General features: G+C 47.7%; 2 protein-coding genes across 7 annotated transcripts; both read right to left on the minus strand.

The window, feature by feature from the left end:
* Positions 1-2,215: 2,215 nt before the first annotated feature.
* LOC144151519 (multidrug resistance-associated protein 1-like) lies at positions 2,216-108,674 on the minus strand. Of its 6 annotated transcripts, XM_077682594.1 has the most exons (26): positions 108,613-108,657; positions 106,910-107,023; positions 105,189-105,341; positions 103,794-103,968; positions 101,831-102,085; positions 101,626-101,741; positions 98,429-98,494; positions 96,444-96,581; positions 92,826-92,969; positions 91,002-91,086; positions 89,794-89,987; positions 88,840-89,063; positions 85,686-85,806; positions 83,702-83,937; positions 81,206-81,341; positions 77,704-77,799; positions 70,710-70,833; positions 39,239-39,383; positions 35,566-35,731; positions 34,887-35,213; positions 31,483-31,584; positions 28,353-28,496; positions 18,817-18,975; positions 11,209-11,375; positions 5,813-6,007; positions 2,217-3,483 (listed from the first exon to the last, which is right to left on the minus strand). In XM_077682594.1, the coding sequence occupies exons 2-26, from the start codon at positions 106,919-106,921 to the stop codon at positions 3,315-3,317; spliced, it is 3,849 nt and encodes a 1,282-aa protein (XP_077538720.1). In that variant the 5' UTR covers positions 106,922-107,023; positions 108,613-108,657; the 3' UTR covers positions 2,217-3,314. The 6 variants fall into 6 exon arrangements, with proteins under 6 accessions (XP_077538722.1, XP_077538720.1, XP_077538721.1 ...); XM_077682596.1 differs by lacking the exon at positions 77,704-77,799 and having other exon boundaries at positions 2,216-3,483; XM_077682595.1 differs by lacking the exon at positions 101,626-101,741 and having other exon boundaries at positions 2,218-3,483; positions 108,613-108,672.
* Positions 108,675-117,719: 9,045 nt separating this feature from the next.
* On the minus strand, positions 117,720-128,259 carry LOC144153430 (multidrug resistance-associated protein 1-like). The gene is made up of 5 exons (XM_077685076.1): positions 128,044-128,259; positions 124,540-124,644; positions 119,657-119,788; positions 118,434-118,547; positions 117,720-117,776 (listed from the first exon to the last, which is right to left on the minus strand). Exons 1-5 carry the CDS (start codon positions 128,257-128,259, stop codon positions 117,720-117,722), a joined length of 624 nt encoding a protein of 207 aa, XP_077541202.1.
* Between the last annotated feature and the right edge of the window lie 15,920 nt (positions 128,260-144,179).

The raw sequence follows: 144,179 nt of genomic DNA on the forward strand, positions 1-144,179 counted from the left end.
GAGAACACCCCTATCCTCAGATGCCAAGCTGCAAAGGGAATGGTCGTGTTCCACGGGCTTACGAGTAAGAGCCCGCTCTCTGCGAAGTTCATCGAACTCTTGGCAAGCGTTTATGACTTCAGCAACCGTCCGAGGGTTTTTCGCGAGCAACATCTGAAAGGCATCGTCGGCTATGCCTTTAAGAATGTGCTTGATTTTGCCCTCTTCGGTCATAGCGTTGTTTGCCCGCTTACACAAGTCAAGGATGTCCTCGATGTAAGAGGTAAAGGTCTCATTCATGCGCTGAGCGCGTTCGCGCAAACTCTGTTCAGCGCGCAGTTTCCGAACAGCGGGGCGCCCGAAGACCTTGGTAAATTCGGTCTTGAAGTCCGACCATGTGCGTAGATCAGCCCCGTGGTTCTTATACCAGGTCTCTGCGACACCGGTGAAGGAGAGACTGACGTTGTTCTGTCTGAGTTTATCGTCCCAATTGTTATGGGTGCTCACTCGTTCGAAGGTGGTGAGCCAATCCTCAGCATCCTGGTCATCACTGCCGTTGAAGAAGGGGGGGTCCCGCGAACGGACCGTGCCAGGGCAGATGATAGGTGCCACAGGAGGTGTGGACTCGTGGTGGCCACCCTGAGACATCCTCGAGGGAAGTGTCCGGTTGCGCAGCTCCAGGATAGATAAATGGGGACCCGAGCAGCACCGCAACCTCCACCAAAAATTGTAAAGGAGATAGTCGGCGTTCCGGTAGACGGCTGGGCTCGTTTATTCACGAACGAGGCGTCGACGCAGACTGGGTGAGCTGAAACGACCAGCTTTTCGCGAGACAGACGGTGAACGAGCGCGTCCTCTTCCTCGAGCAGCATCCGGCGCAGCATGTCCACGTAGGGGTATTTGCCCGTTGTGGCTGATGCTCATCACAGTTGTCATGGGCGCAACATGCTTACTACAATATATATACTGATAAATAATTGGCGATTGTTGTATGATACCGCAGGTAAACTCATATTTACTGCAAAACAGTCTGAAACAACTTGCGCAGGAAGGAAAGTAAAACCTTTTCTTTAAATCACAACAAGATTTGCTCGCGGCAGACTTAATTCAGTCTGCAAACAATGTGCCTCTGAAATACGAAGTTCGTGACGTTCGCAGGCCACGTAGACGATATTTCGAGGCATTGCGAGCTTCGCAAGTGCGAATGTTCGTTCCACCGGCTTCGAAGACGAAAAACACATCATTTAGAACGGGCTTCAGCGCTGCAGGTATGGCTAAAGTGCCATCCGACGACATTCGAATGTTTAGGACTAGGCTAGCGCTAGTAAAAGCGTCTGTCGGTGTGGTGTAGGGGTTCCATCATAGCTTCCTGATGCCAAGGACAGAGGTTCGACACGGGCTGATGCCGTTTTTTTACCATAGCTTAGGTTCGTTTTTGGTGTTTTAAATGATTGCTGAATCCCTGACGAGGGCAGAAGCCACCGACTGCAGAAAGCTGCAGACAGACACGTTCCCAAACCTAAACGTGCTGAGCAGTTTTTCCAACTCGATATGCAGACCCATGCCCATTGTGCAATCAAGAAAACCCACGCTCTGCCACACCACATGGGAATGCCAAAGCACAAAGGCTGTCCCCAAAATCAGAAACCCTAATGCGGAGCAATGACAGGCGTTGCTGGCCAGAGACTGCTTTGAAGACCAGATCGGTCTGATTCAGCGGGCACGCAAAGCTTCAGAGGCCGTTGGAGCCGTGGACCAAGGGTACCACCCCTGGTACTACCCTGGCCGTTTGTCGTTAGAGCCCTGGACAACGGTATCACCCTGGTACCACCCTTGCTGACCCCGTTGGGAACTGTAGCCAGTGGCGCCCAACCACTAAAAGAAAAATATGAGTTTTCCCAGTCCCAGTCCATCAACACCGATGTATGTCGCTTGCGGTATAAAAGATAAGGAGAAGGAATGTTTGTCTCGATTTGTCACTGTCGCACGCTATAACGAACGATATTGCTTCTCGCCCTCCTATACCGAACGCATTAGCGAATACAGTAGTCGAAACTCTGGCATCCCTGGCATACAGACGGCGCGAAAACGGAACGCAAAATGGCCCCTGGCAGAACGAAAAAAAAAAACGGGAAACTGAAATTGAGTCGAAAACGAAGTATGGTGAATTGGGTCCAAGGTGAGATTCCACGTCCAGGCACCTCCGGATTATCAGGCTGGCACGCGTCACGAAGACAAGCACGTGTACAGCGAATCTAGCTGAACAAATACGGACGCAATGAATGCGGTGTGCCCTCCGGCATAGAAAGGTATCTTGGAGACATCTATTGACATGACGAATCTGAGAACTCGAACTACAGTCATGTAACTATGCATGTACTCGTTAAAAGTCGTTGCTTGGCGTTGTCCATGCGGGTATGTGCCGCTTCACAGAAAGGGAGAAGAAACGAAAAAAAAAAAACAAGACGCAAAGAAAAAAATGAACAGGTGGATGCGTTGCGGCATTGATTTAATAACATGTGTTAGAAATATGCCCTGTGGCCCACGTGAGTATTTGGAGAATGCTAATTACAGATGTAGCAGTCAGGTGAGTGGCAACGTAGGTCCGCGCTGACTCTCCTATATGCTTGGCGATGCAAACGCAGGAAAGTTCTCAGAAATAGTAACCTAGAGAAGAAGAAAATGGTGCAAAAAGCAACGATTGAGAATACGTGTTCGGAAAATGGACATTCTCCTTTCAGCGTCACAGCATCATCAGGAGTGGTTCGATGTCCTCGCAATTTCCGCATTTAACGTGCACATTATATTTCGCCGTACAAACGGGACAATTCCAGCAAAAATGCGATACACACTTGTCTATTTTTTAGGCGTGGTCTGTGGAATTATTTAGTATTTAGTTGTACATACTGCAGCCCGAGAGGGCTATTTATTGCAGGAGTGGGTCAGATACAATGCGTACAGAAGAGAAAAGGCGACTGCACAAACAATGTTACACAAGGAAGATTCAACAGCCCTCAATATCACACATAAATTTATCAGAAAATACATCATACATCACGGCCTAGAGCTGCGCAGGGCAAGAATATTTATAGAAAAGTAAAACATTATATACGCAAACGCAGGCTCATATATACACGCACATACTTACACGCACCCACACTGAGTTACGTATTAATTGTTTACTTAAATGTTAATTATTTACGTTAATAACCAGCGCCTAAATAGTGAACATTAACTTAAGTACTACGAAATGCATTGTGTGGGGACCACTAAATTATATTAGATTTGTCGCAATAGGCACTTGACTGAACAACATTTGATTCTATCAGGTGGGCTTAGTTCGCCGTTCCAAGCGGCGCTGAAATCCTATCGGCGCTGGAAGAGCGCTTTTCCTTGACCAGGCCGGCTTCCTTGGCCATGGCGTAAAAGCCGGACTGCGGGTCGCGCAGCAGCTGCCCCGGAACGCCAATCTCCTTGATTTCGCCAGCTCGCATGACTACAATCCTGAAAAAAAGAAAAGAAAAGCGAAATAAAAACCCCGGGAACAAACTTTCCGATTAAAGCCATTTTGTCAGCTTTGCACGTTATCGAAAGAAGGAGCACAGCATCTTGCCCGCCCTTTACGAAACTTCGGGTGGTGCTGTGGTTGCTAACCACCCGTTCTCGGCGTTCAAGTCCAGTGCATTTACGCAGGGTCGCGTCTATACTTCCAGCACCAATTGTGCTACGACTGCGCCACAATCAGGACTTGTGAAACGTGCCATGTTTCGTATTTGACGGAAGAAACCTGCTCTTAGCGAGGAACAGACAATCCAGGGCACAGGCTATCCTACAAAACGCTGTAATGCCCAAAACTTGATTTTTGTTTGCTTAAGATCACCGAAACATGTTTATGATGTAAAAGGACTCCTGACATCACAAATATGAAGTACGAAAAAATCATGTTCCTTACGACGGACACAATGAGGTGTCAAACCTTGGCAACACTGGGCACTTGCTGCTTGATTTTTGAGTTGAATAACCCTTTAAGTCACGAATTATTATATTCACTGCAGAAAAATTCCATACTTGGAGGTTTGGCAGTGTCAAGTGTCTAGAGGGAATAAAAAAAAGTTCTGTCTCTCTAGAATACTTATCATGCAAATGGCGTCGCGTCCTCATACGGAGACACCATTACACAATCCTGCTTTTCCCTATAAAAATAATAAATATCCTGAGGCAGTTTACAAACAAGGAGGTGACATAATAATTTCTGCATATGAAAGATGCGTTTTAGCCTTTAGTAAAAGAGAACTTAGGACGGAAACACACCGGAACTCCCACAAAACTTGGTGGCGTCTAATTTGAAACGATGTTTCTGAGTGCGGTTCCGCCATTCCACATCACATGGTGCTACCTTTCACTTCTGTAGGTTTCAAACATTAGCCGCACCGCTCTGCAGCATGAACTATTTTCGTTTTCGTGAGGAAAACGACGAAGAAAGTCGTGTCTCCATACGGAGACACGGTGACTGAAAGGGATAAGAATGCTACCTTGATCAGCATGATTTATGATTCAACTGGACACCATAAACTAAAGTTTGTATTTCTATAATTTGTAATAACAACGAAACTGCACAATTTCGTTTACCTGTCCCGAGGCCATCGAGCCGCCGGGCTCGATGCGAGTCGACACGTATGAACAAGTCTGTTTTTTTAGCTGGCAAAAGTATGTGCTGCCCTGTCTGTTTCACTTTTTGAAGTTCCGGGTACCTTCGTCTGTCAACATATGGCGTTAACTTTCTAAAACCCCATGAAGACCAGGAGGAAAAATTTTTGGATTGTTGCTCCTAAGCAACGCTTGGTATCAAAGGGTTAAACCAGTTGGTTACCAATACGCGAAAATTTTCATCTTCCTTCCCTGCCCTGCTTGCCTGTCTGACACGTGTCTGTCGGACACGCGATCATGGTCACGTAGTCTGAATCGGCAGCGTCAGAGCTCGCGATGTATAGAATGAAAACTCATGCTACAGGCACATTTTTACTGCAGTGCGCCCACTCGAATCTACAGAACGAACCCAGCCAGTAAAAACAGTGAGACAAGAGACGAAAAAAACCAGCGACCTGGCAGCAGTCGGTGAAGGCAGCACGAGTTTCGCTCTTGCTAAAAATGCATTATAAAGGAAATTTAAAATTATCCGTAAAGTAAAACGAATACTAACGCAATTTAAGATCGAATCATGACGCAATATCAACAAATCAGCCAACCTCTCATGCTACCTATTCGCTTCATGTCGTAATGATTGCCCGTCATTTTTCTTGTATTTCATGCCCGCAAAAATAAAACCATTCTTTCATCGATTCCGTGGGTGACCTTCGGCGAATTACACGGAAGTGCACACTGAAGCACGCTTGGAGGTTTTCGGCCACGTCACCACGAAGCTCGAGGAGCCATGTAGTACAGCTGGTGTCGCAAAAAAGCGCACCAGTAATATTATAGGTAGAAAAAAGGCTGAAGAAGTGCTTCTCCTATTATATTTCAATATACTTGAGTTGTATAACGGTTGGGTTCCTGTTACTAGTTCAGGTTTTGTGTTGGAGTGTCGTATCTAATGGTAAGAGTGGGCGCAGCTGGAGAAAGGAGTCCGTCAGGGCAAACTATGTTGTCTGCTCTAAGTACACTCAAGCAGACGACACGCGATTTGGCACTTTTTTCAACGTACTACCGCCTGCGCATCATCAAACAGCGCATCTTAAAGCGCTTTGCTAGTTCACTGCAACATCGCCGTTGGTCAAACATAGCTGACATAGTTGGCTATAAGCTTCCCTTATAGTTGGCTATGAGGGAAGCCCACCTGTTGGCGTCCAGGATGGTCTGGAGCCGGTGTGCCACAGTGAGCACGGTGCAGTGGGCGAAATCCCGGCGGATGGTCTTCTGGAGCAGCCCGTCCGTCTCCGGGTCCACGGAAGCGGTCGCCTCGTCGAGGACGAGGAGCTTGGTGTTGCGGAGGAGGGCGCGGGCTAGGCAGATCAGCTGGTGTTGGCCCACGCTGCATACACCGTACAAAAGTTCGAAAGGCCCTGGTAACCTTGCAGTGAGTGGACACAGTATCTTCAAAAGGACTGCGAGCTGGGCGAGTTGGTGAATATTCATAAATGATGATCAGCGCAAAACAAAGATACACGGAAGGGCGAGGAACATGGCAGCGCTGTCCTGTCCTTTCTCGCCCTTTTGTGTATCGTCTTTATTGCGCTGATCATTAATGATGAACACACTATCTTTCGGGCATCACTTGTTTAGCCGGCTGCGTTGGGCACCGTGTATTCACAGAAATGCACAACGTTGATGTGTAAAGAAACGTTGCATTGCTGTAGTGAATACTTCAGAAGTGGTGCTTGACCAAACCTCGTGCATTTGCTCCTAAATTGCTATCAGATGTGAAGGTCACATGGTCTTTCTCGTGGCAACAGCACCGACTTCGTTATTCCGATCTTGAACCAGATTTCGCTTATGGGGATGGCACCGGTTTGATCTCTTTTGGTGTTTTGCGGGAAATGCAAAAGAAGCCGATGATTCTATAGCACAAAATTTATTTTATGCAATATTAAAATATTCATGCAAGTTCTGCCACCGGTTTTAATGTTCAACAAAATTGCCCCCAAAATATGCTTGTGGTACAATATTTAGTACCAACAAGCGAGCGGTTCAAACAGAAAGAATCTCTAGAGAATTCGCAATAACGTTGCAGCACTAATTAGGCGGTCACAGAATTAGGCGGTCACTAACAGTTACAAAAACAAGTCTCTGTGAAGGAAAGTTTGACATCCACCTAAATGCAGCCATACGGCTACAAAGGTGGATGTCAAAGGTAGATGTTAGGTGGATGTCAAACTTTCCTTCACAGAAACTTACTCCACCTTGGGGATTTCCCCTAAATCTGGTCGATTAACGAAAAACAAGTCTCACCAGTGTCTTACAAATTTGATAACGCACAACACATAGAAAGCCCGATGACACTATAAATAATGCCAAACGGGGAAATAAATGTAAGAAAATGAACCCTTAATGACACAAACAGGCGTTTCGAAGAATGGAATTGGAGACTCACGGGTAGTGTTACGACGATTTCAGAGCTATACAATGAACGTGACAGGTCTACGCAACGGTTCGGCGGAACACGGGAAGTACTGTATCGATCACTGGGAAATATGAATCCTAACAGTGAAAAATTAAACAGGGGCGCCACTGACGATGGTGTGATGATCCACCAGCTGATCATTAAATGACCCGAATATTGTAGGCTGTTGAAAAGCAGAAATGCGACGACTGGTACACATCTTCCAGGAAGTATAAACCACCACAAACAGCTTGCGTAAAAGCGTCGATGCATCAGCGAGCAAAATAAAATGAAATCAGACCGAATAAGGCTATATATTTTTAATATTTTGAAACAGCAATGAATGCTTTTAAATTATCATCATCATCAACAGCACTGCACTGCAGGACGAAAGCCTCTCCCGCTGACCCCCAACAGCTTCAGTCCTTTGCTGCTCGAGTGCATTCGTAACAACGATTTTCCTTATTTTGTCTTTTTAACGAGTTATCTGCCTTCCCCTTTTCCTACTCCCGTCTCCTGCTATACACTCTGTAACACTGTTCGTCCACCAATTGTCAGTTCGCCTAACTTCCTAACTCTGAACTATCCGATCATCTACTCGAGTTTGTTTCTTAATAGAGGAAGCTCGCTATCTGTCTCCAAGTTGCTCCTATAACTCTTCGTTCCGTGGCACGTTGGGCCGACCTAAGCTTGCTTTCCTGTTGTGCGGTAAGGCGTCAAGTTTTCGCTCATATGCAATCACCGGCAGGCCTGTGCATTGGTTGAATATTATTCTTTTGAGGGACAGAGGTAGCTTACTTTTTATTATTTGGGAGTGCTTGCCGCGTGCTCCCCCACCCCATACTCAACCTGCGCCGGATTTCTTTCTCGTGGTTTGGGTACGCCCAGACAACTTTTCCGAGGTACTTATATTCTTGTAGTTGTTCTAGCGTTGCGTTATCTAAGGCGAAGAGATCGTTTAGGTGTGTTTATTTCTCATTACTTTGGATTTATTCATATTTGCGTCCCACTGCCAAGCTTTCTGATTTTAGTTCCTCAAACATTTTTTGCGGGTGCTCTGCTAACTTACTGAGCAAGACTATGTCGTCTGCAAACCTCAAATGTCTGAAATATTTCTCATTTATCCGTAATCCGGCGCTGCCCCAGTAAATTGCTTCCTAAATATACCCTCTAGACCCGCTTTGAACAGTTTTAGCGAGATGGTGTTTCGAATTTGTGCACCCCTTGTGATCGGGAACTTTTCGCTTTTCTTGTGAAGGAATATCCTACTCGTACATCCCTTATATGTGTCGTCTGGGAGTATTATGTAGGTCCCCTTTATTCCCTGATCTTTCAAATGCCTCAAGCACAGCTGCGGTGCTTACCGAACCAAATGCTTTTTAATAGTCTATAAATTCCATGTAACAGGGCTTACTAAACTCCCCTGATATTTCTATTACTTGATTGACGACATGGATGTGATCTATTGTTGAGTATCCTTTCCTAATCCCAGCCTGCTCTCCGGGTTTGGGGAATCTAGGCTGTCACTTATGCGGGTAAATATTACTTCGGTAAATCGTTTGTATACAACTCAGAGTGGGCTGATGGGTCTGTAATTCTTAATGTCCTCTCCTTGATTGTGAATAAGAGTTATGTTGGAGTTTTTTTTTAGGCAGTAGGTGCTTTTAGATTCCTTAATAAGCACTCTGAAATAGTGCAGCAAGCTTATCTAGTACAATACCACCTCCCGCCTTTAGAAGCTCGTTCAGATACTCGAGCGGCCGATGCGCCTTCTTACTCAGTAGTTGTCGCTGCCCGCGCTCCCCATGGCTCAAACATAACAAGGGCAGAGCGACGCATGTGGTTCACGGATTACCAATGGCGGCTGAAGGCGAGCGGGCGGACCGGTCGCAGTAAGTTCATTTCACGGGTGATTATGTTTGCACCGGGCGCGCTTTACCCATAGCAACATTTTAAATGAAGTGTTACTCCTCCCCCTGCTCCACCTCACCCGCGCGGAGAACGGGAGATTAGAAGGTCGGGCGGGTAGCTTAACCACCTGCAGTGAATCTTGTTTCTTTTGCCGCTTCTACTGAAGGGAATATACTGAGTGCTTCCTACCCGGTATATTGATTGCACAAGCTCAGGCGCTCACCGTCGCAGGTTATTGATTTCGCTAATTGCGCACCAATGGTTTTCGAAAACGAAACTGAAAGCATGCTGGGTGACTGAATACAGTGAGGGAAGCAGCCTGCCTCGCTGTGTATAAAAGCTGTAGTTTGTGTTTTTTTAGATACGATAAGCTCACGGAAAGCTTTGGTGTGTGTTTATTTCCCCTGCTCAACCACGTAGGAGCTGTTTACTTCAGGAAAACATTTATCGATGCTTCTCCAATAAGCTCTGGCCGTCCACCACTTTTGTGACGTCACAAACCGTATTACCCAAAAGGGTACGGGACGTCGTCCCCTGTTTTCACGTTTCTGGCGTTTTCTGCCTTATTAATGAATTGCTAGTCGCGAGACAGGCGCATTCAGGTTCTCTGCACCATAATCCATCGTTACAGGCCAACTTGTTTCGTCCCTTTAGTTTCCCTTTAAGGGACGCGGGTACACACGCATGTCAGTAAGGAGCGCATGTTATAGATGCACGAATTGGGCATGTCAAGAAGGGGCTCACAGTATGTCGGTTACGGACGGACTACCCCGAGTCGCAAATCGAGCTCTCCAGACTTGTCATGAATGATGTCGTTGAGGTTCGCCTTATCGAACGTCACCGGTATCTGCTCATTGATATAGTCGGTATTCGTTGAAAAGTTTAGCGGTCAATTTCTTCGCTTGGCAACGCTGGAAACGGCCACAGACATGGCCGATGCGACACAGACACGGCGCGGCTTGGGCCACTGCGGCCGCACGCCGAAGAAAAAACAACAACACCGGCGTGCATCATCTACTCCGTTCCAATCCGATTCTAAACGGTGGCGTCAACAGAGATGTTATCAATCGCACTCACATTAAACTCGAGGCAATACTTTGCGTTCGGCGAGGTAGACTTTGTAACGTGAAACATGAAAACAGAAGAGGGGTGCCTGATCTGCGGGCCGTGCGCAGAACGTCGCCTAGCAACAGACGCTTGGCCAACGGTATGGCGGCGCACACTTGGTTGCCTGCATGCATTCCACGCCATTGAATACCGGCTATACGCAAAGAGAAGCGGGCAAACAACGGGAAGCGCTGGAAACTACGTTACCACACCATCGCGGATGCCGGGAACGCCGCAATTACAGTTACCACCGCGAATGCGTGGTGCCCAGTGTGCGGCGCCACGCATGAGACGAGATTCCATTCCTACAGATGACTGGTTTGTTTTCTCTCCTAACAAAACATTTAAATTCCTTTTGGATGGTATAAGGGACCAAATGGCAGACATAACATGCCGCGAATGTTCCCCTGAGTGTGACAACCGATCATGGTTGCTGGGCGTTTGAAAATGTTCTTTTTTGTATACATTCTGGTATGTCATTTGTCGCGGTTTTGAGTACAGACGGCTGTTTAGAGTGTTACTTACCCGAGAGACCTTGGTCTCTTCCAAGAAAATCTAAAAAAAGGTTGTTTGCACACGTACAGACTTGTCCCAAGTCCCCTGGCCACGCCAAAAGTTCACAGGCTACAAATAATTCAGTGCAATTAAAATTGTTTTATATAATTACAAAAAAAAGTTTTATCCAACTTCACAGTGCTAGATATATTGTTTAATTTCTACACTTCAGCTTCTGCTTTGAATTATTCGTGCCCTGGAAACCATTGACATGGCCTGGGGACTCTTGAACAAGACTATACGCACACCCAATTGAGGACGAGGACCAATTGGGTTTCATTCTTTGTTTTGTTTGATGCAACAACTTGTGGTATCTGCTCGCTCTATCGCACACAGTTGATGAAGCACGGCCGTACCGTAAAGGCGCACGGGTGTTCCTTCGGGAGCGCCTATTCAGTCCAGCCGTGCACGGATGCACACGCGCATGGCACCATCGCTTTAGAACTTTCACGATCAGAAGCTGTTTCCGTGCTTGACAGAGAAATAAACGATCCTTTTACGAGAACACGCATTCTGTAGGTAGTGGCGCTATTAAGGCGCCCAAGATTTTGTGCCCGCACCTGAGATTCTTGCCTTCTTCCTCGACCAGGAAGTTCAGCTTTTCAGACTTGTTCTCAAAGAAGTCCTTCAGGTGCGCCTTGTCCAGTGCCGCCCAGATCTGCTCATCGCTGTGCTCGCACTTCGGGTCCACGTTCATCCGCAGAGACCCGCAGAACAGCACCGGGTCCTTACGAAGAGATAAAGGGGAAAAAAGGCAGCGACTCTCGCGACTTTTTCTTAAAGTAAGCATTCAAGCAAGCTGATGTGGAAAACAAACTGGAGATTTTTCTTTTTTGAAAAAAAAAAAATCAGGAACTGTATCAATGGAACTGCCGCTGGTTCAACGGCAAGCGTCACGCAAAACGAACCCCCCCCCCCCCCCACTCCCCCGATGTCATTGCCCTGCAGGAAGCCAACACATCCACCCTCCGCCTGTAACAATAAAACACCTTCACGCAAGATCCGCATTACCGCACGGCCATCCTAGTTCATGACTCCCACCCGGCACAACCGCACCACCTGAGCCAAACCATCCCACACACCTTCGTCGAAATCATCTCGACTTGCCCCACTCGTCCGAGCGTATACATATTCAACATCTACAGCCCCCGAAACGACCACCTGAAGACCATAGAACCACTCTTTCAAGAAGCGGTACAGATAGTTGGATCCTACCCCCTCCACGTCCTTGGGAATTCAACGCCCCCCATTTGACTTGGGGCTACCGCTACTTCTTGAAGAAGGGTACCGCCCTGCTCCGGGGCATCCGAAATCATCAACTCGTCCTTCAAAACGATCACCTAACCGTCCTGACCAGAACCGGCATTAGAATGGTGGTTTGGGCTAGTTGGTGCATACTGAAATTCAAAACAGCGCAAAAAGACGGGACAAGGAAACGACGACACAAACCGGCAATAGCGTTAGCTGTGACACCATACCCGATCTGACCTTTACCAGACACTGCCCTACAGCTGCGTGGCACCGCTTTGACGGCAACCTCGGCAGCGATCACTACCTCATCACTTTCCGCGCACCCTTCGTTCACAAACCCCTCCGCAGAGGCACCTCACGCCTCACGAACTGGCCCAACTTTCGCAAGGATCCTACCCCCTTACCGCCCATTGGCCACAACCTGGACGACTGGGCACAGGCCCTAGAACAGAAAGTTTGCGCCCACACCCAATCCATAGCCCTTACAGACGCCACGCCAGCGGCCGATCCATGCCCATCGGAGCCCTTCTAAAGGATGGAAGCGCCAGCGCCACAATCACCCCCTCAGGAAACGTATAGCCCGCATGAACCAACAGATACAAACGTACTCCAGCCAGCTTCACAACCAAAACTGGCAGGACTTCTGCGCCCGCCTGCAAGGTACCCGCCACAACTGCAAGACCTGGCACCTGCTTCGCTCCGTCCTGGACAACCACTCCGCTCAACGTCAGTCAACGCACCGCATCCACCAACTCATCCGCAACCATTCGCAACCCCCTTGCGAGCTTCTCCGCACCATCAGACAGCATATCTCTTTGGTGATTCGGTCGCACATCCCCCCGCCCCTGACCTTCAATACCCCAACGCCAACATGGACCTCCCCTTCACTATGACCAAACTCCACGCCATTCTTGCCCGCCTCACCCGCAGTACCACTCCGGGCAGAGACCAAATTACCTTTGGAACTGTCCGCAACCTCCCGTGCGACACCCTTGAAGGCCTCATTTACTACAACAACGTACCCCTCGCAGTGGCACCACTCAGGCATCACCTTTATCTCCAAGCCCAATAAACCCATCTCCGCCACCACCCTCCGACCCATCCTCCTCAGTTCCTGCCTCGGCAAGATGCAGCTCCCCTACCACCTCAACCGTGACACCACAAAAACACTCCGCACCTTCAATGCCAGAGGGGACTTTCACAACGTTACGCACCAAGCCACCCTCAATAACCTCAACCACACCGGTTGCGGCCACCACACCTACCCATTCGTCTCCGCGTTACTGCGGAACCGCACTACCACCCTCCGGCTCGGCCCTCTCCAATCCCCCCTACCTTCCACACCCCTGCCAAAGGCACACCGCAAGGCTCCGTAATTTCCCCCTTACTCTTTAATATTGCCCTCCTTCAGCTCCCAAGCCTCCTGAATGCCACACCCGGTATCCACCGTACGCATTATGCCGATGACCTCACTATATGGACTACAAACGGCTCCAGCGGCACGCAACAAGATGCCCTCCAGCAAGCCATCGACACCACTGTCGCCTATATCCACCCCAGAGGCCTAATGGTCGAAACAAACGACTCAGCCCTCCTCGTCCTCTGGGCCTGCACCCCCCCCCCCCACAACTCAACCCGGACTTACAAGTGACCATCCACGGCACTCCCATACCCCAAGTCACAACCCTTCGGGTACTCTGCGTCTCTTTTCACTAAGACCGCTCCGGCGCCATTCTTCACCCACATCTCCACCCAACTCAAGCACCTCATTCGGCGCATCTGCCGCTCCACCTACGGCCTCAAAGAATCCGACACCTGCAAACTCGTTCAAGCCCTCCTCATCAGTCGCCTCGCACACAGCTGCCCTTTCGTCAACCTCAAGATACAGCAACCTAAAAATCCGGACGCTCTGATCCGCAAGACCTACAAAGCAGCTTCGGGCCTCCCTACCTACAGCTCGACCACACGCCTCCTCTAGCTTTGCCCTAAACAACCTCACTGAAATCTTCTTAGCCCAACACACTTCGCAGCTGCACCGACTCCCTCTCACGAAGTCCGGTTGACGGGCACTTCAGCTCATCCAACGCATAGCCCCTACCACCCCACACGCACCCCAACGTATTCCCTTCTCCATTCGTCAAAGCATCCACGTCCCTCCCATCCCCAAGCATATGCACCTCTTCTTAACCGAGGCCACCGCAACGCCCGCGTCCGATTCCTTGACAAACGCTACAGCACGGATCCCAACACCCGCTATACCGACATCGCCCATTCCTCCACCCACCACGGCACCACCATCGCAGTCCTCACTAACGACGGCCGCCTTCCCACCGCGGCCTTCTACCGCCACATCCCCACGCTCACCGCCGAGTCCCTCGCCATCGCCCACGCTGCCCTGACCCACTGCCACCAACCCTACCTCACCACCATCACCGACTCGCAGCAAGCCTGCCGTCTCTGCCAAGCCAGCCTCGCCCCGCCAGCACCCATTGACCACCTTCAACGCCTCCCTGAAGACATTGACCTCTCCATTGTCTGGACCCCAGGGCCTGGCAGGGAATGAGGCGGCCCATGCCGCAGCCCGCGCACTCATTACCCGGTCACTTCCCTCGCCTCACGCCGACCAAGCAGCTCCTCCACCCTCGACCTAGCAGCCCTGACGCCTCTCGACCCCACGTACAACTCCATCCTATCCCATAACACCAACTCCCGACGGTGATACCCCGCCCCCCATTCTTCCTTCACCGCCCAACAAGCCAACATCCTCCACCGACTTCAGACGGAAACTTACTTTAACCACACCATCCAATTCCACATCTCCCATTTTCTCTTTCCACACGACTGCCCATATTGTCACATCCCTCTAAACACCTACATTTCATCTTCTCCTGCCCCTAACACCCACATCCCCACACCTCCCCTTCCCCTAAACAGTGGGAGTCCGAGCTGACCAGCTCCGCACCGGAGCGCCAGGTCGCCCTGGTGCGGCGCGCCCTGGAGGCAGCCCGGACAAGAGGCCTCCTGGACTTGGGAGGCTAACCACACCCTCTACAATTTTCCTTTAAGCTCAATGAACGTTTTACCATCCATCCATTGGCGATCTTAAGTGTCTGGGCCGAACGTTTCAGAAACCGCCTTGTAAATTTCTTAATATTTATAGTGATACTTTCGTCGGCATATCTCTGGCATGGCCGTCTGTTCTCCGCTGTGCAATTCATCAGTTCGGCAGTTACAACAGCGTCACCCGAATGCAGTCGTGTTATTCCTGATGACGGCCCTTGCAGTCACATCGCCCAGAAATACAGTAGAAACTGGTTAATTCAAACATCGATATCTCGAATTTACGGATAATGCGAACTGTACGATTTCGTCCGGCCAAGCTCCCATAGGAGCCTATGTATAAAAAATCCCGCTAATTCGAATGCAAGGGAAAGCTGACACAAATAATACCAACTACGAGACCCGCACCGGCAGCTTGCTACCTGGGGTACAAGCAGAGAAACTCACCCGCTGCCTCCACACGATGGTGCGTTCCCTGTGGAAGGTAGAGAAAAATGGAGAGAGAAGGTAAAATTGGGCTAAACAAGCCAAAACACCAGTGGTGGACGTTTTAGAAGACGTCTTCTTTGCTTAGTACGCCGGTGTGAACGCGAGCGCAGTGCTGTGTGGGGCGCCTACAGGGGAGGGCATCATTTCTTAGGTGCAAAACGCAAAACTTGTAGCTTCCATTGGCGACGGAGGGGAGGAGGACGCAGCACCAGTGCGTCCGTACGCTTGAATGCCGTGGTCAGATGAAATACCGCCCTCCTCCTCTTCAGTTTTGACGAAGGCGAAGAGGGGGCCTGCTGCTACATTCACTCGTTAGAGCAGAAGGTGCTGGCTCTAGCGTTGAGGTACAAAATGCAGAATACAACTACCGACGTTTTCAAGCATCAAAGTGCTGACATGCCGTACTGCTTTCCATTTGCAGTGTTGTTGTGTCGTTATCCTTAACTTTCATTAATTAGATGGAACTTTCATTAAATCGAAATGGGATGGCGTCGTCTTGCGGCTTGAATTAGCGAGCTTTACCTGCAATGAAAAAAAAAAGGCCGCGTATCTGCGTGCTTCGCTGAAAATGTCGTTGAAAGACGGCAGTCTTCGGGCGCTATTGCCGCTTACGCCCTCTCGTCCCTTCCCTTCCCGATCTTCGCGCTGCTCCCGTATCCCCGCTCGCTCCTCCCACGTTGAATGCAATAAAGGTTCACTCAATTCAATTTTCCCACGTTCGCATTTCTCGCATTCTATCTATGCGGACGTTTCGTTTCTGTTGCACTTTGAGCAGCTTGAGCCTACATCTTTTGCTCCAGCGTTTGCTTTATCTTTCCTCTCTTGGACACTGTCTTTGCAGTCCTAAAAACCAATCCAAGGTGTATTTTTATTCAAAAGAACAGTAATAATATTTACTGCGCACTGAGTGCCTCTAATTTGGCTGAGCTTTCTTCGCGCTGAATGACGTGGACATTCATACGAGCCATGCATCAGTTCTAGAAGTTTAGAAGTATTGCCTATATAAAATTGGTGTTCAAGCATTCTTTTACAGAGAGAGAGAGATAAATGTTTATTTATCTTAAAGGAAAAGGAGTAGGAGCGGCTTTTTTTTTCTGGGCCGGTGAATCGAGTCTCAGAAAGGCAGAGACAGAAAGGCAGAGACAGAAGGTTTCACGTTAGGTAGCCAAAGAAAGGTTATCGTCTTTAAGGGCAGGGGGGAAGGATCGTTAAAGTTATAATACGTAGGACGGAATACTGAAGGGAGGCTGGGTTGCTGCCCTTTGTGAAGCCGCTTCTCAATCTTAGAATATCCATGCAGCCCTCTACCCGTTTCCTTGCTTCCGTGCTGCCCTTCGCTTTCACCGCTGGTATTCCTCGCCGTGTAGTAGCTGATCGGGAACGCACGCGCGGGAAGAACAGATTTTGTGAACGCCGCGAAATCTGCCAGAAATGTGCCGTAAAAACAAAAGTAACACCCCGGTCAGGATAGAGTGTAGGCGCGCGGCCCGTAGCGGGCGAGCGCCGAGTTTAGCCCGGCCGCAGTAACACTGACACTTCGTGGACTTCTTTGGGCGTGGGGCATGGCAAATGAGATGACGTCAATACCGCCACATTTTTGCAAGTCGTGGGAGATAACGAAGAACCTCTCCTAGATAGCACTGATTCGCAAATAATGGGTAATTCGACTCAGAAGTGATATTGGGGCCCTGTTAGTTTGAACTATCAGTACCATAAACGGTGTAGGCGTATACGATAGGCATCAAAATAAGTGCGTGTTTAGCGGTGTCAAATGTTTATCGGTGCCAAAACTGCGTTCTTACAGTGCGAGAAAACAGCTCTAAGGTAGAAAAATAAAAATTAAAGCCGTTCCACTCAATGTGAAAGCTGTCGGAAGGGCAGAGCAGTGATTCGCCATAATGGGCTGTAGCGTCGTTATGCGCTCACTGCTACTACCAAGTGCAATTCAAATTTCCCGCCTTCCCAGTGCTCACGCGCCCCCTGGCTGAAACAGCGCCTGTGAGAGTTCTGTTCCCTTTGTGCTTGCTTTTACTCCCGCACGTGCCGGTGTGGCACTGACACTTTATTTCGTTTACTATCGCAAAAACCAACCCAACGAGCGTTTCAAACTAAAGGGACTTGGGCACCGGTTAATTACGAATACTTTGCCTCAAGTGTGCCTGCAGTTTTCTTTGCGCTAAACAACGGGGAGATGTATGACAAGCGCCAGCGGTTCACAAGTTTCAAACACTTATGACTATATGAACCGCTTGGCTTTCGAAGCCTCTGTGGAACGCCGCGACGTGATCCGCTACGACGGAACGCCGTGGGGCTCTACTTGGGTCCAGCGAGCAAGCTACGGCGACAAGGCGAGCCCATAAAGTGCTCTGCACTTAAAATTGCAGCGTCTATCTGCAATGTTCAAGCACTGCACTCCAGGAAGCGTGACACCAATATTCATGCCGAGCTGGTGACTGTGTACTGATAAATGCTTCAGCGGGTTACCTGTTGCGAAATCGCGCGGGCCATTTCAATAAGTCGGACAAGACTGAGATGCCAAAGAACGCAGTGGCCGCCCGTCGCTAGGTGGTAAAACACAAATTTGAAGCTCTAGTGCTGGACAACCAGGAACTGTTGAACAAATAGTGCAGCAGGTGAGGGGCTTCGTTCACATTATCCATCCCTACAGCCCGCGCATGACGCGCGCTGGGGTCACGGCAGCCGACGTCAATTAAACAAGCGCATGCATGGCGCGATCGGTTGTAGTTTTGCAAGAGTGACACTGCTGACATCGTCGGGCCCCTCATCGCCATGAATGAGTTTTGGGTGCACCGCTATGACCCGGAAACTGACTCTCAAAGCTAACAGTGGCAGCATGGATTCACCAGCGGGGAACGAAAGCTCAAGACTGTGCCGTAATCTTGCATAAGATGTCACGCTGAGGGTGCTCTGGGACGGGCGTAGTCTCCCCGCTGTTTCTCACCAAGTTGTGTGTTACGTTAACAAAGCACAGCGCAGAGGAAAGCTCACGGAGGGCGCCCGGCCAGCTCCGTAACAACGCAGCTGCTCTCCCAGCAAATTTGAAGACACGCGCGGCGTCCTCAGTGTATAAAAAATATTTCCCCACCTCCCGTATTCAAGCGAACATCTCTCGCAGTGATTTCCTCCTCCCCCTTCGCACGAAGAGCCCACGCGCGTGTAGACATGGGAGGTGCATTGCTCGAGTAAAACTCATCCTGAACGCGCAATGTGACTGACCAGTGTGTTCCTTGTGTGAGGGAGAATTGGGATGTAGAGAAAGATCAAACGCGCGCCCCAATCCTTCACAGGAATTATACGACCTTTATGGTCGCGTTTGTAGTATACTGTACGTGGGCAGCACGGTTTACCTGCGGTATGATGGTTATCTTCGAACGCAGGTCGTGCAAGCCAATGTGAGCGATGTCTACGCCGTCGATGACGATCTTCCCTTCGGCAGCCTCCACGATGCGGAACAGGGACAGCGTCAGTGACGACTTGCCCGAACCCGTGCGCCCGACGAGCCCGACCTGGAAGCACAAGGGAAGAAGCACACCGATCTCCAAACAGCGGGCCGAAAACGCTCAAGCAGCGCATGGAGGGTCTTTCGAATTATAATATCTGGGGGGTGTCTACAAATGTAATTGATACGTAGATTGAGAGAACGGTACACTTTTGCACATAAGTAAGGGGGAATTACTGCAAATGTACTAACCGGGTCACTGCGCGGCTGGAGATGCCGGTAAGCTTTGGAGCTGGTCAGTTTCCCCTACATATAGCAACGCCGTGTGTCCACAGAACAGGGAGGATTTTAGAGAAGCAAAGGTCTAGCTTTGCCTGTAGTGCCAGAAAAAGCGTAGTGGCGGCGTCGTGAACTACCCAGTACGCCCGCTTGATGGCGCTGTAAACACGGCTTTGTAAACATGGCGGATGCTTTTTGCACAGGCCGCTTGAGCTCCTTAATAACATGGCTGCCCTCGCACGGCAGCCGCCGGCTCGCTGCTCCACGGCCGGACTCGACTCTCCTCCTCCCGCGCGCGAAAGGGGCGTCGAGACCGGCCGTGGCTGCTCCTGCTGGCTCCTGGCTGGCACGCTGGTCGCGTGTTTACTTGCGCCGCGTTAGTGAAGTGATGTTACGCCAGGTGACCAGATGGCCTCGACTGGCACAGACCACAGTGAGCAGCAAGTGAGAACAAATCGTTTATTGACATCCGCAAGTTTACAGAGGCCAGGACATCATTTCATTTCGATCGCTGCAATTGTACGTCGCTTTCGTGACATTTTTTTTTTGCCATAACAACTCGTTCACTTGCGCTAAGATTTCGAACGAAGGGCACAAATGAAGTATTGACGGCGACAACGGTTTCCTTTGCACCGTCTTTCTAGCGGAGTGCATAACACTCACCTTCTGTTGGAAGAATCGAATATTCTGGCCTCGACAGCTGCCTTCCGATGCGGAATTTCCCACATTTGTCATTCCACAAGCACTCAATTCCCGTGTTTTGCCAGTCCTCTCAACAACTGATGGACGCAAAAGCACATAACAGCAATAACAGTCACGAAACCGGTGCTCCGCGCACATTGAAACCGATTGAAACGGTCGGCCGTTGCAGCGGTTTCAATTTGAATTGGCGGCTTTGTGGTTGCGAATTCAGAAACGAGGTGGTGCACCAGTCGGCTGTTCGTAAAAAGTTGCGTACATTTTTGCTCAACGGATGTTTGATGCGGAACTTGTTAATAGTATTTTTAAATAACACATTGTAAGCGAACTGTGTGGGCTCTTTGAGTCACGGAATGAATGTTTTGTATTCTATACCAAAAGTAACATTTTGCCTGCGCCGTCTGGTGGGCTTGATGGTCGAAAACAGCGCTTTAGGTTGGTCACGTGGGGCGTCGATTTTTACGCCGCCTATAGGGAAGACAGGGAACGTCCAAGCTTGAGAGGCCTGGTGTGTCTTACATCGACGCTTTATATGGGTACGGTTCCTGGTATTTTTCTGGTCCGTCAACAAGCGAACACAGTGCGCCCTGTCCTTGTAGTGCTGCAATAGCGTGCGTGGCTGGTTTCTTCCGGCTCACCGAGGTGGCGGCAGCCGTCCACGCTGAAGGTCAATCCCGAAAGTCCACGCGGCTTGAAAAGCGAGTCGTCATAGTGTGGGTTTTTTGTAGGTTTGCGCGCTTGCTGGATTTTACTTTTGTTCGCACTCCACTTAAAAACTTAAAACGAATGTTTTCTCACTACTTTTAAGATCTGCGGCAAGCAATTTGGGTTGGAGTGCTTTTATTTCCTGTGCACCACCCACCATCGGTCGCACACAGATTTGACTTGGCTACGATAGTGACCAAAAGTTGTTCCAGAGCACCTATCAGAGTGCATCACAGCGTTCTAAGGTCATCATTTCCACCATCATGACCAACAAATAATGACCACGGATCAACGCAGTAAACGAGTTCGTCTTTTAGTTCAGTAATTCTGTGTCACCCCTGTGTCGTGTAAGAAACAGCTTCGGTGGCCATCTATCTTCATAGCGAGGAATGACTCATGGTTTGTTTCTTTGATTGTGACAATACGTCTTAGTACATGTTCCCTTACCGTTTCTCTGAGAGTAAGTACACGGCAAGCCAGCGTGGTATCAGTAGTTGGGTTTTTAGAAAAACTGAAGTCCGAATGTCTTGCATGGTTTCTGGTTGTTAAAAGCCAAAGCATTGTATATGCGCGTGGGACGGCGCTATTTACGGTACGCACGCATGTACAAAGGGGCAATAAATTGGGTAAGCATTCTTTTTTCTGTAAGAAAGCTTCAGTACAACATGGGAAGCAACCGATCGCACGCGAACGCTGAAGAGCTGCAACTGGACGCATTCCTTGAGAATTCTGATAAACCGGATGTCAGTACCATTGCTGGCTATATTGAATAATTAACGGGCGTTGGTTTTATTGCTATGGTAACGTTCGGAATGCGAATGAAACATCGCATTATCGTTTTCAAACAAAAACAAAGCAATGAGTTATCGAGGCTACCAAGATCACTATTTTGCGCCTACCACAGACGGTACTGTTGCATTGAAGCTGCCCACTGTCCAGGCAGCCCTCAGTGGGACGCTGTGTAACATTTGTTATCACTACTATCAACTGTGCAGTGACGGGGAACGGCAGAGCAACCTATTATAAAGCGTGACGAAGGGTGAAGGCGGAAATTGTGAACCACATTTGCCGGTCATGGAAGTGCCTCAAGAAGTTGCCCAAATATATGGCCTTGATTGACGATTGAGGACTATCGCGTGGCGTTAGGATGATCTAGTTTGATTATAAGATTTAACGCACCGACGCTACACAAGCGATGAGTCGCGCCGTAGTGGAGGGCTCCGGATTAATTTGAACTGCCTTGACATCTTTAACGTGCGCCGGAATCTTGAACACAGGCGTTTTCGCTTTTAACCTCCATTAGAGGGGTCAGGATGACAAGAAGAAGAAGAAGAAGGCTTTATTTTTCAGCAGACGTTGTTACAATTTCTGCTGAAGGGGCAGGAGCTAAAGGCATTGAGTGCCGCCTGACGAGGGCTCCTGACCCTCTGCAGTTCACAACAGAGGACATGTTCAAATCAAATATGCGTGCTTAGCAATAAGGTCCAGCAATACAGAGAGAAAACAATAAGTAAATTAAGAAAAATACAAAAAATCGTACATTTCCAATAATGAGAATCCAAAGTTATACAATATACATAAAACTTTTTTCTTCAATACCTGATACCAGCAGATACAATACAACACGACATATTTCCTTACTGATTGCTCCTCATGTCTATGAAAAAATCACGTCTTCACACAATACAGTTTAAATTCCTTAGAGTGAGACACGCCTAGTGATTGTCATATCTCACTTTCTTTTCTATAAACATCACCTTGGTTTCAGACTTAAATACGGTTGCACTGGTGCTAAATTTTAAATTATCCGATAGGATGTTCAAGACACGTGGTACTTGATAAGTGGCCGATTGTTTGCCGTAATTAGTCCTATTTTTAGGTGTACGTCTTATTGGACGCCGTACACAGTCATGACGGTTTTCGGCGTCACCATCTACATATAACTTGTTTTTGTGTACCATCTGCAGAAGTCTAAAGTAATACAGCTGGTCAGCTCTAAGTATTGAGTGTTTTGAAAACAAAGGTGAAGTTGGCAGGTCTTGGAATTTCCCTTGAAAATTTTCGAAACACCGTAATATCTTTTTTTGCAGGACAACAAGCTTATTGTAATTATTTCGTGAGGTTGTTCCCCACACCAAGATTCCGTACGTTAGTTTTGAATAGAATAGGGAATAATACATGTTTCTTTTTAGCCATAGCGGTACTACGTGTGTTATTTTATAAAGACATCCAACTGTTCGTGCCAGAGCCTTAACTAAATGATTTACGTGTACTGACCAGTTTAACTGTTCTTGGAACCAAACACCAAGGAACTTTTGCTCATGTACCCGTGCAAAAACATGACCTTCGTATTTGAGATTGATATCTTCGTTTAAGGGCTTATTGATTGGGCGGAAAATTATATAGGTTGTCTTTGTGGCATTTAATCGCGGCTTGTTTTGTCGTAACCAGTTTGAAAGATGCACCAGATATTCGTTTACAATAGATTTCAGAAATGTTAAACTGTTTGATGAGAAAAAAATATTCGTGTCATCTGCATACATAATAATATCAGAAGAACCTGGTATTTTAAAAACATCATTTATGAACACAAGAAATAATAACGGGCCAAGTAGGGATCCTTGTGGGACTCCTTGTTTCAATTTCATTTCGGCAGATAATATGTCATTGATTCCAACTATTTGATATCGATCATGCAAGTAGTTTTTCAGAATTTGTAATGCGATCCCACGAATTCCACAGCTAGATAATTTTTTAACAGCAAATCAAAATGTATTGAATCAAATACCTTTTGAATGTCTAAGAAAAGACCGAGTGTGTATTTTCTGTTTTCCGTATTTACGATTATCTTTTCCTTGATATATGCCAGAGCTTGCTCAGTTGACCTATGCTTTTGGAAGCCGTATTGGTTGGTTGCTATTATTTGATGGTTGTCGAAAAAAGAAGTGAGTCGGTCATGGATTACGCCTTCGAATATTTTAGGTAGAGTTGGAAGCACCGATATAGGACGATATTTGGACAGGTTGTTAAGTTCACCACCTTTGAATATAGCAGTGACTTTGGCCAGTTTTAAATGTCTGGGAAAAATGCCTGTGGTCAAGGTGAGGTTAATAATGAAGGGTAAAACTTCGCATAGCAATGTCGATATCAGTTTTAACGAGGTATACTTATCCTGAAAAGTCGCACGCCGTCGCAAACAAAAAGGACGTAAATTATTAGCGTAAATTATTACTCTCGGATTGGCCGGGAAGAGCAGGGTGAATTACCTTTTTTTTAATTTTCAGAAAGATACAGTCCATAATAACATGAACGAATAGATGCTGTCTGGTCGCCTTCGTGCGTTCATCAATGTAGCGGAAATTTTCGCGGCTGACGACGTAGGCGGCTGTTCGATGGTCGAGCCGACTTAAGAAGCCGAGCCATTACTGTGTGAAAATGAGTTTTCGTTTCACTGATTACAAATCAAGGCAGGATGGTCTCCGAGTGCGACGTATTCAACAAGAGCCTTACGTTTAGACAACGCTACCAACTGTGACACACCTTCATACGCCATCTTCGGGCAATGCAGAGTCGCATGCGAATCGAGATGCTTTTCGATCATGACTTTGTAAGCTCATGCAAGTGAACAACCGAACGACCTAGACGTCTGACAAGTTTCTCAAAGCGGACAGCCGACAGAAAGTGTTACTGTCCGCAACAACTATGAAGTGCTGGCCGTATAGATAAAGTAGGAATGTTCGTACAGATTACATAACAGCCGGACACACTCGCTCTGTGATGGTACAATTATCCTCGGCACGGAACAGTATATGGCTGATATAGGCAACAACCTTCTCACGCATTCGAGCGTTGCGCTGTAGTAGAACGTTTCCCAAGGCATGCTCCCTTACGTCCATGTGAAGGATGGCAGGCTACAGAAATGGTATAGATTGTATTCCCTGAGAAGTTTAGCGGGCGATTTCTTCGCTTGGCAACTCTGAAAACCGCCATATCTGTGCCCGCTGTGCCTGCGCATGCGCACTGCGCCCACATCTAGCAGGTTGAAAATACCGGCGTGCGTCGTCTGCCCCGTTTCAACACGATTCTCGGCTATGGTGTCAACAGATATATTATTACCCGCACTGACATTATGTGGTGGCGCTTTCTTTGCCCTGGAGAACTTCGCATCCCCGGTAAATGAAACCGCGGCTACGAACGAAAGCAGCACCGCGCGCAAGAGGCCGACGCTGCAGTCGCCTGCGACCACGGATTTCGACACATGTGCCCCTTAATAAAAACCAAATGAGGGTTTTTAAAGAAATGTTTCACGCGTACGTCGATTTAGATACGATGGTAACGGAGAAGCTAAGGCATGCGAGGACGTCTCCAGAGCTGTGCCGTGCTTGCCCTCATCAGTCGGCACAAGCGCTGGGGAATCGCAAGTGCCCTTTGGGCAAATCACTTGAGTTTGGCTTACGCACAGCAAAATTTTCGGCCACAATGTTTCTGTTGTTGTCTTTGAACAAATGATACACCTTGAAGGGCGATCGGAGTTCACTAGCATATGCGCGCGACTTGGTCCATCACGACGCAGTTGCACGCGGGCGTAGGCTCCAAAGTTTTTAGCGCTCTATAGTCATGCGACAATTTAATCGCGCCTGACGATAGGTAGATGGTGGGGTGCTGTGTGAACAGTATTTGGCGTCAAGGTGCGTTCGGTAAGGCATCGTTCGGAACACGAATCAGCTCATGCTGTTATGTGCTGTGTTTTATCGGGCGCCAGCACGAATAAGTACGGCCATCTCGTGGAGCCCGGCGTAAACAGTGATACGTGATTTGGCGGCGACGCCTTAGCAACACGGACGATTAGCTGCCACGCACGTAGTTACCCGCATGCGTTCCACGCCAGTGAATACGACCTATAGTGCGGCTCCAGAAATAACGGTTTGTTTGAGGTATTCGACAGACGCTTCGCCGCTCTTCTTTCCAGTGATCATAATCTAAGAGCTGGTTCAGGGGCGAAGCGAGGGTGGCGAAGGTGTGCGGGCGCAGCGGCGAAAAGAGGATACCAGAAAGAAACAAGCTGCGGATGGCTTACTATTTTGGACAAAGAAATCTAACGGGTAAGAACGTACACCCTTCCTGTTGACGACGTGACCATGTATCTTTCTACTTTGTGCTCAGTTGTTGGCAAACGTAGGAAAATATGTCTGCACAAGAAATGTATCAATGACGATTTCTTTTGAATGAAAGACCCGATACCGAATGAACAGAAAGTATCTTTTCGCAACCAGGGAATAAGAAGGAGTCCGAATTGGCTGAAGTCTAAAGCTGTGGTACATCCGGTCCGCTTGAAGTGTCTGTAGCAGTGATTGGGATTGGCACGAAATGTCAGTAAAAGGGGAACACGAAACGTCCTACTCTGCAATCAGGGGATAATCACAAGCTGACCACACCACACAGAACGCGATGACGATCGATGGCAATTTTCACCGTGGAACGGTAGTGAGTGCTGATGCTAGCGTTAACGCCGTGAAGGAAAGGTCGATAGCAAGGAGTTCGCACCTCACGTAAACATGAACACAATTCAGCACTTATAACCGAGGCACCTGCCTTCACGCCTGCTGACGCGAGCGACACCTTCAACATCAGATAGCAAATCCAGTGGAGCTTTCAAGGAATAGGAAGCCTTCCGGATTATACAATTTTTCTTGCTAAAACACACCGAGTAGTTTTTTTTTCAGGCGCTGGTCGGTGGCGTAAGACGAAGGATGTAAAAGCAAAAACGTGAAGTGACAACATGCGCTCGCTGGAGCTCCTAGGAAAGTCGGCAGACACATCCAGCGACGTCAAAAAAGGGGATACGCATGCTGCCGGCAGCTGTAATAGCGCCGCTTCTCTTGTTCACAGGCACACCAGCTCTGTCGTTCGTGCCGTCGGCTCCATCGGCAAATAGGGAAAGTGGAACCTTCGTCCACTATTGGCATATCGATCGGCCGACCGTAAAGTCCCGGTTTGGAACAAAGTAGTTCGGAGTGCTCGGTATGTTCGTCACATAGCCGGAGGCAAGCTAAGTCGTGGCAGCAGTGACAGCGGCAGTGTTTGTTTCCCAGGAACCTTAAAGTAAGGCGATTTGGCCAAGCAGCAAGATGGCCGAAACTTCACTGTAAATGTCGCGAAGGCCAGAAGCAGAAGGGGCTAGACGGGTACCGCGTGTCTGCACCGCGACACGTCCGCGGGTGTTGCTTAGCGGATTATGGCACGGACCTGAGCGTGTCAGACTCCCAGGTGGAAAGATGACGCTGTGTCCTGTCAGATGCGAATGAATTCGAGTCAGTCGAGACGCTGGAAATTGGCTGTTACGTCTGGAATGGTGGTAGGCTCTGAGAGACAAGGGCTCGCACAGCGAACCCGCGATTCCCTTCAGGACGTAAGGACCGCGGTCGGAAACTGGCATGTATATGTCGAGTCTGTGCAAGGAAGCGAAATATCCGCGGTGTGCAAAAAATATGGTTCCTTAGAACGCCGCAATCCGCCCTCGCATTTCCCCTTTCGCATTGTCTTTTCGCGCTTTGGAGCTCCCTAAAACTTGGCGCAGCTGCATCGCAAAGCGAGCGGGGTCAATGATGGCGTCACCTTGGCTGACATATGACGTAATGGGGACTTCTGAGAAATTGAAAAGAACGCTAATTATTATTCTTGGTTATTGTCCAGCCTTCCAACGTACTAGCACGTTCGTAACAATCCAGCTACTGGTGACAGTCGTATCTGGAAAGACCGTCCAAGGTAGAGAAATGACGTTGGCGACTGATCACAATGCATCGCGAAGGAGTAGATACCATGCCACCAGGGAATCTTACGCCATGGGCATCGAGGCGTAAAAGTTCCCGCAGGAAAAAATATCAATAGGAGGTGCGGAGAGTTAAACAACGGGATGAAATAGCACCAACACCATTTCAGAAGTAGAGGCTTTGGGAAGCCAGGTCGCTGCATAAGCGCTAGTTTGTTTGGAATCCGATTAGAGTGAGAGAAAGGCGGAGGCCATGGGATGACCATCACAAAGGATGAAGCTCTGATGAGTGTATGTACAAAGATGAAGCAGCGGGAGCAAAGTATGGTGGTAATGTGCGAATTACTAGCTGTAATCGTAAGAAATGCTCACACTAAATAATTGCACGTTTACCATCATCCTCAACATAATTATAATCCGCACCCTATTTATGTCCACTACAGGACGGAGGCCTCAATACTGAGAACGAACTGCCTCTATACTGCACTGCCCTAGCCCAATCTCTGTTACCAAATTTCATTGCCTCATTCCATACTTCTGGTCCCTACATCGAATCCTGCTTCTGCAGAATGAATGAATGAATGAATGAATGCATACTGTAGCCGCAGATGTTTGGGCATGTGTGTGTGATGCGGGAACGATTTTCATGTCTTGCCGGGTGACCTAGCTGAAGCATGACAGACGGACAGCTAAACTATCCAGGTAAATTTTGGAACAAAAATGCAGCTTCACATTCCTTTTCAGAACACCATGCTGTCTTGAGCTCTGCGCATAAACGTCAGACTAGCGAGCATGCACCGCCACTTCCCTCCAATTTATAGGCTCGCTTGTTTTACGTCATGGAGGAACCTCGTGCATCTCTTGACGGAAGTTTCCATAACGGACGTGACCACGAGAACAAGCTCACCGCATCGTAGTTTCTAGTCGTTATATACGAACGGACAGAGAGCGCACGACTAGAGGATGCGCGCGTAATGAGGTGGTATATGTACCTTTTCCGAAGGGTGAACTTCGAGGTTGATGTTCTTGAGAACAAGCTCGAGGTCCGGGCGGTAGCGGACGCTGAAGTTGACGAACTGCACGGCTCCGTCCTGGGGCCACTCAGGGCTGGGGGCTGGACTCACCCGCCATTCAGCCTGCAGCGCAGTGTGAGTTGTACAAGCCATATGGTTCCTGAGTAACCAAAAATGGGTTCTGGCCTTTGAAGCAGCTTTATTCCAGTATATAAGGCGCACACACGATCTCCCACATGGTTTGTTATCTTCACCAGACCATGGCGGCAAGTCGAGCCGAGCGATTTGGTGTATGTGCAGACAAGCGGGGGAGCAGGTGAACGGCGAAAAAGAATCACGATTACTACACGAAACCCTTCAGGCAAATACCTTCGCTGCTGATACAGTGAGACACCGTTACTACATTCCACTCCAATGGCACGTGAATGCAACGTGTATTTCATGCAAACATTCAGATTTCGAATGCAAAAGCGCGTCGTGGCGTCATTTTCTCGCCAAAAAGCTCATCTCGCAACACCACAATTCCTAGTCATTCCAGGATATCAGTTGTATCCTAAAGCCCGCATGCAAAAATCAGACGAGTGCTCGCTGTACTGAACTACATTATGGTCCCTAGATACGGCGGCCGCCACCGGCAAGTCGCTGCATTGAAAGTTGAAACACACGAAAAGCAAAGAACGAGCTACGATTCTTGGCTTTTGTTTTCAAAACGCTATGGAAAGCTTAAAATATTTGTCGAAAATTGATACGGGCCGTATTCTGGGTCTGTCTTTCACTCCATGTGTTCTCTCGACTCGGCTGTGTGTAGAATACCGGAATACATTTACATGCGAAAATCGCTTTGAATGATCTCGTGGGCTGGAGGAGCGAGTGCAGGGTGGATTCAAAATATGGCGGTTAGTCTCTTTCATGTGTTTCGGATATTCGTTTGCCGATGCAGTTAAAAATGCTGTAGTTTATCTTTGGTTAAGCCTAGTGGATAGCGAAAGCTTCACAGCCCTGGCTAGGCGCATTGTCGAGGTGTGGTTTCACAATGATATACACAATGATATACAATGATATACAATGATATCCAATGATATACAATGATATCCAATGATATACAATTATGAACAGTGGTATACAATGATATCCAAGAATAAGCCTATCTCTCCGCTGCCGCCTATCCGTCCCCGCCATCAGGCCGCTGCTCCGTGCCGGGCGCTGGTGGAAGGGGGTGTGGTTTGACCTCTAGCTCTCAATGTCAAAGCTGGTCACCCCGCGAAGAGCGCCCGAGGTAGCGTTGTGTAGCTATCGCCACAAAAACGGTATGTGGGCTGGCTACTTTGTACGAACACAAATAACCAATGGCGGCGCTGGCGTTGGCGGTACTCCCTTGTGCGAAACTTGAGTACAGCTTTTCAGGTGTTTTGAATGTGCGATCTATATAGGCAAAGCATTTAAAGCCTTACGTGTATGTAGAGTTGCAGATCACTCTTTGTGTAATGAGTTGGAGAACCCTGCAAGTAGCCTGGCAAGAGCTGACAATGGGTTCCGCGGCACACTGCAAACTGAGGTGAGTGCGGCGCGAATGTCTCCTAAACGGGAGAGCGCATGAAACAGATGCATGGGCATGATTCACAGCAGTCGCCGAAGACAGACCTGACTGTCTGAATAAACTTTGTTGCAGTAAAGATGGAGGAAAGGTGGAAGGGGACAAAAAGATTGGGGAATCACAGGTGGAACCCTTTGTCCAGGGCTCCAGTGGCTTCTGCTCCCGCCTTCGCCCGGCTGATTAGGTCTTTTGGACCCCCGAAGACAGACCCCTGTGCTACTCTGGTGCCATCTATCTGCGGCAGACTGAACTCCGCTCATTGGCGACGTGTTTACTCGCTCGCTAATCTCGTCCGCTTTGCTCCTCATGCTTCAGATGTGCTCTCCTCCATTTTCCTTCTTGCGCTCTCTTCGCCATTCCTTCTTTGCTGCGCTCCGCACGCTGTCGGGCAGTGCCATCTCCTTCAAATGAAGGAATCCCCACAAAATGCCACACTTTTGCACGGCCGAGATGAATAGGCCGTTGAATTCAAGGCGCACCAACTTGGGTGCCTCCCTCCGGAATACCCGCAGAGCACGCCATTCGGCGTGAATGGCACGTTATCTGAATGGACGCTGGCGAGCATGCTATAGGCAGAAGTCGGGTCGGGGGTCAGCCTTGCTTGGTTCGTTTTCTAAGGCCATTTGTTGGTCGCTTCCGGAATAGTCGGACGCCGAGTAAATTTTTCTGTTTAGCTTGTTGAACGACGTTTTTGTAGCGTAAGCTACACTGGCCGAGGTTGGGCAGTTTCGCTTGGACCCCGAAGGGTCGTGCTGCGCAAGCGCGAGGAGCATTGGATTGGATTGGATTGGATTAAATTGGATTGTATTGGAATTGATTGGAAATTTAATCCAATTGGAGTACGGGTGTGTAGAGAATTGGGTCTGCACATTCGCCGGCCTGCGCCTTTCAGAGGAGTCACGTCATAGCCGCAGCAGACGCACTGGCGCAGGCGCGTGCTCCGTTGCGCAGTAGCCAAGTCTGACGCTGCGCCGGAGCCGCTTGATAGCCGTTTCGCGTGGCTCCTGGAGATCCGTGCTGCGCATGCGCGAGGAGCAGTGACTGAACTCGACCGGACTGGATTGGATTGGATTGGAAATCGTTTTAGCAGCAGTAAGCATGATAATCAGCTAATCCTAGACAACCAGGGAGCCTAAGAATAACCAGCTGAACCTTAGCTCACGCTACGTATATCCTGGCATAGCCGAGCTAAGCCACTGCTAATTTTTTCGGCGCCGTGCGTCGTGTGGACGCCGCAAGGCGTTGTTCGCCGCCTTGCGGTCGCACGTTCGCTCCATCTAGTTTGGCCCAAATTCCAGAAAAATGGGGTACAAATAATAAGGAGTCCCCGCACCCGTTAAAGGAAAGAAAGAAGAAATGCGCTGCTTAACGAATGATGAAGGTCGATTTACGTCGCGGGGATGACAGCAGGCTTTCAGCCGTCCATACTCTTTAATTAAACAACACTACTTTCATATATTTCCCAGGGATAAGTAGTACTTAATTAATTTCTTCCCTTTTCGCGATTTCACAAACCTCGGTCGGCGTCCTGGTGTACTCGTGCAGACGCTCGACGGCGATGAGCGAGTTTTCAAGCTCGGCCGTGAACCGCACCAGGTAGTTCAGGGCGTCTGTCACCTGTGTGTGGAAGAAGCAGAAGTACAGGTCAGTCACTTTATACAGAATGACGCCGTTTGGAAGATTGCGAGGCGGTTAACACTGGTACTTTTGACATGCAGGAACGCGTACAAACTGTCATTTGAACCTTCGGAGTGGGCTTATGTTTCCAACGCGGGAAACCAAGAATAGCCGGAACGGCCAATTCCAGAAAATACAAAAAATAGCAGAAATGGAGAAAAATGTATGCTTGAAATCTTTATATAAGCCTTCCCGTTTACTTCTTGAGTGAAATTGACTAGATCCCTACTTGAAGGCAAGTTAGACTATACATAGGACTTTATAAGCCGGTCACTTGCCCGGATCTGTAAAGCCCCTATTTCAAGGCCGCAAACATAATAAAGCATTCTTGCTTTTGAGAAATGTTTCCTGACTCCACGAATTTAGGTCACCCAACCCTCACTTTTGGTTTCATGCTGTAAATTAACTGATGACATCTTTTATTTCACTTTAATGGACAATGATAGAGCATTAGTTTATTTCTGAAATCCACGCCTTAAAACAGAGAATCCTAGCATGCGACTGGTACTGATGCAATGACATCCCGAGTTTTCGCACTGGAATTGGAAGAAATATAGGTCATATCCATTTCAAACTACGTCATTTATTAGTGACCTATATATAAAATGCCCGAGATCACAGTTGCGTCACCATGACGATTTGTGTATGTCGTCATAGCCGATGTCATTCAGTTGCGCAAGTAATTTGAAGAAAAAAAGGACACTCTTGAACGACACCCTTCCATTGAGAACACTGCTGAGAACGGGGGGTTGCTACTGTTACCTTTAACCGATGGGAACACGGCTTGCATACACTGCATGTTAAGATACCTGGCAGATTTTTAAAAACATTTTTGTGTTTTCCCGGTAAAAAAAAAACGCCTTTGGTGGCTGCGGTGGAGATGAATGCATCACCGAAGGGTGTTCAGACTGAACAAGAGAGAGACATTACTTTATTGAGCTTTAAGATGGTTCAGTGTAGCGGTGGTGTTCTCGGTTTGAGGCCGGCGACGACGCTCGCTGTGCGGGTGACCTGAAGGGTCTGCTGGACCTCTGAGTCCAAGCTCTCCAGCGAGCTGCCCACTGCTCTTCATTAACTAAGGAGGGAAAGGGATATTGAGGACAGGCCCACATAAGGTGGACCAGCGTGGCTAGGTCTTCCCAAAGAGGTGAATGCGGTACAGAAATGATCGGCAGGCCAACCAGTTCGTCTACAGGAGTCGGCGTAGTCAGGATCGACAGGGGCCTGGAACAATACGAGTCTCCTAATTGCTCGTTAGCTCAGGGTGGGAAGGGGGCGTGGTATTGACAGTGAGCGGGGCGGTAATGCTTGGTGATGTCACGCGTACGAAACGCCATTTGAAGCTTCGGGACTGATCCCTCGTCGACCTGGCGCCGTGCTAGGAGACGAGGCTGACACGGGCATGGATAAGTACTCGCTGTATATTGTCTTTACAGAACCGTAAAATCCTAAATTACACAGGGCATCTTCTGCAATAACTCGCCCGCTTGCAATTCATGTTCCGAGTCCTTTGGGTCGATCTACGTTCATTTTAGCGAGAACACCACGCCGGAAAGCACCCTTTCCCTCGGACATGTATCCTCCCCTGAGCTTTGCCGATGCTGGCTGTGGCAGCACCACTCTGGAAAGTCCGCAGGGCTAAACGTATAGCGGATTGGTAACTCACAACTGTACAACGTCTACGCGAAAAAACAAAAAATCAATCATAACGGTAAAATACGGAAGATCAAAACTTTAAAGGTTTAGATTTACAGGGTGGTGAAGCGATAAATGACCGCCTTTAAACATTTTTTTCTCAGCAAACCCCCGCTCTGTTCGAGCTCAAACTTTACACGAAGTTCGCATTTCGTGGTCTATTTTGTTTGACACCAAGAACATGAACGAAGCTTATCTGCTTATATAGAAAACAAAAAATCTGCAGACATTTAGCGAATTGTCTAGTAATGCATAGAATTCTTATATTGCTTGTCTAAAGTGTGAGTTCTTTCGAGCTACATTATGACTATCAGTAGCGAAAGACTTTGGATCATTTTATTCTTTTGAAGTTTCCTTCGTACATATTCGCCAATGATGTGAATTTGTACCACTATACCAAATACGCGCCTTTACTTCACTAATTATAACTTTTTTCCGAAGATGCAAGGCGTAGTGCAGGGTAGTTCAGTTTTTGCTAGTATTTTTTAGTCCTATTTGCAACGTTCTTTTGCGGACTTTTTTTGTTTAGTCTTCTGTTTCGGGGGCGGATGTATAACATGTATGTTTTGCATTTTCGCAAATAATACGTGAAAGTATTTTTTCTCCTTCTTCTTATATTTTGGTTTTGGAAAATTCTGTTCGACTAATTATGGCCAACTACGCTATTAAAACGAATAAATGTGTTTCCTCTGCCAAACCTGCCTTTTTGGGGCAACGCGGGGGTTCGCTCCTTTTCGCTATTTTTTTGTTCGTGTATATTTTGAACGTTCCCTTGCGAACTTTTTTGTTTATTCTTAGGTCTTGGGGGCATATGTATACGATGGGTATTCTTACTTCTGTCAGATTATTTTTTGAAAGTTGTATTTTTTCATTTTTTTTCTCTTTTCTGGTTTTTCAAAATTCTGTTTCACCAGTGATCATATACGCTGTTGTAGCGATTACAGGTTTTACTTCCGTCGAATCTCAGTTTTTGTGGAATTGCGGGGAGTTATATGGTCTTGGCTGTAGGGGTACTCGGCAAAGAATGCTACACATTAAAGCGATTTTCGCCTATGGGAAACGTTAGCCCCATAATGGCTGTTTTGACCGCACTTGTAGTGTGGCGCCACCTCGCGTGTTTAGCTTAAAACACCCGTCGGCAGTTTGTGGCACGCATAGCGTTTTATACTACTACAGTAACCGACCGTTTTTTCGGGCTCCAAAAATTCGCACTTCCTGGATATTCCGGACCTTTCCGAGGAATCACCAGTTGTCCCGTAGAAGGAATGTATATGATCAACGGATATTTCGGACAAAATTAAGCCGAAATTTCGATTATCCGGAAAACAGTTTCCGCGACGGAGCCACGGTGCGACTCCAGGACGACGCCATTTTGAATCCGGACGGTCAATGGAACTAGTAAAACACAAACGGTGCTATGGCAAAGAATGTCTCTCAGGCGTATACTTGATACTATGCAGGATTGAAACATTAACCTGCACCGAAACTGAGCTCTAAGAATTGCTTAGTTCCAGTGCGTGCGAGAAGAGTGCACGGGAGAAGCGCACCTTGAGCGCGTAGAGCAGCGTGAGCCCGACGGTGGCCGGCCCGACGAGCTCCCGTCCCTGCACCAGCAGGCAGGCGGTGACGAGCGTGACGGCGTTGCCGACAAAGTTGAGGCGCACGGTGAGCCAGCGCTCGGCGGCCATCAGGTGGAAGGAGCAGCTGACCCAGCGGCCCAGCAGCGAGTCCGAGAGCTCGACAAAGCCCCGCTGCACGGCGTAGGCGCGGATGGTCTGCACGCCGGGCACCGTCTCGGCCACGCAGTTGAACACGGGCGACCGCGACACGGACTCTAGCCGCTGCAGCTGCCGGAAGGTGCGCACGAACAGCTTCTGCAGGAGCAGCAGCAGGAAGATATGTGAGGAAGGTCGCTGGTGGCCACGGGCGGATGGGTAGATGGATGAATGCAACAATGGATGGACAGACGGACAGACAGACGGATGGATGAAAAGATGTATCGATGGATGGACATGTATGTATGTATGTATGTATGTATGTATGTATGTATGTATGTATGTATGTATGTATGTATGTATGTATGTATGTATGTATGTATGTATGTATGTATGTATGTATGTATGTATGCGTGTGTGTATGTAGGTAGGTATGTATGTAGTGTATGCATGAGTTAATGGATGGATGGATGGATGGATGGATGGACGGACGGATGATGGTCGGCGTTACCTGCACGACAATGTAGACTAGCGCGCAGGGCAAGACGGCGATCATGAAGGCCGGTATGTAGATGGAGATGAGCAGAAGGATCCCGAGGACGTCGCTCAGCTGCTCGAGCACAGAGTCCATGACGATGGTGATCTGGTAATCCACTTGGTCCAGGTCCTTGCTGAACCTGCCACCGAGAACCCCACCAGCTCAGCCGCTCACCCGTCTCCGAAAAGAAAAATATTGGCCCTAACGATTCGCTCACGCAAAGCGAGTGACGTACATGCTCCAACGTGCCCAAACCACATCTGGCCCTCGCTGCCACCATTGTTCTTACTCAGATATAACATAAATGGGCGATGGTACTATACAGGCACAGTTATGCTTGTAATGTTTCCAGCAATGGTGCGGGAGAATTATCTTTGATCTCGCCGTTGAGGCCACTGAAGACAAGCGCTAAGGCCGGGAAGTGAAGCCTATTTTATTCACTTAGCACACATGCGCAAACACGAGCCTTATTTGTCACTTCAGCGCGTAAGTAGGACAAAGGGAGAGGGAACTGCAGGTCTCGGACGTACACATGTCATGCCAGTTGTCACTTATGATTAAGTTCAGTGGCAGTGAGTGCGCGTTTACTTCCTTGTTTTATCTTTCTAATGCACAAGCACTTCTTTGTCTACTAAGCGAGGGAACCCGTCCGTCTGCTAGGAGCGTCAGATGAAATAGCGCTTCGTATAGGGATACGTCGGTTCTCATGGAGATATTTACCAAAAGGTCATAGGGCCCTGTCGTTACTGGCGGGATGTCCACCTCCTCTGAACTACTTCCTCGTTCGGTATTATCCTGGATGTCGCGGCTTCTGTACAGGTCTCTATAAAACTCCTCGGCTACTATAACTATTTTATCCCCATTTTTGATAACATCAGTTTGCTTGTCTTTAAGCGCATACATCTGATTTTTCCCTATGCCTAGACGCCTCTTCACTGCTTGCAGGCTGCCTCCGTTGTTTACAGTATGCTCAATTCTCTCCATATTTTATGGTAATAAAAATGAAAACTAAAAAAAAGTATTATAATTCCGTATGTAAGCGGTCTTACGCTTATTAACTTCGAAAGCTGCGCTAGTTCTATTCTGTCAGCTGGGATGGAGACTGTCATGCTTTGCCGTTTCCTTATTAAATATTTCGTCTCCTAGGAAAGTTTGCTAGAAGAAGTAAAGAAGGCTTTGGGAGAAATGCAAGGGGGCAAAGCACCATGTGATGACCAGATAATAGCAGACCTTGAAGAGTGGCGGGCAAATTGTACTAGAAAAACCGACAAACCTGTACACGCCATGCCTAATTCCGACGAGTGTTCCGCAGTCTTGGAAGAGCACGAACATCATCCTAATCCATAAGTAGGTGACATGAAAAACTTGAAAAATTACAAGCCGATCAGCTTACTGTCAGTCGTCTACAAGGTACTTGTCAAAGTAATCGTTAACAGAATTTCTGCCACCTTAGATTTCTTTCAACCTAATGAACAAGCAGGGTTTCGTAAAGGCTATTCAACAATGGACCATGTTCACACGATCAATCCGGTGATAGTGAAATGGGCGGAGTATACGCAACTTCTACACATAGCCTTCATAGATTATGAGAAAGCTCTTGACTGCGTCGAAATATCAGCAGTCATTCAGACATTGCGGAATCAGGGTGTAGACGAGAATTCGTAAGAATACTAGAGGATGCCTACAATGATCTACAGCTACCATCGTCCTCTATACGGAGAGCTGTAAAATAAGGAAGGGCGTCAAACAAGGAGGCACAATCTCTCCAATGTTATTCACAGCATGTTTACAAGAAGTATTCAGAACATTGGATTGGGAACAGGTGGGCGTAGGGTTAACGGAGAATACCTCAGTAACATCAGATTTGCTGATGACGTCGCCATGCTAAGTAACTCGGGGGCGAATTGCAAAGCATGATTACCGCACTGGAAAAGCAGAGTGGAATCGTGTGCCTGAAAATTATATGCAGAAAACTAGAGTAATGCTCAATAAACTCGGGAGAGCACAGCGGTTCGAGATAGGTCACGAGGCAATGTAAGTGGTAAATGAACATATCTACTAAGCCAAGTAGTGACCCAGGATTCCATTCATGAGGCAGAGATAATTCGAAGGATAAGAATGCGGTGGAGTGCATACGGCAGACATTCTCAGATAATGAATGGCACCCTATCATTCTCCCTGAAGAAGAAATTGTATAACAGCTGCATCTTACCGGTACTCACCTACGCGGCAGAAACTTGGAGGATCACTAAAAGGGTTCAACATATATTGAGGACAACTCAGCGAGCTATAGAATGGATGATGGTTGTAACGTTAAGGGAGAAGAAGAGATCGGAGTGGGTCAGGGAACAAACGTGGGTTAAGGACATATTACTAGAAATTAAGAAGAAGAAATGGGTGTGGGCAGGGCATGTAATGCGAAGGAAAAGTAACCGTTGGTGAGTAAGGGTAACAGACTGGATCCTTAGAGAAGGCAAGCGTGGCAGGGGGCGGCAGAAAGTTAGATGGGGAGATGGAATCAACAAGTTCGCGGGGATAAATTGGTGAAAGTTAGCATTGGACCGGAATAAATGGAGATGTATGGGGGAGGCCTTTGTCTTGTAGTGGGCACAGATAGGCTGATGATGATGATAGGGCTCTCGTGCTTCGATAGCAGACTGCGTGAATTTACCGCTCACGTCGAGCTCGCTACACCGTCGCCATGGGTTTCCGACCTCGTGTTTCTGTTAAGCTCCCTCAATTTCGGCCGCAGGTGATATTTCTTCCCATCCCCTCCCTATTCCATCTTTACGCAGCCTCCCACTTTACCCATCTTTTTATTCCCACTTCTACTCCATAGCCTTATATGTCTGATTGCCGAGTGCTGTGGCTTGACTGGCAGTGGCGCTTATTTCGAAGAGCTCAAGCTCCAACAGCCTGGTTTTCGTCATACAGATAAATTCGAAGTTCAGCAGGCATTAAACGCGAACGAAATTTCGGTTTTAAAAGAAAATGTGAACTTTCGGAGCTCTTTTAGATTGTTGGTTGGGTGAAAAAACTATACTAAGATTTTAAAATAAAGAAAACTTGCTCTTTTTTTCGCTCATTTATATCTTATTTTTTAAAGCAGATCATAAATGTCTCAAATCGTACGAAAACTCATCGCCACCTGCCATTACCACGTGTAGGGAAACAGTTGGTTGATGCATTGCTCGTGAGGCAGCTCAGCAGCACGTATGCATGCTTTTTTTAATGCAATGCCTTTACAAGCTCCGTCATTTCTCTGTTTAATAATAAGCTTAATAATAATTTCTCCGTTTAATAATAAGTTTAATAGTAATAAGCTCCGTTTATTTCTCCGTCATGGTTTATCACCGGTATTGGTAAATCCTGAAGCAGAAATAAGTGCGTTGAGGAAAACACTGTGCCCTGGTTTTTATCGTTCTTACGTTCTTTAAATCTTACAGCACCATGTTTATTTAAGTTTAAACTAATCGCGTTAATCAATGAACGCAGACCAAGTTGAATCAGTTACAACCCACTGGTTTCATTCGGCCCGGCCCTCAGCGTACGCGGAGCTATCGCGCTCTTAGTGGCGGAGTCCCAAGAATCACGCAGATCAACAACTGCATGTCGGGTTTCGGAGCGTATGTACGCGCATGCGCACCTGTTGAGGATGCGTCCGAGAGGCGTGGTGTCGAAGAAGGACATGGGCGCGTGCACCAGCCGGCTCAAGGCCTCGTCGTGGAGGCTGCCGGAAGCGTTGAGGCCGCACAGGGCGAGGATCAGGGTGGCCAGGAGAATCGAAGCACCTGCACGCGTGTAGCAGGCGGGTAGAGAATCAAGGGGCACCATTAGGGAATGCGTCCAACTCTTCTTTCCAGTTGCTTTGTGTAGGCAAATTCAAGAACGTGTATTTCCGAAGCTGTTTACATGTTTTTGCTATAGTTGCTGACAGCATTGTCGACGTTTTACCGACGTTTAATAATAAAGCTCTATTTGATATGATTTGAAACAAGATATTCTTCAAAGACTATTACGATGACGTAACAGTTGTCGTCACACTCGGTGTATGAAGGCGTACAGAACGTTGGATGTTGCCAGGATGGCTTTTCTGTGAAGCGCTGCTGTAGCGCTGTTGTCGACGCTACAACTCGTGCGGGGTGAATGGCACAAAATGGAACAGAAACGTTTAATGCATTTTAAACAAAAGTGGTGAAAACCATTTGACAAACAACTTTTGGTGTAACTGGAAAAATTGCTGAAAATCGTTGTAATAGAGGCTCTATAGGCGACTGTCATTTCACGGGGTTCCCGTGTCCTTCGATCACGGTTGCGTTACTTTGGGTCTAGCATTAAAGCGACCACGAGGCCAACGTGAAAGGCCACTTCAGTGAAAATACAGCGATGGGAAAAAACAAATTTGAAGCTTAAAGTGTAAACTACGGGATAGTTATGAACTCAGTGTCTATAGGGCCAACCGGCGACATACGGATATTTAAGACTTTTAAGCGGAAGCTGAGCGTCTGCCGTTGGTGTGTGGAGGTTCTGTCTCAGCTTCCTGCAGCCGAGGGTGGTGGTTCTAATCAGTATCCTACCTTCTTAATTTTAATGCGTAGCATCCTTTGCCGAGTACACCCACAGCCAGACCGTGTAACGCCTTGCACTTCCACAATACTGCAGATTTCGCGAAAGTTTCACCTGCAATCACTCATGATTCACTGTATTAGCGTAAAGGGAGATGATTGGTCAAACAAAATTTTGAAAATCTAAAAGAATAAGGAAAGTATAGAATAATTATGGAAACTGGCGAACCGTGTGTTAAAAATATTAGAAGAGGAAGAGGTGGCTATTCGCAGCTGCCCTCAACTATCACCATCATTGTAAAGTCCCATCCGCCATTAAAACGAATCACCCACGTCCCGCGGTCCCCGCCTCGGTTCTTCAACAAAATGGTGCCGTGACCAGGATGGGAAGATCTACACAGTTGGAGAACGGAGTGTGTGGGCCGCAATCAACGATGACGTGAGTGACACGGCTGCGATGGGACTGAACGGTGACCGATGACCAGGGGCCGCAGGCGGACGTGACTACCCACGGATCAATTGAGGGCTCACCAAGCAACTAACGACCAGGCGCCCTCACCAACGCTACCGAGCGGACGCCTGCGGGGACCAACGGAATCAACGGCTTCGGTTTCTCGCCTATCATGACTCTTCTCGGCGACCTAAAGATTTTAACGACGCCGAGCAGGGACATGGAGGCCCTGTGCGAACGAAGAAACCTAATCCGAAACGACGCCACTACACTGATCAACGACATAAAATCAGGGATGAATACCGAGACACCATCAATCGGTGAGCTTATTTCGCTCAAGAAAAGCCTAATGACAAAACATGTGCTCCTAAAAAAGCTGGACAGCCAGATTGAAGTACTTCTCGACTTGGATGATTTAGAGAAAGAATATGAAGCCGCCTATGAATTCGAAGATCTTATCCTGTTGACCAAATTTAGAATGGAGCGATTGTTCCCGGAATTGTAAAAGTATTGTACCGATGACTTTGTTACAACAGCCCTGAAAAAGCAGGATTGTACCGTAGACATCAACGAATCGACTTTGGAGAACAGTCACATTCTGAACGATAACAGCAATTTGACGGCGTCTCTGAAAGAACCTCATCGAAATCAGTGAAAAAGCTGTTTCCTTCAAGCAAGAGATTATTAGTTCATGGAATAGCCAAGTGGAGGCACCTGTTGGCGTTACTCGCTCAGACGACGGCGACCCCAAAGATAAAATGGCTAGCTTACCGACCACAAAAATGACTAATCATCGGATCAATAAGAACGCTGAGCAGGAGCCGGCCGAGCCGTCTGGTGTGCAATGTTTTAGCGACAAGACAACAAGGTCAATGCTCAAGAAACGGCCTAATGAAGGACCACACAAACCACAGGTTGCAGAAGCACTGCAGAGCTATCGAAACCACTGAAGGAACTTTGACTCACCCATGGAGACGCCTGATAGATGCCGTCACGGCAGCACGGCTTCAGAAAGAATTTCGTTTACCATGGTAGAGCATAAGAAATACCTGAATACCCCTATGTCCAAACGAATGCCGCGAAAACGGCCAAACTGGAAGGGCCTACGATGTGAACGCGCAACTTCCCCAAACATGGTTTCATCAAAGCACGTTACCAAATGCCGACTGATCGGTACAACGAGAAAGAAAAGAGCAGCCTCACGAAGAAGGAGCGTTCTACGCATGGAGAGAGCCAGGCAGCGCTTGAATTCCTCGACACGACAATCGATCCGACGCTCATGCCACACGAAGCGTGCACGAACACTGCCAGGTCATCCAGAACAGACCACGCTAAAGACAATCCGCGTGCGCTGGGCCAACTCCACAAAGCGCATGTGCCACAGAAGGTGGAAACATAGGTGGAAGCAGAAGAAGGAACTATCAATGTGCAGCTTACACGGAGATGACGTCGGTTCTGATTACAACGGACTGTTTAGTGAACTAGGGCAATAGTTTTTTGGAGTTGGCTCCAAAAGGTAACTCCTAATTTTTAGTGAACCTTCCTCCACTTATCGGCCGGCCGGGAGGCTGTTAAAAATATTAGAAGAGGAAGAGGTGGCTATTCGCAGCTGCCCTCAACTATCACCATCATTGTAAAGTCCCATCCGCCATTAAAACGAATCACCCACGTCCCGCGGTCCCCGCCCTGGTTCTTCAACACCGTGTAACGCCCTGCACAACAAAAAATTGCCCCCACCTCCCCGAAGGGAATCGTGAGGAAGTGCGAATGCATTTCTTGCGCCGAGAGTACACGGCGTAGTAATTGTGCCATCGCCTTGAGAGGCGCAGTACCGGCGAGGGGGAGCTGTCAGGCGAGGGGAGAGGCGCGCGCCGAGGGTGAGTGCAAACCTAACGGGGGGAGAGGCGCGCCAGCTGCAGAGCATGTGACGTCACGGCGCAAGCAGAGGGGGAGCAGACGCAAAGGCGCCAGCGCGCGGTCACGTGGGAGTGTGACGTCACGGCGCGAGGAGCGGTGCGGGAGCCGGCGCGGGCGCGCGCAGCCACGGCGCGGGAGGCGGAGCGCGCGCGGGTCACGTGGGGTGTGACGTCGCTGCGCCGTTGCTACAGACGCTCCTCTCCGCTCCTCGCGCCGTTGCTAGGGGAGAGGAGGAGGAGCAATGCGGACGGCGGATTCAGGGTCGCTTATAAAGTGCATCGCACTTAAATTGTTTATTAATTCACAGTATGGTGCCTTACAGTCTAATGGTTCCTGGGAATCGCAATGTGATCACACGGGGGAGTTTACGTTAACTCACTGGCGCGCGCCGTTGCTAGGGGAGAGGAGGAGGAGCAATGCGGACGGCGGAAGGTTCGGGGTCGCTTATAAAGTGCATTCGCACTTGCCCCCACCTCCCCGGCGGACGATTCAGGCTCGCTTAAGAAGTGCATTCGCACTTATTCCTGGCCAATCTCCCACGTGGGTATGTGCCATGTCAGCGGCCAGGCAGCGCGCGCCCATCTCCCCCCGTTGCTAAGGAAGACGAAAAGCGCGCGCACCCGCAGCTGTTGCTATGCGGACGGCGGAAGGTTCGGGGTCGCTTATAAAGTGCATTCGCACTTAAAGGGACCCAGAAAAGCCTTCTGTAAAAGTTACAAAAGGCCTGTATTGTCACGTAGCACCAATATAGCGATGCAATGCCGTTGGAATTATTGATCTACATTCAGTATTAGCTGCGCCAGAAGCAATTAAATGCACCCCTCCCCACTTGCCGATCGACTCCTCCTCCCTCTCTGCCTCCTTCAAAGCAGCTAGCTACATTCCTGCGCCTAGGCTCGCGTCAATCACTGCGGACCCGCCTTTGCGCCTTTGCCTCGGGATCGCGCAGGAAGGAGGAAGAGCAGCCGGAAGCCAATGGCAGTGACGCCGCCGGCGGCCGACCTTGCCGGCGATTGGGCGAATCAGGGGGCGCCTTCGCCGTTGCGTCAGCAGCGATCGCCGTTGCGTCACCCGCGGTCGGCTCGCTGCGGCGTCGCGCTCATCGGTTGAGAAAGGCGATCTTCAAAAATTGTTTACAAATTATCTGTACAACGTATGGGGCTCACACTTGGCTCAAAAATCCCCCGTTATGTGTTCTACCACCTGAATGCATTTGATTGCCACCTTCACAAAGCTTTTCGGGGTCCCTTTAATAATGCAGATTTTACGTCGTCAGCGGCGTGCGTTGGTGACTCAGCGGCGTTATAGCGGCTTGATAACTGCGTGGTGTACACGTGATACTACAAACCCGCTAGTTCTGCATTCTCTCACGTGACTGCGCCTCCTCTCCCTTCACTCCAGTCGGCGCTTCGCAGCTGCGGTGCGCTGCGGTGCGGTAAAGTTCCAAATGTAATTGTTATAATAACGTAAACGGAGATGATTGGTAGGACAAAATTTCCAAAAACTTAAAAATAAGAAAAATACAAAAAATTATAGAAAATGGCAAAACGCATAACACCTGGGATTTCCAGAATAATGCAGATTTCGGGAAAGTTTCACCTATTATCGTTATAATAGCGTCAATTGAGAGAATTGATCGAAAGGAATTTTGAAAAACAAAAAAAAAATATATGTATATAGTAACTACGGAAACTGGAGAATCGTGTAACGCCCTGCACTTCCACAATAATGCACATTTCTGCAAAGTTCCAAATGTAATCGTTTTAATAACGCAGATGAGGATAATTCGTCGGGCGAAATTTCGAAAAACTAAAAAATAAAAAAAAGCAAAAAAATAAATAAAATCGCAAAACGTATAACGCATAGCGTTTCCACAATAATGCAGATTTCGGGAAAGTTTTACCTATACTCGTTAGATTCGCGTAAATTGAGACAATTGGTCAAACTAAATTTTGAAAAACTAGAAAAGTAAAAAAAAAAAAGGAAAACTGCCGAACCGTGTAATGCCCTGCATTTCCATAATAATGCAGATTTAGGGAAAGTTCAAAATGTAATAGTTATAATAACAAATGGAGATAATAGGTCGGACAAAATTTTGCAAAAGTAAGAAGATTAAAAACTTATTAAAAAATACGGAAAATGGCAAACCGTATCACGCATGCAATTTCCACAATAATGTGGATTCCTATAGAGTGTCGTATGTAATCGTTATAATAGCGTAAACGGAGATAATAGACCCTATGCGAAATTGCTTGGTGATCTAGCAACACTGATGTAAACGAGACCGTCGGCCATATTGGTACGGGCGCTGATCGGGAAGTCTCGTATTGTTTACTGTGGAAGAGTAGGTGACGGTAACGCGGTATGGCTCAAACTGGACGGTGTTTTCCGGCTCTCGACCGCGGATTGTGGACGAAGGACTTGCCTGCGCTGCCGACTGTGTCTGAAGACTCATACCACTCGGGGTGCCGCGCCAAAGACCCATCCGAGCGGCAGCGGAGCAGGGCATGCCGCCTAGCCACCGAGGCGCATTGCTCGCCTTCATCGGTGCGGACAAACACGGCGACTCGCAGTAAGTAAATCCTTTGTTTTTACTTGACGCGAGTTAACCGGTATGAGCATTTGTAGAGCACTTTGTTCACCGTTGTTTACCACGCAAATGCGTAGCGGCGACCCTGTTGCAGTAACCCTGAAAGAGGAGAGCGACAATCGCCAGACCGTACCGCTAGTGGGTGGATTAGGTATTTTCAAATGCTGTACATGGAATTTACGGGGTGATTTTTGGCGAAGATTTTTACTTTCGGAAAGGTTGCGGCCGTTTTCCGTGACGGTCGTCCGCCCGCGCGTTTGCCGCAAAGCAATCGTGCTTTGCGGCGAAGTCAACTACAAAAGCGCGAATACGCCTTGAATTTTCTTTTTTTGTGTGTGTTTTCATTATTTATTGCGCATGTTCTGCGCAAAAATCTGTTTGTGTGTCTTCTCCTTTTTTGGCGGTGGGGTGGTTGTGTTTTTTTCTAAAGCGCATGTTTTTGGTGTGCACGAATAGATAATACAGTAAAACCTCGTTAGCTCGAACTCACTGAACTAGAAGATTTTTTTTTAATTCGATGGGTCATCGGTATAGCCCGAATGTTTACCTCTTTATCTCGAAAGATTCTGGAAGTGAGTTCCAGATAATCATATTATTGCTTGCTTAAGTTATGACGAACACGATTATGCGGGTACTGGTATCATTACGCACGCTCAGGTTTTTAAATGTTAAACTTCCTTCTTTTGAAAAATGCATTAACAAAGCATGCAGAGATACTTGCACACTCAAACTTGACGAACAATTTTGACATTATTGCTGTTTGAGGTGTAGATTATTGCCCTTGCAACAGTGTTAAGCAAGACACAAAATCTGGTCATTTTGAGTCTGTTACTTGCGGCGACTTTTCTGCTTTGTCCCTTTACCATAAACAGTAGCGGACTAGCCCTGTTCTTCCCTGAGTGTTATTTACTGATACTCTCTCTGTTCTTGCAGGTTGGGCCTCATCCATGTGCTCAGAAGCTGCTTTCGCTCCCAGAAGAAAAGTGGCCGGCCCTATGTTGTGTGCCTCACCTTTGAGACGGACAGTGGGGCGATTGGGGAGGCATCGTGCGAGTGCCCGGCGGGTTGCAGTGGAGCATGGAGTCACATCCTGGCTGCTGTGCACCTACTCGCCATCTTGGAAGCCGAAGGTTTTAAGAGGCGCCACCGGAGCTTGCGTACACTGAGCTGCCACAACAGTGGGGATGTCCGAGACAGCAGGGCATCAAGCCAGCGAGTGTCCAAAACATTGACTGGAGAAGCCCGCGATAAAATGGCCCCTCCCTTCCCTTGCCACTGCGTCTCTTCGATGCACGTCGAGTACAGGAGCAATGCGAGCAGCAACAAAGTGCCGTGCAGGCGCTTGGGAGAAAACTTGGTAGCCTTGGGAATGAGTTTTTTGCCCCAGTTGTGCTGGCCTCCCGCTCCTCCCCCCCCCCCCCCCCCCTCCAGTGACAGAAACAACGACTGGCATGGCACCTGAAGGGTCGGTCACCTATGAGCTACCAGCAAGCATTCATGCACATTTCGCCGTGGTCATCTCGCGAGCACGCAGAGGCTGGGCAACGTCGTGTTTACTAGACCGCGACATGCAGGGGTGCGCCAATGCTTCTTTTTGTTCCATTTATATCCACAGTTTGCTATACTGCACGCGCTATAAATCAGTGAAGTAGTTTAATTTACTGGGATTTTCACTGTGGATACAAAAAACGCAAAAGCACTCAAGCTGATGCGCGGCAGCCTGATGCAACTGTGGCCGTTTTCTTTTTTTCTTTTTGAATAAAACTTGAAAATTGTCTCAGCTACCTACATCAATGGCCGCTATCATTACGTCGGAGGCATGCATGCAGCATGTGACAAAACTAGAGGAGTGAGTGTGTATTTTAGTCGCAAAGTATTCGACAGTAAATACATCGTTGCTGGAATGACAATGGGCACCAAGTTAACTTGGCGTAACAACAAACCTTTCAGCCCGGAAAATCGGGAACCAAGTGCAAAAGCTCGAATTTTCCACCGTTAGATCATCATAAAACAGTGTTCCCCACTTCTGCAACGACACGCGGCTAAATGCAACGTAAAGAAACGAACAACACACTCCCATACCGTGCGCGCCCGCCGCAGAGGAAATTTTCAACCGCGCCGTGACGGCGTAGTGGGGCAAGAAAAGTTTGTTTACAGCCCTAGGTAAGATAAAGGCTCGCGTAGGGGCTAAGCGGTACCATTTAACAATGAAATGAAGCGGGCGCAGAGCCACAGGGATGAGTAAAGAAACAGCCTAATTTTGGCAACGTGTGGTACTGTTTTCCCGGTCGAGCGCCGCTGTCAGTCACGTGAATAGGCGGCGCACGCTCAGGCTTCATTTAGAACACAAATGCTGGACAACAGAACTCCAACGCAGCTGTATTTTTCATACGGACAGCGACTACGGAACCCCGCGCTTAGCGAACCAACGACAAATATTCGCTCCAAGCGCACCGCACCCAGCGTGTCACAAAGGTTGTTCGCGCCGGCACAGTTCGCGTCACAAAGTTCGTTCAAAAGCGTGGAACTTAACGTACCTTTTCTCCATTTGAACCGGTATTTCCGCATTGCGTGCTCTGCGGCACGAAGCAATGCTCCAGCATTGTAGTCCATCACCAAGAGCGGTCAATGCCCGCCTTCTATGTTTTGCTAATTGGTTTCGGTTTCAAACGACCGTACCAAAATGGCGGACCTATTTACCGGAGTCGACGTGAGATGGCGGGGCGCATTTTGCATAGGGTCTATTGGTCGAACGAAATTTAAAAAAACTGAAGAAATAATAAAAATACAAAATAATTACGGAAACTGGCGAATCGGGTAATGCCCTGCATTTCCGCGATAATGCAGATTTCGGGAAAGTTACCAATGTAATCGTTCATCACCATCATCACCACCAGCCTATCTACGCCCACTGCAGGGCAAAGGCCTCTCCCATTAATCTCCAATTACCCCGGTACTGGGCTAACTGCGACCAATTTATTCCCGCAAACCTCTTGATCTCATCTTCCCATCTAACTTTCTGCCGCCCTCTGCCACGCTTGCCTTTTCTGAGGATCCACTCTCTTACCCTTAATGACCAAAATGTGATCGTTATAATAACGTAAACGAAGATAATTGGTTGGACGAAATTTTGAAAAACTTAAAAATAGAAAATATATAAAAAATAAAGAAAATCGCAAAACGTATAAGCATGGCACAATGCAGATTTCGCGAATGTTCCATTTCTAATCATTATAACAGAGTAAATCAAGTAAATCGGGCAGGATTTAGAACCAAAAAACTTTGGCTGTAAAAAACTCACACTCCCGACAAGGGGAATAAGAATACTGCGCATTAGTAGATAATTCTTGAATTTCTGCAGAATTTTTAAATCTCTAGTTTCAATTATAATTCTCACAGATAAAAATAGTTTCTGGTGTTTCAAATGATTGCTTTCGTTACGTTATGTTATATATGTTATGTTGGATTACTTTATGTTAGATAATGGAGGGCGGAGCAGTGTCATACGCGAGATTTTACATAATGCAGGTGGACGTGGCTTTGGCGATGTGCTTAAAGTATACCGCATTCTAGGCACAGCCAATTACGAGCACGCGGTCGCGGGTTCAATTCCCGACCGCGGCGGCCGCTTTTCTAATGGAGGCGAAAAGCAAAAAACGCCAGTGTGTACGAGGTTTCAGTGCACGTTAAAGATCCCCAGGTGGTCAAAATTAATCCGGAGCCCTCCACTACGGCTCGCCTCATCGCCTGCGTTGCGTCGCCGCATTAAACCCTACAATCAATCAATCAAACAATCACAGCCAATTACGAAACAATAATTAACCATGACCTTTTTCGGCGCTCGCCGAATGGTGACACCTACGATGCCAGCGGGGGGCCCTAACAGATTGGGTGACGCCACTAAACACAGGCGCAAAATCTAAGGCGATTGGGAAATTCTAGCTCACAAATAATGGGCTGGAAATCTGACTTAACATTATTCTACGGCTATGAGACAATGACAAGTCGCCACGCGCGAAATCATACCACAGCTAGGACCCGTAGCTGACAGTAGGGGTTCTTCGATGCGCTGCACGCGTGTATACGCTCTCTCAGAAGGGCATCGTAAGGATGAAACGGACGCCGCACTATCTCGCTGTGGCCCTTGTAGCAGCGCCACTGTATGAAAACCGGAAGAAATATCGGTAACTCGGGTCACAAGCATTTTAATTGCATCACGCGCTGAGACTTCAGGAGAGGTCAAGTTGTCGAATTCCAGCAAAGTAGGACCTTGAACTTGAGGATCACGTCCCGCCTACGATTGCACCACCACAGATTCCAGGGACGAAATGCTAGGGTAGTTTATACTCGGCTAAATGGCCGCAGCTTGATTTGCATTTTCTGCTCGCACGTTTGTACATAGTCAGCACACTGTCCATTCGTTAGCGCCTGCTCCCCCAAGCACTTATTAGAATTCTCGGCACATCATAACATTAATTGAGAAAGTGGGAATTTTGCAATTTAGGCCCTTAAATGCAAACTATCCTCTAATTAAAGCATTGTTTTGTACCGAGCGCAATTACATGAGGTACGAATTGCACAACTTTGCGAGTAAAGAAAAATGGAACGCATTCTACCGTCTAAGTAATGCACTGTGATCAGTGCGCGAGCAACGAAAATTGGTCGGGCATTTGTGTCTGCTTACGTGCTTTGAAGGCGAAATGATTAAAGTTTCACCTCGCGATACTCGTCAAGGACGTCTGCACTGCTCCATTTCTTCGCTTTCGTGTGGTCGTCCTTTGGGGGCGAATCACATGTGCAGGCCGACTGGAGACACTTCACGCCATAGCTTCTCCGGAACGAAGTCTTCCTTAGCGTGAACCTGTTCTGCCCACGTGCCCACCCGTTCACCTGTCACGCGACATGACGTCAGGGCCGCACGCATTACGCTCTTTCCTCCGCTGGAAACGTGTGTGTGAATACTCTCGAAATCGGGTTCCAATTTTTGTACGAATTCAAATGTATTTTTATTCAGTATTTACAGTGGTGGCCATTTCGTGTGCCGTGGGCCGCACAACAACAGCGCTGTTTTTTCGCTCAATTGCGCACTTTAGGCCCTTGCTTTAAAAATTCTGGATTTTTTACGCTGTAGCGTATAAAGTAATGCAGCGCACACGCCTGCTAACGATTGTTGAACGGGAAGTACGTGGTAGTGGAACCGCGCCCATTGTACATGACGCTACAAGTGTGATGGCGTCGCAACAGCACGCCAAACTGTCGTTTTTGTAGCTGGAAGCCCACCAGTTTCAGCTCTGTCCGTGCGAATCGTTAACAGAAATATTTAACACAAATCGTTAACAGAAACCGTCAGCTGCGCCATGGTTCAGCGGGTAACACCGTTCGTGTTTATCACGCAGGTTGTCGCTGCAATCAGCCTCGTCGACGCCTGCGGCGATGCGACAAGCGCTTTGTGCACTGGAAGCCTCGGCAATCCAGGAGCTAATGCGCATGCGTCGCCCGCCGGATGCCCTTCTCCACCTGGGACCATCAGGCCAAACATCTGGACCGAGAGATGGCGCCATCATCATTTCTACAGAAGGATTCCCAGAACGTCCCTCATCACCGCGCCCGGCAACCAGTGCTTCGTGGGCTCGTCAGCTGCGCCATGATTCAGCGGGTAACACCGCTCGTGTTTATCACGCAGGTACGGAATTACGAATCTCGTTTTTTTGCTGGGAAGACTAGTAATCGTTCCCTGGTGCAGCTGCCGATCCCCCGCCGCCTTGTTCTACTATTGTGTAGCTGTGTTAACATTACTCGTGAATTGTTGTTGCTATCAGGAGAAATAGAGGAAAACCCTGGCCCAACCACACGTAGCTCAAATACCCAAACCGACCAGACTGTTTACGCTTTACTAACAACTGTAGAAGCTGACCAGGCTGCAATCCTGGCTGAAAAAAATCTATTAACACACGACTGACTAGCACTGAACAGACCCTTCCTGAACTGGTTTCGCGTATCGTGAAAACCGAAGAGCAGTGCAAGTTGCTGCCCGTTATGTCAACCGATGTTGATTTACTGACATCATCCACCCAGACATCCGATAGACTCCCCAGCATTGATGAAAGATTAAATGACGCTGAGGATAGATCGCGTCGTTGCAGCCTCGTCTTCTATGGCGCAAGTGAAGGCGAGTCCGAATCCTGGGGAGACAGCGAAAACCTTGTTACTAATATCTGCAAAGACAACTTGAAAATAGCACTCTTCGGTTTTCACCCGGCTTCATTTGGCAGCAGCAGTGGCGGCGACGAGACACGCTTCCTAAGTCGCATCTGCCCTATTTTGCAGGTTGGTTGCCGAAAAATTCCAACTGTTGGTTATTGTTTTGCCGCGACTGTTGCTGCCCAGCGTTTGTGGCGTTTTGGTGCTCATTTTTTGTGGTGCAATGCCTACTAATGCTGAGCTAGCTCAGAAGATTGCGTCCCTTGAGGCGTTGCTTGATGATAAGCTAGATGGTATGCTAGATGCGCTTGCCGAAAAGTTTAAGACGAAGTTAGAAAACCTGGGACTCGGCGAACACGTTAAGCTATCTGAGACTGTTGACTTCCTAAGTACGGAATATGACTTGATGAAGGCGAAACAGGCGGAGCTGATTGCGTCAAATAACGAGCTTTCGGCACGCAACGCTGCTCTCGAAAAAAGGGTGGGCGAACTAGAACAATACTCGAGACTGAACAACATTGAGATCAAGGGCGTTCCTGTGACGGAAGGTGAAAACTGCCATGAGATCTTACAGACCATGGCAAACGCCATTGAGTGCCCTGTTGAGGTAACGGACATTGACGTCGTGCATCGCGTCCCAACAATGTCGAAAAATAAGAATGAAAAAAAACATAATCGTTCGTTTTTGCTCGCGTGAAAAAAAGAATGACTTCCTCCGGAAGGCGCGCAAGGCAAGGCTGTGCACTAGCAACATTGGTTTTTCTGGAAACACCGATGTGCCTGTCTTCGTTAACGAGCATCTGACTTTTGAAAACAAGAAGCTTTTTTCCAAGGCCCTATCTCTTAAGAAAGAGCACCACTGGCAATTCCTATGGACGGACAACTGTCGCATAAAGGCCCGAAAAACCGAGGACAGCAAGGTCTTTCGCATTGACACAGAGAGGGACTTGAGGGTTTTCTCATAATCCTCAGGCTTGTAGCTTTCTGAGCTACTGCTGGCAAACTGCAACCAATGGCTTTGCTGTCACCCGATGATGCAAAAATCCGTCTTTCTAACAACAAGCGGTCTTTAATCCATTTTAATGCACGAAGCCTAAAGAAGAACCTCGACACAATCAATAGTTTCATAGCTTCACTGAACCATTCTTTCTCGTTCATATGCATATCAGAAACTTGGCTTTCTGATTCTGACAGCAATATGCACAGTTTTCCATCATATCAATCAGAGTATTGTCATCGAGCTTCAGATAGCCATGGAGGAACAGCAGTTTTCATATCGCCTAATATCTCGTACACACGTAGACATGATCTGTCCTTCACTACTAATCATTGCGAATCGGTGTGGATAGAAACGGATAGGTCACTACTTCCCCATAACAATAAAAAGTTCGTCATTGGTTGCATCTATCGTTCCCCTTCGTCCTATCTCACTGAATTCTTAACCAGCTAGCATTCGAAAATAAGGACGTTCTGTTAGTTGGTGACATAAACATTAACCTACTTGACACCGAATCTAACTCGTCTACAGCTTACACAGATTGCTTTACTGGGTTTGGATTCGAATCACTGATACATTCACCCACCAGATGCGTGCGCAATGCTCCCTGCACTTTATTAGACCATGCACTATCTAACCTATCACCCCAACCTTTCCCAGCCGTTCTTGACTCAGATATCACCGATCATTTTCCTATTTTGCTTATTTTTGACGCGGACGTACCTGAAAAATGCAGTTCTCATTTCACATCCGTATTTGATTCGGTAAAATTTATAGAAGCTATCAGGGCGACTGACTGGCGTACCATTAACTCTATGGATGATGCAGAACGAGCACTGCAGCACTTTTCTTCGGCGTTTTTAAGAGCTGTGTCATCTAGCACTACTACTGTTAAATGTAAAAAACGATTCAGCTACCCGAATAATCCTTGGATTACTAATGGACTTTTAGAAGGCATGCGAAAGAAAGATAATCTCTACAAGAAAACCAAAAGGCAGCCCTTTAATTCCAATTTATCTAAGCGTTACAAAAAATACTGCTCGCTCCTAAACATTCTTTTAAAACAGGCAAAAAAACGTTATTATGTGAATGAATTTGCTAAACACGAAAATAACCCAAAAAAACAATGGAATCTATTTAGTACCTTTCTTAACACGACTACAGTTAATGCCTCAATACAAAAAATTACCTACAATGGAGCAAACCTAAATAAACCTACTGACATTGCCGATGCTTTTTGCGATTATTTTTCCTCTGTCTACAATAACACCCTTCAGCCTGTGAATGCGCAACATGGTATGCGCCGTGCTAGCCAATCTTTCTTTTAAGTGCGAATGCACTTTATAAGCGACCCCAAACCATCCACCGCCGGCGGCGGCGGCGGCGGCGGCGGCGTCGGCGGCGTCCGCAGTGCTCCTCTATATTTAAAAAAGAAACAGCATCCGGCGCCAGGTTTCGATCCGAGGACTTTGCGGCCGCAGCGCGACGCGCTACCGACTAAGCCACGGAAGCCACGCTGATATCAGTGTGAGTAACGCGCCTTATATCTTTAACGCATTCAAACTACGTCGTCAGCGGCGTGCGTTGGCGACTCAGCGGCGTTATAGCGGCTTGATAACTGCGTGGTGTACACGTGATACTACAAACCCGATGGAAGAGATGGAAGAGAAGGCGGCGAGGCAGTGGGCTGCGGGGGCCGAGCGCAAGCGCCGCAAGCGGGCCGACAACCGTGCATTCGCACTTTCACATTCTCCCCCTAGGGGAAATGCGGGGGAATTTTTTATTCCCGGTTACACCAGAAGAAGTCCGGTCTACGCTTGGTACACTAAAAAACAGGAGCCCAGGCCTAGATAACATTTCTATTCGTCATTTGAAGTTAGTTGTCGATTTAATCGTAAATACACTTACCCATATAATAAATCTTGTATTTAGGTCTGGAACGTTCCCATCTTCTTTAAAAAAAGCAAAAGTGATACCCATTTTCAAAAAAGGTGATCGATTATTACTATCTAACTACCGCCCCATTTCCATTCTCTCCTGTCTGAGTAAACTAATTGAACAGCTGTTTTCCAAACGTCTTAATAGCTACCTAACTAAGTTTAATATACTAAACCCTTGTCAATTCGGTTTTCGGTCTGGACGTTCCACTAACCTAGCTTTGCTTTCGTTAACTGACTTTATTAAGAAATCTATTGACTCTGGAAATTTCGTGGGGTCGGTTTTTTTAGACTTTACTAAAGCATTTGATACCATTAATCACGAAATTTTGTTTAATAAACTAGAAACGTATGGCATAACCGGACCGGCATTATCCTTTTTGAAAAGTTACTTACTAAACAGAAAATACACTGTATATGTTGCTGATACTTTCTCTGAAACGAGAACATTTAATCAAGGTGTTCCCCAGGGATCAATCTTAGGTCCTTTACTTTTTATTTTATATATTAACGACCTTCCCGATTGCATTAATCCCTCTCATTGCGTTTTGTATGCGGATGATACTACAATATCATTATCTAATAAATCAATAATTTGCCTTACCTCTAACTTGAATGCAGTGCTTAACAACGTTATAAACTGGTGCCGGGACAATTACCTAATTATTAACCCGGAAAAAACTAAATTTATGGTATTCAGGTCCCACCAGAAAACTATCACTATTTTTCCTGGACTAAAACTTGGGCCTCATTTATTTGCACCATGTGACCGCGTTACATTCCTTGGCATTCATCTCGACCCTAACCTTACATATAAATCGCACTTTTCCAATCTTAAGCAAAAAACCGCTTTTGGCATACGAGCTTTGATCAAAGCTCGGCGCTTTTTTCCTCATCATGCTTTGTTGTCTTTATATTTTGCTTTTGTTCACAGTCATTTCCATTATGGCATTGTTTCATGGGGCAACGCGTACTCTTCACACGTTTCATCGGTTCAACATATTCAAAATCAGTGTATTCGGATTATAACGTTTAGTTCATGTCGTTCTTCTGCTTCAGGCCTTCTACGTCAGAATAACATACTATCAATTAATGCAGTATTTCACTATAACCTGGGAGTATTTTTTTACAAATTATTGCACTCTTACCATTCTTATGATTTCATTGATCTTGTTAGTTTACGAAGCAAAACCTTCACCAGATTTTCAAGTAATAATAATTTCTTGTTACCACCTGTTCGAACTAATTACGGTAAGAAAACCTCTTGTTTCGCAGCTATCACATTGTGGAATAATTTGCCTGTTACGGTTAAATCGTCGTCTTCTATTACATGCTTTAAAAACAATCTTAGAGAGTTTCTTCTGGTTTAATTACAATCCTGCTTTTGTTCGTATTTATGAGTTACATTCCTGTTTGCTTGTGCCGTTATTTCTTTTACGTTACTTCACATTGTATAACTTTTTGTTTATATATATTAGGCTTACTGTTGTTGAGTGCATGTATATTATAGATTAACTTCACTTGTCTTTTTACTATTATGATGAGATGATACGCCCATTTGCTGCTTTCAAACATTTGTTTGTGTATTCATCATCAAGGGTCCCCTTACAGTCTGTCGACTATGGGACCCTTGTCTGTATAATATTATGTATGTATTCTTTTTACAAAATAGACTTTCACTTTCAAAAAAAAAAAGAACCAAAGGATATTCAGAGAGCACATAGAATCGGTAGATTTGCTCCTAACAAAAATCGCCAATAATTGTTAGCTTCACTTCCTACAAGACTAAGGATAATGTTCTATCCAAAGCCTTCAAACTCAAGGGCACATTATTTAGCATATCGGAGGATTTCTCTGCCGCCACTCACTCAGTTCACCGCGACCTATAGTTCGTTTCACTCGGGAACAGGATGCTCCCTTTGAGCTACGTTACAAAAACTTCTAATTGGCAAGAAAACCTACTACTATGATGCTTCTGACAAGTTGGTTAAAGAGAATGTACCGCGGGTGATCTAGCAAAAGCTAAAAATCATCGAAAGTTGCCTTACAAAGCCACCCCCTTTTCATGCACCAACACGTGTCTCGACAACTACTAATGACGTCACATATTCTATCCTTTACACGAACATTCATAGCCTAATGCCGAAGCGCGACGAAATATCCGCCGTCATCCAATCATCTGATTGTGATATGGTCATTCTTACAGAGACATGGCTTTCGCCACATATCACTGACGCTGAAGTTACTCCGTTCATGCCAGAATTGACCGTTTACCGCCACCGTGATCACTTGTTCAACCGAGGGGGTGTTGTCTCAATGGAATAAAAAATTCGATTAGTCATTTTAAACTTGAATTCCAGAGCCCATTAGAGATACTTTGCGTAGCATGTAGAACCGCATCAGGCCTTACCGTAATTGTAGCGTGCTACCGCCCACCAAAACCAGACGCCGATTTTCGCAGTCACTTCAACGACTCACTGGACTATAATCGGAAAAAAATATCCTCTAGCTAGTTTACTAATATGCGGCGATTTTAACTACCCTGCTATAGACTGGACGGATCAATATCGCACAACCGCCGGGGAATCCGGTCAGTTTCTGAGTATCTTACAGGATTTTCAGCTAACCCAAATTATAACCGAAGCTACGAGACAGAGCGCCCATACCTCAAACATTCCTGATTTAATTCTGATGTCCGACCCGAGCAGTATACAAGCAGTACATTACCTAAAAGAAATCAGTGATCATAAAGCCATATCTTAGCCGCGTTGAACTCTTCCTTTGAGACACAAAAGCCTATAGCAAAAGGAATTAAACTTTACGAAAAGGGATATTATGAAATAATTGTCGCTGAGTTGGAAGAATTCAACATTTTTTCTAACAAGGTTTCCATGACCGCTCAGTAGAACAAAACTGGACCTTGTTTTCGCAGAAAATTCCAAGACCTAAGTGACAAATATGTTCTTATAGTTACAGTTCAACGCAAACAATCTGCGCCGTGGTTTTCTAACTCAATTAAAAAAGAAATACGTAGAAAGAAGGAATTGTTTAGGAAAGCAAAAGCCTGTGTGGAAAACGTCCAGGGAGGCAAGGGAGGAGGCCGTCGTCGATAGAAAGCAGATATATTTACACTATGTACAGAGAACCGGTCTATAAAGCGTCCATCTTGTAGCCGCGCCTGGTCGTCTTCGTCTTTTTCCTAGATGTCTGTAGAGCTATGTGCCTGCATCGTCTTCGTCGCCTTCGAAAGTTCCAACATTCTCCCGCCCGACAGCAGTGCGTGCGAGCGAGAAAAAGAAAACCGGTGCTGGTACCATCAATAAACGTTAATGTAGCTTAACCAAGTCCTGGGCGAAGATACTGGTCAGTCTGTCGTTCGTATCTAGCCGGTGTCTGCAGTGATCTTTTTTCTGATCTTCGGCCTTCGTTTTCTTCTAGATTTTGCTTTTCTCCGGACTTTCGATCTGTTTTTCTGCACCACGACTATGTTAGGGGACGAGCCAACAGCATGTATTCCCGCATAGTTTTGTGTGCAGACCGATTTCGGAGATAGTCGCTTCATGGAGGTCCTGTGTTTGCGCTTGACCTCTCGGTTTAAATGTTGACTATTCACGTTCTGGGCTCTGTGGCATTCGGTGGCTGCACTTACTCCTCCCCTCTTCTTTGATTTCCGAACACCTCTGGAGGTTTGGTTGATACTCGATGTCCTTATGCTGATGGGGGTATCACTCGTTGCTCTCTTTCTAGGAGGCGATGTGCAGCCTTTTTCAGTTGTCACAAGCTTGATGTGACGCTGCCGTGTCGCGGTTGTGTGGTCCGATGTTTTGTGGGCAGTACATTTAGGTACTCTGCTTTGTGTGGCCCTGTTCTTGTAGTGGGGCAGCGGCTTCACTTTCGTTGTCTCTGTCATGGCTGACAGCACATCTTGGGGCGTGAGAACAGCTTCCTTCAATAGCATAGACGAGTTGTTGCTTGCATCGGTGAGTATTCTGTGTTGACTTGATATGTCGTGCGCGGTCTCGTCATGGTCACACATGTCGGAAACACAATCAGACTTGTCTTTTAAGGACGGCTGTGTATTGACTGGCACAGTTGTCCTTACTTTCCTCCGTGTTTCACCGTCATCCAGACTTACACTTCGGCTCTTGTAGAAGTCGTTTTGCGTATGGTCATCCGGACATGTCATTACTGCATACGCATAGGAGGGTTCGAGCACTTCAGTTTTACATACGTTGACGATGTCACCTTCTGAAGCTATCCCCTGTTGCAGGGTGTTTTCTTCTGTTGCTGATGGAGCTGGCATATATTGCGGTGGTTCTTGCTCAGTTACCTCTCGCTGCTGGTGTGAAGTTCCCATTGTAACGGCGCCTTCAGTTCTGATCAAGGAATGCGCATTTGTCTGTCGTATTTCAAGCGCCGTTTCAGCCGACTGGTCATTCACAGAGGCGCATGTCGTCGTTGGACCTGGGGATGTAGCCAAGCTTGAAGGTTCTTGGGTTTGATAACCTATTACCCGAACCTCCATCAATGTCGTTGAAGTCGTGGGCTTCACGCGAGTTTCGGTCTCCTCCCCAGGCTCATTACACCCGCTTGTATGAATCGACTCATACTGTCGAAGCTGTCGCCTTCTGCCCTCTTTTGCGAGATGTGGCTCCTGAGGGGGGAGGGCTTCTTGTCCGTAAAGTCTCTGTTCGAGGTAACAAATAATTCTGTATGATTCTTTGGCCGACTCTAGAGCGTCGTCGTGTTGGCCATCAACACTGGTTCCGCGTGCAAGGGCATCCAGCTTCTCGCTGATTGCAGCAAGTCGGTCGGCACTGTGCTGGAGCCTTGCTATCGAAACTGCGGCCTCCACGTCTTTGTTGTGCTCTAGAGTAGGCGTTATCTCGGCAATAAGCTTCCGATTGAATTCGAGAAGGCTGTTCTGGGCGATCCGGAGCCGGTTCCGCTGTCTCGACGCCTCCTCCTCGCTTCGGGGTGAGCATGGCGGTCGAAGAACTGAATTCCGCTGCATGGCTCACCTCGTCGTGTCGCTTGACGTCCCGGGTTTCGGCACCATGTGGAAAACGTCCAGGGAGGCAAGGGAGGAGGCCGTCGTCGATATAAAGCAGATATATTTACACTATGTACAGAGAACCGGTCTATAAAGCGTCCATCTTGTAGCCGCGCCTGGTCGTCTTCGTCGCCTTCGAAAGTTCCAACAGCCTGCAATAACCCCTCCACGTGGCAAGCTTATCAAAGCGCGGTAAAAAAGCTTGAAAAAAAAAAGATTCGTATTGTCAAGCGAAACTTTAGATAAAGCTGCCCAATATGCTACAAAATAATCCAAAGAAATTCTGCAAAGCCATAAATCCGTCTTCTCCAGAGCCAATAAGGCTGCACAACAATGGAAACGTGGAACTTAGTGATGGTGAATCGGCTGTCGCACTCAACATGACCTTCTGTTCAATTTTTGCGAAAGGAACCAACATTAATACTCGGAACTAGCTATTACTGAAAAAATGCTCCTGATAGAAATTACACCCTGTGGAATAATGAATATAATAAACAAAATGAAACTATCATCGGCTACTGGACCGGGCAAAGTTATTTCTAAAATCCTAAAAAACGCCAAAGGACCTGTTAGTGCTATGCTTGCTTTGCTATTCTCTCAGTCATTAACGTACGGCTGCATCCCATTATATGGAAGCTACGTAAGATCGTCCCCACCTTTAAAAGCGGTAAAAAAACATCCCCGTTAAACTACCGCCCCATTCCTATCCCATCTGTACCATCTAAAATTCTGGAACATGTAATTTTTCTCATATCATTAATCACCTTGAGCCCAATAATTATATCTCCAACTCACAACACGGTTTTCGCAAAGGGCTGTCTTGCGAAACACAGCTAGCATCATTCACACACGATCTACATGTAAACCTCTACAATAACATACAAACAGACGTAATTTTCCTTGATTTAGAGAAGGCCTTCGACAAAGTACCGCACCGCCGCCGAATGTATAAACTATCCCTTCCCAATCTCGAACCGTTGTCATTTAAATGGATCGAAAATTTCCTTCTTAGGCGACAAGTTTGTCGTAGTAAATGGTGCGCAATCTAACACAGCACCAGTTTTCTCTGGTGTGCCTCAAGTCACAGTACTCGGGCCGTTGCTGTTCCTAAATTATGTTAATGACCTGCCGTCTGACACTACTAATAATATACGCCTTTTTGCGGATGATTGTGTGCTGTATGCCAAAATTACATGTAAGCAAGACCATCTCAACCTACAATCTGACCTTATACGTAAACGTACCGAAATGCAAAATAATGTCCTTTTCCCGACGTGCATGCCATTTAGTTTATAATTACACTCTCTCAGGCTCATCTTTGCAAACCACAAAACTGTACAAATACTTAAGTGTTTATATTACCCACGATCTATCTTGACCACACACGTCAATAAAGTAATCGCAAGCACTATATGATCTCTCGGTTACCTGCAGCGTACGATGAAACTCGCCCCTTCAACCTTGAAACTGCTACCTTACAAAACACTAATCCGCCGAAAGCTTGAATATGCCGCCGCAATATGGGATCCGAATAAATGTTATCTTATCGACAATACAGAGGCTATCCAAAACCGTGCAGTTAGATTCAGTTTCTCCGATTATTCATCATTTACCAGCGTAGCTAACCTTAAATCGCGCGCAGCCCTTCCTCCCCTCAACCACCGTAGGAAGCTTGCAAGGCTGGCATTATTTCACAGGTTTCACTACTCATTATCACCCAATTCTTACGTCACGCCAAAGTTATACATGCGTCAAGTCGTAGCAAAAACGAAACACGAGTATCATACCTTTGCCCGCGTACCAGCACATTTGCACAATCATTTTTTTGTTCGCACTGACAAAGAATGGAACGATCTTCCCAATAACGTGGTACTCACTCAAGATCCGGCCTTGTTTAAATCATTGCTCACGGTACCCGGAATTGTATGATGTATCTGTTCATCGTTCCTCTTCTTTTTCCTTTCTTTTCTCTGCTTTCTTTTTTCTGTTTTTTCTCGGCTTTTTTTTTTTTCATTTTACCGTCATCATTCCAAGTGCTAAGAAGTTTGAAGATGTCTACTGGACCACGCTAGTGAACCACATTAAAAACACGCCAGGGCTATAGACAGCCACGACTATAGCCAGGACTATAGTCCCTGTAACCCAACCAAGAAGTCGAGCAGTCCTTTGGACACAGGTTTCAAAATAAAGTTAATCGCTCTCTCTCTCTCTCTCTCTCTCTCTTTCTCTCTCTCTAGAGTGTTGCATGCCCATATTATGTTCGCATCTGTTATTTTTGTGTCACATATAGTACACCTTTGAATATTGTCGTCGTATGAATACCAATTGTACGTATTTGTGTACCACTTTACTGCCGTAATTTGCGCTAAAGTTGCTTCAACACTTATTACTTCTCGATGTAAAACACGTCGTGCGATGTATTCTTATTCTCCATTTCTTCCTATCAATTATTTCTAAATCTGCTTGAAATATTGGTATGATGCTCGAGCCTCCCTCCCCCCCCCCCCCCCTCCTCGTTTCTTGTGCTAGTCAACAAATTATTGTACCACCTTCATGTAATGCGTCCACCACAGAGGCCCTTGAGGTATGAAAACAAACAAACAAACAAACAAACAAACAAACAAACAAATAAATAAATAAATAAATAAATAAATAAATAAATAAATAAATAAATAAATAAATAAATAAATAAATAAATAAATAAATAAATAAATAAATAAATAAATAAATAAATAAATAAATAAATAAATAAATAAATAAATAAATAAATTATCGGTGAATTGGAGAGGGCGAAAATTCGAAACCAAGATGTGTGTGTCAAAGTGGCGAGGAGGCAAGTAGAGCGGGAGCATGTATTGTGAGTGCACGCCTCAAAAAAAAAATGGGGTTAGCGAGGACCCGGGAATCGTGCTCGACATTTTTACGCCGTGAAACCGGCAACATGAATTACTGGCCCATCTCAGAGGAGGCCCGAGAAGTACGGGGGTAGGAGCAGCGGTCAACAATAGCATGTGCAGCCATTTGGAAAGGAGCAAAAAAATGCTTCCCTTGGTCGGAATCGAACCTTGGTCCCTCGCGTTATGAAATTGGCGTTCATCATTTTCTTTGGGTGTATAGCGCGGGTGCTCACTTTGGACTTTGGCCGAGTTAAAGTTGACTTTAAAGTGTGGCAATTTGGATTTTGGTTTTCAAAATGATGAATTGTAAACCTTCATTTAACTCATTTTGTACGAAGAAAGCTTCGATTTTTTTAACCATCTTTCTCTTTAGAGAGGGAAGACCTAAGAAAAACCAAGTTGAAGCTAGTAAAGACCACCATCTCCGATGTTTCCTCAGTCTTCGCATCTCAATTGCGAAGGTGGCCGAATTTGTTTGAACATCCCTTTAGTCTCGCTTCCTGCACTCTTAGACGCCATCCCCCTTCTCTCCTGCTCTATATACGCAGATGACATCATGCTCTGGTCAACCAAGGGCAGCCCGGGCCAACTAGAGGACAATCTCCAGTGAGAGTGTGATGTCATCGAGGGCTACCTCACGTCTGTCGGCCTCTCTATTTCGGCTTCATCATCCGCTCTCCTCGTAGTCAGTAGCAAACGTGGGGTGGCACCGCAGAGCTTTCTTCGTCAAGTACAACTTTTTGGCCCCCGCATTCCGCACGTTCATACCCTCCGGATCCTCGGCCTCACCTTACATAATGCGAGGAACTCGGTACCATTTTTCTGCGGACGCTCTGGAATCAGATAATCCAGCTTTCACATCTCAGATACCTCGCTTAAGGAAGAGCTGGACTGCACAAAAATTACCGGCTGTGCATCATCAACGCTCTTGTTATGTGTCGTATACTATACACAATTCCGTACTTGCAACCCCCGCATTCTCAACTCTCGTCCCCGCAGGCCTCGCTCCGTACACTTTGCTGCATGGCTGTGCGAGTACCCTTCTACGCCACAGTGCCACCCTTCTGTAACTCTGTCTGCCGACGGTCACGCTATTCTTGACACAATTAAAGGGACACTAAAGGCTGAATGAAATTTCGCTTTAACTTAAAGATCAAACATTTCTAAGCTCTCTCGCCTTTTGTTCGACGAGGGACGATGCGTTATTTGCTGAGAAATGAGCAAACAACGCTGGTATTTCTCTCACACGCATTCCTTTCATTTTTTCGTGACGTTGCCATTGCGTCACAAACTAGGAGCGAAGTACGGCGGCACCGGTGCGGTCTAGAGCGTAAGCGCTGGCAACGGTAGCTTCTATGTTTCCGAGCCATGGCGGACTACGGCTCGTTTCTCTGGCCGAGGATTCTACGTTTGTGGTTTTTCACCAACGGAATGAGAAACGCTTTTAAACAGGGTGTCGAACCGGAATTTTTTCGGGTTCGGTTCGGGTTCGGGTTCAAGCCTTTCGGGTTCGGTTCGGGTTCAGTTCCGGCGCACCATTCTGTTCCGGTTCGAACCGGTTCGAACGGGTTCGAACGGGTTCGGAGAAAAAACAAGAAGCAAGCGTGTTTTTTTCTGTTAATTTTTTTGTGCTCGGTTTTCATTTCCTGGTCAGGTTTTCTTGCCAAAAACGAATCCATAATGTAGGTTTTTCATTGCGCAAATGTTTTGTTTTGGCCAAAAATAAGCAACCCTGCAACACTTTTTTCAACTTTGTTCTAAATCTTGAATGCTTGCAGAAAGTAGTCAACCAAGACAACCAGCACTTATATCAGGGAGTCGGAAAGTCCCTCAGACAAAAAGTACTGCTCTGTCCCCATCAGATAACTTACAAACTTGTATAAATAATTTTCTCTCTTCCCCAGTCTTGGCGTTCTTCTACCGCTGGAATGACGTCATTACAGTGATGTAGCGGCTATTTGCCGGCTTTCCTTATGTTGGCGACATTAAAATGAAACCACAACAGCGAAGCAGAAACGGAAGGCGTATTTGCTGGGACGAGCAAAACCCGCACTGCTCCTCTGTGCTGGCAATAGCTATAACTTTTGCAATGCTTCCAGATGCGAAGATAAGAGTGAGAGCGTTGATCTAAAGTGTTGAAGAGTTGCTTTAACTATAAAATGTTCTGCAAAATGTTTTCTATGGTAGGTCCACGATTACAACATTAACTGAAGCGAAATGAAAAATTCGCTCGGACACATAAGACTGCGTATTTGTATGAATTTGAAAGCCCGGCTTTTTATGGCCGCAAGTTTATTTTTATTGATTTAGTTTCTTTCATTTTTGTAATTTAACTTAATTTATTCTTGGATCATAACACTGCAGTTTCATACCCCGCAGTTGTTTTCTTGAGGAAGAAAATGACGGACAATTACGACACTCGCTAATGCGAAATTTGAGTGCAGCGCGAACTGTAGTCTTCTCGGCGACGGCCATAGATGCTGTGCCTCAGGAAGTGATCGCGTCATCAGCTAATGCACGACGGCTCGCGGCATACTCTGTCGTTATCTCGTAAGGGGTCGCCACTGTGAAGCACGTCTCGCACGGTCGCGGAATTGCGCCCCCCCCCCCTTACACTTTCGTCATACTTGCAACCTCCGTTTTCCTGCCAGCTCTATCTTCGGTGGCGTCTTCGTTCTCTCGGTTACAACGAGTCCATCGCTGAGGGACTACGCGAAACCACAGGAGCGGGTGCTTAAGGGCTGCGCTCTAACGCATGGCTCTACGTAGCCGCTGTGCAGCCATGTGATCCCCTCCCTCCGCCGACAAGTGACATGCCGCACATCGTCTCCAAATAATGCGTTCTCGCCACAGTCTTCTGGAAGGCAAACAGGTAGCCTCCTGACCAGTGTGCAGCACACGGGTGCCTCGGACGCCTCCCCCTCGGTGCATCTTCGCCAGAATCTTCTGGTAATGGGCAGCCTCCCTGCAGACTGCCTATTGCCCTGTCCTATTAAGGAGACGACCCGTCCGTCCACAATCGTTTTAATGCGTGCCATTCTTTGCCCACAGCAAGGACCGTGCAACCTCCTTCATTTCCACAAAAATACCGATTTCGTGGGAGGTCCACCTGTAATCGCTATAATAGCGAAGAGATAAATGGTCGCACAAACTTTTTGAAAAACTAAAAAATAAAAAAAGTAATCACCGAAACTGGCAAACCGTGTGACACCCTGCATTTCCACAATAATGAGAATCTCGGGAAATTTCCACCTGTAATCATTATATAGGGTAAATGGAGATAATTAGTCGAACAAGATTTATAAATAAAAAATTTAAAAAACTGTAAAATAATTGCGGAAACTGGTGAACCGTGTAACACCCGGCATTTCCACAATAAGGCAGATTTCGCGAGTTACAAATGTAATCGTTATAATAGCGCAAATTGAAATAATTGCTTGAACAATATTTTGAAAAACTCTAAAATAAGAAAAATATTAAGCAATTAAAGGAGCCATGAAGAGAAAATGCAAGTTGGTTTTATTCGAAAGATTTCGTGTTTTATAGTGCCCCCAGCGCTTGTCCAGATACAAACGGTGCTTTATTCACTGAGAAATTAAACAATTTAGGTTAAAATTTTGATTTTCCCGCTCTATCGTGAGTTTTCGTGGTCCCAAATGACATCACAGGAACCGACCGCTCTGCAGCCAAGAGTACCTTCATTCACGCATCCACCGTACAGGGTAGAGACACGTATACGCTGGCGCCGCCATTTTCGGTTGCTCGCTCGCCACCGAAGCAAGTCATTGTGTCAAAACCGCGCTAAAATTATCGCCGCAACGCGGTTTACTGAAGAAGTTTGAATCATATTGTCTGTTTCGCGTTGCTAGGTCTCGTGGGAAACGAAAAGAATAACCCGTTGGCCCAATTGCGGCGGCACGGGACCGTTCAAAGGTTGTCTCCACCCTGTACAGCGGTGTTGTGGTTTGTTCCCGCGTTTCTTTACGTTCCGTAACCTAGATGGCGCCACCATACCATGGCAAGCGTTTGGTTTGTTTTTGCCCGCATTTAAACCTGGCTTGTTTTTGTTCTGGGAGAAAATATTCGCTCCCTGAAACAGTGCTCGCTCGACAAATGGGGTCACGTAAGACACCGTTGCTTGCGTCAATCGGCCAGTGTTGTCTGAGACAACCCCAAGCCCCGTAGTGCTGTGCAGCTAAACCAAGCATGCTGTGCGCAGTACGAACAGCAGAACGCATCAGTACTTCTATGTTTACATGTGCTTTCGTAACTTCCACTGTTTGTCCCATCATTCTTATTGCTTTGTAAAGAATGTGCCCTAAATTTAAGCGCAAATCGCTCGTTCGTCTAGTTTGTAAGCTCTACCTAATTTTCGTCTGCTTCTGCCAGCCTCCGCCAATCGCAGAGCTTAGCTCATGTGACATCATAGGTTCTGTTGCGGGAAATGAGCTGGTGGGTCGCATGACCATTCCCGTTTTTCCTAATTATGTAGCTTATTTGAGCGAAGTTTACGTTAAAAGTGGTGTCAGTATGATTCTAACGAGACAATCTTTTGAATGAACCAAACTTGTGTTTTCTCTTCATGGCTCCTTTAATTCTTCAAGGAAACGCATGTAATATTTCTGACTTGTGAATGATGCGTACAACGACATCAAGTTTCCCCTTCATTCCCTTGCGAGCAGCCTCATACTGAAAGGGTTCCGCACAACCCTCGTCGAAGATGTTAATCCGCAGTGCACGCAATAATCTTTCCTGGTTATTCGCTAGCGAATTGTGCGGGAAAGAATGCGTTCTACGGGAGAGCCTATAGTGCTAATTAATTTCCTCGTATGTATACAGGATGCATGCGCTCAGGCTCGGCTTCATCAGCGCTGGCTAAGCGGGTCAAATGTCCAGCCATGAGGTTGGTGATGGCGATGACAGTATGAGCTGGTGCTCATACAATCCTGGCTGGTCTCGTTGGTGGTCTCTGCTTGTTCATTCGAAGTGTTGTAACATGCATCCCTGCTTTTAAATGCTGGGGTGCCCGCCTACTCCGGATTCCCAGAGCCAATCCAGCCGGCTGCCAGCAAAGCCTCTTTTGAAGCAACAGGCTCTGTTTTGAATTTCAAAAGCGGCGTTCCGGGCTCCCGGCTGGCGCCGTCATGAGGGCGCCTTCATTTCACCTCGTCTGGCGAGTACAGCCATCTCATTATCTTCTCTGGCGCGGCACGAACCCAGCGTCAACGTTACTCCCAGCGTGAACTAAACACTGTTCACGGCAGCCGTTTCGGCAGTCGTATGCCCCGCGCTCCCCCTGGCTTAAACATAACAAAGGCAGAGCGACGCATGCTTTACGGATTATCAACGGCGGCTGGAGGTGAACGGGCGGATCGGTCCGCTAACCACTCGGGCTAAGTTCATTCCACGGTCGATTATGTTCGTACCGGGAGCGCTTTACGGATACCAACATTTTTCTCGTCCTCCTACTCTTCCGCACGTGGAGAACGGGAGATTGGAAGCTCGGGAGGCTCGCTTAAATGGCCCATGCAGACAAAATACGTTTGTTTTATTCGAAAGATTTGGTTTTTATAGCGCCCCCAGCGCTTTTCCGGCAGCAAGTGAAGCTTTATTTACTAAGAAATGATCAATTTAAGGTAGTTTTGATTCTCCCGCCAAATCGTGTTTCGTGACGCATGTTATGACGTCAAAAGAACGGGTCTTCAAGCGAACTTCCAGTGCGCCGTTCAGTGTAAACTCCGGAGCTTTGTTTGCCCTCAGTCCTCCTAGATGGCGCCACCATACTGCTCTGGACCACTGCCTGTCTTTGCTTTGTTTTTGGCCGTATTTGTACCTGGCTTGTTTTTGCTACGGTAGTAGTAATCGTTTCGTGAAACATGCAGCTTCTTCGACAAATAGGATTACGTAAGACAATGTCGCCTGCGCCAATCGGCCCGTGTCGTGTGGACAGCCCCAAAGCGCCGCGCTTCTGTGCAGCTGTAGCAAACATAGTGCGCGCCGTAACAACAACAGTACGCACTTGTACTTCTGTGTTTACGTGTACTTTCGTAACTTCCATTGTTTACTCCACCATTCTTGCGTCTATAAAATGAATATGCCTTACACCCAAGCAGAAACAGCTCGTTCTGCAAGCTTATAAGCCCTGCCTAATAAATTGCGTTTGCTTTTGCCGGACTCAGCCAATCGCACGGCTGTGCATATGATATATTCTAGTCCACGAGATAAACTAGTGAGTCGCATGGCCATTCACTTTTATCCTAATTATGTAGCTTATTTGAGCCACGTTTACGTTAAAAGTGGTGTGAGTATGATTGTAACGAGGCAATCTTTCGAATGAACCAAACGTGTTTTGTATGCATGGCCCCTTTAACCACCTGCAAAAATCTTGCTCCTTTTACCGATTCTAATGAAGGCACTTTAGCTGCTTCCTGAAAGTTAAATCGCTTGCAGAAGCTTTGGCGCTCACCGTCTTAGGTTCTTTACTTCGCTAATTGCGTACCAATGCTTTATAAAACGAATTTGTGACACAAGCAAGATTGTGAATGCATTGTTGCAAAAGCATGCTGCCGTACTCTGTTGGGCTCGGAAGCACTGTCAAGCTCGCTAGAGCTCATATTTCCGAACCCACTGCTCCTAAGAGTAAAAAATAAGCAAATTGAAATGGGGGCGAGAAACAGGGAAAGAAATGGTGGCATGCATCCCGAACTGGAAGATGGCTGCCTCAATAGTAAGGGAAGCAACCTGCTTAGCAATGTATAAAGGCTGTGTACTTTGCGATTTTTAGATACGATGACCTCTCACACAAAGCTTTTATTTACGTTTGTTTCACGCGCTTAACCACTTCGGAACTGTCTTTTTTTTTAGGAAAAGATTTGTAGATGCTTCTCCAATGAGCTTTCGCCGTTTAACGCTTTTGTGACGTCACAAACCGTTGTATATAAATGCGTACGGGGCGTCGTCCCCTGTTTTCACGTTTCTGGCATATTCTGCCCTGTTAAACAATTGCTAGTTGCGAGAACGGTGTATTTAAATTCTCGGAACCGTAATCCCTCGATACAGGCCAACTTTTTTGTTTCCACCCTTTAGTGTCCCTTTAACTGTACCCCCTTTTTGCACTTCCATCTCTTACTACCATTACACTCTTCGTGGGGCATTGTCGCTAATTTAGTGATTGAGTCCTTGCCTGGCAACATGAACCCTGATCAGAACCCGGGCTTGTCTTTCAACTTTCTCACGGTTCCGTCGTTTTGTTATCCTTCATGCGGCCATCAATCCTGTCACACCTGATATTCCTACCCATCCATCCCTTATTCTTATTCGGGATGCATGCCACCATCTCTTTCCCTGTTTTTCGCCTCCATCCGTTCCTGGGAGCTCTCGCCGCCGACAGTGAACATACAGACTGCCCGGGAAGTTCTCTTTGAACATGTGCGCAGGATTGGCACGAACATTCTTCAGCACTACGTATGCCCGGTGAATTCAAGATTGCGTTAGGACGTAGACCTAGTTCCTACGGACAATAAAGTTTGTTCTTCTCTCACTGTCTGTCTGTATGTCTGTATTTCTCTTGTGTGTGTGTGTCTCTCTCTATGTCGTGTGCTAGAATGCTTCTCGGCTCATCCACCGTAATAGAGTGAAATGGCTCATGATTTTGTAAGCTCTATTAAACGCCGGAGAAGTGCTTTAGAGCCAGCATGAACTCGTGAAACAAGAGGCCCTAGAAGGAACGTCGTACGTAAGTGGTGTCGTTTGAATGCGGGGAAGCCATATGGTGCGCGGCACTCGCATCGGTGAACAACCGTAAATAAGCACTCCCAACGAACGGTACGCGTTTTGCAAGTTCTCGTGGTGCCATCGAAAACGACGCCTTTGACCGGTGTCGCACATGAAACAGGCTATGCGCTCCGGAGGTCGGGTCCTTCTAGTGCACCCGGAGTAGTGACTGTCAGGCGAAATCCCCTTAGATGTATATAAAATTTCATATAGAAATTTCAAGCAACGTAGCAATACAACAATCTGGACGAAACGCTTAACAATTTGAAGAATCCTGCGCATTGGTAGGAACTGACGAGAAAAGAAGCTTCAGTGACATGCCCTTCCGATTTCGTCCCTCACAGAGTGTTTTTCGAAGTATTTCTCTGCGCCGGCAGGCCAGACACGCTGCTCACGTAAGCCCGCGAGACGCTTCGCTCGGCGCCCAGAATTGGTTCGGGCGGTGGCCTTCTGTCGGAGCCGCTAAACTGCACGAAGCGCTTGCTTGACCTTGGCTGAGCTTAACGTCAGAAGAACGCTACGAGGCGTTTTGTCGGTTTTCGCCTGGCGTAATAAGCTTCCATTAAAAAGTGCTGGCGCTACCCGTTGGGTCCCATACTCACCGTGCACATATGTCCCGTATAAATATTACACTCTCAAACGCTAAAAACTCTCCAGCGATTGCTTAGGGTTTCTACCATCTCGTTGTGTGATTTACCGCTCTTAACGTTTCTTCCTTGCATAGCTCATGGCGTACCCTGCAAGACGCCGAGAAGTCCATAGACGGCGAGCCTCCAGGGAGTGCTAACCGGAAGGGTGCCATTCAAGCCGGCCTTGAGCACGTCCTCGCTCCAGTTGCTCATCCACACCGACGAGAGGACCTGCGGTCGAGAGTATGCGGTTGTCATCGTTGGTAGGACTTTTCGTTGTTGCCGTCTGCTGTCGCCTGCTGTCGCCTGCTGTCGTCTGCACAGCTAGCGCCATTTAATCGCATGTGTGGGTGTCCAGTTTTAAAAGATGTGTGAACTGTCTTGTAACACCTTACGCGACACGCAAAACACTAATCAGTTCTGAGTGCGAAATATCCGGAGGGGAAGGCGGGGAACATAATTCGCAGTGCTTTTAATCCTCTTGAATGATTTGATTACGGTATGTAAAGACCCCTTCTATATCTCTTATATCCGGTAAAGTCATTTAGGAAAGCGCCCGATGATTGTATAAACGCGTGTCTATTGGACGAAGGTAGACTGAGCCCGGCCTTATTCTCCAACTTCTTTGCGTTTAAGGATTTTAAACCTATCTCATGCTACAACAACAATAAGGCGTACAACCTAGTACGTGAATAATAAGATTACAGACAAAATTTACAGCTTCTTCCGGGCAGCACGTGTTCGACATAAATATGCGCGTCCCTGGGGTGCAGCGATAAGATTCCACGTTGCTGAAACTGCAGGAGGTTAGGTTTGGCTGGAGGTTGGCCGAAGGTTGGCTTTGCCGCAAACCGCCATCTGGTGGTCTCGTATGCAAAAAATAGAGGCCGGATTCTTAGGCAGTGAAAAAGAGTGTTTCGCCGCAAAAAATAGGCCTCCAACGTCCCGAATATAGGCACTATAAATTTTTACACACATGCAACAAATTTCAAATGAAGGCGTTCGCGACCTGTAGCTACGACAGGAACACCAAAAATTTTGCGGTTTATGACGCCGCAAATGCACTAACAGTGGAACATTGCCGTTTAACTGTCCCATAAAACTGCTGGACTAATGGGGATGCATTAGCTTAATTCAACAAGCGCATTCCTCACAATCACGTCCACTGGCCACTGTCGCTTGCTCGAGCGTCGTATATAGTGAAACAGGCATGAATAAGAAAACTTGACAGATGGAAATACTGATCAAAGAAAGCGCTGCTTCATCTCTGCTTGTCGCAGTTCAATTACGACACAACAAGAACAGACACAAATAATAAACTCCATAGGCGACCATGTATCAAGAAATTAACACGTTCTAACATAAAGACTGCAAGCTACAAGTCTAGCAATTTTCTAGTCTAGCAATTTTCTCGGATACATATTATCCGAGTTAATGCAAGACACTCAAACACGGCCACACATTTTAAGAGCATTTTTCAAGCGTTCTTTAGCGGCCGAAAAAAAAAATTCCCCCGCATTTCCCCGAGGGGGAGAATGTGAAAGTGCGAATGCACGGTTGTCGGCCCGCTTGCGGCGCTTGCGCTCGGCCCCCGCAGCCCACCGCCTCGCCGCCTTCTCTTCCATCGGGTTTGTAGTATCACGTGTACACCACGCAGTTATCAAGCCGCTATAACGCCGCTGAGTCGCCAACGCACGCCGCTGACGACGTAGTTTGAATGCGTTAAAGATATAAGGCGCGTCACTAACGCTGATATCAGCGTCGCGTCCGTGGCTTGGTCGGTAGAGCGTCGCGCTGCGGCCGCAAAGTCCTCGGATCGAAACCTGGCGCCGGATGCCAGGCTTTTTTTTTAAATATAGAGGAGCACTGCGGACGCCGACGCCGCCGCCGCCGCCGCCGCCGGCGGTGGATGGTTTGGGGTCGCTTATAAAGTGCATTCGCGCTTAAAATTTGGTGGAAGAGCGTACTTTTAGAGCCCGACGGCAGTGTGAATGGTAAGGCGGAAGGAAATGCAGCTGCGCAGTTGCGCTTCGCTGTCGGATTACAGTACAGGAATGATCTGCTAACAGGCGTGTTCGATGCTCAACCGTTGCGTTGAGAAAAAACTCCCACCTCCCCTCGCGGGAACCCCTGTGTAGATGCGACACATAGGGAGCTCACGTTGCAGCGTTGGAGAGCGGAGGAACGGCGCTGGAACGATAAAGCGGAGCGGCGCAGGCACCGCGTTTTATAGCGCGGTGCCTGCTTGAGGACGCGCCGGCGCCAGTGCGTCTGCCGCGGCTATGACGCAACACAATCCAACACAATCCACTTTAATGCAATCCAATCCAAGCCAATCCAATCGAATCCAATCCAATGCCCCTCCCGAGAGAGTGTTCGCTATCGGAGAGGAGAGGGGGTGAGCGACGGAGAGCGCAGCTGGCGCGGCGAGGAGAATGGGGGAGGGGCGGACGCCGACGACGACAACGCCGGAGAGAGAGAGAGAGAGAAACATTTTATTGAGCCGGTGAAGTGGGAGTGGATCCTTATTCCAGGAAGCCATGCGATGAGCCGGCAGCCTTCGCTCTGGAGGCCAAACGTGTCTGGACGTCCAGATCGCTGCTGGTCACAAGGTTCTCCCACAGCTCAGGGGTGGGAAGGGGGGATGGAAGAGGGGGGAGGTTGGGGTTGTGCTTGCACTCTAATATGATGTGAGGAAGAGTACCGGGTTGTAAGCAGTACTTGCATGTGGCCGGGAATTGCGTGGGAAACATGCGATGGAGGCGGACTGGGTGAGGGAAGGTATTGCTCTGCAGTCGGCGAAGTAGGGATTCTTCTTCTTTTGAGAGTTTAGGATGCGGAGGAGGGAAGTGCTGTCGCTCGAACCGGTAATATTGAGTGATGTCCTGAAAAGTCAGTAGAGGGACGGACGGTTCGGTATCCTCAGTAGCCTGGAGGGACAGGGCGCAGGCTTGCTGGTGAGCAAAGTTATTGCCCGTCAGTGAGGAATGGCCAGGAGTCCAAACGAGGGTGACTTTCCGGCAGGGTTGATGCAAAGACAGTACTTTTAAGGTTGAGTGGGCCACCCTTCCGGCTAGAAAGCTTCTGCAGGCTGCTTGAGAATCTGTGATGATTACGGGGTTCTTCGTATGAATGAGGGCTAATGCGATGGCGAACTCTTCGGCAACCGATATATGCAGGGACAAGGCGGGTGAATGAGATGCGTTGCATTTAATAGTGTTGGATTTGAGTGTGCTTCTGAAAACGAAGATGCGACGGCACTTGCTTGAAGAAATCTGTCTGGAGAGCACGCGGAAGGTATCCTAAGAATCTTTGGGGAAAATGTGGAAAGATTAGCCAACTACCATCAGGTCCAAAATTTTAGATTCAAAACTTTGCCTCTTGTCACTGAGGATGAGCGTTCCATTCCACTGTTACTAGTGATTGGTTTCCAGGAGTAGGTTGAACCAGAGCACTGGGTAGAACTCCATAGAGTTCTAAACAGTCGAGTCTAGCTGCCCGGTACCATAAATAACGATCTAAAACTGCACTCGAGAATGAAACTTGGGGCTAAGAGAGTGTTTATATAGCCGCCGATTTTGAAAATAGGTATTTATAGGCATCTTTAGGCATTTATGCGCAAACGCTACAATAGCCTTTTATAGGCAGTTTAAAAACGGCATAAAAGTCCTTCTTCACCTCTAATCAATTGGTATATATCAAAGTGGGGCGATAGGAGCGCAAGGAACAAAATCGGAATTTTCCTAATATCCGGTCTCTAGTCATAATGTCGAATCAGCTGGTGCGCTGCAAAATAATAAAAAAAATGTCTCCGAATAAGCCGGAGTTCAAACGAACAAGAGCACGCTTGAGTGGCGGTATAAAGGGAACTGCCGTTACCCCAAAACGCTCGCAGGATAATGCAGGCGTCACTTTGTGTCAGTGATGCTGACACTGCCATTAGGGTGATGCTGCCGATTAGGGTCCACTTGAACAGCACAGAGAACCATACACAAGAGATCTCAGAGATAGCGATTTAGACACACTAGTTCACGCTTACGGACAGAAAGTGGTAGTTCGCAGATTTGCACTAGATAGGGACACTAGACAAGTGCATAAAAACACCGGCGAAATAACGTCTAGCGGAATTATGTAAAAAACAAAAATTGTTGCTGATTGCTCTGTCATAGGAATCGGTAAAACACGGAAGTGAAATGGGCCGCGAAATCTGCAGCTGAGCATGATTTGCGGGTTGGCGGCTGTCTTGTGGGTGTGCTTGGCGAGCGACGTCCTGCTAGCGGGTCACTTCGGCAAAGGTGTACTGGCGTCACTTCCGTGACGGATATGACATAAATGAAATCTTGGGGTATCGCGGACTAAAACGCTTTTGTATTAAAATATAAAACCCGGAAACGAACAGCCCGAAGTATAAAGTACTCTTTAGTTCTAAAGGTTGCTTCCCCGCAAGAAGACCCTGTGTGCAGAGATGCTCTTTTTACGGGCCGCTTGCTTCGTTGTACTGGCGTCACTTCCGTGACGGATATGACGTAAGTGAAATCTTCGTTAATCCCGGAATAAACACTACCGAGGTAAAAAAAAATGCCCCCTATCTGCTCATTTCGCTGCAAATATGGTGGAAAGACGGCAGTTTTCTGCCGCCTCTGCAACGTAAATGCCTCTCCTCTATCTCGCCAACTTGCCACGCTCCTCCACTGCCGTGTCTCTCCTCCCACGATAAACACGGGGGAGGTTGGCTAAAGTAAGTTCAACTTTACCGCGTTCCACTTCTTGCGCGCCGTCTGCTGGAGCCCTTCGTTACGATTGGACTTCTTGGAATGCCGCCATAAGGTCTAGGCTCGGGCGCGAGCTCTCCTTATATACTGGCGTCAAAATAGTGTACTCAACACGTATTTTACTGTCATCTCAAATATCAAGCGCACGTGTATTTCCAATTAAATCAAAACTGCCTATATGTATTGGCGCTTCGCCTCGAATATGCTGATAATGTTTGCTTTTAAATGCAGAGCATTTCAGTAACTCACGATGTCACCCGCGTTGGCGTCCGTAGTCCGCATCGTTCCCCCTACACTATATAAGGAAATAATACTTGCCGACGCCAGGTTTCGATCCCACGACTCTGCGGGCGGAACGCAAGGTGCACGTCGCTCTAACCACTGCGCCACAAAGCCGACACCGAGTAGAAGGTTACGAACGCGCCTTATATCCTTGACTCATTCAACCGTCGGCCACAGGTGCGCCCTCTCCCCCGCGTCCTCCTCGCCTTCTCTGCGCTCGCAACACCCTCTCTCGCCGCGTTCGGTTCGCGCGCAAGAACAGGTGGGGGCGCTCGCATCGCGCTCTCTCGCCGCGGTCGGTTCGCGCTTAAACCACATATGTCGTTCGTGCGCTCTCCGGTCGCTAACATCTGTGGCGTGATCGTCACGTCAACATCACGCGTTCGTGTGGTGGCGCGATTTCGGCGCTATAACACTCTCTCGCGAGGGGCATTGGATTGGATTCGATTGGATTGGCTTGGATTGGCTTGGTTTGGATTGGATTAAAGTGGATTGTGTTGGATTGTGTTGCGTCATAGCCGCGGCAGGGGGTTCACGGCACGTTTCACGTTTCACCATCGACTTCATCGACAATGTCTACGCTGGAAGACAACAATTACAACAACAACAACAACCAATACGTAATCCATACGATTTGCAGGCGCGCACCCCGCGGAAATGCTCTGCATTTGATCGTGCCCCTCGCGAGGGGGATGTTTGCATAATGCGTCGACGCGGGCGATGACTGGATGGGAAATTTGAATTTGTAATGCTGCAGTTGGCACGTTTGCCCTATTCTTTGTACATAAGAATAAAATGTGCTGTCAGGTGATTGTTTGGAAGTGCGCCGAGGAGGGCGACACAGCTTTTTTGGCGTCACCTCGCCCACTTTTTGCGCAACAATTTTAACAAGTGTGAAGCATGGTATTAAGTTTAGTGTTGTGGAAACGTTTTGCCTATATACGTATATATAAATCGATCGTTGAATTCAGGGACCAACAGACAGAGCAAAATTTTCAAGTTTAAGTAGCCCAAGAAAGATCGTCTTTAATAAAAACCGAAGACAACCCCACGCAGTGCCAAGTTTTTTAGGACATTATGTTTGTAGGTGCCCTTAAGGTGCCCTTATTTACAGGGATCCTGTTGCCTAGTGCATTTCTTTCGGGGAGACTATCCCTCTCCGCAGGATACATACTCAGCATTTTTAAACTTGGGATACTGCTCTTATAAGGATAACCATTTTGCAAAGGCCGTATTTTGTAGAAAGCAGCCTATCAAGTGCCCCGAGTTGTAACTTAGCGCGGTACGTTATTATACGTCTCGAAGGCTTCTGTGTAACCAAACGATCAATGTTGTTGTCCACAGAATTACGCTGTAACACTTTTATCTATGGGGTACCGGGCCAAACCACCTCGTCGCTATAATACTGAACGCGAAGGAAGGTTTCACGTTTTCTACTAACCCGCCGCGGTGGCTCAGTGGCTAAGGCGTTGCGCTGCTTAGCACGAGGCCGCGGGTTGGATTCCCGGCCGCGGCGGCCGCTTTCTGATGGAGGCGAAAAGCAAAAACGCCGGTGTGTACGAGATTTCGGCGCACGTAAAGATCCCCAGGCGGTCGAAATTAATCCGGAGCCCTCCATTACGGCGCACCTCATCGCCTGCGTTGCGTAGGCGCGTTAAACTTTACAATCAATCAATCAACGTTTTCTACTAACTATACAAGCGAATTTTGTAATAGGAGAAATGACAATAATATCAATAATAGTAATACCTTTATTGCCGTCTACACCTGACTTTCTCACATCTCTTCGAGTAGCCGGATATAAATCGATCCCGTGTACACGAAGCCATTATATAAGTAAAATTTAATGCTACACGAGCACGTCACTCAGCCCTCCTGAATGCACGTGCACATTTTGTCTCTCCTAAAGCTCTGGATCGCAGCACTTGCAGCGCAAATTTGTACGGAATATCTGTGCACGCCTCTACAGAGTAGTCTCGTAAGTGTATCGTGCCCAGGGAACGCTAGGCTAACGACACCGAGTGAGGGAGAGCAAGGCGTCACTCACGTCAAACGCCCTGCAGGCGCCGTAGCCCAAGAGCACGAGCAGGAACATAATGGGCCCGAAGCGGCGTACGTAGTCTCGGTAGATTTCGGGCTCCAGCTGCAAATGGGGATGCCCGCAGACGCAAAATTAAGTCGGTGTGGCGTGTGGACCCATACTGTGTAGGGTTATCGGACGCATCATAGTCAAGGGAGTGAAAGGCTAGCTTAGCAAGATGAAGATCGTTTGCATATTTAGGGTTAAACGATAATAAATGAGCTCGTGTCTTGTGGTTCCCGGAATAGATGGTTTGTGAAAGTTTGGACATAAGCAAGATGAGGCATGAAAGCAAACAGATAAACAAACGAGGAACGGAGGATAAACTAGATTGATACTAGGTTGAAATAACGCAACCCTTGGCACTAGTTCAATCGATCACATTGAAGTCTGAAGAATCTGAAAAGCATAACACACCTTCTAAACTTCTATAAACACACGTACCCCTCCCCCGCTACCCTTCTCTCTCTGTTTTTTTTAAAAAAAAAACACTCATAGGTCGCACCAAAGCCTCATATGGCAAATGGGAACAAAATTTGTTCCCATTGTGGCCCACATCGACGAGCACCCACAACTGGGCGCCAACAACGTCAGCAGTGGATGGCATCCCCATGATGTTCCGTGGTGGGAATTTTCCCTTTTGGGAATTTTCGGCTGCAGTTTTAGCCAAAAGGGAAAAAAAGGAATCTTTATTAGGCGCAGGGAATTTTAGGAGCCCCGGAGTAAAAAGGAAAAATGATGTCAGCAAACGCGACCTTGCATCATTTATTACTTTACGTACATTTAAAAAGTTCCTTTACACTTCGTCGGATTCCCGGAAGCGAAGAACACCCAAGACCGCTTCAAATCCAGTTCATAAAACAGGAGGGAGCATAGAGGAAAGAATACTTGGCATAGAACTAGTAAAGCGTGAAGCGGCGGCGGCGGCTGAAGGTTCTATGCACCTTGAAAAAAACACACACAGCGCGCAAAACAACAAGACGAAAGACGGAGGGATGTACAACACAAGCGCTGACTCTCAACTAGTTTTTATTAGAAACCCAAAGAATATATACACGCAAGTGTGCACATGCGCAGAGTACCAACATTCGATTAAAGCGACGCATCACACCGTAATACGCCAAAAGATTAAATAACAAGTACACATTCCAACTTAAAAGACGCACGTGCCGAGTAACTGACATTTCACGCAAGCGTATGCCCAACTATCTTTGCTTCCTTTTCGTGGAGCTTGATGGAAGTCTGGCTAACGCAGTCAGACGTCCATCTATGTTTTGCGCGCTGTATATGTGTTTCTTTCAAGATGATTTACCAACTCGCCCAACTTTCGTTGTTACTTCGGTTCTATGCATTCCTGTTCTCATGTAGTTCGGCGCAATATAAAAAAGTATTTAGGGTGCGCTTTTGTCTCAAGAGATGGCACCAGCAGTTACGGCGCTGAGATAAAATTAACTCAATTACCCAACAATGTGTTGTTGTTTTTCACGCGGGAAGTTTTTATTTAGAGCTTTAGCAGGCAAAGTAAGCATGCAGTTTGCTACAAAAAGTGATATGCAAAGTCAAATGCTGCTGTCGGCAGATGTAGTGGAATTTTGTTCAGGCTGAAACTCTGATTCTCTGAACGGCGCCTGCGGCCGTAAGGCTACGTAAATAGACATAGGTGGCGCTGGCTGCCCAAAACCGAGTAAGGATCCACGTAAAGATAGATCAGCTGCAAAAAGAGAATGCAGGGAAATTTACAGAGAATTCTTTTGACACTTGGGGTGGTGGGGAGGCTAAAAATGGCGAATTGCTCAGCCTATAGTCATTTTTCTCTCCAGTACGGAACATCGCCGGTGTGGTCATTGACCACGACCAGGGAGGAAGGTCGTGATAAGAGCAGGCGGCAATTGTGGATTCTTCTCAATAGCAGCTGTTGTCTGTAAAATGAATCAAGGAACTAATCTGCCGAGGGAGGAAGGAAATCTGAAAAAAAAAAACACGGAAAGTGCTTTGGAAATCAAGCAAGCAAGCAAGACGGCAAGCGAGAAAACTGAGACAAAAGATCCCGACAAACAGCGGCGTCAGCGTGCTCTCTCAAAGGAATTTTCTGTAAGGAGCGATGTGAATATAGCCCGCTTGCAGACGTATAATGCTTTAAAGTTTAAAAACCTAATTATCGGTATAAAATGACATATCTGGTTGTGGTGGTAAGTTCACAAACGGAAACACTAGATCTGTTGTTTTTAATAGAAAACGCTAAGCTAGTGACTCTGTTGTCCGGGAACAATTGGCCAGTAGTCGTTAAGAAATTTTCTTGTTTCTTTTTCTCTCTCGCGACAGGTAAAGCTTAACTCCGAGACCTCTTGGTAATATAAGCCATGTCCAAGTCCTGTAAATCACATTCATGCAATTTTCGCATAGCCTAACATTGTTTCCCGAAACTCTTCACGTTAACAATTGTAATGCAAGAATTACAATGGAATGCCTCGTGACCCATGGTATAGATAGTAAATCAGTTGTAAGGATACCTAGCAAACCAAACTGATCACAGGGCATTCGTTAGCTGTAGCATTTTACATTTGCTATCTCAACAAAAGAAGCGTAAGGACAGTATACTCAAACGAAGGGCATAAGAATACGAATGTAGAGGAATTGATAAGAGAGAAAAACTTGTTTTCATCATGCACGTTTAATACCTTGGCGAAATTTCCTTGTTTTTAGTTGGGGGAGAAGTTTAAACCGTTCAGCAGGGCCTTTTTAGGCTGCTTGGAAAGGTGTAGGCATCCGCTGATACTGAACCAATTTTCATGCGATTTTTGTCATTTGGATGGCTTGTGAACATATTTTCTTTCCGATGCCTGAACGTTCAATGAGAAAATTGTAAAGGTTTTTAAAGTAAGAAGGCTGCTTTGTATTTTTTGAGGCGACGCATTTGCGATTCGCTTTGAAACAAATGACGTCACCATAAAATTGCTATCAGGTCATTTTCTTGACAAATCAAAGGGATGTTAAAAAGTTTAAAGATTATACAGTAACTTCATCAAGTTTCGGTTATAGCGGGAGGTTTAGATGGTTAATGTGCGTCTTTTTTATATGCAGGCGGTGTTATTGAGGATAACGTGAGTTTCAGGTGTCTGCAATGGTGTTGGATACCGTGTTTACGAATCTCATCGCTATTTGTCAGCGTAGGGAGACGATGCTCACGCGCCCCCAAATATATACCGATGGAGCTTCAACTAATTTTTCTACATGTTTCTTGAAAGTATCTCAGCCTTGCAGCAACAACAACAAAAGCAGAAAAATAACCTTGGGTCTAACATTAGCGACGTCGACATTACTGGCTTGAAATCAAGGGGAAACAAACATCCTTCTCCTAAATACTTAAAAAAATGGTGTGCCCATTTAGGATAACTGATACGTCGTCTGAGCTACCCGATTTATTTTTATGAAGCGCTAGATGTCGGGAATGAACCCGGACGTCCAATACCTTTCCGATCTGAAAGGCCTCCTCTTCGATGAGCTGGCCGGCATTGCTATAACCGGGGCAGGGTCGCTGCGAGGCCGGCCTCTTGCCCATTGTCATGGAGAGCGAAGACACTTCGCCGGCAGTCACGTCGAAGGACCTGCGCGTGTGGAAGAACACTAGTCATAAGAGGGTTGGCAGCCGAGGTGTTAAGGTAGCACTGTTCATCACCATAACGCCGCGCGTCGAAGAATTTCCGAAATGATGGACAGAGGTAGGGAATTTAAAGGGTCCCATGTTAAGGTACCTTCTTAAAATTGGCCGCGTAATTGCTTGCTTTACTACAAATGCCGTCCAAAGACGATAGCCCTCTGCCGCATCTTCTGCCTGAATGGCAGTTTACACGTGAGACTGGGGCGACAAAAGCGACGCGATTTCTGTCGTTATAGTCGCCCATCATCCCTCTTGTCGCGTCGCTCACGTCGCTCTTGTATTTTGGTCTCGGCCAGCTTTTGTCGCCGCGACAAGAGTGATTTGAGTGGTGCGACAAGAGCGACAAAAATCGCGTCGCTTTTGTCGCTCCAGTCGCAAGTGTAAAACGGCCTTTACCCGTTCTCCACTCTCCGCTACCACACCTCATGGTCTTCCCCTCCCCGTCCAACTCCTGTGGTGATGAATTGAATATTTCCCTGCCCTCACAGTGCTCACGCGATTTATCCTAGGACAGCGCACATGCTCTTCTGTATCTTTTTTTCGGGTCTAGGCCCACTCGTCACAAGTCCACTCGTCATAGGCCAACTCATCACAGGTAAACTGGTGAGGAATGCCAACTCGTCACAGGGTATTTCGTACGAGGAATTCTCGTATCACCGGAATATTCGTCACACGGAAAACTCGCATTACGAGCTTGTTTTGGAAACGTTAAAGCGGTGTTTCCGCCTGCTATACGTCGCACATCTCAAAAATGATGTAGGCGAGCGAGTGTGCTTTCAAAGATTTTGTCGTAGGAAGTTAGGCGAACATAACGAGTTAATTACATTAAAAAGATATTTGCATTCAAATTTCTATTAAATAGCACGCAGAAAAAGTAAACAAAGCTCAGTGGATATCACGTTGTGCTGTTGACCCCAAGAAGGCACGTTCGATTGGGGCGGCCGCTTTTCTGATGGAGGCGAAAAGCGAAAACGCCCGTGTCTTCGAGATTTCGGCGCACGCATATTAAAAATCTCCAGGTGGTCAAAATGAATTCGGAGCCCTCCACTACGGCGTGCCTAGCGTTAGGCGTGCCTCATCACCTGTGTAGCGTCGGCGCATTAAACACCCTTTAATAAAAACAGCGCAAAGGACGGCACATGAGTGAAAACAAACAGGGACGCTGTTTTTATTAATGGATTCCTACCGACTCGCCCAGCTTCGCACTCTCGTTCATTAAACACCCATAGCCAATCAAATGAACAAATAAACAATTTCAAATCTAATGCAATGCGTGGCGGTGTATCCTACAGTGTTTACATAGAAAAAAAATTATCCAGCTTAGCTATGGTTCAAGCCTTGCGGGAGTTCGTGCTAGCTTCGCCAATATTTATTTATTTTTTCTTCGAAGACTGGAGGTGGGGGTGGGGGTTGTATGCAAAGACAGGTTAAACGCGCGAAAATACGGAAGTACACCACCTCAAGAGCCCTGACGATCAGCACTTAAAGAAGTGCAGGTCGCGCTGACCTCCCCCCCTCTTCCCCCCCTTCCCCCTAAAGAAAAAACAACAGCTCTTTATGAACACCTGCTGGTCCCGCAGACCTCCCCACGCCCTCCTAAACAGCCATAACGAATTTACCATTGTAGGAACCAGCCTCAGACTGACTTTCAAGGCCAATTTCTGGTCGGGGCTCACAGGCTTTTGTTCACACGCCGCAGTGCAACGAAATCCATGCGACGAAAAGGCGCCTTGCACGAGAGTCCCTATCTCGAGATGGCACTGTACCAAAAGGCCGGTGTGACGAGATGGCCTGTGACGAGTTTTCCGGTGACGAGTGGGCTTGTGACGAGTGGGCTCGTTCCCCTTTTTTTCTTATTCGGCCTGAAACAGCCCAAGTTCTGTTCTTTTTGTGCTTGCTTTCATCTGGCATGTGCTGGAGCCTTTCTGTGCCATTTTGAAGGCGTCTTTTTTTCCGCGGCCAATTTTTTTTTCGTACTATCGTAACAGCCAAGCCAGCCAACGTGTATTCACAACACCAACACTGCCCGTTAAGTGCATATATTTTGCCTCAGGTGTGCCTGAAGTTTTCTTTGCGCGAAATAATGGGTGGATGTATGACCAATGCCAGCAGCTACAGCAATTTTGAATGGTTCTGTCTATATTAATCTCTTGTTCAAGGGGCCGCTTCGAGCCTCGAGGATAGTAATCAGCTTAGGGTGCCTCGATGCTAGCGTACGACGGAGACGGGCGGGCATCGAGACACGCTACGAGGGCACAGCGCAAACCATCGCTGCAAGAAAACCACCGGTGCCTGGTAAGCACTCACAGTTCGTCGTGGACGTGCTTGACGTGAGCCTTGCCCGGCGTGGGGGCGTCAGCAGCGCTCTGCTGCTGCGGCGAGGCCGGCGAAGCGAGGAGGAAGGCGCTGAGCCCCTGCTCCTTGTCAAACAGCCGTTGTCCGAACGGAGCGCGATGCACCTCCTTGACCTGGCCTTCCTTCAGCACGATCACCATGTCCATGAGCGGCAGCAGCGACAGCGTGTGCGTCGCCAGCACCCGCGTCTGCGCATTCGGTGACGCCGCCATGATCGAGAGGTGCACGTGCTGCCTTCTTCGCTCAATATTCACAGAAAAAAAAAACCTAGTGCGTGAGTTACAATATTGTGAGTAACTGAGATAGTCTCGATCATTAATGGTCGCAGGACTGCGTTTGACTTTCCTTTATGTTTGCTCCCATTTAATGTTTTCACGCTTGCATCGCATGCAAAATAAGGGTCTGCGGTTCATACATAATCTCTCAAGCTGCGCAACACATTTCCATACTTTCAACAGATTGCACACTTGATGTTCGGTCTTTCTTAATCAATGACTGGCTGACACGATTTTTGTGGAGTTCAAAGCTGACCTAGAGCTTTCTTATTTTTAATTACACTAACACTGAAGTGGAATATTGTCACGAGAAGACGATGAAGAGGGCAACGCAGCGTGGCTCTCTTATCCCAGCCTACGACGACGAAGATCCGTGGCTGCGCGCTCCCTGCGCCGGATCTGGCTTGGCCGCCATGTAAATAAGCTGTACCTGTGTCTGTTATGACGACCTGTGGTGCCCCTTGCCGCAAAACGACGTTGTGCACAAAAAACTGTGCTACCTCAGCCGAGATTATATAATCTCCGGCATAAAAACTGTATAAGAAATACGAACTAAACGAATTATGGCAATGAAACACGTAAATGGCAAATTCCTACCGTCCTGAACAGTCTCCCTGTACTGTTTGACATGATTGAACGCACTCCTTCGGTAGCCGCTTTTAGACGGAAAGTGAAAATATTTTTTACGTTATGTGCAAGATTTTCTTGTACTTTTTTTGTTATTTTGTGTATATGTTTACGCTATTTTTATTGCCTTTGCAAAAAGCGGGGTGCTTGCACGGAATGTTACTTTGAATTTCGCTATGCAAGAAAAGCGTGTATCTCTTTTCCGCTATATGTCTTTGTAGTACGTATTATTTCTTTTTAATACGCTAGAAGTGTGTATCCATGTCTGCATTTATTTAGGCATGTATAGCTGCTTCTGTTCCTGTCGTTGCGCTGTCGGGTGCAGGGGGCCAAGGCGGGCGACTATTACAGTGGCCTTTCGTCTCAGCCCCGTTGCAATTTCCTATTGTTAAAAGTTCAACAAACAAACAAACAAACAAACAAACAAACAAACAAACAAACAAACAAACAAACAAACAAACAAACAAACAAACAAACAAACAAACAAACAAACAAACAAACAAACAAACAAACAAACAAACAAACAAACAAACAAACAAACAAACAAACAAACAAACAAACAAACAAACAAACAAACAAACAAACCATCTAAGCGAAACCAATTGTTCCCATAGTCTCCGCACTTATCTCCCACTAACCGGCCTTTAAGCTATAGTGTTAATCTGCAATAGATCTTCCAAAATACAATTAGTCATCTTCTGCGCTTCAACAGCTGGTGGCACGCTAATTTACCGCCGTATGAATTTGTACTGATATTTTAAGTCGAATTTCTAGTACTAGGTCCTCTTGGGTTGAAGGTTCTGAAAGCGCTGTAAAAAATACATGAACAAATAAGCAAAATTTATGCACAGGTTTGTATATTTCCAATAACCAAAGAAAACAACTATTCAGGAAAATGTCTGAATAAAATTGATATCGTTCCGGAGATGTGCTAAATTAAACGCGAAAATGTTTTATTTTCACCTCGCAACAAATATGTAGTGGAAATAAAGAAGCAGAAAGAGGCGGATAGATAATTGTGACTCAGTTCCGACCTTCTTCCTGAGCAGGCCTCGCGGCCCGATGACGCCATGGAAGAGGGCCGAGCAGACCTGGGCGTCGACAGCGCTCAGCGGGTCGTCCATGACGTACAGGTCAGCATTCTGGTACACGGCCCTGCAGCCGCGGTCGTCGGGCCAAAAAAATGTCTGATATTACTGCCTGCCCGTCTTTGTTTATATATGCCGTGCAATATCGTTGTAAATTTCTTTTTTTTTGGCGAAGCTTCGAAAGATTTTGTTGATGGAGACAAAACACACCGAAGATGGTCTGCAAAGCATCCTGGTTTATGTGCATTGTGACAGGATTACCAAACTTTAAATCATATCGGTAGGGAGTAATCGGTGCTCCATATTAAACCACCGTTCAAGTGACTCTGAGATACTTCCGATAGACGCTTTCACTCTTTCCTTCGCGGCTGAAAGCACTACGCCCGAAAGCTATAGCTATCGCCAGTAGGGAGCGGCACTGCTTGATTTGCTCGTCGCAGCAGATACGCCTTCGCTAAATGCTTTGATTTTGTGGCTTTCTTTTCAAAGTGGCTAGCAAATGCGTTCATCGCTGCCAATGAACTAAAGTCAGCCAATAGCCACTGCACCTCTGTAATGACGTAATTCCAGCGGTCAAAAAACGCTGTCAGGAAAAGAGAGAAATATCTTTTGAGCAAGTTTCTAAGTTATGTGATGGGCACAGAGGGGTAATTTTTGATTAAGGCACTTTCCGAGCCCCTAATCTAAGTATTGGATGTGCTGGTTGACTACGTTCTGCAAGCGTTTAACATTTCGATAAAAGTTTGAAAAAGTGTTTCAGGGTCCGCAGAAAAAAATGAGACGAAGGACGTGAAATTCACAGCTACTGAAATTTTATATGGACTAACATAATCTAGTAGACTTAGTCACTTAGCCGAAGACAGGTGGGATGGACAGTTCCAGCGCGTGGACGGCACCAGTGCGGGCAGGAGCTGATTCCCTAGAATCGGCTTCCAGCTTCTCAGAAGACATCCACATGAAATGTTGGCTTTAACTTTGGAGAACATCCTCAAGCCAACACCAAAGAACGTCGGTCACTTACACCTCAATACCTAGGAAACAAGAGCGTCAGGATCACCTCACAGAACAAAACAAATGGGGAGGGAGTCACCAGAGCACGTCGTACTCTGCAGGTCTACGCACGACAGTTAGTCGACGGCAACGTTTAGCTCTGCTGGCGCAGCTTCGATGACCGAAGTGCAAATGCACATGTGCATTGTATCAAAATTGAGGGTCGCGAATCAGGGCTAAGAGCCATACTCGTCGCCTATACTGAGCATCGACGACCACATCCAAGCAAGCTCGGCAATACTGTACTCAGGCGAAATAATTTACACCGACTCAATAGACGTCATCTCAGACCTATGCCCATGCGAACAAACCAGGCGCAACGTCTCCAAAAATAAAGCCCTACGGCCAAAACAGGGACCTCCATTCTCAGATCCAATAGGTCCCTGCACACAAAGGGACTCAAAGCAGCGAGGAGGCCCACAGAATCGCCCGCTAGAAATTGTTTCACACCGAGCACGGTTGCGTGCGATTCGCTAATGCACACATGGAGGCCGACAATGATGCAGATTAGAGCGCCGCAGTGGTGATGGACGAGCGGAAGGTGGTTTTACGAAGAGAAGTTAAGGACGGACCCGACACGCTGTTTTATAGGAGGCATTGAGGCTCAGGCACATCAGAATGGGCAAGGATCTCACTCCTAGTATACGGCGCATTATTAACACCAGAGCTGTTTAGTCCGAGATTTGTCCATCAGTCGCACCCAAAGACCTCGAAGCCTCAAGAAAAAATGTACTTAGGGAGGTGCCAGGAACCGCGCTTTGTTCTACTGTGGCGCCGCGAAGAATACGGTGATTAGTGGGCTTTCAATATTTTCAATATATACAGAAGGGCAGCAAGAGGAGAAACAAAACGCCAAAACAGTTCGTGCTTTCTTCGGTTTACAGTGTGTGCTTCCGAAATAACTGGTTTCAACCCGCGGTGTAAAAACATGACTCAGGGCACCTGCCGGGGCGCTGCCTCGTGGGCGGTCCACCTACTAGATGGCGGAAGCTGGCCTACGGCGCATAGCTTGGCGCCTGTCACGAGTCAAGGGCAATCCCATGAGAGGGGACGCTCGAAAACCCCTTGAAAAGACAACGAAGGCCTGGCATTTGAATCTAGCGACAAAAAACGCAGCATTCATGTAGCGCCGCGCCGTAAAAGGGGCGGTTCCTTCAAATGGAAGATGGCCGCGTAACGCAAAGGCAGGAAAGCCAATCAGGAGGTGCCGCGACGGAGCCAGGAGTCAATTTAAACCAGGAGAACAAGAAAAGACAACAAAGGAGGAGCGCCAGCAGGAGAAGGCAAGGTCCGGGACGAGCAAGCCAGGGGTGGTGCTGCCGGAACACCGACTTTGCAAGCCAAGCCTGGGCGGGAGCAAACCATTGAGCAAACCGACCCCGCAGAGGTCCCAGTCTCTTGGGCGGCCCCAGCAGCAGCGACGGTCGAGTGCCTACGCGTAGCGTCATCGCGCCGTCGACTCACGGCTCAGCGGCCCCACTACGGCGACTCTTCCGGAACTCTTCCAGGTGCGGTCTTCCGTCCTGTACGCGTACATTGGGAGTAGCCAGCGGACTCTGACCTCACGAAAGTAAAGCAACAGCTTGCGGCTGCTGTTACGGCGGGGCGCAACATGCCCATTGTTTGGGCGGTAGATTCAAATTTTATATCTCTCGTTTCTTCAAAGGGGTTTTCACAACTCCCCTCTAAGACGATTGCCATTGGCTACTGACAGCGCCCACGTCACCTTCCGGAAAGGAGTCCCCGGAATTATATCGAGCCGAAAGCTTCAAGGCCGCCTTACGGACTCGCGCGCAGGGAGCCGGCAAGCATCGGAAAACACTGTAAGCAAACATTTCCTGTAACGCTTTCTTGCTCCCATCATTAGCCATACAAGCGTAGATGTCCAGTGCGCCTTCTTTAGTCTCACTGCGTGCTCTTTGATCAATTGGGGCTTAACTGGCACTGGCATGTACACATCCCTCCGTAATGAATTTTAGGCCTCACAGAGTAAAGCTGTACAACGCGGTGAGCGTTGACTGAGATGCACACAGTTTGCGTAGCACTCCACCTGGCTAGGCTGATGCGCTGCTTCTGTCCGCCGCTGAGGTTGACGCCGCGCATGCCCAGCTCGGTCTGGTCGCCGGCGGGCAGCGCGCTGAGGTCGGTCTGCAGCTGGCAGGCACGCACCACGCGCTCGTAGAAGCACGAGTGGTACTGCCGCTTTAGCAGGATGTTCTGGCGCACCGTGGTGTTCTGGATCCACGCCTGCTGGGGCACGTACGCCACCTTGCCCTGCACCAGACGCCCAAGGAGGAACAGCATACTGTCAGACAGCGTCACTTGAGCCTCAACGATGGTACCTCTGACTATGAGACGGGAGCGAAGTGTCATCTCAAATTATTTTATATTCCATTCATTACGAAGGCTGGCACAGCCACAACAAGCTGATGCTTCGAGAAGCGTGCAGAGGAGTCGGGCCACTAAAGCTGCTCCGTTCGAATCAACCCCTCCCTCTATATATTTAGCCCAGAATTGGCGTAAAAACTCGTGTTTTAGGGGTTTTAGACCCTGCACATTCTCAACACAATTTAGAGCACTTTTGTTAAAAAGCCCGGCTTTAACTAAGCGACATTTAAGTCCACCAATTTTGTACAACCGTACTTGCTGTGGTCAAAAAAAAAAAAAAAAAAGAACACACGAATTTTTGAGGATTATTTATAAGCCTTTAAATGGCGAAATTAGAAAGCATTGAAATTAATGTAGGCTTATCTGTGGCGGAGATTGTGGTCGGGAGGAGGGGGGAGGGAGAGGGTGGAATGCGTGGCTAGCCCTACATGATTTAGTTGTTCTTAAGCTAACCACGTGCACTAAAAGCGAGCTGAATGCGCAATCGAAAATATGAATCTATATTACATCAGCCCCAAATCCTCGTACCGTTAACCCTGATTGAAAACGGTTTCGTTTAGAACCGACTACTTACGATGAGGGCAAAACCAATACGGCTGCGTTCGGGGAGCCCCACCTTTCGGTCCACGGATCCGCTGACGACGCGCAGCTCTCCCAAGATGGCGGACAGGAAGGACGTCTTGCCGGCGCCCACGTGGCCGACCACGGCGATCAGTTGCCCGCTGGGAAGGTGCAGGCTGAGGTCCCTCAGCAGCACTCGCTCGTCGCGGTGCCACGAGAACGCCGCCTGGCGCATTGTGACCGCGTCGCCTGAAGGTTTCGGCAAGGACGTGAGAAAGGTCACCGCCAGCACCAGCGTAAATGAAAGCCGGAGTCACGACAGTATAGTTGGGGATAACAGGTGACGCTAGAATTGAATCGCTAATATCAGAACTACTGTCCTATGTCCTATCTCCACACGTAACTACTTTCTTACTTGTACGGACGATTAACAATGTTTCCATTACATTTAATATTTCCAGTTGACCCGCCTCTTCCCCATCTATATGCCTGCTGTACATGTTTTAAGATAATTTAATAATTCGCCTTTCTCCAAAAAACTATATTTTGGTTGATTAAGTCTGTTTACTTCAAATTGACTGCTAAGATTTCCTGGAGCGGGTCGTTCCCCACGTTTGTTTGTTATTTTTCGAAGCGTACATGGAAACGAATTATTATATGACGTAACGTGAAGTGGTAATAAAATGCCGTCAGACTGTCCCGCCAAGTAACTCGTGGTTACACTGACGACGCTGTCTATTATGCGTCAAAAGTGTCGTTGTTAATATTGCCCTTCCGCTTGGATCAAAGATTATCAAACACGAACCGTGTACTATTGTAGGTGGCGCCTGTGAGACTCGTATGGAGATTCGTCCCAATTTCAGCTCCAATGGTATGTTTTTCCCCGTGCCTGACAAATTTCGCTAACTGCGCACTTCGCAGCGCAGCATGGAGTTTACGGCGGAAACAAACTTTCAAGAAGTTTAACTCAATTATTGGCGAGTGCGGCGCTAGCGCCATCTGTTTTAGGTTATACTACACGCCTAACTGGTCCCTGTAAACGGTCCACCTAGGGAAGGAGCTTGAGTTATACTTTGTTCATTGAGGAGAAAAAAGTCTGCTGTCTGCGCTCTTGGCAGATATTTTTGTGTGAGGCAACATGGAGCTCTCGTATTTATATTTTTCACGAGCACCGAAAAATTGTTACTGCTTCATATTGTTGGAAAACTAAAGATGTTGAAATGGAGTATCCACTGGTGCAAAGATAACATCAATCTAGCTCACCTTCGTCTGGGCTTTCGCCGACTTGCTTGGAATCGACGTCTTCGCAAACCAGAAAGGTCTTCATCCGGGCGAGGGCGACTTTGCACTGTACGAAAATTGCGTAAAACAATAAGTAGCCACGAACGGGAGGTACTCAGACGAATGAAACAAGGTGCCAAAGTTAGATGGAATTCGTAAAAATCACACCCTAGCTTAATTTGATTTCATGCGTTTTCTCATCGTGTCGAAAAGGTTAAGATAACACGCACTGGCGAGTGGTATAGTTGACTTGTAGTCCTTAAACGCCGCAATCTTTTATGTAGCGGCGCAATAGAGCTTGTTCAGGCACCTGTACGTCAATGCTTGAATTTAATGCGATTATGTTTGCTTGCATTTAATGCGAGCCGTTTCCTGCAAGATAACTTAGCATACAAAAGCCACAATTTCGCCTCCAAACCTAGGAATGCGGATGGAGGGGAAGAGTGGTCGTAGGAAACGGACGAATGGAACTGCACTTTAAGGTGATCCCGTGATTTAGCTTCCCTAAAACGCAATCCTATTACAAGTCCATTCCGACAACAAAGCTAGTTCGGCAAATGACAGCAGCATACTATGTGCCTCAAAAATGTGACTGGCGCTGTGGCACTCCGCAATTACTAACGTCGCGCTCGCATTGCGTAACGAGACAGCGCAGACAAAACTTGACAGTGAAATCGTTTGCTCGACATCGTCATTCGCCGAAATTTTGCTGCCGGCTTCGGGGATTGGTCAGTCTGCCGGGGATTGGTCAGTCTTCGGGGATTGGTCAGTGCTGCCGGCACTGGGGTGAAGCTGAGCCACAGGATTGTCTTACACTGGGGGAGGGAGTGGGAAGGGGAGTGCAATGCACCCTTCAACTAAGGAGGATAGAGAAGAGTACTGGAGGAAGGAGAGGGCAGGTGGAACAGGATGAAGTGATTTCATATACCCAACACAAATCTGCTGCACTAGCGAAGTATACTAATCACCTCACATCGGCCGCGATTGAATAAGGGGGCGTACCTGAAATTTTTAACAACTTTTGTGGCCGATAAGCGGAACACGAGATCACCGCCACCGCACGTCCGCAAAACGCCCAAGCCCAACACATTAGGAACGTCGTGCTCCACAAAATACAGATACTCAGACACATTTAAGTTTGACGTAACGAGATATGTCACTTTTGTGGGCATAGTAACCGTATTCCGGAATACAGATAAAGGATAAAGATATGGATACTGAAATACTTGTATCGTTCAGGCGACCTCATGTTCGCCAAAACATTTTTATGCAGCGTTATGTATTTCAATAGCAATATATGCACAAAACCGAATCACTAATACAATTGAATTTTTAAGAGAATTACATAACTTATCCTGAATAAATTGCAGTGGCAGCGTGAACGTTGCAATGACGTTCTGCAGGAGCTGACGAAACTTCTTTTGTTTTGCGTTGTTTTTAGTCGCACTGAAATAATTACCCAGCCTTTGGTGTGTCTGCGACTGTTATGAACAGTTACAGCAAAGCAGGCGGAAAGGCTCCAACCAAATAAAAAGTGGACGTCTTCTACGCCACGAAAATAAATGTAATGAGATACCCATGCGTGTCAGGGAATCGCGTTGTATTCGCTAATCGTAAAAGTATTTCACTTTCGAGATATAAATACATTTTTCAAATGTATTTCGACACTGAAATAGAAATACACAAAAGTAACTCTGAGATACTATCGCGATTTCCTAGTATCGCGATGCTGCCCAGCCCCGATGTAAAATAACGAAAGCGGGGAGCACGGGGAAGTGCTTGCGGAGGTCTATGCCGGCGACCCACCAGCACTGCGCCCACGATGAGGTCTGGGATGAGGAGGAGCGAGAAGCGGAGCGTGTTGAACAGCGCCAGGGACACGAAGGCAGTGACGGGGTCCAGGCTGTGGTTTCCCACCATCAGGAAGGTCATGAAGGTCACCAGCGACACCTGGAGGAACCCGAAACATCGAGAGAACAGTCGCCCCTCGCTTAAGCATGAGCACTGTGTGTCCGACGACTTGTCTCGGATAAATAGAGACGAGGTCTACAGAGGACGTCACAAGGTGAAAAATTCGGCATTAGGGGAACACACTCCTTCGGAGTTCAGAGACAGCTAGTGTCCACGCGGTTTTCTTAGTCCATGAACAGTGACAAGGATTGCAACCGTGTGCTGCAATTGCGAAGTCCCGTAAAACTAAATTACTCCCACCTGGGAAATTTTATGCCCAGAAACATATTTCAAGAAAAAAAGCTTGCGCGTGTTTCAAAAATGTCCACTATTAGCGCACGCGCGCTTATCATGGCATAACACTGCTTTTGTAAATGACAGCCAACGGGCTGTGGAAGAACAACAGGTAGTACATTTAACCGAAACACGGAACGTCTAAGTGCAAACCGCGGATGTTCTTACTTCACTATAAGATACCTTGCTTGGCCTTCTTCTAAAATGGAAAAAAAAATTATGCGGCTAAGCTGAATGTATGAACCCCGCATAAAATGAGACGGCGACTCAGTGAATCTACTCCTTCATAATTTAGAGCCACTCTTGGTGATGAATTGAATCAGAATAGCCCTGCTCTTTACATAATCTGTCCGGGGCGAACGAAGATGTACGACCTATGGTGATTAGCTAATGTTGGGAACGCGTTTTAAGTGGCACGTTGTACGCGAAGAAACACGGAAGCAATGGTGAAGGGCACCGTCTAATGTATACATACGTCAGTACTGCAGTAAAAGCTCGCTAACTGAAACCGCGAGGGTAGGCCATGTCTGTTCGAATTAACGAAATTGCGAATGAACGAAAGTGAACAATAACGATAGTACAGTGCAATTCAGAAGCAATTGGGCATGTCAAGACTTTGATACTTGAAATATCCCGTGACTGCGGCCTGCCTTTTCCGCTAGAGGCGACAGTGAGGACTGTTTTCTCCAACTAATGAACGTAGCGGCACGGCGCCTCGATCAAGCGGGGCCGTGCAGCGGAAAGTCTTATCTCCGCCTTCTCAAAAATTGGAGACGAACGGCATTCCATGACTTCTGAGCGGGCGCCGCACTATGCTACGTCCTCGTCCTCCCCTTCGTCGTCGGCAGCGACGGTTTTTGCGCTTTTGGCCTGACATATGCCCTCGTCTGTCAGCGCACAACACCCACCACTGTACTCGCGTCCTCATTTACATGGTTAGTGCGCAAAGAATACGTCTTTCAGAACGTTCGCTATGTCAGATTTATTGATTTTACCATATTGTGACGTCTCCATTCTACGCCGACTGGTTTGTAGGAACAGGGTAATGCAGTGCACGGGCCCAGGCCGGCGGGCTGGGCCCGTGAAAACAAAAAAAAGGAAGTGCTAATTCACTACCGCGCCGTTAAAAGGCATGATAAAAAGACGATTGCACTTAGAAAGCCTTCACATCAACAAAAGAAACGTCTGGGTATCATCAGCTTAGTGGGAGAGAGCGGGTCAGAAGCCACAGACTAGAACATGATTGTATTTTGTCTCTCCTTTTCAAACTAAAACAAACAGAACAAACGTGACCTGGATTTCGCAGTGTGTGCAGAGTTTGAAGAACCAATTTTCTAAGCAGAGCGCATGATTTTTTCGCGCAAGAATTTTTGTAGAGCCATGACTAAAGGCAAGAAAGAACAGAAGCGCAGATAAAATCACGCTGCCAACGTAACTAGAGGGAAAGACAAAAATCAAATGGTGAAACCGGACGCATCGTCTGATCAAATTTCAGCAAGAACTGGAAGAACGAAAGGTGCAATATCTGTTGAAGAATTGCAATAATAAAAATATCCACTTACTAGGAATCATTTAAGGTATCCTCGGGTGTGCCTTGATTTCGAAGACTGGCAAATGAAGTTACACGACTACCGAAAATACAGCTTCTAAGTGAGGATAAGTTGTACAAAGTTCGGTCCAAGTTTAAAGGAAATTAAAATCTAAAGTAGCCGTATTCGCTTTGTGCTTACGCTTTTTAGGTTAGCAGCAAACTTCTCCAAGTTCATGTTAATATCCTGTCGGACTAGGGATGATATTTAACAACACTCTGGCGGGCTCGGGCCGGGCTGGGGCTCATATTTTAGAAGTTTGTTGGGCTCGGGCCGGGCTCGGGCTCAGATTTTTCAATTCGTCGGGCTCGGGCCGGGCTCGGGCTCAATTTTTATGAATTTCTCGGGCCCGGGCCGGGCTTGGGCCGTGTCTCTATCGGGCCGGGTCGGGCCGGGCCTAGAAATTGCGGCCCGTTCACTGCTCTAGAACATGGTGCATTTCTCTGGCCGTTCGCCAGGCGCCGAGGCGGTGGTGCGGTGGGGCGTAGTTCGAATTATTCGTGGCGAAACAGGCTCTGATTTGAAGTTACGGGCTTCTTTGTACACAGACTCCTGTGGAGATTGGCCGGATCAAATCGTACAGCTCAAATTATCTATGAATTCGGGTTACTGAAGTTCGAATTCACTAGCCTTCACTGTAATGGGCTGCCGTCGCACATACACGTAGACCCGTGAACACTGACGCAGGCACCCTTGCGCTGCTGACGGTTTTTAACAGCGAAGCTGTTTAAGCTTGAGCTTGGTCGATTGGGGTTGCCAAGAGAAAAATAAACAGCAAGAAAAACTTCGGCGCGAGGCGCCCGACACGACATTCTGCGTAGGCGGAGCCAAGCCTCGCCTAGGTAGGACGTCATCTCGCGCGCCGGCACCGCTCGACCTACTAGAACATTGTGCCTTGCATTCGTGGCCCGACCTTTCGCGTGCTCATCTCCTCACCAGTTCACGTGCGTTGGCGCCTCAGGTGGTAACCACGTACAGAACAGCTCGCGTACAGACGCCGAGTTCGCGGAGCTTATTGCCGCTGGTTCTAGCGCATGCTAACACGGTCACCTTTGGGAGCGATGTGAAAGCCTGCGCACAAAACGATTCAAGCCTGCCAGCCATGGATCAATTTCAGCGACAAGTTCGGAAATTCATGTGAGGTGGACAGCCGGGTCTCCGTCAAAGGGAGAGATGGGGCGGCAGAACAGCGTCACTTCCGCAGAAAAAGGACTGCGGTGCGAAGGCGGGCGCGCCGCTTCGAGAACGGATGCGACGACTTCGGTCCAATCCTCAATAAGCGGCGGCGAAATGTCAGCAAGTTGTAGAAGATCCGGACTTACGAGCTCTCGTACCTTGACATTGTACTTACATTAATGACCGAGTGTTAATTGCTGTTCTGTTCGTTTCCTATATTACGTGTTCGAAATTTCAGTGCTCTACGTAAGAATACGGATTCGAGCTATCCCAGCAGCACGCTTTATTGAAGATTGTAGAGACGTATGAACTTCCTGACATTTGTATAGGTCATGTTCTATGCCTCTTTAAGACTACAGCTCGTAGCTGGTAAGCTCTAAGCGCCGGGGAATACGGACGGACGTTAAGTACGTACCAGGAAAGAAATGCAGTTCCAGACGAAATTCATGACGCCGAAGTAGTAGGCAATGCGGCGCAGCATCTCCATCTCCTTCTTGCGGACGTCCACCACGCGCTGCCGAAAGGGCTCTTCCCAGGCGTACAGCTTGAGGATCTGAACGAAGAAGAAAGCAGCTTTATTTACACAAGGAACCGCTTGTTCGGTGGTCCCAGATCTGCACCACAAGTAAAATATGGTTGACGTGGAGGGTGTTCTTTATATGAACACAACTCGAAGAACCAGGACGCATTCTTTGGCGTCCATTTATTGGCGACTCTTTTCAAGACGACATCTCTCTTGGGCTACCTAACCGCGGGAATTTTGGTCCGTCCGTCCGTCCTTATATCTGTGACACGACTGAGCAAAAAACGTTAATGGTAAGCTTGCTCGCTACTGCGTTACTGGCTGGGAATTGGTGGGTGAGTGATTGTGATGAGGGGAATAGGAGTGTGATCGGAAAAGGGAAGAAGCGGGTCATATATCAAGGAGAATAGAGAGAGGGAAAAGAGTATGAGGACGGTGAGTGGGAAGAGGACTACGTTTGCAGTCGGAAGGGAATGGTGAAGGGGAGAGGGAAGAGTCGGTTGAGGTGGAGCATGAGGGGGAGTAGGAGGGGAGGCGGAATAGGCGGTGGTGATTGGATTAGAGGAAGGAGACGGAAGAAGGAATGTATACAGAGGCGTACGTGGAGGAGGGATTAGAGGCTGACAAAAGTTGTTTCTCGAAGGCGCTTTTGGGAGCAAAACATGCATAAAAACAAAATGGAGTAATTTCTAGGAGCGGTGTTTATTCGTGGTGCTCCGAGCGTTTGTCTGTGGAAGTTGTGTTTGGACCAGGAGGCATTGGCAGATAGTGCCTTGTAATGCTTAAGCGGACATTAGGCGTATCCATGAAGTTCGAATGGGTCGGGTTCTTCAATCTGAGGAAGTATACGTTTCCACGCCAGTAGGTGGATAAATGAAGTTAATGTACGGTAACTGTACTGAGTGCACTTGTAGTTTATAGTTTTTTTGCACAAAAATTGAATAGGAAACAGCGTCAGAAAATACCGAAGCACACATCCGTGAGTACCGCTACCTTTGGACTGGTACGAGATATTTGCACCCGCAGGCTACTTTCCTCGCATTCCAGGAACTGTTTCTGTCATTACAACAAAATGCAAAAAATAATGTATGTGTCGTACAACAGGGATAACTAGTTTGTGCCAGACACAAGGAGCGCCGTTATTTGCAGAGAGCCTAGCACAGAAAAAAAGTTTCCAAAATAACTACCTAGGATGGCAAATACTTCCGATAAACTCCCCTTTTAGAATCACTTGTTAAGCGGACATTTAGTTGTACAAATGCGCATTTACCCATAACAAGTGACAAAGTAAGCGAACCTATGCAACATTTAGGGTCCATAATTGGGGCATTCACAAGTGGTTTGTAGGCGTTGTAGCACCGTATATGCTTGCTCGGTGTATGGCAGCTCCGAGACAAAAACACTAGCAGTCGCTTTAGACTTTCACCTTTTTTTCCGGCGAAGTGCCCTTACATATATACTGTGCACAGGTAAAATTGTACAAATCGTCAGGTGGAACTATTAAATAGATTTGTTTTTTACTAGCATGTTCTTTTTTGTACGTTAGAAGATATCTGAGTGCAGCAACATTTTCTATAATCGTCCATCTCTTGCCTGAGTCTAGCCAATGTGTTGATTTTCCTGGGCGCGATTCTTTATGACTACTCTTACATGGTTATATATTTTTTTGTCATGCAAGCAAGAATATGGTTACATTGTTGTAAAAACGTGTAGCCGCACTCTGTACGGCTCAGTTTTGCCAAGCGCCCTGGAGATGTTGTTTTTGAAGGCTGGGGCTCATTGCAGTGAAAATAAATAATTCAATCAAAATTAGACACGAATCACGCAATATATCTCACACCTACACGCTATGGTAAGACCGTCCGCAAGGCTCTTACCTTAATTCCACTGAAAAGCTCGTGGACGTACTTGGACCGCCGGTCTTTTGTTTCCATTTGGGCCGTCTGCGAAGAATTTTAGTTCGTTAAGTGCAACAACCGAAAATAAATGGCATTCGACGTCCTCAGGCAGTGTTGTTTGCATTAACTGTTGCGAAGAAAATTGCTTAGGTGCGCACTTGTGAATGAGACAGCCTCCGTGTTGCTGAATGCAGTTCGGGCAAGGTGCCGCAAGGTGACTGTGACTTTGTGAACATCCTTGATGGATGACCTGTGCTGTCTCGTCATTCTTTTTTCGTCTAAGTGTCCTGGGACTTTTAGTGCGCTGCCCATTATTCATGGACATTATCAGCTATTTTACTTCTGTAGCACAACAATAAATCCTCGTGCAAGTTGTTTAAAAAATGGCAGTAAAATATTTCTTTCTAGTTGTCTGTTTAAAGGGCTAGGAAAATTTCTTCCACTGCAAAAGTTTACGAATGCAGAATTTATATTGATGTCAAGTATTACAAGATAACCACTTGCATAATTACCAGGAAGAACAAAGTCAAAACAATTACTGATGGGAAACCAAAACCTTTTCAGCACAGCTCTAAAAAAAGAACCAATATATCCACCTCGAGGGCTATTGCCCTAACTGTTTAATTAACGAAGCAATCGATGGTATCTCGCCGTTATTATGCAATGCTAAGTGTACCTCATGACAGAGCCCTTTGTTTCATGTACAACCCTAAACCAGTACAATACCACTGGTGTCAGACTAACGAACTCATTACTTTGAATTGATTTCTTCATTTTGGAATTTAGCATCCGATGACGAAAGGACACATTTGGCCAGCGTTCACAATATTGCCTTCTTTGGTCTCTATAGTTTTATCAATTATGCCAGTGTTGATGTTTAACCACCGCTATACTTGTCCACGTCTTCAGAAACCGAAGCATATTGGTTGTCACTCAAACGTACGTTTTCTTTTCCACCTTGTAGTATTACATCTGGGACTGACAGTGAAACAAATTATGGATATTAAAGTAAACAAATGTGCACTAATTTCTTTGACAAACTGGGCTCTTCAACAAGGCAGGAGTGGCGTAGTACAAAATAACGGCGAATAATTCTTAACAAAACGGACACGTAACTACCTTGCGAATTTACTCAAGAAAGTGGTACTTTTTCGATCAACTATTTTTTTTTGCTTTTTCTTAGAAAATAAAGCCAAGGCCCAAAACGTTTTTTTACTAGTTTTAAAATGAATCATTTTCAGTTGCAATTGACGTGTTTTCGTTGTCCCTGTAGCCGGCACCCAGTGCCTGGTTTGGGGAGTGAATGAATAAACCTCTCCTCTGTAGGTCGCCATGATAACTCAAACTGACTCAAGCCGCCAACATAGTAACAGTTCCCGACAGAATCGCTTTGCCATGCTGGCAGAACGAGTGCCCACGGGCTGGTCAATTCGGGGATAAGCTGAACGAACCTGCAGTCGCGACTGATCTGGGGAACTATTTTTCCCCACTCCTGCCGACCTACTTCCGCCGTCGCAACACCTTAAAAAGACCTGCGTGCGTGTGTTATCAGCCGTAACATGCAAATACAAGGCGTTTTCTCTGGTGATTTATGCGTTGTTCAGTGTGTAATCCGTATGGCTGCTAAAAAGGAAACCAAGCTTCCCAGAGCACGGGCAGCTAGTTCTAGCAATGCAACGCACTTCTTCTGCGGGGCTGACGGAGGGGCCAGAAAGTGAAGCATCCAGGCGTTCCGCTTATCGGCGTGAATATCGTCGTGAAACAGCATATTAAAATGTATTGCAGTCAGTGGGTCTTCGCTATACCAATTGATATTGCCTGCCATTTTTTGTTCACCTGATTTAGCTGAGAGTTTTTTCTTTCTTTATTTTTGTGAATGGCGTTGCCGTACTTAGCGAAACGCTGTACACATTTGTACAGTTATAAACTGTATCATGAGGAAATGCATGTACTATTGGGGTAACTTTGATCAATTGTAAGCGTTTTTTTTATTGGCATCGGCTGTATCAGATGCTTTATAATATGTTGTGAACTTACTCGTATATATTGTCGATGTAGTTATTTACTTGGCGTTCTTTTACTTGACAAGTTTCTTTAGATTTTTTTGGCAAGTTTGCTCTGTACAGATACCCAAACTGTCTACATCTTTTGCGTAAAATGTACACGCACCGCTGTTGAACTGCAGAGGGACAGAGTCCTTGTCAGGCGATTTAGCCTTTAGTCTCTGTCCCTGTAGCACACTATGTATTTTAGTTTCTTCGAATAAAAGATGAATGAAATCAGACGCTACATAGTTGAGCCCAGAATTCAAAAATTCTTACGGCAACAAAGGAAACCTCAGCACGTTGCCAAAATGAAACCAGGGGAGGAGCTCCGAGTTCGGTCTGGTTTAAAAAAGTTCATTTTGAACCTGTTTCAATCGTGACGTAGGGGCTCCACCGCAGCTTCTGACACGCAGCCAATAAACGACCCGGACGTGCTGCGTCGCAACTGGGTTGTCAGCTTTTAGCCGATCAGGACACACTCGAAACGAACTCTTAGAACGTAGGTAAAATGGACAAAACTGAACATTTCAAAGCAGGACAATAGTGGAGGCCTTTTGACGATTTACAGGATGGGCTAAACGTGAAAAGACGTAAGCATAAAGTTAGGTGCAAGGTAGACAGCACAGCTCTTAAGAAAAAGTAGCTTTTTGGTGAATGAACAGCCAGTGGTTGGAATAAAACAAAACGGCGGCCGTCACTAGCAGTGCTTTGCTGCTCGATCGTTTGGGCCACAAGTGGTCAGTGCCTGTGAACCTTCTGATGGAAAGATCTAGCAGGTACCAACCTCAAAGGAAGGAAGAGAAGGAGCCAGTACAAGTACCTCATGCAGATGCATCTCTACAGCGAAGTAAAAGGTTAAGGCCCAAGCAAATTTGACCGAATAAAATGCGTTAATATAATAATGTTAAGATAACGTGTAATGTTAAGTCACTAGGACAGGGTTGTGGAAGGAACCAAGTCTGCACTATATAAACGCGTTGCAAGCAAGCCAAACGGCTGGGTTATAAGGTACCGATCACAGGATGCAGTCATAATGGTCAATAACAATGCCACCAACTAATCGCTTAGTAACGCAGCCAGTGTCGGTACTCTGCTGAGATGTGTGACTACCCACAGTTGTTGAATACTAACGCATGGACATTGCCGCGAAAACGCTCCTTTGGGCGTCGTTTCGGATGCAGGACCAGGGGGCCCTGCGTGGGTCACCCCCTGTGTTTTCTTCAGTTTTCCGGCGCTCCACGCAACTACTGAAACCAAGAAGGCACACATTTACATGCCAACACCACTTCGCCTCAAAATGACGACCGTCGTTCTAAAGAATTCGGCCGCAGCTCACCTGTACGGCGTTCACCCGCCTGGCGAAGAAGAAGGAGCAGACGAGCACGAGCAGGACCACGGCGACGGCGACGAGGCAGGAGGGCCCCAGGTACTGCCACAGCAGCGCCATGGTGAGCAGCAGCCGGAGCGGGGCGCCCCACAGCTCGCCGGCGAAGAGCATCGCCTGGTACACCTTCTCGGTGTCCAGGGTGATGCTGTTGATCACCTCGCCCGCCGACCGCTGCTCGGAGCCCGTGGACCAGGCCGTCAGCACCTAGGCTCGCACGAGGCGTGTAAAAGGTTACATCGGACAAACTTAGCATTTGCGCAGGACATCATCGGCTAAAATTTCAGTTCATCAAAATTATCATGATCCCTTAAGAACTCTGCAATTTAAAAGCTGATTGCTGATAAAAATTTTGAATACCAGCATAACGGTTCGACAATTAAACACCGATGCTTTCGTATTCACTCTATCACAATGAGGGCTAAATGTCCTACAATGTTTGAATAGGGCTCTGCTACGTCATACCACCCGTCGTTCGATTTTTTTGTAAGGGAAGTGAAACCGTCCTATAATTTTCCCGTTATGTATGGGATATATGCCGCTTTGGCGTAGGCCTTGTAAATAGAAATTTCTTCTTGCCGTCTCAGGAGGATTTCAGCAGGCAGGAAGCCCTGGGTTCTAACGGCTTGGAGTCGCTTACAGCTTTTTTTTTATAGCGTTGGCACTGCAAGTACTATGTTACTGGAGTAGGCGCAGGCAGAGGGTTAGAAATCCGGGGAGGAGAGGATAGGAGACACTCTCTGCAGCGTTGCGGGATTGTTGATTTCCATCGGCTCCCACCCACCCACCTATCGGCACCCACGTGTACCTTTTGTGGGCAGACTACAACGCCTAACCTGTACCATCTAATCTGGCACTGTCCGACGTTTGACAAGGGCAGAGACGTCCTCCTGGATAAATTGCCATTGCTATCTGACGCTCACGCGCACTTGCGTACTCACAGCTACTTCGGAGTAACACACCCTTACTCGGAGCAATAGGCCAATACAACCTAGAGAGTGGTCTCTATAAAGCACTATAGAACGGGCCTCACCACACGTTTTTTAAGCGGCGCGCAAGAACGAAGACGCCCACGAAATGACCTATGATCCCACAGTGAACTTTAGTGGTATCTCATTTCATCCTTTTTAGATGCGACCGCATCTCATTCACCCGCCTTGACCCTACATCCGGCGTCGTCGGCGTCCGCCCCTCCCCAATCTCCGCCTCGCCAGCCGCGCTCTCCGCCACTCACCCCCTCTCCTCTCCGATAGCGAACACCCTATCGCGAGGGGCATTGGATTGGATTCGATTGGCTTGGCTTGGCTTGGCTTGGATTGGATTGGATTTGGATTGGATTTGGATTGGATTTGGATTGGATTTGGATTGGATTTGGATTGAATTAAAGTGGATTGTGTTGGATTGTGTTGCGTCATAGCCGCGGCAGACGCACTGGCGCCGGCGCGTCCCCTCACCGTTATGCGCGCTATAAAACGTGGTGCCTGCGCTGCTCCGCTCCATCGTTCCAGCGCCGTTCCTCCGCTGTCCAACGCTGCAACGTGAACCCCCTGTGCGTCGCATCTACACAGGGGTTCCCGCGAGGGGAGGTGGGAGTTTCTTCCTGTTTACCTCCTTTCCCCCAAAAAGGACATCCTGCCGCCTTTAAAATAAAGCACATTCATTCATTTTTTATATGAATTTGCATCGAAAATCGACATTAGGACATGCACGCTGGCTTTTGATACTACACAAAATGATAGAACAATATTCTTGGTGGCTGGGGAAGCTGTCAACGTATTTAGTGCGAGGTTGCTTTGGTACCTGAAACTATATAGACACCGCTAGTTTGACATCTTATTTGACAGGTCCATGTGCTAGAAAAATTCGATCCGATAGCAAGAATACGAGGGGCGCGTTGCCGATGTTGATCCCGTACCTTTCTGTACAGGCAGGCAGTCAGGGCCGTCTTGACGCGCAAGGCGAGAAAGCTGCTGAAGTAGTACACCTGTGAGTAGAGCAGGTTCACCGCCACGCTGGCCACTGTCATGAGCACCGCGTACAGGTAACCCAGCCACAGCGGCTCCTGGGAGCCACCGAACTGGATCAACGCGCTGTGCAGAAGAAAGAAGACGCGACCGAGAGCTATGTTGCACGGCCTCTCCTGAAGCCAAACATTTTCAACGAGTGTAGATTCAAGTTAACCGACTGGCCATTTAAGCTGGTTCTCATTGGGCATTAGAGATTGGTACGGATACGGGTTATGACAACATTCATGATACCTCGCTGCGTGCATGCTGTCATTAGCGTAGATTTGTAAGAAGGAGTAAGGAAAAAAATGACTATCACACCACAGTGATACGCGGACATAGACGAAGGTTGATGTGCCTACACATTATTATTTGGTGGTGATTCTGCAAGATGACATTTCGTGCAGTACGTCGTACAAACCTATTTTCAGTCGTATCTCCTTGGAGTGATCTCCAGGGAGTCTTAGTTAGCAAAGACGGTGCTACGGAGATGAGTAGGTACTTGCTTTATGGCAAAAACGCGTATGCTACGATGTCTGCTGCTTATGTATATAAATGTGTACAGGGTAGGCAAAGCGGAATTGCTGAAGGCAAAAGAGAGGGGAAAAAAATCAAAACATCCCCCTCGCGAGGGGCACGATCAAATGCAGAGCATTTCCGCGGGGGGCGTGCCTGCAAGTCTTATGGATTACGTATTGGTTGTTGTTGTTGTAATTGTTGTCTTCCAGCGTAGACATTGTCGATGAAGTCGATGGTGAAACGTGCCGTGAACCCCCTGCCGCGGCTATTACGCAACGTGGAGAGGCTACGACGCAACGTGGCGCGGCTATGACGCAACACAATCCAACACAATCCACTTTAATCCAACCCAATCCAAATCCAATCCAAGCAAAGCCAAGCCAAGCCAATCCAATCCAATCCAATGCCCTTCGCGAGAGAGCGTTATAGCGCCGAAATCGCGCCACCACATGAACGCGAACCGAACGCGGCGAGAGAGGGTGTTGCGAGCGGAGAGAAGGCGAGGAGGACGCGGGGAGAGGGCGCACCTGTGGCCGACGGTTGAATGAGTCAAGGATATAAGGCGCGTGCGTAACCTTCCATTCTGTGTCGGCTCCGTGGAGCAGTCGGTAAAGTGCCGTGTACCTTGCGTTCCGCCCGCAGAGTCGTGGGATCGAAACCTGGCGCCGGAAGGTATTATTTCTTTATATAGTGTAGGGTGTGGACTACGTAGTGATGCGGACTACGGACGCCAACGCGGGTGACATCGTGAGTTACTAAAATGCTTTGCATTTAAAACAGCTCACTCCATAAAATAGATGGGCAGGAACATGCCGAGGCAGAACAGCGTCTCGAGAGCGGCGATCTGGAGGAGCGGGCCAGCGAATGCTTTGATCAGGCAGCCAACGAGGGAGCCGTGGTGCACCTGCGTCGCGTTGCCATGATGGTCCCTCTTCACCCTGCAAGCAGACGCAGCACCAGGTCCTCCATTAAGCAAGCGCCAGCCAATGGCCCCAGGGTGGACATTCGAACCGGATGTTCTTCATAAGTGCAGCTGTTGGGAGGAACCGAAAGCCCTAGGATGAGACTTGTTCTCTGATCATGAGGACACCATCCTGAAGCCTAACAGCAGTCGTGTGACGCAGCTATGTGCATGCACAATATTAATGAAGGATTGAACACCGAAAGAAACACTTATCGGCTGTATTGGCTGACTCATGGTTAGAACCAAAAATTATTCGGCCCTCGTACGGAGTTCTGGATCATTCGTAGCCCATCTTAGCCCTTCTGACTTGTCTCTCTCATCGACGGATTTTGGTGTCGTCCATGTCACGTGCTAAACCCGAGAGCCCTTAATAACGCCCAGTCCCTCGGCGCAGAACGTGGCGGTGATCTCCTCCATATCTCATCGTTGTATTGTTCATAAGTGGCGATGTCTGTTCTATGAAATCACAACAGCGATGCCCCCACTCCAGACCCTTCAGCTCCCTTCGGTGGTGACATCGGCGTTGAGCGAGTTATGCCCACGTAGCAAGGGCATTGGCAGATTTGTATGACCGAACTGCGTGTAAGGATCGCATACTTCGTCACAGATTTATTCCCAAGTATTCTTGCCATGTTCTCTGTGGCCGCGAAATGCACTATGAGAGAACTATTTTTATGTCACGTGTACCCATGTCCGGTTGTATGCAGCGGCCCGACAACATGAGCCATCAAGGCAGGAGCTACGAGCACCTGCACCCCAAGCTTGTAAAGAGCGAGGTTGCTTTGTTTTGTTGCTTTGAGTGCGTCGTTCAATGGCAATTACTAAATTGAAGGGACCAACTGGTGCCTTGCCCAGCTGTGCTTGTTCACCCTACATCTGACAAGCTAAAAATCCCTGAACATAAGACGCCATGAATGTTCTCAACCACAACGGGGGTGAACGACCTCAATTGCTACCCAAGCCCCATATACATGGATTCGACGAGGGAGGGTCAAGCCTGCTGGTGATTTCAGCTTACCTCGACCCCTCCCGCGTTTACATGAATTCCATGCGAAGAATCGAGATGAAATGAGAGCAGGCGTGGACCGCAGGGTTTCACAGAAGGGAACCTATTCAGCACCTCACGGCCCGCCGGCTCAGCGCGACGAGCGAGTCAACCCATCCCCTGCCTTCGGGACAAACGGACTCTCTCCGACGCCTTTTCGACTTACCCTGTTCGTATTTACATGGATCCGTCGAGGCGCAAAAACCTGTTTTTCTCTACTTAACTCTTCGTCATCGAATCCATGTGTACGGGACTGCATACGTACGACACTGTATTTATTAATTGAACGGGATCAGGTGTCACGCCATTTTTGTGCCGGAATTGTGGACATGTCTATGACACTCATACCTTTCGCATTCTGTACGTGCTAAATTGTACAACTGCTTAAACGTTTTTACGGTTTCTTGTATTTTCAGCGAAGGCAATTCAGCGACCACCCGTACTGCTTGTTCGACAGTCCAGCGCGAAAGTGCAGTGTGAGGATTCTGGGTACTCACTCGGGATGCCATCGCTGCAGCATCATGTTTGCACAGGCCCGAGGTTGCATCTCATCCACAAGCGGTGGCATGTCATCTTCGACGAGGGTTGTGCGGAACCCTTTCAGTATCAGCCTGCTCGCAAGGGAATGAAGGGGAAACTTGATGTCGTTGTGCACATCATTCACAACCCAGAAATATTACATGCGTTTCTTTGAAGAATTAAGAAAACTAGCTGTATGAATTTACGAATCCCTGTTGGAAATTAAGTAACACTGAGCTAACATAAGCCTTTGTACTATTTCGTTGGCGTGCACGAGGTTGACGGTTTTGTATGTTTGGTTCGCATGCGTGTGTTCGTGTGGGTATGTGCGTGCGTGTGCGTGCGTGCGTGCGTGTGTGTGCGTGTGCGCGTCAGGGTGTGTGCGTGTGTGGGTATGTATATATGTATGGATGGATAAACGTACGCACAGTCACGGAAAAATCAAATGCGAGCGCAAAAATAGGATCCCTTTCCATGGAAGTCAAATTTTAGCGTGTCTTCACAAAAGTACCACAGTTTGGAAATGTGACTTCTTAAATATACCACAACCACGTCACTATGCTGCCTAAAGGAACCATATTCCTTCATCTTTCCTAATTTGGTTCATATTTTCGTTTTAGCTTTTCTTTTGCCACTGGCTGTACGTGAATGTATGTGCGGGTATGTTTATGTTGAGTGCTCATTTTGGAACTACCTTGCGACAAACACCAGATGAATTTTATTAATATCTCATCATCCATGGTAATATCTTCTTACGCCTAATCGATTTCAAAATGTGTACCATAGAAAGTCTGCATCTTTGGATTTTGTTTCTTGCGCACAGCTTAAAAACAACTTATGAGCTGGTATCTCACACGCCGAGTGCAATTTAACTCTTGCAGCTATTCGCAGTAATACTAGCCTTGCTGATCAGGATATCACACAGATAAGGGGATAGGCTCAAGGGTGCATGGCAACTGGCTTGGCTATATTCCTTGCCCAATTACAGTGACATTAGACCTAAGATATACGCTGCCCGTAAAAAGTCAGCCTCAGTAATATTAAACAAATGAGAACAATACATGACCCTCACATACCGCGATACAAGTTACCTTAGAGGCACAGACCGACTATACTGCATATGAGTTCTTAAACCAAGCCGTGGGTTCGGCAAGATTTCTTTGCTTACTGCACAATAACTGAAGTGGCATATTATAAACGTGTGTCGGTATAAACTCGTCCTTTGACAACTTTTTATATTTCCATGTCTGTGGCTCTGTGGTAAGCGCATTGCTTTTCATATTGTGGTCTCCTAAGGTCTACGCTTTTGTTATTTTTGTCACCATTATTTAAATCACGCACAAGGCATCGCGGGGGGGGGGGGGGGGGTGAGTTGGACCTGTATAGCTACAGTGGGAATGCGCTTAAACAAACATGAACAAGGCACTGAAGACAGCAAGAACGACAGCACTCTATTCAACTAACTGTCTCCCTCGGCAGGCCACGCCTCGACAACTACTTCTTTCAAATTCTGCGCGTGTTCCTCCGATTTCGCCAATGGCTTATGCGGAAGCCGTCAGCGGAATTTGATAGCTGTAGCAATTCCTTTCACCTCGCGGCATGTGTGCGAGATCATGAACAAAACGGATTTTTTATGAGTAACGTGACATAGACAAAGGCTCGAAGTGACATTGCCACTTACGGGTTCATCCACTGAAACGTCAACCTCGACGGGAACGAGCTTTCAGCAACTGGTGCTTTGACCCTCTGAAAGCAGACAAGCAGAAAAACGAACCAGAAGCAGATTCACAATGCATCTGCATTCATGTCTAGTTTAATATGGACGGCAACCATACTGCCGCGAACCAAGCGTTCTGTGTTTGCTTGTTTGTTTGTTTTTGCCGTCTGGTCGTCCCCTTCTGTGCAAGCAAAGTGCGCGTGTCCTTCCCCTTCTTTTGTATGCAGCACAGGCTATCTTATTTGACAGGGAGAGTGTATGGCCCTGTCGTCACTACACCAGAATAATCTTCTTTGATCTCCAGTGGTCTCAATGTAATTGGACGGTTAGAAAATAAATCTTGCTGAAAGATAAATGTTTGCAGGGCAGGCGCCGCGACATTCGATTCGCCGATTTTCGCCTGCGCACGTCACTTCGTTGACTCTTCTTTCGTCGCTTGTGTATTATTTGAGTAATCAGCGGAGCACAAGTTCCCTCAAATAAACTTTGTTCGTTACTAGCTGCGTCGTCCTTGGCTGCGTGACAATAGAGAGTTTCAGCCTTCCGTGTGTTGCGTGCGTTCCGTACCAGGGCCCGACTGGGGATTCGTTCCGTTAGGGTGGCTTAGCCCCGCTATGCGCGCGCATTCGTTTCGGTAGGGTGCAGCACTCCTCGCCGTTCCCGCACGCGCAGGCGCAGTCGGGTCCCGGTACGCACGGTGCATAAGGTAAGCACGGAACAGGCGGAATGCTGAAACTCTCTAATACTGACATCGTCTACGCAGGCCGGTGGTACCATGACAACGTTTGTCATTTCATTTGTGAGTTTTTAGTTTTCAAGCTAGGGAGGGATGGAATGAAGGAATTGTTTGCGTTGGGTACAGAGGAGGAGGAGCTGTCCAAGAGTGGAAGAACCGCCCCCTATTTCCTTCCCCACATTAGCGAGAATGTTAGCCATTGACTCCTTTTATCAGCACACGCAATCTCCCCCCTCTAACTCCCTCTTTGTATGGTCACATTTGTGAAGGCACCTTCCTGTAACTCCGGGGCCCACAATGTTCGCGGGCAGTGAAGTACTGTGTGCGCACATGCGCATCTTTCTTTCGAGCTATGACTACAGTTTTCAAGGGGAAACGGTCCTCATGAGCAACCCAAATATTACTGCCGTAAGCGAGATTCACAAAAGAATAGCGCAGCAGCGCAACTCCGCGACAGCCTGCTTTCTTTTTGCCTGGGCTGCCGAATGGTTACCGGTGGGTACAATTGTGGAGGGAAAACTTCGCGACGTACGCACGTGCGCAGGTAAGTGCGGAGAACATTATCTCGCCCAGGCGTGCAAAACATTCCAGGTAACGCAACGATAGTTTCGGATGTTCGCTTACGCGCGTCGCTGGTACCATGGCACGCGCCTTCTGAAAGCGCTACTCCTCACCCACCCCAGGGAGCTGCTCAGCTTGAAAAACATTCTTCCTTGGAGGGATGAAGACAAGGAGAAGCTAACGGCACACGGAAGCGCATGACACGGCGTTAAAAGCCAACTGCATTCAAAATTTTGATCCGAATAAGTTATTTTTGCCCGTAAAATCACCTTTGCGAAGTTCTAAGCCCTCACAGCGCAGTGACTGCAAGCATTCAAAGTAAACACAGCAGACGACGTTTGCACCTGGCGGAGAGTTGCTGATACAAGTTCCGAGTGGCATGGCCTCCGTGATTCCCAAAACACGCGCGGGGGAATCTCGGAGGCCATGCGAGTGGCCTGTGACGGAGAAGAGGAAACTGTTCCGTGGAGCTCGCGGGATGCGTTCCTCGGCAGTTTTTCTGCTACACGGCTGCGCTGTACCGCCATCGGCTTGACATTTTTCAAAAGTAGTCGCACAGGTATACATCCGCAAATTTTCAATGCAATAGCAAAATAGAAGCATACAAGCTATACGTGCGTTTGCGATGCTTATAGAGTTTGCAAAACCTTTTTTTCTTGTTTGGAACAGTGATGACGAGCCTCGCATGGGCTCCGCAGGTTTCCATTTAGAGACGCGGAATTCCCAACGTATGGACGTTTTCAACCAATCCATCGTGTCCGTGAAGTTACCGTGCGTGCGAAGATACCCACTGTTTGACCGTAAGTGAATATTGCACTAATTCACGGTCAACTTTCCTCATCGGCGAGCTAGGCCTACTTCCACTGGGGTAGGCTTAGCGACGAGTGCGCACAATGTCGAGCTCCGCCGCCTGCTTGGCGCTTTCGCCGAGCCACCTGGACGAAAACTCAAGCGATGCCGAGGACGTCATGGCTTACCAGACATCCGATGAAGGGGATTACACCGCAGAGAACCCGTCTACGGGCGATGCAAGCTCGAAATGGATCGACGTCGTGAGTCGGGCCCAACGACGCCGCATGAAGAAAACCGCTCAGCAGCCAGACCTAACCCCGACCAAGCCGGCAATGAAGCCTACCGCTCAACCCACCGGGAAGCCGAAACCACCTCCCCTGCCTTTCAACGACTACAAGCTCGTCATAAGACCCCAGGGCGACCTGAATCTCGCCAAAGTTAGTCCAACGGAGCTCTCAGAAGTCCTACTCCGGGCAACAAAGCTCACGTGGCGCAAGGCAGAGTTCCGTCTTCGCATCGACGGTGTTCAAAATACGGCAACGGTGAGCACATCCCACCGCGAGGCAGCGGAAGCGCTCCACCACCTGAAACAAGTTATGTTTGGAGGGACCGTCTACCCAGTCCAACTTTACGGTCTCGCCCCGGACGATTCAGTCAAGGGGGTCATCCACGACATCCCCCTGCACTACTCAAGCCAAGAAATTCTCGAGAACATCTTCCTCCCTGGATTTGAGTTCATCGCCTGTAGAAGGCTCGGAAATTCAACTACAGTAATCGTAACAATCCTGGGGAAAAAGGTGCCGTTCTACGTGTACCACCTTGGAGCTGAACACCGTTGCTACTTGTATAGGAAGACGGTTCCTGCCTGCACCATCTGCCACGAACTGGGACATCGATCAACGTCCTGTCCATGCCCCAACGTGCGGGCGTGCCCCACCTGTGGAACCAGGGACCCGGTTGATGGTCACGTCTGCAAGCCCTGTTGCTCCCTGTGCAAGGGGGAGCACCTCACGGCATCTAAGGGCTGCCCGCAGCGGTTCTGCGAACCGTACGTCAAGCGACAGAAGGAGCTGGCGCGACAACGTGCAGCATCCCAGGCTCCGGCGGACCAACAGCAGCCTGCACCACCACGTGGCCGCCGTCGACAGAGACCCGGGAACACCCCGGTCCACCGGGGCTCCTCCACTTCATCGCGAAGGAACTCTCGATCGCGGTCCCGGTCCCAGTCAAGATCCCGTAGCCGTTCTTCAAGGGGCGGCAGCACCATTAGGCAGGTGAGCTGGGCTAACATCGCTTCTCCCACTGCTTGCACCTTTCCTACCGCCAATTTAAATCAGCGCATACCTATTAAGCAGCCGTCATGCCAAAACTGTGAGCGCTTAGAGAGAAAAGTTGACGAGATGTTTGCCGAGTTAGCCGAGCTTCGCAGGAAATGTGAGCAACCCAATCCTGAGAAACGTAAACGGCCGGGGAAGCGTTTGGCAGAAAGTAGCTCTGCCATGGACACTTCGCCCCAAGCCCCAACGATCACTCCTCCCCTTGCTCAGGAGGCCAGTGCTTGCTCAAGCACGGCGACAACGCCAGAAATCCAAGGACAGGCACAGCCAGTTCCTCCTGAGTCAAATGCAAATCCCAGCCCAAGCCCGATAGAGGAAGGAGCCCAGCCCAATTCCATCGAATGTGTTACAACTCTGCTAAACCAAATTAGTGCACAACTCACCGAACAATGTCGGCAGATCGCTCACTTGAAAGAACTCGTCACACAACAAGGAGCGCAGATTGACGGACAATCAGCCCGTATAGACCAGCAATCGGCAAAAATAGAACAACTCCAGGCCCGCGTAGACAATATAGAAAGCAGCTCACTCCGCAAGAGGCAATCGCCGTATTCCCGATCATCGATAGTTGAAAACCAAGACCCTACTTCTGTTAACGATGGGCGCAAAAAATAATCGGCAGTGTGATACTACAGTCCTGCAATGGAACTGTAGAGGGTTCAAAAACAAGGCCGGGACGCTCCAGCCATACCTGTCAACTTGGAACCCACCCCCGGACGTGCTCGTTATTCAAGAAACTAATGTCCCCGCAAAATTACCGGGGTATGTATCACATATAGATCCCACAGGCAAATCTACAGCAACTTTAATTCGAAAATCCATCGCGTCCACGCAGCACCTTCTCCCTCAAAAAGAGTGTCACCACACGCTCACCGAGCTTATCCCTCGTTCCTCCCAGAACAAGAAGAGCCTGTTCATACTTAACATGTACTGCAGGCCAACGAAAAAGCAGTCGGGAATTGAAGACACAATCAAAGCCGCGCTTCAAATTGCTGGCGGTTCCCCAGTCCTCATACTAGGAGACTTTAACGCTGCTCATCAGCTCTGGGGCTATTGCTACAGCAATAAAAGAGGTTTGGAGCTTGTAACAGCCATAGAAGATCAAGACCTTACAATTATCAACGACCTCAATACTCCCACAAGGACTGGGAACAGTGTGACAAGGGACACATGCCCTGACCTGTCAATCACTCACAACGTCCAAGAAGCCACCTGGATCAACACAACAGAATCTTTAGGGTCGGATCATGATGTTATCAAAATACAAGTTAAAGGTTCGGACTACAATGCCCGTATTGGTTCGGCGCATATCACTGATTGGGACACTTTCCGCAAAATCCGGAGGGAGCGCGAGATTCCATCGCCGGACCTCTCTTATGACCAGTGGGCCGATGAACTCATTCAAGACATGAAGACCTCCACAAAGACTATAACCACGTCTTACCAAATCCCGTGCGTCGACTCCAAGCTGTTGCATATTTGGGAAGCACGACACAGCCTTACGCGTAGGTGGAAAAAGCAGCGACATAACAGAAAAATTAAGCTGCGCATAGCACAACTTAACAAGGAAGCGGCGGAATACGCAAATTCGCTATGCAAGGAAAACTGGTTGACAATGTGTGATGGTCTCCGAGGAACACTGTCCACCCGGAAGACATGGCGGTTGCTTCGATACCTAATTGACCCGCTGAAAAGCAAGGGCGAAAGCAGCCGCACTTTAACTAAAACTCTCAATTCTTACAAAGGCACGACGGAAGACCTCATTAGAGATCTTACAACCAAGTACCTCAAGGCTGGGAATGGATCTCCATCTTTACCGTACACTGGGACCCCCAATCCCTTGCTCGACCGGGACATCCAACTACACGAGGTTCGAGCAGCCATCGCCGAAAGCAAGCGAGCCAGCACACCTGGACAAGATAAAATCACCTATAAGCTCCTGGCAAACCTCGACGACAGAGCCATGCAAAGCCTCACAGACCATTTTAACTCCTGTTGGCGCTCTGGCAAACTCCCTATCGCCTGGAAAACAGCGGAAGTCCGGATGATCCCTAAACCGGGAAAATCTCCTCACATCGACAACCTGAGGCCGATATCTCTCACTTCGTGTGTGGGCAAAATTTTAGAGCGCATTATACTCGTGAGGCTTCAAGAACACTTGGACCACACAGGTCAGATGCCAAACACTATGTACGGATTCCGCAAGCACCTTGGAACACAAGACGTGCTGATCCAGCTTAAGGAAGACATCCTAGTTCCAGCCTCCCGCCACTCCCCAAGAGCCATCCTCGCCCTGGACCTCAAGGGGGCATTCGATAACGTGGCACATACTGCAGTCCTACAGCGCCTGGCCGGAACGGGATGTGGACAACGAACTTACGACTACATCGCGGACTTCCTCTCGAACCGCGTGGCAGTGCTCAGAGTTGGAGACGTCTCCTCAGCCCCTATCCATCTCGGAGACAGGGGGACCCCTCAGGGGTCAGTGTTATCCCCCCTGCTTTTCAACCTAGCACTACTCGATCTCCCGAGGCGACTCAACGAGGTTCCCGATATAAAACACGCCTTGTACGCAGACGACATAACAATTTGGACTGGCTCTGATTCACTGGGAGGCCTTCAACACAGCCTTCAACAGGCAGCCGACATTGTTAGCCAATATGCCCAGGAATGTGGCCTTTCCTGCGCCCCGCAAAAATCAGAGCTACTACTAGTAAGGAAAAAAGTCACCGCCAAGGACTCCAATGACATTCAGATCAAACTGGACGGCCACACTATAAACCCTTGCAAACACCTCAAAATTCTCGGGCTAATAATCCAAGCGGATGCCAAGAACACTATCCTGGTGAACCACCTTAAGCACTCAGCAGAACAAGTAACGCACATGATTCGCCGAATCTCTAACAGACAGCGCGGCATGAAGGAGCAGGACACAATACGACTCGTGCAAGCCTTTGTCATCTCCCGGATAACGTACACAACCCCTTACACAGTCCTATCCAAGGCAGAACTCGAAAAAGTAAACATAATCATCCGAAAAGCCTACAAGCAAGCTTTGAGATTACCCATGAGTACCTCCACGGCCCGCCTGCTCAGTCTCGGCCTTCACAACACCGCCGAAGAACTTATCGAGGCCCACCTCGCAAGCCACAAACTGCGATTAGGCTTCTCCACTGCGGGGCGACTACTGTTGGCTACATATAAATGGCAGGCTCAGGAGAAGCAGCAACCGCAGATGCTTCCACCACAAATCAGAAAGAATGTCTACGTCGCCAACCTCCCAAAGAATATGCACCCAGACCATCATGAGGGGAGGAGAAAAGCCAGAGCAGCGGCCCTCGACAAGCGGTATTCAAAAGACTCCTCAGCAGTGTACACAGATGCCGCCCCATACCAGCGTTACCGAGGAGCAGCGGTTGCAGTGGTCACCTCAAGGGATCAACCACTCACCAGTCTCACAATCAAGACCGGTTCTATCCAGGAAGCGGAAGAAGTGGCGATTGCCTTGGCCATAACAGAAACAACGGCGATTACGATAATCACCGATTGTCAAGCGGCATGCAGAAGCTACGCGGCGGGAGCAGTTTCTTCAACAGCACTGCGCCTCCTGAGCAAAACCCCTCCCTCTCGCACGGTCAGAATCGTCTGGACCCCTGCCCACTCCAATCTCCCGGGCAACGACACAGCCCATGCATTGGCCCGCGCTCTCACCAACCGGGCCCCAGAGGAGGAGCAGAGTCCAACGCCGATTGAGACGTTCCAGGAAATAACCGAATATTATAGATTAGGTAGAAGGACCTTTCCCCCCGCCCAACGCAGTTTGTCTAAAATGCAGGAAAACACATTAAGACGAATTCAAACGAACACGTTCCCAAATCCAGTACGATTAAATCATCTATTCCCCACGCAATACTCCCCGGAGTGTGCTTTTTGCGGCAATTCAGGCACCCTCTACCACATCGTCTGGGAGTGCGACCGAAACCCCGACCTTTCCCTCATTCCCAACCCTTCCCGTGAGCAGTGGGAGAGCATGTTGTCCAGCTCGAGCCTCGACGACCAGATGATCTTGGTTGACCGAGCGGACAGAGCCAGGACAGCCCATGGACTTCCAGACTCGAAAGACACCCCACAATTTATCTTTGCTCATTAAAGTTTCTTCTCTCTCTCTCTCTCACTTGAAAATAACATTTTCACTCATAAGTTCTAGCGCGAAACGAACACTTGCATGAACATTTACCATTCATATTGCATCTTCCACAGAAAAAAAAACGTCTTTTTTTATTCCTCGACCGCTTGAACTTCCGCGCGCAATATTTGCAGTACTTTGGCTGGCCCAACGCCACCTCCCCCACTTAGACATCTCCGAACGTTTGACGACATGACTTGGGTTTTTCTACGTGCCGGTATCAACATAAGTGCTTGTTTATCACTCGCTACGTCAACCAAAACTATCCTTACTTGTAGTAAAAAATATATCCGCCCAAAGATCGGAGTAGTAAAGTGCGAAAGTTATGGAAAAATCTTCTTTCTTAAACGATGAACAGCATTTTTTCAATTTCGAAATAAAGAGTTCACTCTTGCAGAGTGTTCGGTTTATATTACCTGAAAGTAAAATGTTATAAACTGGATATGTTGCTGGTGAAAGTAGCAAACCGCGGTACATGTAACTTTTCCTCGTTTCAGTGCAACCTTTTTCTTTGGAAGCTAATATGTGGTTACAAACTGATTTTACAATTCGATCCTCAATGTGCCGCGGAGTGAAAGTAAATGGAGAAATATTCACAATCTTCTTTGCAAATAAATACGCCGCGAAATAATCGTGCGATTGATCGACGCCCGTTAATTGCTTGTTCCTGTACAAAAAAAGTGATATGATAGCCAAATCGCTGGGTAATCAAAGCTGCTTTTCGGCATCGTACGAGCAAACAGCTTTGTAAACCTGAACCTGCTTTTTTACTCGCAATGCCAAGACTTTCTACTTCGGCGGGTATTCAGATAAAAATAACTGCAGTTGGTCTAGTGCATCCTGATCGATAGCGACGCGATGTCAAAATCGCACCTAGCTTAATTAGACTTTCCGAACGTTAGTGGGACTTCTTGAGTGGAAATACCAGCGCAAAGCACGACGTTAGCACGAGCAGGCGGAGGCTACTGCAAGCAGCCGCGGGCAACAGCGCGACCGCTTCCGTTCCATCGCTGTACGTCACGTCCGGCCGCTGGTAATGGCTGCCCCCTCCCCCTCTTTTTTTATTTTTGTTTCCTAAAACTCCAATCTTCACGAACCGTTCGCGTCACCCGCGTTCCTGTTTGAAACTGTTTTTTCAGGTAGCACACTTTTTATGTGTACTGTTTGAAACTGTTTTGCAGTTAGCACTCTTTTTATGTGTGCTATTGGATGGCATTGTTTTCCCGCTGGCAAAATTTTGAGTGCAGTTGGCCTGTAAGTGCGGGATTAGTGCGCTGCGATACCGGCGACGACAAACGGCACCAACGGGAAAAGTACCGTAGACGGCTGTAAACATGTTTCCAGGGGATTCGCTTTCAGCTACGGAATGTTTGTACACCCGGGTTAATTTGGAAGCGTACTTATATAATGACAAAACGCTCGCTTGCGAAAACATTCACTGATTGCCCAGTGTCTTGCCTCACGGCCGGCTCTCATGGTGCTTGGTGGGCTTGGGTCCAGAGGAGAGGCCGGAATCCTCATTGAAGCATTGCACATTGAATCCTCATTGAACACTGAGTACTCATTTAGGCGAAAAAAAATTCCCCCGCATTTCCCCGAGGGGGAGAATGTGAAAGTGCGAATGCACGGTTGTCGGCCCGCTTGCGGCGCTTGCGCTCGGCCCCCGCAGCCCACCGCCTCGCCGCCTTCTCTTCCATCTCTTCCATCGGGTTTGTAGTATCACGTGTACACCACGCAGTTATCAAGCCGCTATAACGCCGCTGAGTCGCCAACGCACGCCGCTGACGACGTAGTTTGAATGCGTTAAAGATATAAGGCGCGTTACTCACACTGATATCAGCGTGGCGTCTGTGGCTTAGTCGGTAGCGCGTCGCGCTGCGGCCGCAAAGTCCGCGGATCGAAACCTGGCGCCGGATGCTGTTTCTTTATAGAGGAGCACTGCGGACGCCGACGCCGCCGCCGACGCCGGCGGTGGATGGTTTGGGGTCGCTTATAAAGTGCATTCGCACTTAAAATTATCTAGGACTGTCCCCAGACCATACCAGTGTAACCTTAGCTTAATTTTCTTTTTTTTTTGCGCGCTAAAGTGTTGTTTTTTTTTTTTTTGTATGATCGTGAGTGTGCGTCTGAAAGTTACACCATGCGACGACGAGCTTCGTCCAGATCGACTCACCAGCTTCTCCCGGCGACTCAGGTCTGCGAAGGAGCTCATCCCGAGTTCAATAAGTGAAAGTGCCATGATGAAGAACTGTATGATGGTGCCGCTCCTCGACCACGACTTTAACTCCTGCAACGGTTGTCCACAAATCCAGGTGTTATGAACGGTCGAACTGAAGTGATATTGCTAAGGGAGAGGAGGTATTACCACATGCAGGGAGATTCTATTAAATTCAGGGCTTCCTTCCCCTTGCTTCAAGGCACCGACAAAACGCGCTTAAGGTTTGACAGCTTGGAGGTGACGTCGACGCAGTGAGGCTCAAACGTGTCTAAGCCCTCAACTAGACGAGAAAGCGAAGTTTGGAGGCTGGGAATGAGGTTCTAAAACTAACAGCAACTCTACGCGCAGGAAAATAGAATTTATGCTATATGTCGGCGTCTGGTCAGCTTTAGGGCGCGGCTGTTCAGTGCCCAAATGCGGCTGACGCCATGACGGCTTGCGTGACCAACTGCCATAGATTCTGATGCACTGAAATCTGTTTTAGTTTATAAAGATGAGTTGCGACATGGGCGTGTATACTTTAAAATGATCGTCTACCCGGAATTTTAGTTGCAATAGTCGGTGGCCTTGCAGTTATAGCAATGTAGATACCGGTGCAAGCGGTTAAGCAAAACGGGTTAATGAAGGACGGCGAACAAACATCGTGTTATTGCATCCAACCAGAAATATTCAGTGAGGTATGGTAGATATGCCTCTAGCGACAGCTCCACTGCGATATTTCCTCTCGTTCTGAGCACCACCACTGTCATACAGAGGACCAGAATTCGTGATAATAGCGGAAATAAATTAGGGTTGGCTCTACTACCATCCTTAACTTTAGTTTTGCCGAGGCATATAAACAACAAGTCACTGCACTCACTATTTACGCGTCTCGGTAAATAAACGCTTACATCTTTTGAGCAACCCATGGAGAAATCTATGCTGATTCTTTTTTCCGTAATCGGATCTCATTGAAGTGTAAACTTCAGTTGTTTCTGTATATCTGCGAGCGTTTCAAAATCCTCGTCAGCGGAAAAAAAACGCGGTCACGCTCGCAAACAAAACCTACAGTGCCAAAACTACTGGAATCCAAACAATGTAAATGACAGGAGCTTTTGGGCCCTGAAAGGTGTCTTTAACCAGCTCCCCTCTTTCCCCTCACCACCCCTCCCCAATAAAGGGAAAGACAATAAACGGACCACGGGGTCGGTGTAGACGCTGACGCTCGTGATGGCCGAGCTCGTTGAAAAGAGAAGCCAGAAGACAAACTGCACGGCTGACGAGCTCAGGCCAGCCACTCTCGTCATCGACTGCAGGGTGCAGGCCATTAGCTGAGAAGAGCAGAAAACGGACAAATAAATTCGAAGGTAGGTACAAAAAGACCGAAATATTAGTCTCGCAGTTAAAGTAGTTAAACCACGGCCGACATCGCGGTAGATACGCGTGCTAATAGAGAGTTTTAGCAGTCCGTCTGTTCCGTCACGTACGTAGTTACTGTGTTGACCGGGACCCGTCTGGGCACTTGGGCAATCGTCGCGGTAGGGGGATTAGTTCCGCGGGCCTGCCTTGGCCATGCACGCGCCTCCTCGCCCTTCCTCCTCGCCCTTCCGCGCGCGCAGGCGTAGACGGGTCTCGGTCAACCCGGTAGCAATGTAACGAACGGAACGGACGGACTGCTAAAACTCTCTAATCTCACCGGATGAAGTGGAAACGCGTAGATGTGAGACGTTGGTCACACGTAGAAGCGAGGATGTAGGAGGACGAATAGAGTCGGAATTCCGCACTACCGTTCATTCGACATTTGTTGTTGCAAGGCAGACTAGTGCAAGAGATTTCTAAAGGAGTGCCACATTCGCTGCAGCACGCTTTTTCTGAGCTAATTTTTCATCGGGCTGATAGTTCCGTGCATCGCCATCATTCACATATGCCCTGGCACGCGCACACTCGATTTTGTGTTGCAGTTATATGTTTCACTCAGTTCAGTCTGTGTGTTCAGAGCCACTATGAGTTTTTAATCCTGGCTGCATCTGTTCATTGAACCTTTGTCGTTGAGCCGTGTCTTTTTCTCGCTGTAGCGTAAGGTGAACAGACGCGAATTTTCAAAGCTGGGATAACTGTGTAAATAGCTCTGCATGTCTTGTGTTTGCACTTCTTTGCTGCTAGTTGACGGTGGCCGGAGCTCTGTCAAGCTGCTTTATTGCAGTTTTTTCTTTTCGGCTGCCATTTTTTCACCATTTTTCACCTGGTGTATTGTTCTGGTGAAAAATAAACAAATTGAATTGAGATATCTGCATGTGGAGTAAATTTAAGTAAATTTCAAGTAAGGACAGAATTTTAAGTATTTTATTTTTTTCACACAGGAGAAAGCTAAAAACCGATACCGGCATCAGCATGACGTCATGTGCGCCTGTACCCAAACTGCCGACGTCAGGGCTCCTGCAACGGAGCCAAAGCGCTGGCTGGTGTTGGCGTGCGTTGTTTCGGCTTGTGCATTACGCCAGAGCTTTGGGACTGACGTCCTGCTGCTGGCGCGTGCGATCACTGCCGGTCTGGACGCGCGCGCGCATAGAGACTGGTTATGGTGCGACGAGATTAGTGCCGTCCTTTTTGGCGCCTTTCTATCATGGCGACCGCCTTGGTGTTCGTTTTATTGAAACCGAAACTGACATGAATAAATGAGGCGGTAAACAATTATTTACGCAGCGATCGACCTTATAATGTGCCATTCTATGATTTGGGGCAGGTAGGCACCCATAGCAGCAAAAAAAAAAAAAAAAAACATAACACGAAGGTTTCGTGTCATTACACTTTTAACAAAAAAGCTAAATTACAGCTGAAGTTTAAAGCGAATTTACTTTACGCAATTACGCGGTTTGCGCGTTGGGAACCTAGAGATTTTCCGACACGCCAGATTTGCAGCAAAAGACAGCGCGAAGTTCTGGCTAGAAGCCATGCTTAGGGCGAAAGCTAACTGTCAGGCAAAATAAACTTCACTGACAAGCCCCTGTTCTCGGCCTGGACAAAGCGCCCATGTCCATACTTTTGTAGCCTAGGCGAATTTGGGAGCAAAATCCAACTTCACAGCGAAATAACTTTTCAAGCAAAAAGAACTTGATCACCCTGCCTCACTTTGCTTGTTTTCAAAGAAACGTTGGAGAAAAACCAAATTGAAAGTAAGAATTTTGCGGCAAAACTAACCTCATCATGAAAGCGTGCTCTAAGGCAAAGCCAGCTCCACAGACAGGCCGTAGCTATACTTCTGCAGCCAACACGGTTTTAAGTGCGAATGCACTTCTTAAGCGACCCTGAACCTGCGTCCACCGGCGATGTCCGCGCACGTGGAGATGGGCGCGCGCAGCCTGGCCGCTGACATGGCACATACCCACGTGGGGGATTGGCCAGGAATCGGGCGTGAGAAGGGCTAATGCACCCGCTTAAAGGAGTACTGACACGAAATTTCAAAGCTGAGATCCGCTCTAGCAATCAAGTACAACGACAACACAAATAGGTGTCTGTGAATAAATGCATCTTTCTTTCTTTGTAGTTGTGTGTGTGTGTGTGATCTCTCTTTCGCGAACATTACCGAACCGAGCAAATTCAACTCGTGCATTCGCACTTTCACATTCTTCCCCTCGGTGGCCAGGAATCGGGCGTGAGAAGGGCTAATGCACCCGCTTAAAGGAGTACTGACACGAAATTTCAAAGCTGAGATCCGCTCTAGCAATCAAGTACAACGACAACACAAATAGGTGTCTGTGAATAAATGCATCTTTCTTTCTTTGTAGTTGTGTGTGTGTGTGTGATCTCTCTTTCGCGAACATTACCGAACCGAGCAAATTCAACTCGTGCATTCGCACTTTCACATTCTTCCCCTCGGGGAAATGCGGGGAATTTTTTGTTCGAATGTTTGGAACAGACATGCTTTGCACGTGCGCCCGCCAGAAACAAGTCCTCGCTTACACTTGCCACCTTTAGCGGGATTGCGTAAAACCCCGGAATTATTTCCCTCTGTTTCTGAACCTTTGTGAGGAAGTCGGCGCAGCAGTGCAGTCTCTACCTTCTGGTCCCAACGTTAAGTGTTTGCCGAAATTATCATTAGTAATAACTACCCATTTGTGGTACGGTAGTTTTGGTCGGCCGCGGTGACTTACTTGGTGTTATTTTAATCTGCAAAGGCAACATAAACAAGACCATGACCGACCCGTTTAGTTACGATAACCGTAGTTTAGGGCAACGCTGAATTAGATCGGAGCTGTACTGCGATGATGATGATGGTAATATAATAATAACAAAATGCAATATTTAGTCCGCAGCGGTAGACAGACCTTGATAGTGGTCACAGGTTGAGAGATACGTTCAAGATGCCGCAAGGCGCAGAGGCGTATCAGAACGACGATCTTAGAAAATAACATCCAGGGTGTACACAACAGAACACTTAAAAAAATTAAGCAATGGATATAATACAACAGGTTATATTTGGGAGTATAAAATCGTGGTCACTGACCGAGTCAAAAGAAAAAAAAGTGACGTTTCGGAGCCCATACGGGCTCCGAAACAGGGAACCCGTATGGGCCCCGAAACGTCACTTTTTTTCTTTTGGCTTGGTCAGTGACCACGATTTTATACTCCCAAATATGACCCCTGACCAGACGAAGTTTCATGGAGCACTTGACCATAGATTACACTTCAGCCCGTGGCGACGTGACAGGTGTTATGTTGTGTATGAAGGCCAGGTTCGCTAAAACTCCTCCAGATGCTAGTAATAATATGATTACAAGTAGATCACTGGTGAACGTGGAAAAATGTTTCTTCAATAAACCGATCAAGACAAAGGGAAAAACTCAGTTACAACCCCTGGACATCGCTGTGACTATTTGTCACATGTTTGCTATTGCTCGGCACGCTTTATTTGGCGTAAAATGCATTCATCAGTACAAGGTCTATGTACTGGTTTCCCTGCATTGCGACACTTTTGTACGTGGGAAGGTGTGAGCGCCAACGCGTTCATGACTTGTTTAAAAAAAAAGATTCCTTTACTGCTGGTGGCCCAGCGCGGGACCCGTGGTATCTGCGGCTAAGAAGATAATCGATTACCCAATTGTTTTTTGTAAGAAAGAAGTTGAAATTTCGAAGTTTCATTAACAAATGTTGGGGATTACGAAGACATGAAGAATAATTTCCAGAATTGACCTCAACTGGTACCCGAAACTGGTAACAAAAATAATGGCCGTTGGTAGATAAATCTCTACAGTAACCGGCCTGTCTCAGGGTCATGCCCAGCTACGACATATATACCTATGTAGAAGATTGGCCAAGGGAGTTGTGGTTCCAGCGGGAACAGGATATAGTGGGGACACACCTTTCCCCCTCACCCTAGAGTTAATTAGAAACCACAACTAAGATGGCGACGGGGCGTGCAGCCCAAGTTCAAAGCTACGCTCCAAGGTACATCTCCCCTCACCCCTTCCACTCCGAATTCGCCTCTGGCCAAGAGCAAAGAGGCCAGTCGTCCAGAGGGATATCGAGCCTCATCAAATGTCAGCGGGAACGCCCTGCACCCAGCACATGGCGAGAAAAAAGAAGTATTCCGCGTCAACAAATGACACCTGCCTAGGCATGGAAGTGGCCTACAAGTAACAAACTATGTGCACAACAAATGACAACACAACAAATGCACAACAAATGCACAACAAATGCACAACAAGTAACAACAAATGGCAGCTGCCTAGGCAGGGAAGTGGCCTACAAGTAACAAACTAGGTGCACAACAAATGACAACACAACAAATGCACAACAAATGCACAACAAGTAACAACAAATGGCAGCTGCCTAGGCAGGGAAGTGGCCTACAAGTAACAAACTATGTGCACAATACTAGCGATGCAAACTATGTGCACAATACTGTGTGCACAAACTATGTGTACAAACTATGTGCACAAACAAACTATGTGCACAATACTGCCTGCTTGCTGGCATACTAGGTGGAACGAATTTTGTTACATACTTCGCACCTTGCTTCGTCTCGGAGGAAAGGGCCAAATATTGTTTTAAATTTCGCGCTCCTATTCTGAACCCAGCTCACCAGAGTGAACAACTTGAGGACTGTCCCGGTGAACTCCTCCTGGAGCAGGCTTGATTCAGTGAGCAGCAGGGACATGTGCGCCGTTGTGATGGACGCGGAGAAGACCTACGAGCGCAAGAGTTTTGTTTCAAATGTCCTGCATTTACGCCTAAAATTATCGCATTGAAAGTCGTTTGATCGGTTTTTAGCCAATTTGCACAGACCAGGCGCCCTTATAACATACTAAACGAAACGGAGAAAAGAAAAAAAAAACCCACACATAGCTTCAAAACTCAGACAAATAAAAAAATACGTGTAATAATAAACATTTTTTTAAAATACAAAACAAAAATATAAGATAAACAGAAATTCAGAAACCTATTAACATTTGTTCATTTGTTTTTATTTTTCTGAGTTGGGAAAACGTTTTTACAAATGTGCAACGAGATGATGGGCCAATACCCGAAGCCAGTTGAGGCCCAGAAAAGTTTCACAGGAGCGACAACATACAGAAATAGTTAGGAAGCCGGCGAAAAAATAAAAAAGTTAAGCCAAGCAAAATGTGCTTATGCATGAAACAATGACAGGAACATGATAAACCGCGAGTGAGGAACATAAATCATCAAAATAAAGCTAGTCAAGTGAAAATTGTGTGCATAGACACATTAAACCTTCGAGAATACACATGTGAGGGAGTGTAGTACAGGGATAATTTTGAAGCTCCTTTTTCAAATGGACGCATGGCTGCTTTTCTGATGGAAACAAAAAGCAAGACGGCCACTGAGTCGCCATTTTGGCGCACGTTAAAGATCCCCAAGTGATCAAAATAAATCCGGAGCTCTCCATTGCGTTGTGCCTTATAGCCCACGTGTAGCTCGGGAGTGTTAAACCCTGAAACTTTGAATTGGATTTTTTCTTTTTATCAAATATTGCCGCGAACCTTGCATTGGGTTTGTTTATTTAAATTTTGTTTTACCGCCCGCTGCCCCGGTCTGCGTTATCTGTGTGCCAAGGGAAGCGCGTGTTCCATTCTTTATTTTTATGCCGCACGGGTTCTCTCTTTTGATAGGGAGAGAGGTTCGAACTAACGTCAACAGCCTAGAATAATCCTCGATCTACAGTGTTGTGGATGTAATTAGACGGTTCGAGAAACACTCGCGCCTTGAGATAAATGCCCCCTGAGCAGACGCCGCAGCATTCGATTCGCCGACGCTCGCCAGCGCACGTCATTTTGTTGACTGCTGCTTCGCCGCCTGTGTATTCTTTGAGTTGTTAGGGGAGCACAAGCTCGCTCCAATAAACTTGTTTTTCGTTCAAGCCAACTGATTCATCTTTGGCATCGTGACAATATAATGAACGGTTTCACACCTGGATATTTGTGCATACATGTGTAGAAGCAAAACGCCCGTATCCACGTTATACATCGTAACACACAGTGAAACACTTTCGCGTAAAATTGCTGCTTCATCGATGGGAAATCATAAGATTCAAACACAAGCGAGAACCATACAAAAATATTTTTGGTGGACCAGCTGAACGCTTGTTTGTAGTGCACGCGTTTTTTCCAGCCTCTTTTTGTACAGTAGAACATTCTTTATGGAAATGTAGAGAGCGTTTTGGATCCCGTACTCTGACTCAACGTTTTGAACTAGTCGTTTACGTAAGTAGCGCGAGTTATTTCGTAGATCAAACATTACTTCAACTGGCGTGCGTTTTATTTCTAGTTTGGATGATACATATAGTGAACGCGCATAACTAGTACACGACCTCTCTTATTTGCTATATATGGAGAAATAGGCTTAGCAAATGCTTGCCCGTTGCAAAACCAACACCGTCTCAATACTGCGGGGCGGAGCACATTCCACTGACTACGAGGTCCCTGCGGCGTTCGCTCCAGTGGCACGAGTTAAAACACTGCCACCGGCGCAGACGGGAGTGGCAGCTGTTGGGGCTGCAGGAGCCTGTCGCTGCGCCGACTGAACCAGGCACCAGTGGTTGATTCACCGTTTCTGTCCCTCTGCTGGCCACCTTATCAGTAGGGGCCAAGTCGCCACGGACTGCTATTACCGGTTCCGTAAAACGCCACGCATCTCGTTCGAGCAAAGAACGAAGCTCCGAGGCCCGCGTTTGTTGGAGAGGCTGAATGGCTGCGCCTCCGCAATAGTTTACCGTTAAAAAGCGCAAATGCTCATGGGTACGTCGTCTGCTCCCGCCACTTCCGATCCGAGATGTCTCCTGGCTTCCCGTATACGCCGGCGGCTTTCACGCGCATGTGTGCGTGTTGTTTATTTGTCACGGAGTGCTTACCTTTCAGAGATGCCCCTCGTAGGATTAGTCGTTGTTGTTCACTGAATGCGCGGTTCATGAGAGTTTTTCCTTTCCACGCCCGAACACGCGCGTGCAAGCCACCGCCGGACGGGAGGCCAGAAAAGCCTTTGAACCGGAAGTGGCGGGAGCATTTGCGCATTGTTCAAAGGCTGATTTACTCGTGCCTTTGCGTGTTTTACCGGTCACCTATGGCGTGGTAGGAGCGGGAGTGAGGTGTAAAAGATGGTTGGGGGGGGATGAGGGATACCAACTAACACATGCCCCCAGGCTGAATCGCCGCTGAGAGACTCATTGGGGGCACATATTCTACACGACCCCTACGCGGGATTCATACGACGGACGCGGAGGAAGCGAGGCCACTCTCCATTCCACCGTCGGACAGCAGCAGCTAGTCCAACGCGCTGCGGCAAGAGCAAGCCCGCCGAAACTCGCCTGTGTTTGCTCTGAAACCGGCTGCGATCCTCGTGGTCTCGAGGTATATGTAGGCATCCCCGGGGGAAAAAAAGATGCGTGCATTTTCGGCAGGGAGCATCCGCACGACGATTCACAAGACGAACGAGAAGGCCCGCAGACGCGGACGGATATGTGACGTCAACACAGCGTCACCTGATGGTCCGGCGTGGCAGCGCATCTACACGTGCTGAGCAACTAGCGAGCCACACGTCGAGACACCCTTGCTCTCGATCGTCCGCAGCGCCTGCAAACGCCCAGGCGTGCTTCTGCGGCGCCCGCACTTGTCACTTCCACATTTGTCGACCACACCGCGTCTAGAAAGCCGCCCTCGCACCTGGTGTAACCTAGAACCGCGTGACCGCAGTGCAGAAAAACAGGTTCTATTCTCCACACAGGACCACCGCCGTCGTGCAAAGCATAGGGAGGCATTTTCTTTCCCGGTGCATCCGCGGGCGTTCCCAGCCGAGTAGAGCAGCCGAAAGCTGGTCACTTGAACGGCCTCCGGAGGCCAGAAAGACAGGATTTTTCCGCCCTGTGTATCCCGCTTTAGGCATGTAGCTCCAAACTAGTCACTTGATCAGGAAAATCCCATTTTTCGTGGCTTTTCTACGTCGTCTGAATCGGCATTTATCAGGCCTGATGATGACCCGAATTTTGAGGGTTTTGAGTTGTCGTACACATTTGTTCGTGTGTATTATTAAGACCAAATTTCTAATTTGGATTAATCGCAAAACCTGTGCGCACCAGCTTGGCGGAGCTAGCGGCCGTCCACTTGAGCCCGGCGACTTCCGTGCACGCCATGCGGTAGAACTCGAAGGGAGCCGCCAGCCACAGGAACGCGCAGGGAACCCAGGCGAGGAAAGTGCCGCGAAGACACGGAGACAGTGGGGGCATGGCGCTGCCCGATGCGTTTCCGAGACCGTGGACCAGCAGGAAGTTGCCATCCAGCTGCGTTACCATACCCAGACAATACATGAAACAGCGCGAAGTAAAGCACAAAGGAGAAGAGAAAGAACATGCACACAGAAATACGTTCAAGAGATACGACAGAAAAACCTGTGTTTGATTCCTCCGTCATAGAAACTGGTAAAACACGAAAGTGAAATGTGCAGCGAAATCTGCAGCTGAGCATGATTTGCGGGTCGGCGGCTGTCTTGTTGGTGTGCTTGGCGAACGACGCCCTGCTGGCGCGTCGGTCGGCTGGGCGTGCCCTGCCCACGCCCATTTCTTCTTCTTAATTTCTACTAATATCGCTTGTTCCCTGACCCACTCCGCTCTCTTCCCGTCCTTCAACGTTACACATCTTCCATAGCCTAACATACATCCTTAGCTTATCATAAACTGCTGCCATGAGCCTTAACACATGAAACCAAACCTACGTGTTATAATAAAGTGTTATGGATGCCTCCCTCCAAGCGAAAACTTCCCCAATTATTTTATGGTTGACACGGGCGTGCATCAGGGTATTGCTGTTGCCATTACCACCATCGTTACTAAAGTAAACGCTCCATCTGGATGCTAAGCGCTTAGGGATGGGTAGTAGTAGTGGTCAGGACGACCTACCATGAAAAGGGCACTTAACAAAGGAAGCACGAAGTTCACCGGGATTCCCGCCACAACCAAGCTCCGTTCGAGAGCTAACTAATGCGCCTTCACCGAGCGCACGCGTTCGCTTTGATTGTTGACATAAATCGTAAGTATGTAGGCTCTGCGAGTAAAAGTCTCCGCTGCATGGTGACCGCGAGCAAAGCGGCTCGCACATTCCACGTACACGCTTTGAGTTCACACAATGGTAGAGTCATATATCCAACATCAACCCCGAGTTTACAGATACATGAAGGTTGACGGCTACATTTAACGCCGCCGTGGCAGTCCCACTTCAGCAGTCGTAAAATGCCTTCACGCTTTTGCATCTTGCAACGTTGTTGAGCATTGCTGTCTAAAAACAATGAGCCATTTGAAGTTTGCGGGAAATATTTGAGCTTAAGGCGGTTCTCTCCAGGGAAAGTTGCATCACAAGCGGCGAAATATCCGATATGCACCGGTTGTCCCAGAAAACGTCTACTTATTAACTTTGCTTTGCCGCATTTGTTTAGCTTTAAGGTAGGCAATACGGAGTGTACATAATTGCTGTGGTTAGTTTACCACAAAATACCCCTGCTGAAATTGTTGCTGGTCACTATACGCACGGTACTGCATGTTAATGACACCTTGAAGGCACAATACGTACGTTTTAATGAGGCAAAGTTAAGCGACGATTACTATACTGCTCCAGGTCAAATTTTTGCACAGCTGTTGACTTGTTTTCATTCAGTGATATATAAAGACGAATAATTTGAGCTCGACATGCATGTACAGGCGCCGTCAAAAGTAATTGGAACACGGTCTCGTAAATTTATAGGAATTTCTTCTTCCGGAAATTGCCTGGCTTCATTGGTGGCCGTTTAAACGAATCGTAGCTAATACACAAAGCTCCCTTCACAAATCATTGTTCCAATCACTTATGACGGCACCTGCACTCACATTTACAGACCACTTTGCGTTTTAACCAAAGGAGCGCTTTGTGTAGCGTGGCTGGCGCATAGCGGGGGTGAGCACGTGGATGACGACTTCTTAGCCGCTGATGCGCCGCTGTGTTTCCTGCTTCGCTACATTCTCCTCCGTTCTCCTCCTCATGCTTCCGTTGCAACTTTCCTCCGCGTTCCTCATCGTGCTTCTCTCGCTATACCCGGCATCTAACCTCCGCTGCTTCCCGCGTTTTCTGTCCTTTATCCTTTCATGTGCCAACACAGCCTCTGTAATGCCGACACGCCGCGCAACGCGTGAATCGGCGCTTCGAGATCTGTTCTCCGTTAGAACGGGCCCATGCGCGCATCCTTCGGCATCTCCTGAAGGTAAGTGATGCCGGCAGAAGTGGCGGCGACGTACCCAAAGAGGCGTCTCGCATAATCGACGCGTACGCACGGCGCTGCGGGCTGGAGATGCAAGGCTCGCCATTGTGAGAACACCAATAGCGGGCAGGATGAGACCGCAGATCGAACGCGACCGCATGGGCACGGGGGCAACCTTCTCTTCTTCTTTCTAGCGCGAGCTGATGATTTAATGATGATGATGGATACGGTATCAACTGTCGCGACGATCACGAGAAAACGCTGACAGCGTTGCACGAAGTAAAGATACTGCGCGTAGAAAGCCGTCCCCAGTCACTCACGAGAAATTAGGCCTGTTCGGCTCCAAGTTCACTTAATGGAACCGCTGATATGTTAGCTAAAGCGGCATTGGCTTTACCGATTGTACAGGTGCGGCCCACGATTGCTTGCGTGTTGCTGGCACGTTATCTCAAATACCTGTTGGCTCAAGGCACCTCTGATCACAGGGGCGGCGCACTTCTCCTGAACTTGAAACGCCTCAAGTTCCGCTGGAGAAGTCTGTTAAACTCGCTAGTGCGAAGTTTGCTGACCTCTTTCGCTGTGGTGTCCTCCCATTTCATCGGTACCCATATTGGACTGATGGGACAACCTGTCTCTTGTGCTCTTTCGCCTCTAAATTGAATCGGATGAACATTTCTTCCTTTGCTGCCACCGACTTTCTAACCATTTAAGAAGGCTGCAGGAGATTCCCCTTCGACGCCTTCGACTGCCATTGAATCTTGCAGAGCCTTTGTCGTTTGGGGTTACAAAGTGTGCCACGGCCATGGGAAGGTGTTTCACACCATGCACTCATTCATTTCGGAGACACTTCGCTTGCCGGAGCTAAAAATATTCGCATCAGTCTGAATTTTATCTTGTTCTCCCTCTCTTCTTTCTTTTTTTTTTTTTTTTCAATCTCTCGTGAGCGCGCAGACTATATATTTTCTTATAATCTGCTGTTTTGATCATCTGATCGATTACCGCGCAAAAAAAAAAAAAATCTCCTTGGCCAGTTCCTTAAGTGCGCATGCGCCATTTTATGGGGCACCACCACAAGGGGGCGGAATGTCGGAATACATCAATTCGCATGGTGGCATTCATTCACACTTAACCGCACCACCATCATATCTACGGAAAGTCACCAGGATCCGGGAAGCCACGGCGAAGCGAGAATGCTTTACTTATAATATGAACAATCGGACACTGCCCGCAGATGTCTGCGGTTATCCCAGAAAAACAGTATAAATCGGTTGTGTATGAAATCAATTCTCAGAATACGAAGCGCTCAATTCATTTTCTAAATTGCGATAGTATGGCCGTTGGCATAAATACTATGCGACAAGCTGGGTGTCGAACCGGTATTTTTTCGGGTTCGGTTCGGGTTCGGGTTCAAGCCTTTCGGTTTCGGTTCGAGTTCGGTTCCGAAGCATCATTCTGTTCCGGTTCGAACCGGTTCGAACCGGTTCAAATGGGTTCGGGAAAAAAAGGCATGAGTTTTTTTTCTGATATTTCTTGTGTGCTCGGTTTTCGTTTCTCTGTAACGTCGGTATAAAAACGAAGTCTTAATGTAGGCTTGTTTGTGGAAATGTTTTGCTTTGGCCAACTTAAAGGGACCCTACAACACTTTTGTCAACTTTTTTTCTAAATCTTCAATGCTTTCAGAATGTAGACAACCAGCACATCCTGTACTTATATTACGGGGTCGCGAAGTACCTCAACCAAAAATTACTGCTCTATGCCCATTAGAGAACGTAGACACTTGCTCAAAATATTTTTCTCTTCTTCTCAGTCTCGGCATTCTTCGACCACTTGAATTAAGTCATTACAGCGGCTATTTGCCGCCTTTCCCTAAATTACAGCAAAGAACGCATTTGATAGCCAATTAAAAAAAGTCACAAAATCAAAGCAGAAACGAAGGCGTATCCGCTGCGACGAGCAAATCACGCAGTGCCGCTCCATGCTGGCAATAGCTATAGATTTCTCACAGCTTCCAGAAGCGACGTAAAGAGTGAAAACATTTATGAAAAGCGTTGAAAAGTCCTCTTAACTGTACAATCCACTGCAAAATGTTTTCTATGGTAGGTCATCGATTACAACACTAACTGGAACGAAATAACGGGTTCGCTGGGACACTTAGACTGCATATGTGTGTGAAGCTGAAATGAGTAGTATTTATGGCCGCAAGTTTACTTTTACTTATTTGGTTTCATTCATTTTTAGAAGTTACTTTAACTTTATTCTTGGCTTATAAACCCGCAGTTTTATATCCTGCAGTTTTCTCCAGGAAACAAAAAAAAAATGGCTGACAATTACGATACCCGCTAATGCGAAATTTGAGTTCAGCGCGAACTGCAGCTTCCCCGGCGAAGGCGCATGGCTGCTGCGTCCCAGGAAGTGATCGCGTCATCAGCGAACGCACGACTACGCGCGCTATACTCTGTCGTTATCACGTTGCGCGTCGCCGTCGGCGAGCATGTCCCTTCCCTCCACACTTTCGCCATACTTTCGTTCTCCGCTTTTCTGCTTGCTCTATCTTCGGTGGCCTTTTCGTTCTTTCGGTTACAACAATGGCGACGCTAAGGGAGTACGCGAAACCACAGGAGCGGGCGCTTAAGAGCTGCGCTCTAAAACGTGACTCTATGTAGCCGCCGGTTAGCCACCTTGTGATCCACTCACCTCACCGACCAGTGACGAACCGCACCTCGTTTCCAAATGATGTATCCTTGCCTCAGTCTTCTGAAAGGCAAGCGTGTAGCCTCCTGGCCAGTCGGCAGCGCCCCGGTGCCTCGGACGTCCCCTCCTCATCTGCCTTGCTTTGGGATCCTCGCCAGAACTTTCTGGCAATGGACAGCCTCGCTGCAGTATGTCCATTGCTCCGTCCGTCCACTAAGCAGACGACCCCTCCGTCCACCATCGTTTTTTGGTACCCCTGAGTGTCTCCATGTAGCAGCTTCGCCCCCCCCCATTCCCCAATATACCCGGTGGGCCGCGCCTCGTCTCCGAACCTCGCCACCTCGCCGGACGTTTCTGGCTGGCCGGTAGGCAGGCAGACAGGTAGTTTATAGGCAAGCGGGAAGCCTCTTTTTGGGGCAGGAAACTTATCTGGGTAGCAGAGAGGCTAAGCGCCCGCTGTCTATTTTGTCACCATCAGATGTCGATGCACGCACGCGCGCACGCGCACGCATTTTCGTATGCCGAGGGAAAATTTTGGCATTTAAAATAAATTGGTTGATCTGTTGCGCTTTTTACGCTCCCATAGTTTCAACGGCGTTTTAGCGTTAACACGAGATCATTATAGCAATGCTAGAAGTCGAAAACTGTCCCGCGTTGGCGTAAGCCTCCACTGTAAACCGTTGCAGGTGGCGTTTAAAGGGATGCCGTTCCCCACACCTTCCATGTGCTAACATACCGGGTAGATGGAAGGAAGGGCTCACTGACCAGCGATTACTACTTGCTAATGACCCTTCCGCTACAGGTGGCAGCGATTTGGTTTTAGGAAAAATAGTAGTTTAGTGAGGTCGCAAGCAGCGGTAATGGTCGCTTGTAGAGAGAGAGAGAATGAACCTTAATTAAATCGAGGAAAAGTTTCAGGGAGGCGTCCTCATTCAAGGACGCCTTGAGCTCGGGCCGAGTTCTCGGGCCGAGTTGAGCTCGGGCCCTTTCGATCTGGCGCAGCTGATCTTCGAGGCCGGAGCTGGCCGAGGGCCTCTCCCAAAGCTCCGTAGAAAGGTGGAGGTTTGAAGGGGGGGCTAGGGTAGATTTGTCGCAGCCGCCCACTAGGTGTCTCAGGGTCCCAGGCACTCCACACAACTTGGGACCCTGAGACCGCCATTTTCCTCGGCTGCCATTTTCATCAAGACGAAAATCGTTTTTACTTATTTTCACAATAAACACGCATGTACCGTCGTTGTTCCCGGTGTAAAACAAAATAGACCACACAATGGACCTTTGTGTGAAGTTTGAGCGCGAAGCGAGCAGCGGTTCTTTCACGATTTTTTTAAATGTTCCGATTATCGTCGTAACATTCTGTATATTTGTTGTGAAAAACCTTAGATGAGTTTAAAATATGCGTGAGGTAACTATTTGCTAACTTCAGTTCGAGATGTCAATCTTACACTAGAAACAACGTAACAGCGGAAAGCGTGCATAAAGAACGGTATTTTATAGCATTCAGGTGGTCGTCACGTATATCTTTCGGCTATTTTCTGCGAAACTAAATTTCCTGATTGGTCGAGAAGGAGACCGCCGCAATATTTACAAATACCAAGGACCCCGAAGTATCTTGCTTGGTACTACTTTCTAGTCCACCTTAACCGACCCGCTAGTTCCTCTAATCCAAATTAACCAACACACCAATCCCACTAATTCTCATTAGCTCATCCACTTATCTCACAAATCTATTCCAGTCAACCTGCTAATCCGCATTATTCGAATTTTTTTCATGATAGCCTTAACTTTAAGGTAGAGAAGATTCATGACGATAGGGAGATTCGGTCGCATCTACTTTTAAAGTGGAAATGAGAAAGCCCCCCATATTTTTTTTTTATTTCTCATGCTCTCTGAGAGAAGAATGTACACAACGGCACTGCACTAGAAAAGGTACCGACGACGTAGAGAACTGGAATGGTTTGCGCATCCCTGCTGTTTGCATATAACTGACCATTCAAACTAGAATAAGTGGAATATATAGATTCTATGTTGATGGTGTCCCTGAATGCACTCACAAGGGGGCAGGTATGCATTCAAATTAACAACACAATAACACGTTTACACAATATTAAGCACCACGCCGATAGAAATCACGAAGATCCATGATATACTGCCTAGGAATGTACCTTCTAGCTGAACCTTTTTCCGAATGAAAAAGTAAACTGGGGAGATAAGCAGTATCTAACGCAAACTGATAGTATATACCGTCAACTTTACATTAAATGAGGGTAATAATAAGTAATCCTGATGGGTTATTGAGGTACTGCAGACTATGCGCAATAGTTTGTGGTCCTGTCGGGCGAGTGGTAAAAATATCTTCACACACAAGGTAGGGAACCATAATCGAAAACTAGAAACTACAGTTTTGAAGCCCCGCGGAACCGGTTCAGAACGGTTCCTTCAATTCGTTCCGGTTCGGGTTCAGTTCCAAAATGGCGGAAGAAATACGGTTCCGGTTCAGCTCCGCTTCCGGGTGAAAATTCAGGTTCGCTTCCGGTTTTCGGTTCGGTTCCGGTTCCGGTTCGACACCCTGGCTGCAAGTATAGGTGAACTCCCGTTTATTTATATATTTATTTACAAATACTGCTGGCCAGAGGCCAAAGCAAGAGAGGACAAGATAATACAGTTTTTATGCACAACATTTCGATACAACATCAACAAAAGAACGAAGAAAATAGAAAGCGGAAAGCGTAACATTTTTATACAAAATCATTGAAAGGTAAGAGTGGGGAGGGAAACGAGGAACAGTTGCAATAGTTAGAAAAAATGTCAAATTTCGGCGTAAATAAGCTAAGGAGAGTGCAAACTGCTTGCAGGCAAACCGTTCCACTCTTCAATGGTACGAGGAAAAAAGGAAATTTTGAACAAGTTAGTACGAGCAAAATATGGTGTTGAAACGCAAGGAGGGAGCGGTGGTGGGGTCCCCATATCAACCGATGAAGGTCAGGTGGTCTGCCAGGGTGGAGGCCTGTGCCTCGAAAGTGTTGCGCTCTGGCCGCCTCCACTGAAGGGCACGTCCACAGCAAATGTTCTGTGTCCGCATCTTCGACAGGAGCCGTGCAAAAGGGGCAGTTCTATGCGAACGGGCCATGGTAGCGTGGTGGCCACTCCCGGGTAACAGCAGGAGAGAGGGCTACACCAACACGAAGTCTTCGCAGCAAGACCTCCTCCCAGTGAGCCAGTCTGCTAGGGAGGTCCGTTCCACACGGTGGAATTAGAGCTCGTGTGGCGCGACGAAGATGTTCTTTCCTTTGGAAAAACTGTCCTGGGGTATCTAGTGTCTGTAAAGGCGATGGTCGTGAAATAAATTCAGTGTGGCAGGCACCATCCGCCGCAATGTGAGCGGGAAGCGTATTTCGCCGGACCCACGACAGCCGAAGAGGGCAGGGGTATACGTATCCAGTATGCCATGAATATCCCTCAAGATAGCAGAGTTGTTATTCACTCGACGTAAATCAAGCGCTCAATTCATGCGGGAGGGAACGAGAAGGGGGTAAGGGTAGGTTGAATCCAAATTGGAAAGTGTTCAGATGTTATTCACTCGACGTAAATCAAGCGCTCAATTCATGAGGGAGGGAAAGAGAAGGGGTAAGGGTGGGTTGAATCCAAATTGGAAAGGGTTGAGATAGCGGTTCTGTAATTGACCTGCAGGAGCGTTAATTGCATTCCTTCAGCGACCAGTGGATGGGATGCGCGGTTTGGAATGCCTTGTGACGTTCACAGTCACAATGGCTAAACGATGGCGCACAAAATCGCTGACGGCGCAAATAAATCGGCTCATGAATACTCGTACTGATTCCAGATTTCTCGGAGAAGCTCTGATAAACAAACTAGAGTAATTGAGCTAAACGCAACTTTGGGTGAATGTCGTTCGGAGTGGAAATGTCTGGCCAAAGGGCCAGAGAGCGTGCAGGTCACATACCCGACTGATAAACGGAGATTGTCCTGAGTGTTCAGCATTCTACTGACGGGAGATACTGTTCTCTTGTGTGTACAAGCACGTATTTCCTCTGTGCGCCTAGTGCCGTATACTGCTCTACTCGGATTGCGCTGCTGAGCACGAGGTCGCGGGTTCGATTCCCGGCCGCGGCGGCCGCTTTTCAGATGGAGGCGAAAAGCAAAAACGCCCGTGTGTACGAGATTTCGGCGCACGTTAAAGATCCCCAGGTGGTCAAAATTAATCCGGAGCCCTCCACTACGGCGCGTCTCATCGCCTGCGCTGCGTCCGCGCGTTAAACCCTACAATCAATCAATCAATCAATGCTCTACTCGGAACACTTCTTATTCTTTTATGCAACTCTTACAAGTGGTCTGTTCTTCTGTCTCGATAGCCTAGGGGCAGAGTTGTGGGTTTTGGAACGAACACCCGGAGTTACAGCCCCAGGTATGGCAAGATTTTTCTATTACCCAACCCATGATTTTTTGTTGTGGCAAAATGTTGGCTTAGCTTAGTTCTGCGGGTTCTTTTCAACAGTTTCAGCTAGTTTCAGCAGTTGATAAAGGAGATGGGGGAGTATTCGCAGATGAAGACTAGACGGCGCTAGATGCAGCAGGAAGTTCCCGGTATGGACTGACTTGGGAGAAGAATGTCGCCTCTCAACATCGTCGTCTAGGCTAAACAGCGACGCCGCCGACTATGTCAGAAGGGGAGCCATGACCGCCGTGGTTACTTAAACGATGAAACACCTCACTAGCATCACCTTGCCCTTCACAACCACTACGCAGGCCGAAGAGGCGACCATTGGTCTGGCCATATCCCCTACAAATGAAGATAACGTTATTACGGACTCGCGACAGGCTTGCCGAAACTACCTTTGTTACAGAATTTCCAAGACGGCTCTGGACACATCCTGCTGCAAAAGCCACCCGGAAGAAAAGTGAAAATTGTTTGGACACCAGCCCCCTCAACCCTCCAGGGAAACACGACCGCCCACGACATCGCCCGAGATCTACCCCTCCAGGCAGGCGACACGAGGGTCTTGGTTTGAGACTGCGTATCCCTTGGTTACGTATCGAGACATAACGGAGTACTGTAAGTGCCAAAGAATGATCTATACTACCGCTCACGAATATCCAACCAAAGGGTAGGAGCACCGCCTCCGGTTCCCCCAAACAAAAAATTCTGCGGAAATTCAGAGAATTATCTAATAATGCGTAGCGTTCTTATGCCACTTGTCTTGAGTGGGAGTTTTTACAGCCAAAGTTTTTTGTTTTTTCTAAATCCTGTCCGACCAATTATCTCCATTTACGCTATTGTGAGGATTCGAAGTGGAACATTCGCGAAATCTGCATTGTTGTTGAAATGCAGGTCGTTATCGGTTTGTCATTTTCCGTAGTTTTTTCATATTTTTGTTATTTATTATTTTTTTAACTTTCGTTCTACCAATTATCTCCATTTACGTTATGATAACGATTACATTTGGAGCTTTCCCGAAATCTGCATTATTGTGGAAATGAATGGTGTTACACGGTTCACCAGTTTTCCCAATTATTTTATATTTTTCTTATTTCTTTAGTTTTTCAAAATTTCGTTCGACCAATTATCTTCATGTACGCTATTATAACAATTACATGTAGAACTTTCGCGATATCTGCATTATTGTGGAAATGAATGGTGTTACACGGTTCACCAGTTTTCCCAATTATTTTATATTTTTCTTATTTCTTTAGTTTTTCAAAATTTCGTTCGACCAATTATCTTCATGTACGCTATTATAACAATTACATGTAGAACTTTCGCGATATCTGCAATTATTGTGGAAATTCCATGCGTTATACGTTTTGACATTTTCCGTAATTATTTTGTATTTTTTCTCATTTTTTGTTCTTCCAAATTGCGTTCAACCAATTATATCCATTTACGATATTATAACGATTGCATTTAGAGCTGTCGCGAAATCTGTATTATTGTGGAAACGCAGGGCGTTGTACGTTTCGCCATTTTCCGTATTTTTTGTACTTTTTAGTTTTTCAAAATTTCGTCCGACCAGTTATCTCTATTTACGCTATTTGCCATGATGTGCTCACACTGTTACGCGAAGTGTTGCGAGTGCTTGAAAATTTGTTGTTTTTTTGTTTGCTCGGTTACCAGTTGTACTGAATTTTTTTTTCCTCTTGTAACTTTGTGCTGCTGCTGATGTCTCAAAGGGAGCAGGGACCCAGTCAGGTACTTATGTGTACCTTTTGTCCCGGTAACCTTAGTCTTTGTTTATAAAAAATAAAGAGTTTTTACACTAAAAATATATATATATATGCATTTTTGTGGAAATGCAGAGCGTCACATGGCCCTGGCTGTGCGGGTTCTCGGCAAAGAATGCTACGCACTAATACATTTCCTCATCTGACCAAACTCTACTTGCTTCATCCAACGCAGTACTTCCCGCTGTGCAAATATTGCGCTTACCCGGGAACCCTGTATCACATAGTATGGGAGTGTTTGGCAAACCCCAGGATTCAAAGAATCGCGCACCCTTCCCGTGAGCAGTGGCAGGAGGAGCTGTCCAGCTCTGGGGCGGTATTCTCGTAACTGTCCCTTTTTAAAACGTCCCTTTTGCGTCCCTTTCATCGTGACGTACTCCCGGTTAAGCAATGGGCCTTTGATTGAAATACCGTAACTGTTCTTGTAAATGCATTTTGAAGAACTGAAACCGCATCAGAGTATCTTTTATGTGTGTATTGTTCCACGAGCGAACCAACAATAAGGCGATGAAAAATCGTCTGCTCCAAATCGTCTGCTCAGAGTAGCCACGGCTCATAGCTCCGCCGTGCTTGCATGGCGTCACATCCGGGTGTTCGCTTTTAGCCAATCAGGGCTCGCTCAAAAGGGACACTTTTGAAAGGGACACAAAAGGGACAAAACACGGGAATACCGCCCCTGGTCTCGATTCCCAGCTTAAACTGGTGGAAAAGGCCGTGGCGGCAGGGGTCTCGAATGGAGTCCTAAACTGAGGACCCCACACCACATTACGATGCTCTTAATAAAGTTTATTGCCTCTCCGCCCCCCCCCCCCCCCGAATACCCATACGTATACTGACTTATGGGTCGCGTGTGCATGATCGGGCGTTATACGTTTGGTGGAAGATAATGCCGTTACAAGTGTAGCAGCCCGGAATGTCGGCCGGCTGCTGAAGGAGGCGAGAAAGCAGACGTAGTTTGCAGTTTCAAGACAGGACTGTTTATTTTCTAGAGATGCATGCGAACGCCGAGAGCGTCCTCCGACGAGGGAAAGAAGGGGAACCCCCTCGTCCTTCAAAAGAGAGAGGAAACAAAAGTTTCTGCGTTTTTGCAGCCACCCCTTTCTATAGGGGTGATTTCTCGTGCAAGCCGGGTGAACTTCCCAAGCGTTGTAGTCCCACACTAGGGCCGAGCGCCAGGCCGGGGAGTCACTTGTACCTATTTTACCGGTAGGTGCCCGGCGCCACCAAGGAACACGAATTCACATGGTGCCTTCCACGGCCACGATGGACGCTCAACTCGCAACCGCCTGTGGCAGGACATGCCGCCAGACTCTTTCACCCACGGCAATGGCGCAACGCGGCATGATGGCCGGGGGCCCCGCCAGATGGACAAAGGTCAGTGGCCCCTCGATAGGGTAAAGGCAGCTTTCCAGACGTGAAAATCCCCTTTCAAGGGTCCGCACTCGACCAGGGACGCCTGTACCCATTAAAGAAACCGGTGGGTGTCCGGCGGTACCAGGATTCGAACCCAGTACCTCCCGCATACGAGACGAGTGCTGTACCTCTGAGCCATCGCTGCGGCAGCAGTGGACTGGAATGGCCTTCCCTGTGACGTTCCGACCATCACGTGTTCATCAACATTTAAAAATTGATTGATTGATTGATTGATTGCAGGGTTTAACGCGCTGACGCAACGCAGGCGATGAGGCGCGCCGTAGTGGAGGGCTCCGGATTAATTTTGACCACCTGGGGATCTTTAACGTGCGCCGAAATCTCGTGCACACGGGCGTTTTTGCTTTTCGCCTCCATCAGAAAAGCGGCCGCCGCGGCCGGGAATCGAACCCGCGACCAACATTTAAAGAGAAGGTCACCACGCACATTTCCATTTGGCGACCTGTGTACATTTATCTGTAACCCACCTCTTATGTAATACCCCCTATTTGGGGGTCTTTAAGGTATTAAAGTGATGTGATGTGATGTGAAAAAGCCCCCCCCCCCCCCCCCCCCAAGCGAGCAGACGGCAACGGCGCCAGGACTAATGCCAGGAGTCCGCCGGACAACAAGTTAAGCTTTCCCCCGAAAGGCGACCTTTGAATAGGACGGGGGAATGACCCACACAAAAGGCGTACTGTCGACGAGTAGGCGGCAGATCGGAGAGAAAGGAAAAGGCCCGTATCGCGGGAGCCAAGCGGATTCCGCTACACAAGAATGTAACACGAGAACATGACAAGGATATTTCATTCTTTTCTTTTATTTTCACGCCGTATATATTATTTATTATTCATTCTTTTATTTTATTTTCACGCCGTATATTTATCGCACGTAGCGATAAATTTACAATTCAGTGTAACCTGGTCAGGGTGTTGGGTTCTTTCGAGCTAGAGTCAGTTGCCCGCTTTTGACGGGGCCAATCCCGCGGTTACGAGTATTGTGTGGGAACAGTGGACACTTGCGGGAACACTGCGGACACTTTTCAAAATCACCGAGGACAGCGTCATTATTTTCAAATTTCTAATTCTTTTTTTAAAATGAAAACCTCCCACCTCCCCTCGCGGGAACCCCTGTGTAGATGCGACGCATAGGGGGTTCACGTTGTAGCGTTGGACAGCGGAGGAACGGCGCTGGAGCGATGGAGCGGAGCGGCGCAGGCACCGCGTTTTATAGCGCGCATAACGGTGAGGGGACGCGCTGGCGCCAGTGCGTCTGCCGCGGCTATGGCGCAACACAATCCACTTTAATCCAATATAATCCAAATCCAGCCCAATCAAAGCCAACCCAATCAAAGCCAAGCCAAGCCAAGCCAAGCCAATCCATTCGAATCTAATCCAATGTCCCTCGCGAGAGAGTGTTCGCTATCGGAGAGGAGAGGGGGTGAGCGGCGGAGAGCGCAGCTCACGCGGCGGGGAGAATGGGGGAGGGGCGGACGCCGACAACAACGCCGACGCCGGATGCAGGGACAAGGCGAGTGAATGAGATGCAGGCGCATCTAAAAGCTTAAGGAGTATTGACAAGAAATTTTCGTGTTAAATCTTTTTTCGCTGCTATGGGTGGCTATCACCTCATTAATTATAGAATGACACATTATAGATGTTCGATCGGAGCGTAAACAATTATTTGCCGCCTTGTTTATTCGCGTCAGTTATGGTTTCGACGAACCGAACACAGAGGCGCCCGCCGTGACGGCACTATTGACGTTACTGTTCTCGTTGCGCGTGCCCGGGCAGCATGACGTCACGCCAAAGCTGTGAAGTGATGCAGAAGGCACAGCAGCGCGCGCAAACAGCAGCCATCACTTGGGCGCGGCGCATGGCGAGGCGCTCAATGCATGGAGTTTCATACTACTATGTATGTATTAGTATGAAACTCTATGGCTCAATGCGTCATGCTGATGCCGATGTCGAAAGGGTATCCAGTATGCGCTTCCTCGTGCGTTCAAATATTAAAATAGATTTGAAATGTACTGAACCTCTACTAATGGAGCTTCCTGGGAGGTATGACCATATAGGGACCGGGCGGCCGTTGTATGGCGCCACTGTCGCTTCAGCGAACAGCGCCGCCCGTGGCGAACCGCTCGTCAGTGGAATGCCGGTGGCGGTCAGCGCAGCGTAACTGTGCATGGCTTTCTGTCGTTTTTCTGCAGTGCGGCTTGGAAAGCGTACTTAACCCCACGTGCATTTTTCAGATCGGTAAATCTTGAGCGTGGATGTGACGTTTACGAGGCATACCATGTGTGTGATTTACACCCATACTCAGTATTTACAAATAGCAGACGACGCTCCACGCGCCAAGCTAGAAGTCAAGCTGGAAGTGAAAGTTCGTTGCTTCATGCAATTTTTTGATGCCTGCATGCAGTTTCGCGTATCGAGGAGTATACTGCAGCTAAATGCTCTCACAAAGCCGGTGTGTGCAACCGATCTAGGAATGCTGCGGCGCTGGCCTTGGGCAGTTGATGACTAAACGGCGTCGACGTCGTGCACAACCGAAATACAAAGTTTAGGGGTGTCCTCTGAGATTTACCTCAAAACATAAATTGTGATGGGCGACGCTTCTGTAACTTCATTACCTACGGCTGAAACGTATTTAATTTCGCAGAACTGCTCTTACTACAGTCATCGAGAATCGTTGATAGAATAAATACCGCATGATAGTAGAACGTTATTGCTTGTCGTGGAGAAGCATTGCTTTACAAGAATTGCAATGGTTGCTGGCTAGTTATTAAATGGTTTTTCAAAAACCAATTCCTGCGTGGCTGAAGGACGCAAGACAGGAGGGTGTCCGAAACCTGTACTCAGTTTCACAACTGAATGCTGCGGCCAGTTTACAAGCTGCCACCTACGCTTGAAAAACCACGCACACCTTCGTCTAACGACGATGAGGGTTTGTCGCAAAGCTCTATTGTATGGGTTTTCTTGGTTGCCTTCTGGATTTAAACTTTGACTAGTTGAGAGTCGAATTTGACCAGCACGCAGTTTGGTCTTTTGATCGCAGCGTCTTTGACTTTGACCATTTCCCATTCGATTTCGCAGGAAGAAAGCTTTGCGTTCAACCATCATAATCATTAGACGGAGGGCTAGGTGATATTGCTGTTTAATTTTGAACTTCCATGCCCCCCTCTCCAAATCTAAATTTTGTCCAGCGTGTCGCAAATGTGTCTGTGCTGGAGGACTCGGGCTGATGCACATATATTTGAGGCAACTAATCGCGCGTTTTTGGTGTCTTCACCAGGCAATACACGATTTTTTAGGTACTCTGTAAAGAATACCTAAGCATTAAAAAACACCGGCTGACGTTAACGCTGCCACATTTTTTAACTATCGGTGCCAGCCTTTATTACACGCAGGTGGTAAAACGGGAAGAGGAGGAGGGATGGTGGATGGTTTGTAGCTTTGGCTGTTGAGTTGGTGAATAACTTTGGCTCTTGATAAAATGACCACCACAAATGTGGGATTTCCACTTCGGCTTTCAGGCTCCCATGATGTCACAGTGTCACTCACCAAAACCGAAGGCAGAAAGCTCACGTTTACAGAAAGTGTAAACTACCGCAACATTTCTACGGCTACACGGTAATCCATCTCACGTATCGAG

The sequence above is a fragment of the Haemaphysalis longicornis genome, unplaced genomic scaffold (assembly GCF_048455015.1).
Source record: "Haemaphysalis longicornis isolate Haplotype H1 unplaced genomic scaffold, Haemaphysalis longicornis Haplotype H1 scaffold_9, whole genome shotgun sequence".
Lineage (NCBI taxonomy): Eukaryota > Metazoa > Arthropoda > Arachnida > Ixodida > Ixodidae > Haemaphysalis > Haemaphysalis longicornis.

Bases quoted from the DNA above. Each gene is read 5' to 3' on its own strand.
- LOC144151519 (XM_077682594.1), bottom strand. The intron at 103,969-105,188 runs GTGAGCTGTTTT...TCTTCTGCACAG, and splicing joins CTGCCCATCTATTTTATGGA to CGCGTTGATCCAGTTCGGTG. The intron at 89,064-89,793 runs GTGGGGCTCCCC...CGTCTGGTGCAG, and splicing joins GCGGATCCGTGGACCGAAAG to GGCAAGGTGGCGTACGTGCC.
- LOC144153430 (XM_077685076.1), bottom strand. From the start codon at position 128,259: ATGGTAACGCAGCTGGATGGCAACTTCCTGCTGGTCCACGGTCTCGGA. The intron at 124,645-128,043 runs GTGCGCACAGGT...TTGCGCTCGTAG, and splicing joins CCGCTAGCTCCGCCAAGCTG to GTCTTCTCCGCGTCCATCAC. The intron at 119,789-124,539 runs GTGAGCTGGGTT...TGCTCTTCTCAG, and splicing joins TCCTCAAGTTGTTCACTCTG to CTAATGGCCTGCACCCTGCA.